The sequence below is a fragment of the Sciurus carolinensis genome, chromosome 1 (assembly GCF_902686445.1).
Source record: "Sciurus carolinensis chromosome 1, mSciCar1.2, whole genome shotgun sequence".
NCBI lineage: Eukaryota > Metazoa > Chordata > Mammalia > Rodentia > Sciuridae > Sciurus > Sciurus carolinensis.
This window is the reverse complement of record NC_062213.1, coordinates 150,891,512-151,035,690: the sequence shown is the minus strand read 5'-3', so window position 1 is coordinate 151,035,690 and position 144,179 is coordinate 150,891,512. Positions and strand designations below refer to the sequence as shown.

Sequence of the window (144,179 nt, the reverse complement as noted above, 5' to 3'; positions counted from 1 at the left end):
CTCAGGAATTTGCAATATTGCATCCATTATAGGGCCAGTGATTTAGAAGACAAAAATTCCTTTGATAAGAGATAATGGGGGTACCCTGTTAGTACAAGGGGGTCTAGGAAGTTGTTTCGCCATGCTGATCTGTGCAGGAACACAGAGGACACTGTAGCCTTGATGCTAGGAGTACCAGGTATTGTGATGGTGAAGTTGTGAATGTGGAAGGTGAAGTCAAAACTGGGATAGAGATCTCAGAAATTAAGAGATGCCAGTAATAGGGACTGTCTGCCAGGGAAACTACTGGCTTTGGAGAGAGGCAAGCTAAAAGAGCAGGCATATGTGCATTGCAACAGGCAAGTTCAAAGGGGTGCTGGTTCTGAAATCCTTTGTAGAGTACATCTCACAGTCATGAATACTAGATGTAATATTGATTTATGGGAAGATTTACAGAATCTGTTTGCTTGATTGGGTTTCAGTCTTACTTTGGCACCATCCTTTCTTTCTCTGTTCCTATTCCTCCCTTTTGGAATGGGAATGCTTACTCTGTGCCATTATATATTGACTATATGAAACTTGCTTTTGATTTTTATAGGGGCTCATGTCAAGCACTTGCCTTGAGTCTCAGAAAAGACTTTGAACTTGGACTTTCAGGTAATGCTGAAGCTGTCAGGACTATGGGATTTTTTGATATGAACTAAATGCATTTTATATTATGAAATGTACATGAGTTTCTTGGGGGTCAGGGGTGGAATGTTATGGTTTGAATGTAAGGTGTCCCCCAAAAGCTCTTGTTAATGCAGGAATGTTAAGAGGTAAAATGATCAGATCATGATAACTATAATCTAATCAACCTATCCTAGTTTGAATGGATTTACTATAGACAGGTGGGGTATGACTGCGGGAGATGGGTCAATGGGTCAATGGGAGTGTGTCCCGGAAGGGTACATGTTATTTGTGGCTCCTTCCTCTCTCTCTGTCCCTCCTTCCTGACCACACCATGAGCTGAGCAGTTTTCCCCAGTTGTGCCCTTCCCCAGTGGTGTGTTGCTTCACCTTGGGCCCTAGAGCAATGGAGTTGACCATGTATGGACGGAGACCCCAGGAACCATGAGCCACAATCAGTAGCCCCTTTCCTCATGATGTGCTGCCTCACTTTGGACCCATCAGTGGAGTCATCACAGATCAGGCCTACTGTGGACTAAGACCACAGAAATCATGAGTCCCAGATAAACTTTTCCTCCTCTCAGTTGTTTTTGTTGGGTATTTTGTTCACAGTGACAAAAAGGCCGACTAAAATATTTACATTACTGCAATAACCTGTTATTTCATTCTAGGAATTTACAAATTTGAGGGTTTCTTTTTTAACACATACATTCATAAATCATGAGCTAGTGAACCCAGTCCTAAGATTTAATTCATGTTAAATTCTTGCTAGTTGCTTTGAACTGAGGAAGTCCCCCAGGAGAGCACTTCTTAGGGGAGCTACAAATTAGAGCTATGAAAATGGGCCTTGTATATTAAAAAAAAGAAAAAAAAAACACTTTATTCTTTTGTGGCGAGCATAACCCCTTTCACATTTTTAATGACTAACCCAAAGTCATGAAATAAGAGTAGTAGTAAATACTAATAGACACAGCTGTGTTTTGGTTCCTCTCTTTTCATATGACATCCTCTCTTAAAATTATTTCCCCATTTGCGTTCAAACTATAAAACCTATCATTCTGCTGTCACATCTCAATGTAGGCTCATAAACATTAGTTTAGAAGAAATTTGGTGAAGTTCAGTGTAATTAGTTGCTCTTTTAAAGATCTTTTTCTCCCTTTCTTTTCTTTTTTCTTTTGCCATCCAAAAAGCTTTAGAATAAGCTTAGGTAAAGGTTTTTGACAAAATATGACTTAATTCTTGTTCTGGCTTTTGCAGTTGACTAAACAATTTAAGTACCTCTTTGTAAAACATCATATGTGTAGAGGCAAGAATAGGAATATAAACTAAAATTAAAATGAGTAATAACTGAAAAATCTAGTAAAATATTGACCAAATAATTAACTTAGTGTTTGGCCACCCTGGTTAATCAAATATTTTGTGACACACAGCATTCTGTATGAAATGACATTATTTCACCCTAAACCAGGTCTCTCTGTAAGCAGGGTTTATGTCAGAGTGGCAAGCTGGAAAGTGAGTGGGAAGATAATTCCCCACCAAATTCCGAGAAGTCCCAACGGAGAGCTCTTATCTCTTAGCACTGGTAAAGAGGGAGAAATAAATAATACTTTTCAGTTGCAAGTTTATCTCTATTGCTTTATTTGGTCTTTAAAAGACTTCTGAAGAATGGAAGGAGAAAAGGCATTTACTTGAATTTCTCTGTCGGTGGGGGAGGTGAGTGAATTAAATGAATAAGAGAAATTTGGGCAAATATTCTAATGTTTCAACTAAGAAAGTTTATGACTAAGAAAGTTTATAACTAAGAAAGCTTATGACTCTAACTCAGGGTGGAGGAAATTATTCTTTTTTTTTTTTTTTTCCAGTGCTGGGGATCGAACCCAAGGCAAGCACTCTACCAACTGAGCTATCTCCCCAGCCCCTGGAGGAAATTATTCTTAAGCTATTTTTCAAAAAATGTAACATATTCTAACCAGTTTAAAAGATTCTTCCACCTGTATTGCCCTATTTTATGTATCTTGATTTTCAGACCTAAATTACAACACTTATAAACAAAGCAGCCAACAAAGTTCTTTGCAGTTGCATGTGCTGAGAAGAAGTGAGGGGTTAAAGCTGGGGCATAGACAAAGCAGACTGTGGAGTGTGGGTCCAGAGTCACCTACAACAGGGCTCAGCCACTGAGCTATCCACAAGCCACCTCAGTACTTCCCTGTTGCACCATACAAAGCCTCAGATGGTCCTGACCTTACCCAAGTTTTAGCTGCTTCTGCTTCATGTCTAAACCATAACTGGTGCTCCGACTCTCACTCCCAGACCTTGCTCCCATCTCTTTACACTACACCACTGCATTCAGACACTTGCTTTGCAGTTTCCTAAGGAAATTTCAGTTCCTTACTCATTTACCTGGAAACTCCTATGCCCCAGTTCCTAGTTTGATGAAGTCCTAATTTCTTTAAGACTTGGCTCAAATCTTTCCTCTGGGAAAACATTCCAGAGTTCCCTCTCATATGCACATGCACATAGACACAAATGTAGACTTAAGGCAGAGTTGGGACATGCTCAGTAACTATATTATATTCATATATCATATATTTATTATTATAAATCTATCATATTATGATTATTTGCTCACATGTCTGTCTATATCCTGTGGTTATATTATAGGATCCTAAAAGGCAGAACTGTATCTGCCATCTCTGATGCTTGCCCCAGTACCTGATTTAGGCAATGGTAGAGTAGAGTTTGAGAGAAGAGTTGATGAACTAGTCCTATCATCCCTCATGATCCACATCAGTTTTTCTGACTCTGCAAAGTCTTGTGGATTCATCTAAAATAGGAGTACATTCTTGTCTTTGAGTGCTTATAGTGCTTTGCTTACTTCTTATTTGTGACTGTTATCATCAATTTCCCTGGATTTTACTTAATTGTGTCCATTCTATACAAAGAAAAGAAAAGAATCATGTTATCCTCTATTTTTTTTTCCTTACTTTGCTTTGGAAAGAAAGAGGTTTTCCTTCATATGTATTGAAATAATTGTACATATTTACAGTATTTTTCCCCAAAGAGATATCATTAAACAATGCGATGCTTTTGTAGGACAGAGATGATTTGAGATTCACTTTTATGTGCCCAGGCTCAGCACACAGCAGGTGCCAACTAAACACGTGCTGGGATCATGGAGGGAGAGCACAACTACTTGTTCTGAAGGTTCTTTATTCCTCTATTGGAAATAAGAAGGTCCTTTAGCAAACACTGGGAGTAAATCATCTACATTTAATAACTAGATTAACTCAACCATTTTACTTCTGATACTTTAGTTCCTTGGAAATAATAACTTCAGAAGGGGTGACAGTTTGGTCAAATTTTAACTCAGAAGTTGGGAAAACTTCAGTTTTTTGTTTTTTTTTTTTGTTTTTAATTTGCTACTGTATCCTCCCAATGGTGACAATATTTCCAGCCATTATAAATAAGCACTGCAGCCTCTTTCATGGTAGTTGATCAAAAGGTGGAAGCATCACTCATTGCTGAAGTTCATGGCCACGTGGAAGAACAGGATAGATACTGTTAAACAGAAGATGGTCTTCAAAGATCTTGTTGCTCTCCCAACGACAATAATTTCATTTATTGAAAACCTTGTGCTGATTTCTTCCTGTATATTCTTATTTATTTCTCTTGAAAATATTGTAAATGAAGTATAATTAGCTGCTTTCTAAAGGTGAGATAATGAGTCTCAGAAATGTTCAACTGTTTACCCCAAATTGTTTAGCTATTCTGTCTTATCACAGGGTATGATTCTATTTTGACTGAAGATCAGGATGAAAAAATATTTATTAACTTCTTTCAGGGACTTTACAGTGTCTCCTGAGTGAAGTGAATGACACTTACATGTCACTGTAACTTAAAAACATAATTTTATTCACTCTGGTTCATCAGAAGGCCAGATAAATATTAGATAACCAAACTCTTATTTACCTGAAAAGGAGAATACTTTAGATCATACACTAAACTATTTACTAGGCAAAATGATCTTGACCCACTCCAGTCAAGACTTTGACCAAGGTGAACTAGCAAAATTGATCTATTTAATTCTACCCTTTTTTCTCCCACAGTCCAGTGCCTCTGAGCATACATGTGAGTAATGTATATCAGCATCAAGATGTTGCAGCATAAATAAAACACATATGTCAAAATGATTGGTTCCTCTTCATGAATCCAGCTACTTTCACAGACAAAACATAGTTTGGCAAAGCTGAACTTCTTTTAATCTTCTTCACCTTCTGACTCTGTAGTTTCATATCATCTCTGTGCTTGGGAAACTCAGTTTCTTCCTGCATAATTTCCATATCAGCAATTGAGCCGCTCATCCCCAACTTAGCTTTAAAACTACTACACTATAAAAATGCTCGTGAATCAAGTGTAAGGAAAATTAGGCATCCCTCCAGGTATGTGAATACAGGCCCCAAGCAACATTACTTTTCAGAGAATTTACCTACATCAATGTGAAGATATAAATAAATGTGATAATTACATAAGATGATTTATCATTTGAATTATGAAAAGCATGCTTTCTAAAACACTCTCCAGAGCTTTCCTGACAGAAGCAGCCCTAACAACAGAAACAATAAAATTTCCACAAGAAATTGTTGGTCAAGTTTATTACAAGCCATAATGTCAGCTGTCCAAATGATTACTTCCTCAAACTGACCTCTTCCAACCTGAAGACTCTAAACTTTCTCCCATTGGCTCTTTGTGATACATTTTGATCACCAGCCTAAACATAATCATCTGTGCAAAATATTCATGAGGTTCCATGTAGTTTGCATTTTAAAGATTAAAGGAGAGACCTAAGTCTACAGTCAGCCCAACAAGATGCCTTGATCCTAAGATCACACAGACTTGAGGAAAAGATTCAAGGCAAAAATAAAAGCTCTTTTGACATATGTCTCAATGGAACCACCATTTGACCCAGCCATCCACTCCTAGGTTTATACTCAAAAGATATAAATCAGCATACTACAGGCACACAGCCACATCAATGTTTATAGCAACTCAATTCACAATAGCTTAACTGTGGAACCAACCTAGATGCCCTTCAACAGATGAATGGACAAAGAAAATATGGTATATATACAAAATGGAATATTACTCAGCCACACAGAAGGATGAAATTATGGCATTTTCTGGTAAATGGAGGGAACTGGAGAATATCATTCTAAGTGAAATAAGCCAATCCCAAAATACCAGAGGCCAAATGTTTTCTCTGATAGGTGGGTGCAAATTCACAATGGAGTGGGGAAGAATAGAAGTGTTTGGACTAGACAGAGAGGAATGAAGGGAAGGAAGGGGACATGGGGGTAGGAATGAATCAGACATTATTACCCTATGGGCATATGATTACATAACCTGTGTAACTCTACAGCGTGTCTGACCAGATGAATGCGAAGTTATACTCCATGTATGTATGATGTGTCAAAATGCATTCTACTGTCATGCTTGACTAATTAGAACAAATAAAAATATATTTAAAGATACTCAAAGGATAAAGATACATCTCACCTTACCTGACATCAGAGATGCTTTTGCCCCCAATATTTTTATAATATACAAGTAAATCTAAATATTACTTCATCTCTTCCTCTAATTTTCATCCATTTGGTCTTACTTAGACTGAGAGTTCTCTTACCTTTTTGTCTACTTTTTCTGTTCTTATAAACAAAACAGCAATAAATACACTGTTTTGTGTATGTTAGCCTACATCATATATAGAACCTGGAGTTGTGCCATTTTTTTATGTCTGTGTGGCAACTCAGTTTATTCACAAAATGTACACTGCTGTTTTAAATATGTGTGGCATTTAGAGAGTCAGGGAAGATATTTGCATTTTTCTATTATGTTCATTTCTCTCTTCAGTTTCATTTAGGGTTTAGAGAATATGTTAACTTTCTTTTTCTTCTTGTCTTTTAAAACTTCTGTAAACTCTGACTATAACATTTGTTGGAGTTGTGCCTTAATGGGGGAGTCCACCTGGGTGAATCTAATTGATATTCAATATTGTGCATGACACTTTAGTATGTAAGTTTTATCTACAGCACATTCCTTTGTATCAATATTGTCTTGGTGTGGTTTTATGTTTGCTTTGTTTTACTTAATACAATATTTTTGAAAACAAGTGGGACATTTAAAAATATTTGAATGCAGTATTGTGTTGGTCCTAAAGATACAAATATAAATATGTCCTATCTTTTAGGCATTCAGAATATACATACAGAGATATTTTCAGCAGTGTTGATAAGTACAATGATCCATGGGAGCAATGAGATGGGAATGAGGGCAAAAGCTTCTAAAAAATTCAAAGACTCTATAGAGGAGGGGACAGTGGAACTAGGGCTTGGATTTTAGCAAGTTGAAAGAATGGAGAGGAAGGTGGGAAAGGGAATAATGTGTGATCATGACAGTGCATGGTCTTTTCCAGGAAAAGAGTGAAGTCAGCATGGTCAGAACTAGGAGGTGAGAGGCTCAGGTTTTGGAGAACAGACTAATATGCAACAAGTTTCTAGAACTATGAAAAACTAGACGAGGGCTTAGAAATCGTGTAACTGTATATGGATTTAAATCATCCAAAAAAACTCCCACAAAAAACCTGTAAGGAAACAAGGTAGGTCTCAGAACTCTAGATAATTTGAGCACCAGGGATGTCCTCAGTGTGGACCTTGGACCAGTATTAGTAATATCTCTTGGGCTTCCGGCTAGGAAGAGGACAAGAAATCTATGTTTTGACAAGATCAGGTGGTTCTGGGATACACTATGACCACACTTAGAGAGAAAGAAGTGTGCATTCCAAGTGTAAGGAATAGTGTAGGCAAGTGTGTGGAGGTGGGGTGAGAGAGGTGAAATGTAGGGAGTATACATAATGATTCACTCGTGGATTCATTGCTTCATCAAACCATCTAAAAAATATCAAATATTAACCTTCAATAGTATTTCTACACTGGGAATTTTATACTGTAATATAATTCCAGAATTCAAAAGGTTCAAATTCTGGATATTTCACATGCTAGAAGAAAAATGGGAAGACAGGATCAGAGAGTGGATGTGACAGAGAAATTTCAACTGCAATGGCCTGAAAAGTGGAAGAGTCTTTGTAGTTTTCTCAATTGAAATTAGTATAAATAAAACAGAATTTTAGGAAGTTGGAACTGCAGACCATGTAGCAAAACAGAAGAGAACTCACTTAGATTTCAGGTATTCTTGACTGTAATGTCATGCCTATTTACAGTGAGAGCTATATTACTTGAAAGATGTTGGGAAAGACCCCCACCTCCTAAAAATATCTACTTTGTGCTTATCATTGTCCATAAAATTCTACCACTGCAAATCATTCCTTCAATTTTTCACTCGTCTGTTCCCTGGGAGAATAAATACTGTATCAACTAAAATCTAGGAAAGGTAAAAATGGACAACCACTAAAAGCAATGTCTCAGTAGAAGAGGAAGAAGATAAAGGGATGAAAGCAAGGAATAGAAAAGAGAATAGAATAGAATAGAAATTATTTAAAACAGGAAGTAGCTTCTGCACAAGATGTATGTTTCCTATTTTATACACTTGAAGAAGGATTCTTTGGCCCCAACAAGGTTGGTTTCCTTTAAAGACACAAAGAATTTAGGATTAGAGATTTTAATTTGTCTTAGAGTAAGATAGAAACTTACTCATAACCATGGTGAGTTTGGGGTGAGTGAGGAATAGCAGATGAAGCTCACTTGGGGCATTTGGAAATTTGGAATTGGAATTGTTATAAACTGGTGTAGTTTTTATTCGGTGTCAAAAAAAGATACCTATAACTCAGTGTTTTTATAAGAGCATATACCATTCTCAATAAACTATTTAATGAACATAACTTATTCCTAGTGTGCCACCAAGAAATATACTTTAGCGTCTTCTGCTCTAACAATTTAAGTTAGCATTATGAGGCAATCTGTGTCTTCCGCCACATAATAGGTTGGTCAAGCAGCAGAGCCTGATGAATAAATGGGCTGTGTGTCATGGCCACTCTTGAGTTCCTCGTTGCTCATGAGTTTAGGATAGTGGTGTACGTGCCATTCTATCTCAGACAATCTCAGACCAAGTAATCACAGACCACACTTTAATCCAGAACACTCCTAATGTATATTGAAACCTGAAAAAAGAGATGGGAGAGGTGGAAGAGTTGGAGGAAGAGGAGGGGGAGGAAGAGGAGGAGAGGGAGAAGTTGGAAGAGGAGGACTTCTCTTACATAAGTATTAGTTTCTATGAATCATTGCACATTTTTCTTCTGTTCTTGGGAAAACATTAATGTTGTTTTCCAAGACACTGACACAAGACAGAACTGAAGGAAGAATGTCTGATTTTCTTCTTTTCTTCAATTATTGCAGATGCCCTAAGTGAGATTCTCCACTTGCTTTCTATTGGGTACAAGGAAAGAAAAAAAAATTATTGACTGCCATTCTGGTATGCTAAGTTAATGTTTCAGGCAATTTCTTTATGGTATTGATTTATTCTTGGCAACAATCAAAAGGTGTGATCATATCTACTTTTCCATATGAAAATAAAAATGAGATTTGGCAATCTGCCCGGGATCACTTGCTGCTTAGTAGAAGAGACATTTGAGAGGAAATGTATGGAGCAGAAACATTTTCCAGGAGTTGGTTTAGAGCCAGGGAAAAACAAAGCAACATATGAATTTCAGGGGGAAATAAACATTCAGTCTATACCACTGCTCCTTTTAATTACCAAATGGGATAAGGCATTCGTTTTAACATTAGTGTAGCTCCATAGCACTTCACTTTTCTTTATGAATGGGACAGGTATTCATAGACCTCTTTGAGAATATGACATCATTAACACAACAACTCTCTTCTTACAAAAATTCAAACACAAACCTACACATCAAATAATTTCAAGAATTCTCAAACCTCCTAGTGTTCATATGTAGACCTTTTAAAATAAGCACTAATAAAGAACATCCTCTACATGAATATATTCCAATATATAAAATAAAATACAATTTTTACACTTACAAGATTGTGCATGTTTTCAAAGTAGTATTCAGAAGGGGATATTCTTTGAAAATAGAATTGCTCCACTTTCTCTTTAGTTCAGCAATGCACTAGATAAAGCTCATGCTAGAAAACTCCTGAATACAAACTCAAGGATTGGGAAGAATTACCTATTCTTCCCTTGAAGTAGTACAAATGCTTTACATGATGAGATTTCCTACATTGAAATCTAATCTCCAATTTTATGATTTTCAGAGGTGTGTCTTTAGGGAGTAACCAGATCATGAGGGTGGAATCAGTGCCCATACAATCAAGTCCCCAGAGAACACCCTTGCCCTTCTACTAGGTGAAGATTCAGCAAAAAAGATAGTCATCCATGAATTTGAAATAAGGTACTCACTACATTTCAATCTACTGGTAACTTGATCTTGATCTTCTCAACCTCCATAATTGTGACAAATAAATTTCTCTTATTTATAAGTCATCCACTTATAGTATTATAAACACTCTAAGGCAAACAGTATTTTCTTCTTCTCTGAACATAGATATATCCTCCCCAAGTCTATTTCACTCATGGGATTCCCCAGATGTTTTTCACTACCTTTTGCTGGCTTTAATTTTTAATTCATCTGTTTGTTGACTGCAGTTAACATACTAAATTCCTCATTTTGCATATTTCTCCTACATACCCTAGCATGCTATATTCTGTATATTTACAAACTATACCTTTCTAATTCCACAAAGAATTTTAAATTGTTTAAAGGAATGCATGTGTTTCATGCAAACAGACATCCAATGGAAATAATAAAAGATATTAATAACTAGGTAAAGAAAAAAAGGAAAAAAATCTGCCAGGGAAAATATGTACTTCTGTAAATTTTGAGATTTTTGGCAGTCAAGGCAAAATAGAAACTAAATGATATCCCTATATTTGATAATAAAAAGCAAACTGTTAGACAAGAACCCCCTTAGAGAATACTCTTATGAAGAATAGTTTCTAGACACCCTGCATATTGTTCACACTTCTCCCAACAAGAACCCCCCCATTCCTCCTTTCTCCCACTCATTCATGTTCGTAAACACTCTATTGTGTTGTGGATGACACCACTAGTTTTCAAAGCAGTATTTCCTTCTTACAGATTCATGAGTATCACTCATGTCTGTTACTAATCAAGACCTCCTGTCCACTCTCTTTCACAGATGAGGAGATAGTCAACATCCACTTTAGAATGTGGCCTCCGTTTGGAAATGTTATTGGTCATAATTTGTTTACCCTGTCTCTATTAGTTATTACTCATCAATAGCATCCTTTTAACAATTGGGAAGCATCAGCCAGGTCATCACTGAAATCTGTGGGGACTGCCTGAAATATGAGCTTTCAGTTGAGTTGATTAAGAGATTTTTCAAAATACTTAGATGTCAGACAGTCCTGTGGGAGTTGGCCTTCTGCTATAAAACATAAGTAATATGACTTTCATTTACGACCCAATAAAAGACTACCATATCTTTGTCCAAAGGTGCATGACCAAGAATCTTCAGTATCTGTCTTTTATTTTTTTTATTGTAAACAAATGGGATACATGATGTTTCTCTGCCTGTACATGGCGTAAAGGCATACCATTTGTGTAATCATAAATTTACATAGGGTAATGCTGTTTGATTCATTCTGTTATTTTTTTCCCTTCCCTCCACCCCTCCCACCCCTCTTTTCCCTCTATACAGTCCTTCCTTCCTCCATTCTTGCTCCCCTCCCTAAACCTAACTCTAACCCTAACACTAACCCCTCCCACCCCACATTATGTGTCATCATCCACTTATTAGCGATATCATTCTTCCTTTGGTTTTTTGAGATTGGCTTATCTCACTTAGCATGATATTCTCCAGTTTCATCCATTTGCCTGCAAATGCCATAATTTTATCGTTCTTTATGGCTGAGTAATATTCCATTGTATATATATAACACAGTTTCTTTATCCATTCATCAATTGAAGGACATCTAGGTTGGTTCCACAATCTGGCTATTGTGAACAGAGCAGCTATGAACATTGATGTGGCTGTATCTCTGTAATATGCTGATTTTAAGTCCTTTGGATATAGGCCAAGGAGTGGGATAGCTGGGTCAAATGGTGGTTCCATTCCAAGTTTTCTAAGGAGTCTCCACGCTGCTTTCCAGAGTGGCTGCACTAATTTGCAGCCCCACCAGCAATGTATGAGTGTACCTTTCTCCCCACATCCTCGCCAACACCTGTTGTTGCTTGTATTCTTGATAATCGCCATTCTAATTGGGGTGAGATGGAATCTTAGGGTGGTTTTGATTTGCATTTCTCTTATTACTAGAGATGTTGAACATTTTTCCAAATGTTTGTTGATTGCTTGTAGATCTTCTTCTGTGAAGTGTCTATTCATTTCCTTAGCCCATTTGTCGATTGGATTATTTGCATTATTGGTGTAGAGTTTTTTGAGTTCTTTATAGATTCTGGAGATTAGCGCTCTATCTGAAGTATGATTGGCAAAGATTTTCTCCCACTCTGTAGGCTCTTTCTTTGCATTGCTGATAGTTTCCTTTGCTGAGAGAAAGCTTTTTAGTTTGAATCTATCCCAGTTATTAATTCTTGCTTTTATTTCTTGTGCTATGGGAGTCCTGTTGAGGAAGTCTGGTCCTAAGCTGACATGTTGAAGCTCTGGACCTACTTTTTCTTCTATAAGATGCAAGGTCTCTGGTCTGATTCCGAGATCCTTAATCCATTTTGAGTTTAGTTTCGTGCATGGTGAGAGATATGGGTTTAGTTTCATTCTGTTGCATATGGCTTTCCAATTCTCCCAGCACCATTTGTTGAAGAGGCTATCTTTTCTCCATTGCATATTTTTGGCCCCTTTGTCTAGTATGTCTAGTATGAGAAAATTGTATTTATTTGGGTTTGTGTCCGTGTCCTCTATTCTGTACCATTGATCCACCTTTCTATTTTGGTACCAATACCATGCCGTTTTTGTTACTATTGCTTTGTAGTAGAGTTGAAGATCTGGTATTGCGATACCCCCTGCTTCACTCTTTCTGCCAAGGATTGCTTTAGCTATTCTGGGTTTTTTATTCTTCCAGATGAATTTCATAATTTCTTGCTCTATTTCTGTAAGGTACATCATTGGGATTTTAATTGGAATTGCATTGAATCTGTATAGCACTTTTGGTAGTATGGCCATTTTGACAATATTAATTCTTCCTATCCAAGAACATGGGAGATCTTTCCATCTTCTAAGGTTTTCTTGAATTTCTTTCTTCAGTGTTCTGTAGTTCTCATTGTAGAGGTCTTTCACCTCTTTTGTGAGATTGATTCCCAAGTATTTTATTTTTTTCGAAGCTATTGTGAATGGGGTAGTTTTCCTAATTTCTCTTTCTGAAGATTCATTGCTTATGTATAGAAATGCCTAAGATTTATGTGCATTGATCTTATATCCCGCTACTTTACTGAATTCACTTATGAGATCTAAAAGTTTTCTGGTGGAATTTCCTGGTTCCTCTAAGTATACAATCATATCATCAGCAAATAGGGATAGTTTGAGTTCTTCTTTTCCTATTCATATCCCTTTAATTTCTTTGGTCTGTCTAATTGCTCTGGCTAGAGTTTCAAGGACGATATTGAATAGAAGTGGTGAAAGAGGGCATCCCTGCCTTGTTCCAGTTTTTAGATGGAATGCTTTCAGTTTTTCACCATTTAGAATGATATTAGCCATGGGCTTAGCATAGATGGCCTTTACAATGTTAAGGAATGTTCCCACTATCCCTATTTTTTCTAGTGTTTTGAGCATGAAGGGGTGCTGTATTTTATCAAATGCTTTTTCTGCATCTATCGAAATAATCATGTGATTCTTGACTTTAAGTCTATTGATATGGTGAACTGACATTTATTGATTTCCTGATGTTGAACCAACCTTGCATCCCTGGGATGAAACCCACTTGATCATGGTGCACTATCTTTTTAATATGTTTTTGTATGCAATTTGCTAAAATTTTGTTGAGAATTTTTGCGTCGATGTTCATTAAGGATAGTGGTCTGAATTTTCTTTCCTCAATGTGTCTCTGTCTGGTTTAGGTATCAGGGTAATATTGGCTTCATAGAATGAGTTTGGGAGGGTTCCCTCCTCTTCTATTTTATGGAATACTTTGAGAAGTATTGGAATGAGCTCTTCTTTAAAAGTTTTGTAGAACTCAGCTGAGAACCCATCTGGTCCTGGACTTCTCTTTGTTGGTAGGCTTTTGATGACTTCTTCTATTTCATTACTTGAAATTGGTCTATTTAAATTGTGTATGTCCTCCTCAGTTCAGTTTAGACAATTCATATGTCTCTAGAAACCTGTTGCATGTCTTCGAAATTTTCTATTTTGTTGGAGTATAGATTTTCAAAATAGCTTCTAATTATGTTTTGTATTTCAGTCGTGTCTGTTGTGATATTTCCTTGTTCTTTCCAAATTTTAGTGTTCGGGTTTTCTCTCGTCTTCTCTTTGTTAGTGTGGCTAAAGGTTTATCAATTTTGTTTATTTTTTCGAAGAACCAACTATTTATTTTGTCAATTTTTGTATTGTTTCTTTTGTTTCAATTTCGTTGATTTCAGCTCTGAGTTTGACTATTTCCTGTCTTCTACTACTTTTGGTGTTGGATCTGTTCTTCTTTTTCTAGGGCTTTGAGCTGTAGTGTTAGGTCGTTTATTTTTAGAGTTTTACTTCTTTTATTAAATGCGCTCCATGAAATAAATCTTCCTCTAAGTACTGCTTTCATAGTGTCCCAGAGATTTTGATATGATGTGTCTTTGTTCTCGTTTACCTCTAAGAATTTTTTAATTTCCTTCCTAATATCTTCTGTTATCCATTCATCATATAATAGCATATTGTTTAATCTCCAGGTGTTGGAGTAGTTTCTGTTTTTTACTCTTTCATTATTTCTAACTTCAATCCATTATGATCTGATAGAATACAAGGTAGTGTCTCTATCTTCTTGTATTTGCTGACATTAGCTTTGTGGTATAATCTATGGTCTATTTTAGAGAAGGATCCATGTGCTGCTGAGAAGAAAGTGTATTCGCTCTTGGTTGGATGGTATATTCTATAAATGTCTGTTAAGTCTAAATTATTGATTGTGTTGTTGAGATCTATGGTTTCTTTGTTCAATTTTTGTTTGGAAGATCTGTCCAGTGGTGAGAGAGATGTGATGTGTTAAAATCACCTAGTATTATTGTGTTATGGTCTATTTGGTTTCTAAAATTGAGAAGGATTTGTTTAACATACATGGATGAGCCACTGTTTGGAGCATAGATGTTTATGATTGTTATATCTTGCTGATTTATGCTTCCCTTAAGCAGTATGAAATGTCCTTCCTTATCCCTTCTGACTAACATTGGCTTGAAGTCCACATTATCTGAAATGAGGATGGATAGTCCAGCTTTTTTGCTGAGTCCATGTGCATGGTATATTTTTCCCCATCCTTTCACCTTTAGTCTATGGGTATCTCTTTCTATGAGGTGAGTCTCTTGCAGGCAGCATATTGTTGGATCTTTCTTTTTAATCCAATCTGCCAGTCTATGTCTTTTGATTGATGAATTCAGGCCATTAACATTCAGGGTTATTATTGAGATATGATTTGTATTCCTGGTCATTTGGTTCATATTTAAAATTTTATTTATTTATTTATTTATTTTTTGACACATCTTGGTTCCTCCTTTATTTGACAGTTCCTTTAGGATAATTCCTCCCTTTGCTTATTTGCTTCTTTGTTTTTTATTTCTTCCTCATGAAATATTTTGCCATGAATGTTCTGTAATGCTGGCTTTCTTTTTGTAAATTCTTTTAGCTTTTGTTTATCATGGAAAGATTTTATTTCATCGTCAAATTTGAAGGTAAGTTTTGCTGGGTATAAGATTCTTGGTTGGCATCCATTTTCTTTCAGAGCTTGAAAAATGTTGTTCCAGGCCCTTCTAGCTTTTAGGGTCTGGATTGAAAAATCTGCTGATATCCATATTGGTTTCCCCCTGAATGTAATTTGGTTCTTTTCTCTCACAGCCTTTAAAATTCTGTCTTTATTTTGTATGTTAGGTGTTTTCATTATAATGTGCCTTGGTGTGGGTCTGTTGTAATTTTGTGTATTTGGAGTCCTATAAGCCTCTTGGACTTGATTTTCCATTTCATTCTTCAGATTTGGGAAATTTTCTGATATTATTTCATTGAATAGATTGTTCATTCCTTTGGTTTGTTTCTCTAAGCCTTCCTCAATCCCAATAATTCTCAAATTTGGCCTTTTCATGATATCCCATAGTTCTTGCAGATTCTGTTCATGATTTCTTACCATCTTCTCTGTTTGTTCAACTTTGTTTTCGAGGTTAAATATTTTGTCTTCAATATCTGAAGTTCTGTCTTCCAGCTGTTCTATCCTATTGGTTATGCTTTCTATGGAGTTCTTAATTTGGTTTATTGTTTCCTTCATTTCAAGGATTTCTGTTTGGTTTTTTTTTCAATATCTCTAACTCTTTATTGAAATGATCTTTTGCTTCCTGAATTTGCTCTGTTAACTGTCGATTGGTGCAATCATTCAATGCCTGCATTTGCTCTTTCATCTCATCATTTGCTTCCCTAATCATTTTAATTATGTTCATTCTGAACTCCCTTTCTGTCATTTCTTCTGCCATGCTGTCGTTGGATTCTATTGATGTAACATCTAGATTTGTTTGGGGCATTTTCTTCCCTTGTTTTCTCATATTGTTCAGGAATCAGTGGGTCACTAAGATATTGCAGATTTCCTCTCTTGACTTATAATGTCCCTGAAGATTGCTAGTATATCCCCTCTTATCCTTCAGTAGCCTGAAGTCTTGGAGGAAGTTGATAATGCGGAGCTCCACGAAGAAGCTGCCTCTCTAGGGGTGGTGACCCTCAGGTGGCGTATATTCCCTGCTAGTGGGCAGAGGTGCCTCCACTTGTTGACCAATGGTCATCCAATGGGGAACTAGGCTGCGGGCTGAGGAAGGCCTGTTTGTGCCTGTGTCTCTGGTTTAAACGTCCCTGTGGGAAAACCTCTCCTGGCAGGGAAGACTCACTCAGTGGGGACGTCTCGCTGGTCAGTTGCCCTCCTAGAGGTTCCCCTCAATCTACAACTACTGCCTGGGCTGGGCTGTCTTCCTCTGCAACGATCCCAGGGGCCCGGATCTACCTCCTGGGCCTGGGATCCTCACCCTCCGCAGGCGAGTCTCCTTAGGCTGTCTCTCCCAGATAATCTACGCGCAGTCCTGGAAACTTCGCTCTGCCCCTAGGCGTGTCTCTGTGCGGCTCTTCCAGCAAGAAGCCACCTAGCTCCTGGGACCCTGCTCTGCACCTAATCGCCTGGCTATGCGGCCCCTCCTCTGAGCCACCACCTGGAGCCCCGTACAATAGCTCCGATACCCAGAGACCCGCCACACACCTCCTCCTCCGGACAGCGGCCCGGTTTCCGACACAGTCACTAGGAGTCCAAGCAACTCACTTCACGTCTCCTCCTCCCGCCAACCGCCCGTAGCCCTAGGCAGTCACTCCAAGCCCAAGTGACCCGCCCTGTTCCTCCTCCTCCTCCTCCTCGGGGCAGCCCCCCAGGTGTTCAGGAGCGGTGGCTCCGAGACCAAGCAACCCACCACGCTCCTCCTCCAGGCAGGCCACCGGTGTTCAGGAGGGGTCGCTTTGAGTGCAATCAACTCACCACTCACCTCCTCCTCTGGCAACTGCCTGTGGCTCTGATGCAGTCACTCCTAGACCAAGCAACCCACCGCGCTCCTCCTCTTCCTCCGGGCAACCCCCCAGTGTTCAGAAGCGATCGCTCTGAGTCTAAACAGCTCACCACGCAGCTCCTCCTCAGGCAGCCGCCCGGAGCCCCAGTGGTTGCTCCGAGTCCAAGCGCTGTGCTGAGCCGCCTCCTCTATGATGATCCCAGTTGTCCCAGTATCTGTCTTTTATTTTGTCTCTTAAATTTTATATCACAATTTTGAGACATGGATTGTGGTGGGCAGAATTTCCAAAACACCCCCAAGATTTCTTATCACAATTCTCCAAGAATCTGATTATATCACATTAGTATTTTGTTGTATGGCACAGTTGGTCCTAAGATAATTATCCAGGTGAACCTCTTCTAGTATTAGTTTTAACAACAGAGAATTTTGTATGGCTTACTAGGGAAGTCAGAGAAATTTGAAGAGGGAGAAAGGTTATGCAGTACAGTTGGCTTGAAGAGGCAGGAGATCATGTGAGAATGAGTGCAGGTGAACTTAAGAGGGTAAGGGAGGCTCCAAGTGACAGTCTGCAAAGGAATAGAGCTTCATCCTATAATCACAAGGAGCCAAATTCTGCCAGTAACAGAAATGAGTTGGGAGAAGACTTTGAACTCCAGATGAAAATGCAACCATTTAACACCTTGATGTCAGTTTTGTGAGACCCTGAGCAAGGAACCAGTGACATCAGTCTGGATGTGACAAAACAAAAATGTGAAATGTGAAATAGATGGGTATTGTTTGAAGTTGCTAAATTTATGAGAATTTGTTTTGCGGCAAAGAAATACTAATACATGGATACTTCTGTCACCTGTCACTGAACTTTATTTAAAATCCATTATTTTCCAATGCATTTAAAAGTGATGACATTCATAGGAAGAAAGTGCTATTGGAAGTAACTGTATTTTTTAAAAAATAAATCCTGATATTTATTCTTTCATATCAATTTTAAACAGAAAATTTTAAGAATTTAACCAATTTCATCACCACCTTCCAGAGGGGTGTGTGTGGGAGGGTGGTATGTGTGTTTCTTGACATATATGCATATTCTTTTGTTGTTCAACAAAATGAATAATTTTATAATCACAAAATTTTAGTCATAAATTACAAGATAATGCAAGAATTCTTTCTGGCTAAGATGAAATTTGTGGCCCATGATCAATCTTAAACACCTGTCAACTTGGCATACAGAGGATCTAATTGGCATCCATCCATTCATTTAATTGACCAGTAATAACTGAGTGCTACTTTATTTTAGAGCCTGGGCTAGACACAAGAGATAAGGTTGAAAAAATGAGATAGTCCCACATGTAAGGAAAACTATAAGGAATCAATGAAGAGTAGCAGATGAATAAACAAGTATGTTGTGTGGAATGTTGAAGTTAGAAGAAGGGGCAAAAGGAATATCAAGAAATCACACAAAATCCAAGGTCACCTGATTAGGAAAAGATTCACCAGAAAATGAATTCAAAACTAAGACCTGAAAGAGAGCATTAGGTAAGGCAATGGAAGGTGGGTGCAGTTGTGGAGGCAGAACAAGCTTAGCCAAGCCCTAAAAGTTACAGATAGGGTCCTGGTACCTCACAGACATGAAGGGCCTTGAAAATTCAGGATCAAATATGTGGTGCTAATAAGTTCAGAATTTATGCTAGGAGAAATGAGGAACTGTTACAACTTCCAATCAATAAAACATCAAGATTATATTTATGCTTTGAAAATCTTTCTGGTTAGAGTACGAAGAATTGATGTGGTAGAGAGGTTATTTTGGCAGTAGAGTGAATAGATTTTAGTGGAGGTATCTAAGTCAGCGAGGGGAATATAGGAAACAAAACTGGGCAAGAAGAAGGCATTAGAGGAGGTCTTTAAAAAAGGCAGCTTGAACTAATTGAACTGTGATGGGACTGAGTTAAGAACATAAAAGAGGCAGAATTGGAACTTGTGCAGGTATAGTGATAGAAGGGACAGGAAGTCATCTAGGATGTTACCCAAGAAGATAGCCAGGGCACAAGGGTCCTGAGGAGGGAGCAGGCTTTGGAAAGCAGACTATGAATGGGATTAAGTTGAATGTGGTATCTAGCAGACTGTTCAATATGCAGGTGGGAAGTCTGAACAGGAATGACTTGGGAATCATCACCATACAGATGCGAATTTAAGCCACAGAATCCATAAACAATATGGTATAGGAAGGGGATCGAGTTAAATTCTCGTGGGATCTCAAAGCAATAAGGGGAGGATCCTGAGCCTGTGGATATAGCAGAGACTGCCTTTTAGAAGTCATGTACCCCAAACTGAAATATGGCATTTTGGGGCTAAGCACAAATTCTGTAAATGAAAGACTCTATAGTCCAGAGTTTAGACATCCAATCTCTCTTTTTCAAAAAGGGAGAAAAAGAATTGGGAGTGGAGGTCATAGCGCATATTAACAAAAATCTTATTTAAAACACTTTATGATACTAAAAAAAAAGGGGGGGATCAGAACTCAGAAGAGGATGAAAAATCTAATAAATCAAATTCATTACCAAAGAATCAGAACTCAAACATCATACTTGAGCCTCAGTACCACACTAGACAGAGTTTAAATCACATCCCTATATGATTTTCCAGCATAATTATCTCAAATGCATTTCATAAGTGATTCTTACTAAAATTATGATGATTTTAATAGTTATCATTGAAAAAGTACTTGGAGAAGTACTTTATAATAGTGTTGTTATTTTAAAAACAGTCTACATTTTCACTTCCTGAATTTGGTAACATTATCTAAAGAAGTTTCAAACATTTCCTAACATCTGGATATTATTTAGTTGTTTGGCATTTTTCTTAACACTTTATAGAATTTTTTGCTGGGGTATTTCCTTCTCATTTCCACTCAGCAATCATGTGGTTATTTTTAATCTAGTAGTAATTAACTTGAGCCTGTCCTTTAATGTGTAGGGGCTGATGAAAATGTAAATGTAAGTAATTTTGGGTTTCCAGAAAGAAATTTGACTATTGTCCAAGAAGAGGGATGGAGGAATAACTGGTCATCTCACATGATCAAGTAACATACATGATGACCACTTGTGAGAGCACAGGGTTCGTGCCAAGAGTGTACTTCAGTGACTCTACATGGATAACCACAGAACTCGCACACAGATACTTGCCAAGTGCAGAAAACCCTCCTTATTGGTAATGATTCATTCTCTTAATAGAATTTGAATCTCTGATCTTTAAAGGGAGTTTTTTTTCTTTTTGCATTAAATACTTATAAAATAGCTAAAACACTTGATTTCATAATTTGATGTTATTTACACTCTTCTTTTTTTCTAAGACCCTTTTGTTTAGATTTAAACTGGAAAATTGCAAATCAACATTCTTATTCTATTACTTAAGTGTATGATTACTATGGAGGACCTCATCCATGTGTTATTTCAATTACGTTTTACCACTAGTGTAAATAACCATAAAAATTGTTTTTAGGCCATATTCTCTCCTGAAAATATGAGAACATATATCCAACTGTGAGAGTCATATATACAACAGCTCTTTGAAAACTGAGTTATATATAAAAAACACATACAGGAGAGTCACATATATAACAACTCATTGAAAACTCTTATTTGGATATCCCACAGGTATCTCAAATTCACAGTGTCAAACTGAGCCTTTTCCCTCCAGAACACTCTCTATTTCAATGTTATCAAAATATCATCTTCCCCAGACAGAAATAGTAAGTTACTAGAATTTTCCTCTTCCTCACAAGAAATCATTCAGGAGTCATGAGTCTATTTCCAAAATATCACTGGAATCTATTCCTTCTTCAATTTTCTTGCTAATGTTACCTTAATTCAGAACCACTTGCCAGAATTACCAAGACAACCTCCTCAATATTACATCTTTGCTTATAAGCTTGTTCCACAGATCCTTTCCCTATGACGTTACCAGAAATACATTTTGAAACTAAAATTTAATCTTGTCATTCCCACTTAAAGGACAAAGTCATACTCTCATCTTCAGTATAAAAACCCAAATTCCTTAGTATGACTTATAAGACTGTCATGAAGACACTTCCATGTATATTTCCTTTCTATATTTCCATAATAATGGAACTGTAGCCAGGAAGGCACCACCCAGCCTACCCCCTTATGATATTAGAATCCCTATAACACACAACCAGGAGGTCAGATGACTAGTTCCCACCAGTGGCAGAGCAGTAGGGGTGAGCTGTGTGGCTTGGTGGTTCAGACTTTAACATGAAAGTGCAAGACATAGTAACCCATACCTGACCACAAAGATGAGAGCCTTAAGAGAAAAGGAGTGTGAAATCACTCTGTGGAAGAGAGCTCCTATTGGATTTGTAGCACCCACCCTACAAACTGTTCTTTGAGAGAGAAATAAACTTTTATTGTATCTCAGCCATTACATTTTGAGGTATATTGTTTTCATAGGTTAACAAACCCTAATACAAAACCATTTATAATTTAATCTTTAATTATATTTCTTAGTTCATCTTTCACCAATTTCTAATGCTCATATGTATCCTAAGTTCCACTACACTGAACAAGGTAGACTTCCTTAGTTATTTAGTCATGCTCCCTATTTCTATAGTTCAGTCAGGCTCACTATTACTTTTATGCCTTAGTGTCTATTGTATCTGCAGGGTCATGCCTTCTCCTGCCTGACCCTTCGAGATCACTGCTCTGGAAAGTTTCTCCCACTCCCTGTTATGGGCTGAGTTGTATCCTCCCCAACGCCTGGCCACAAATTCATACATTAAAGCCCTAAGCTGGAGTGCCTCGGAATGTGATTATAGTTGGAAATGGGGCCTTAAAAGAAGTGACTGAACTTAAATGAGTGTTTTAGGGTAGGACTTAGTCTAGTATGACCTTATAAGAAAAGGGAATTGGGGCACACAGAGACATGCACCAAGGATGCACAAGCACAGGACACAGTGAAAAGGTGACCATCAGCAAACCAAGGAAAAAGACCACAGAACCCAAATCCGCTGACATTTCAACACTAGACTTTTAGGCTCCACAACTGTGGGAACATACATTTCTATGAAGTCACCTAGTCTGTGATATTTTATTAAAGCAGCCTTACCAAATTAAAATGCTCCTTGAGGCAGGGTAGTTTCTTATCTGAACTTCAGCAATATCCTGAACATGTTCCCATTTTCATTTATCATGGCTGTTTTTCAATCATTGATTTACTTGTTTGCTTCCCCAACTAATCTGTGAATCTTTGAAAGAAGTGAGTCTGTTTATTTATTGAGTTACTGATAATATGTTTGCAAATTAGTAAAAAAAATCAATAAATGTTCGTTGGAATAAATTAGTTTCTTCTCCACAAGTTACAGTTTATCAGCAAGTACATGACTGGTTGATTGTTTCCTCTTCTTGCCTAGACTTCTCACATATCTGGCCTGGGCGTCAAACATGCAGTCCTGATTTTAATGCAGGATTTTATTTTTAGAGTCTCAGCCTTGACATTTTTTTATATCTTATGAACAGCTCATAGAGTTGTAGCTTATTTTCTTTTGCATATTTACTCAATTTCCAATGATAAAGATGGGCTTGATAGCAAAAGCAAAATCTTTCAGCAAAGTGGTTTGGGTGAATATATGAGACTGTTTCTGGTATTTTGTCTGTTACAATAGCCTGCTTTTTTTCCAAGAATAGTAGGAACGAGGTGTGAGTATGCTGTCAGACTCCCTCTCCATACTTCTGTGTGGTTTAAACCTGGCTCTATGACACACTTGGTTGAATGAGAGTGGTCATCAGATCCAAGTTTGAATAATAAGGTTTAATTTCACAGATTCTGAATAAAGAGTAAGAGAAGCTCATTTCAATCTCTGAATGTTTGAAACAGAGGCAATAAACTCAGGAATTATGGGCAATTATATGCATGAAGAAGCAAAGGCATTTGACTAAAATGAGACATACCTAAACACTGAAAAAGTGCAGTTAAAAACAAAGACCAATGTTGATATGTGATGAGAGAAAGGGAGAGAGGAAACTGTAGCATTAATTAATTTTTATTTCCTCATTTCGGTTCCTTTGAAACCTATTGCATTCCCTGCTTTGGGGTTCCATGAGATTCTCATAACAAACCCTGGCTTAGTTTAAGCTAGTTTAAAATGATTTCTGTTACTTACAATAAAAAGGGCCCTTGCTTAAGTCAACCAGGTATAGTTGATATCTTCATTTTTGATCACTCAATTTATTCTCCTTTGATTGTGATAACACTTCATCATCCTTTTTGAAGCCACATTATTCCATGAGATACATTAAGACCAACACTAGGGCAGAGCAATTAGTTCAGGAAGGGATTTATGAATCAAACTGAACCAATGCCTAAATCAGCAGTATTTTCTGGAACTATTGAGAAATTGTAAGGAGTTGAACTTCTTATTTTTTCCCACTGAAATTGCTTCAAGAGCAAAGATGACAGCCTGGAGCTACCTTGCCACCATGAAAAGAGTACCTTCCTAAGAATGAAACCAGTTCAGAAGAAGGTAGAGCAAAGAACAGAAGCACCTGGATTCTTCATGCATCATTTGAGTATTGAGCCCTGGATGCTTAGGTTATTTCATAATAGATATGTTTAACCTCATTTAAACATTGCACAATGCATACACATATTAACGCATCAAGTGGTACCCTGTTGATGTGTAAAATAACGTGTTTCTATGTGTCAACTAACAGACTAATTTGATTAAAAATAAAGTAAATTTCATTATTTAAAACTGTTTCGAGTTGTTTTTGTTGTTATTTGCAACCCCAAACTCCAGGTAAACATGCATAGCATTTCTTTGAATGTCTTTGAATTGGCAAAATTTAATTATGCACACTTAGCACTAAATATAATGCCTAGCAATATATCTGAAATATACTAGATGATGAAGGAATATATGCTGATAGTGAATGAGAAAGACAAATGCTGCCTCTTGTGCCATTTTTGGATTTTTTTTTTTTTTTACAGTTTTACCTCTTTTTCAGAATAGTCTACCACACCAGTACTCTTACCATTTTTTGTTCAGAGAGCATAGATGTAAATGTTTTTGAGTCCTAGGTATTCTTTGCCAAAAGGAACACTCTCTACTCACTGGTAAGCTGCAAGTTGTGGAGAAGAAATTAATTCATTCTAAAGAACATTTATCTATTTCTTACAAATTTGCAAACATATTATCAGGAGTTAAGGAAGCGAATGAATAGTCACTTCCATTGAAGATTCAGACTGTGGAAACAAATAAATCAATTTTGAAAACTAGTCAACCAGTTACAAGATTTGCATCCCAAATGCTATCCTCAGAGATTTCCCTTCTCAAGTTTACTAGCTCCATTGTAATGAGAACTTTCCATCTGCACCAGCACAACAGTATCCAATAGGTCATCCTATCTTCTGACTCTCTTATCCATCAACTTAGTGCAGTGCTGTGAGAGACATGCATCTAATCATGGTTTCCTGGAGATAACATATATAAAACTACTAACTGTGAAGAGCATACTGATGAATATTAAAATCTTCCTAACAATGAAGATAACTTAGAAATATTAACTTTAAAACCAGTTGTTTTTTAGTACTTATTATACTTACAAGTATACTTTATTATAAGGATAAAGTGTGTTAATTTTGTCTAATTAAATCTTCACATTTAACTCAGATATACTATTCTTGCCAATCAAGAACCCATAGCTGGGGCTGGGGCTGTAGCTCAGTGGCAGAGTGCATAAAGAAGCAGTTCCTTATTAACAACAAACAAAATCTTTATCTTTTAAAAAACCTAGTTTATGGAAGAAAACTTCCAAGAAAACATGTAATGGCTCTTTGAAAATCCCACTTCATGATATATGTGTAAAACATTCTTCTCACTATGCAGAAATTATTATTAGTATAGGCCAATTCAATAGGATGAATTAAGATTTTGACTTAAAATCTCAGACTAGTCCATGATTGTTAATTCATCAGAAGCGAGAAAATGCTACTATTGAATTAAGACACAGGTAGATTCAGTAATGCAAAGTTAAAGATTTCAACTGTTCATCAAACACTGGAAAGGGTTTTATGAAAAGCAGATTCTGAAATAAATTTCCTGTATGTCATAATTTCCATAGAGACGGTGGCCAGTCTGGGAGAAGAGACAAAAGAAAGAATCTTGGAATAATGTTTTCATTAGCTTTTCCTGGTCCCTTAGCAGATGAAGTTTCCAAGATCTCTCACCTGCAAAGCCAGATACGTCTATCTAATGGTACCCATTGGAAACTCACACTCTATATGATCTGAGCTAGAAGCATTGGCTCTGGTTTCACACCCTCTGGATTTAAGTCCCAGATTCTACCATTTATTTCCTTTATGAATGTATAGTTACTCAGTTTTTTTCTTTATTATTATACACTTGCCTAACAATTTTCATGAGTCAAGCACTGTTTGAAATTCTTTATATACTTAACTTGAAAAATGAGCACTATTATCACTCCCAGTTTACAAATGAGCAAATAGCTCACAGATGGAGTTAAGTACAGATAGAGGGTAACAGAAGCAGTAAGAGTCAGAAGTCAGACCCAGGCAGTTTGGCTAACTACTGTGTATATCTTGCTTACCACTACTTAAACCTGCAGTGCTAAATTATGGCAAATAATCATTAGAATTTCTGCTTGATGTGGGGAGACTTATTTGAGATTAGCCACATAAAACATCTTACACAGTAATAAGTCATAGAGTGAGCCAATCTGTGAAGCCTGGAATTAATCTGTGACTGTAAATCAGGTATATCTTGTAATTCCTGGGTGTTCATGGTCCCACCACACTAAAATGATTTCTAGCAGTCCACCTGATTGGCCTTGTTTGCACACCTGGATTTCTGCTATCTGTCTTTCCACTTGGCATTTCTATTTCCAATGTGACTGTGACCCAGACCTCACTTCCAAATCATTTGGCTGGGGTCCTGATTGTTTTGCTCCAGGAATCAGGTATGTGTGGTCACAGATCTTATTTCCCTAATCCTGCTACACATTATTTTCACTGGTTGATTTGCCCCTGCATGTCCTTGAGCAAATTTATATCATTTCCAGTGTAACTATGTAAGAAGGTTTCAGTGACCTGAAAGAGCATTGTAAATTATAAAAGGACAAACAGCAGGATCCCAGGCCTTTGTTTAAATCTCAACCTCAGTGACATTTTCTTGGGGAAGTCAGTATCTGCTAGGTAGTTTAATCTCTTCATTGATAAAAATGGGGATCAAAAAATTCTTATTCACAGAGTCATTGTTTGAATAAATGTGATATCATATGTGGATATGTACAGTACGATGTTTAAACCAAAGTATCTGTTCAACAAATACCTTTTCTTCTTCTGAAAGAAAAAGGGAGCTCCATATATCTAGAAAAACTCTTCATGTTAATCTTTGCATCAATGAACAAATTCTGACTCTCACTGTGCAATAGAGTTTGTTGAGCTTCAGGTTACCTTGTTAAGACTTGACAAAGTTGATGGGTTGTACATTGATTACAGCATTGTTGAATACTTGCAACTAAAATAAGCAACATGATATAGTTTAGAAAAACTCTTGCACTCCATGCACTTGGTTATCTTGGTATACATACTCTAGACTTGCAGAATTATACATGCTATGGTTTGTTTTGTTTTGATGACATGCATGATTGTGCTTGGAAATCTAAAACACAAAATGTTTAAAACAATTGCCCTTCATAATCAAAACACAGTGTAAGTGCCCAAGAGCATTATCAAGGATTTCATCATGACTGGAGGCACAGTGAGTGCAAAGAAACAGAAGAGTTTTCCTATAATGCCTTAAAAGGAGACTGAACCACACTGTACTGACTGGGGCCTACAATAATTGTTGTCATACAAAACCAACACATTCTGCAAACGTGAACTTGTAAGTTTTACATGTCACCAATAATTTGAAATAAATATGTATACCCATTTGAAGTCATTTTTTGTGATGTTCAAAGTGGACAGACATAATTTAATCGCTGAGACATGATGCTCTTGTATAACTTCATATGGCATTAGTTTAGCAAGTATATTTGATTATTGTTTCACATACTTCATTTCTTTTTTTTTTGTACTTCATTTCTTGTACAAGATTTTTTAATTATAGAGAAACAGATAAGTATATTTCACTGAAACAGACTTTGTCAGAACTGAGAAAAAAAAATGTTCAGGGGCATTTACTCTGAATTGTAATAATTTCTCAATTGGGCCTATTTCCTTGGCTTAATGATTATGAGTCTTTGGTATAATTGCCTGAAAATTAAGGTAATTTTTCTGATCTTGGTCAAATTGGGGTCTATTAAATAGAATTGGTGAAATCTTTGTCATAGCAACTGCATTTTCAGGATGAGATTGCAACTATAGATATATTACAAAATCTCAATTTTCTTTTTATTTTCTTATCAATCTATAGCATATGATTTAGGTTCAAATTTCAAGTCTCTAGTAAAATTGTCCAAAAGGGTCTTTTGTATTTTGTTTGGTTACAAAATAAATATACTTTCTGAGAATTTTCTATGTCTCTGTTTCTCAAATATGGAGAGAGACAAACCAAGGGAATGTCTTGTGAAAGTGGGGTGCCAGCTCCTGCTTGATATCCATTCAGATATACCCACCTAAGATATCATTTTAGTTGCTTCTAAATATCCTTGATGGAAGGTGCCCCAATTCTTTGGCGCTCTTTGCTAAATCCAAATCTAGTTTTTTAAAATGCTATTAACCTGTAGGAGTCAGGTGTGACCTTAAAGAAAGGGCCAGTGACCTGCTCCTGAAAATCCTACTCTTGCTTTGGGTGGGTTTCCCCCTCAAATGTTCCCTCTAGATACATAACATGAAGAATAAGAGAAGATGAACTATAGTATGTTTCTCAAAGGAACTGTCTAGTAGTAAAATACTGCTTTAACATTAAATGTTGGAATAGGTTCATAATAGTTTGTGCTTTATCTACAGAGCTCTTTTGTTGTCTCTTCATGTGTGGGTAAAGGGAAGTAGAGGATAGGTTTTGGTGTGGGGGAGTTACACACCCATACATACACACACCCATTTCTACAGATAGGAACACAAAAGATTTGGAAAAGTCTACTCCTGAGAGTTAAGGCATTTCATATTTTTCTGTATAAAAAATACAATTTGACATTCTCCCTATGTCCTAAATAACTTTAGGATGTTGAATGATATAAAAAGTCAAGCAACATTATATAAGCCCCACATCTCTAAGTTGTCTAGAAGAATTAAGCATATTCTCTTATAATGTCCTAAGACTCCAGAGAACACTTGAGACATAAGGAGGAAATGGAAGGTGATTTCAGACAAAAAGAATAGCAAGTTTATAATTGGAATCAAGAAATGTAACGTAGTCAGAAAAGTCAACTCAAGGGAAAGAGGAATAATGAAGTTGGGCAAATGATAAAGGTCATGATGAATTTTGTAAGCCCTGTGAAAGAGTTTGGAAACTAATGATATGCATCATTAACCCAAAAAAAAAAATGTCCTTGACATTTGTCCCAAGACTTGTGTTCAGTCATCTTTTCGTCACTGTAACCAAAATACCTGACAAGAACAACTTAGAGGGGGTAAGTTTGTTTTGGCTCATGGTATCAGAGGTCTCACTCCACAGATGGCTGATTGCTTTGGTGGCCAAAATGAGGCAGCATGTGGGCCTTTCCACCAAAGGCCCAGCAGAGGAAAACTGTTCAGCTCATGGAGGGGTCAGGAAGTCAAGTGGGGCAAGGGAAGAGCCACAAGGAAGACACACCCACAAGGGAACCCCCAGTGACCCATCTCCTCTAGTCATGCACCACCTCCCAACTATTCCCACCTCGTCAGTTCATTCAAAGTAGGATGGACTGATTAGATTGTAGCTCTCATAATCTAATCATTCTACCTCTGGATATTTCTGCATTGTCAGGAGCTTCTATGGGATACCTCATATCAAACCATAACAACTTGCTCTAAAGAGAATTGTGGACATTGATGCATTTCAATCTGGGCAGTTCGAAATTTGGACAGGTTTACCTCTGTAGAGAGAGACACTGGAGACACAGACAGTGAGTCTGGACACTTCAGAGTAACTGCTCATCACAGTTTTCTATGTTATGTCTGGTATCATAACCACTAGTCACATGTTGCTATTGAGACCTGGAAATGTGGCAAGTTCAGCAAGGGTAATAATGCATTTAGGGTGGTGGATAGTGATGGGAAACAGGTAGATGTGTTAGTGATTAGATACTGAGAACATAGGCACAATTCCAAAATTCCTACTACAAATCCAGAGCAACCATAAAAATGTGGCCAACTTCAGCAATTGGGACATACCAAATCTAAAGAGTAAATGTGCCAAAGTCCAGAGGCAAATTCTAGCACAAACTGGTAGAGTTAAGAAACAAGGGCAGGCAAGCAGAAGAATCCAAAATTCTTCTGGCCCTGATTCATAGTGTTGTAGAAGGTACAGGGTGTGGTCCCCATGGGTTGACTTTATTTGGTCTTAAAAGAGAAACAGATTGAAGTAAATAGCCCATTCATTGCCTATGGAGGGATTAACCCCAAGAGGAACACAAAGTAGAAGACCCCACAAGGCTCTTTCTTCTTAACATCTATAATTGTTGGCTGTCCATTAGTTAATATTTCCTACCCTAAGCTGGACTCCATTTATGAATAAATTTTTGTTCAGAACTATGATGGATTCCTTTAAAATCACACTTGTTCCTCTATCTGCAGACACAGACTCTAAAGTGATTCAGGCAACTGATCAGGAAGAATAGATCAGAACTGTAGGACTAATTCCTGCACTTCTCTGGGTCAAGGTTACTCCTAATTGGAGTAATGGAGTAGGTTTTTCCATTGCTTTATTGGCAATCCACTACTTTCAAGAAAATCCAGACTAAAAATGTAAGGAAGTCAAATACAGAAGAGAGAGGATATTTAGAGTGGGATTTTGTTTCATGGAAAGTTAAAACTGATTTAAATTTTATAATTATATCTCACATTTTAGACAAAACACCTGATAGTAAATTCTAGCACCATGCAATTCTTTAAATTTGTTAGTTTATTCTGTAAATGAAGACACCACCAATCAGCTTAATTTTTATGTATCCAATAGGAACTGTTAACCAATTATTTTTGCGTTTGTCTTAATTGTAGTTTTTCTTTCCCTGATGTTTTATCACTAGTTTCTGCATTTTTGTATCTTCATTTTCTAATCATTTTTAAATTGTAAGAGGAAAAATAAATATTCAAATAATTTTGCAACATGATTGTTCAAGACAAATTTATACATCATAAGCTATGGAAAGAGATAATGAGAAACAAATGCTTGTCAGTTGATTTTAGATCTCTAAATTTGATGTAGAAAGGTCACATAAGGATATGAATATGTAATTCACAAATAGATGTAGTCAAAGATAAATATGTCAACATCAAGAGTAATCTCTTCTGTTCCCTAAACTTCATTACTTTTGCCTTCTAGTTTAGATTTCTATGATATTTTCTTGAGATGGAAACCTGCTAATATACCTTCAGCATGGAAATATATGAACTAGAAAAGGTGGAGATTGATTGGGCAGCATTGGGAAAGAATACTAAAATTTACTGAGCACCACCTGTGTACTTAAAGATGCATTTAACTGACTCATTTTTGAAAGCAACTCCATTACTCATTACACAGGTATTTCCTCAGCACCTTCAACGTACCAGGAACTATGCTTGGTAGATACTAAGGTAGACAAGACAAAGCAAGTCTCTGACTTCACAAAACCCACATTCTAGTACAGAAAACAAAGAGGCAAACATACAAACAAGAACAAATCACAAATTAAAATGTTCATGATGAGGAAAATGAATGAGCCGAAATAATAAATTCCAGGAGCAACATGCCACAAATGGGAAGATCAGGAAAAACTGTTTTGAGAAAGTTTTTAAGCTATTAAGTAAAGGCAGAAACAAGAGTTGTAGCATGTAGGATATAGGGAAACTAGTGGGATAGCACATGCAAAGGGCCTGACTGGAAAAGACCTTTATGTCTACCGAGTAATCAACAGGTTGAGGGGAGCCAGGAGTAGAAGAACTAGTACTATTAGGAGTATTAATGGTGAGCTAACTGATAAATGTATTTTGCATGATTTAGGAGTATTACAGATAAAGAGAAATGAACAGTACCACAATACATCTTGGAGATGCAGTGAATAGTTCCTGTCACATTTATTTAACAACATCATCATACAACAAATGAGAAATTACCTGAAAGAGATTAGAAATGACCTAAAGCTATTACAGTAACTTCAGGATGCAGTGATGAGCCCTACCTTCCTTAAACTCTTTCTACTGCAAGATGCTCCCTATCTTCATTAATTCAAAGTCAATGTAGATCTTATAAAGTCCTGAAAGTGGAAGTTTTTATCCATCTAATAATTTTTATAACTACAAAGAATGCTTTATATCTTTATTAAACATTTCTAGTTCAAAAAATATTGACTCAAATGACTCCTAAGATTCTCTTTCAATTAAAGTTAATTCTACTAATTAAAACTAATTTCATGGGACTCTACTACTATGAATTATGTATTCTTCTTCCTCATTAAAACTTGTTCAAATTAGTTAGACATGACAGTAGAATGCATTTTGACACATTGTACACAAATGGAGCACAACTTCTCTTTTCTCTGAAGGTACACAATGCAGAGTCACAGAGTTTGACACATGTACATAGGGTAATAATGTCCATCTCATTCCACCATCTTTTAAATCCCCATACCCCCTCTCTTTCCCTTACTCCCTTCTCCGCTCTGCTCAATCCAAAGTTCCTCCATTCTTCCCTACCCTGGCACCATTAGGGATCGGCATCTACATACCAGAGAAAACATTTGGCCTTTGGTTTGTGGGGATTGGCTTATTTCACTTAGCATGATATTCTCCAACTTCATTCATTTACCTGAAAATGCCATAATTTCATTCTTCTTTAAAGCTGAGAAATATTACATATTGTATATATACATTTTCTTTATCCATTCATCTGTTGAAGGGCATCTAGGTTGGTTCCATAGTTTAGCTTGTGAATTGAGCTGCTATCAACATTGATGTGACTGTATCACTGTAGTATGCTTATTTTAATCCTTTGGGTATAAACCAAGGAGTGGGATAGCTGGGTCAAATGGTGGGTCCATTCCAAGTTTTCTTAGGAATCTCCATACTGCTTTCCAGAGTGGTTGCACCAATTTGCAATCCCACCAGCAAAGTATGAGTGTACCTTTACCTCCACATCCTCACCAACATTTATTGTTGCTTGTATTCTTGATAATTGCCATTCTGACTGGAGTGAGATGAAATCTTAGAGTAGTTTTGATTTGCATTTCTCTAATTGCTAGAGCTGTTGAACATTTTTTCATATGGAAAAATAAGAGACCCAGAATAGCCAAAGCAATCCTTAGCAAGAAGAGTGAAGCAGGAAGCATCACAATACCAGATCTTAAACTATAATACTATAGATCTATAAAACAGCATGTCATTGGCACCAAAATAGACATGTAGACCAAAGGTACACAATAGAAGAAACAGAGACAAACCCACATAAATACAATTACCTCATACTATACAAAGGTTCCAAAAACATACATTGGAGGTTTCTGGGGCTGGGGTTGTAACTCAGTGGTAGAGCACTTGCCTCTTCAACAAATGGTGCTGGGAAAATTGAAAATCTACATAAAACAAAACTGAAATTAGAGCCCTATTCTCATCCTGCACAAAATGCAAAGTGGATCAAAAACTTAGGAATTAGACCAAAGACCCTGTGCCTAATAGAAGAAAAAGTAGGTCCAGATCATCGTGTCAGCTTAGGACATGACTTCCTTAACACAACTCCTCAAGCACAAGAAATAAAATAAAAAATCAACAAATGGGATGGATTCAAACTAAAAAGTTTCTTCTAAGCAAAGGAAACAATCAATAATGTGAACAGAGAGCCTACAGAATGTAAGAAAATCTGTTCCACACACACATCAGATATAGCACTAATTTCCAGAATATATAAAGAATTCAAAAAATTTAATACTAAAAAAGAGAAAAACCAAATCAATTAATGGGCTAAGGAACTGATCAGACACTTCACAGAAGAAGATATACAATCGATCAACGAATATATGAAAATATGTTCACTATCAAATGATTTTGAATTAGAATATGCTGTAATATCCTGAAAAGCTTGCCGATTTTCAGTTCACAAATCCATAACCTGAAAAGGCACCAGATTTGAGAAATACTCAAGGTACATTTCTTCTATACAAATGTCAAAATCCTCTTGTATTCCTTTCAGAAATGTGCTATATCATTGTCTTGCATGTGGAAAAATTTCTATTGATTAGAGCAGGAGTCTTGGCAATTTCCAGTCACATGCTACACCTACCCTAAGTCCAAGTTGGGTAGTTCAAGTGACCATCTTGTTTTCTCAGCTTTGCTAAAATGTGCCCATATCTTCCAATATTTAAAATAGCCCTGGTTGCTGATAAACTCCTACCCTGCCAAGTCAGTCGACCTGTGGGAAAAGAATTAAGATAAGCAGGACTTGGAGACCCAAGCTGAGCTAGAAGAAATCTGCTCTTTTTTTTCTTAATTTTTTTATTTTAGTTGTAGATAGACACAATACCTTATTTAATTTGTTTATTTTTATGTTGTGCTGAGGTTCGAACCCAGTGCCTCACATGTGCTAGGCAAGTGCTCTACTACTGAGCTACAACCCCAGCCCCAGAAAAGACATACCTTTTTAAATTCAGTACTTCTGCTGTTATTTTCTTCATTTTTATTCTGTCTTTACTACTGACCTGCACCCATTTCCCCTCTTTTTCCATCCCTGACGGGTTTGAACTTCTTCACAATGTACTTCTTCAAGTCAGCATGGCATATTTTCTCTGGAAGTATTTGAGATGCTGTGTGAATCTCCCCTTTCCCTGCTGCAGAGTCTAGTGATGGTCAAAGTCACTGCGAGTCTGAATTTCTGGTAAGGATGATGTGCAACTGATTTCTCCCTACCTGAGCCCCATTAGATCCATAAGAGCAAAAGAACTTTTGTACTGTCACCTGCCATGTGATGCCTGGGCTACTTTGAGACTTTGCCAGCAAAGAGACCATCATCTGATCATGGTCAGCAGAACCATGAGCCAAAATAACCCCTCTTTCTTCATAAGTTAAAAAAATTCTAAATTGATTTCCAAATTTAAAAAATAGGAAAGATGATACAGCTGACAGAAAGTGAGGAGGTTAGCATTCAACTGGACCTGGTTTTAACACTGTGTTTGCACCTCACTCGCTCTTTGAACCCTCATTTTCTTATTCACAGAAGATTATTAGAACCCCTAAGCTGGGTAGTCATCCCAGGGCAGTCTTCAGAAAATATTTTATAAGGTTTCCTTTTGTGAGGCTGCCCAAGTCTACTGCAAAGAGTACCATGATAGTTTGGCAGGGTTTTCTGAGGCCCAGAGGTGGGTGTGGCTGCATCACTCTGGAAAACTGACAGAGAGCTCTAACATGGTATTCTCACATCACTCCCCCAGCAGTCCTGCAAAAGGACAGCAAGACCTTGGTTGCAGAAGTTGGAACTGAAGCTTAAAGCTTTTAAATCAGTTGTCCAAATTCACATAGGTAGTAAATGGAAAAGTTTATGCACAAAACCAGTACTTATGATTTCAAGTTCAATATCCGTTCTCCCTTTCACTATTATGGTTTTCTCTGTGTCTAGAAAAGCAAATTTGACTCGTCTCTTTACAGTATACTGCTGTTAAACAATACGCACGTTCATTTTTAGTTATATAGTTGGGAATATAAAATTCTATTTTCTATTTTTATCAAAAAACCAAAAGAGAGAAAGAGAAAAAGATAGATGAGGATTGTTATGGTTTGGATGTGAGGTATCCCTCAAAAGCTCATGAGTGAGACAATGCAAGAAGGTTTAGAAATGACTTGATTATAGGAGCCTTAATCCAATCAGTGAATTAATCCCCTCATGGGGATTACAAGTGTCAGCATGTAGAGAATTATTCTGAGTAATTGCAGGTATTTTTGATTAGTCTACATTAGTAACTGAAGGCAGGTAGGGTTGGACTGGAGGAGGTGGGTCCCTGGGGGCGTGGCCTTGAGATATCAATCCTGCATTTGGCAAGTAGAGTCTCTCTCTGCTCCCTGAGCACTAAGTGAGCTGTTTCTCTCTGCCAATCTCTTCCACCATGATGTTCTGCTTCACCTCTAGTCCCAAGGAATGGAGCCTGCCTTCTAGGGACTAAGACCGCTGAAATTATGAGCCTGGAAATAAATTTTTCCTCCTCTACAGTGGTGCTGGTTGGGTCTTTTTTTTTTTTTTTTTTTTTTTCTCAGTGCCAAGGATTGAACCCAGGGCCTTGTGCCTGCAAGGCAAGCACTCTACCAACTGAGCTCTCTCCCCAGTCCCAATGGTTGGTCTTTTAGTCACAGCTGTGAAAAGACTGACCAAAACAAGGGCAAAAAAAGGAACTACAATCATGCTCTTGAAAACGATATTAAGATGAGTTGTCCTGTATAGTTGTATATTTTGGCCAAGAATAATACAGTTTCAGAGAAGTTTCATGCTTTCCTTCATGAAGGAAGTGAAGAAAATAGAGAAGGATGCCGTTTTTTTTAAATCTCATTATTTCTTTAAGACAAAATTTTCTAACATGTTATTCTGGATAAGATTAAGACACAATATAGCATTTTAGCATTAAGACTAAAATCTAGCAAGCTTTAAACTTTGCAAACATCTTTAAAATTACAGTGAAAACGAGGATTTGTAGCCAAGCAAACTTGGATTTGAGTTCTAATTCCACCATATAAAGCTATAACATTGGAAAGGTCAGTTAAATGAGGTCCAAATTAGGGATTTGCCTCAACTTCTTCATCTCTGAAATGAAAATTTACAGTAACAATCTCATGGAAAGGTGGCAACTCATATGAGATAGTGGATATAAAACATCTATCCATTGTAAATATAAAAAATGTTACTTCTTTTTTCCCTTTGCTTCATATAGATTCTCTTAGATCTGATTCCTATTGCTGAGTAATATATAATCAAGTCTATCTCATTAACTTAATAATAAGTATTTGAAGGAGAAAGCGAGAGAAAGAGAGAGAGAGAGAGAGAGAGAGAGAGAGAGAGAGAGAGAGAGAGAGAGAGAAAGGAAGAGGGAAGAAGGAAGAGAAGAATATAGGAAAGGAAGTATTGAAGGAAGGAAGGAAAGGAGGGAGGGAGGGATAAAATTCCTTACCAAGAGAAACAATACTAAAATCAGGTGGACACATGCTTTTTTCTCTGAATGACCTCATGTTCTTCTGCTAGCAGAGATGGGAAGTACTTGGAGATATTCATCCTTGTCTTTTCCCAAGTAAAGATACAATAAATATAATTTAACAACAATTCTGATTCTATTACTAGAAATTGATGATTAGGTCCTGAAGCAGAACTTCTTTTAGTTCTCTTTTTTTTATCCTTTATTAAAGGATGGGATTTTTACAGAAATATATTTGGGACACTATTCTCATCATTATGCACAATTATTTTTTTAAATGCTTTTTTTATTGTAAACAAATGGGATACATGTTGTTTCTCTGTTTGTACATGGAGTCAAGGCATACCATTTGTGTAATCATAAATTTACATAGGGTAATGTTGTTTGATTCATTCTGTTATTTTTTCCCTTCCCCCCACTCCTCCCACCCCTCTTTTCCCTCTATACAGTCCTTCCTTCCTCCATTCTTGCCCCCCTCCCTAACCCTAACTCTAACCCTAAAACTAACCCCTCCCACCCCCCATTATGTGTCATCATCCACTTATCAGTGAGATCATTCTTCCTTTGACTTTTTGAGATTGGCTTATCTCACTTACATTATGCACAATTATACATTTGTTTTTCAGACAACTGGCGGACATTTAATGTAAACTTCAGAGACAAAAAGAATTCCCAACACTCAATCTAGGTGTTGGATTTTAATTGAACTTTTGCTATTTATGGTATCTCAAGTGTCTATTTCCACCCTTACTGGAGAGAAGAGTTTGGGCAACTACTTCCACTAGGGGAGAGGGTTTGTTTCTTATGAAGTCTTGAAATCTGAGTAAAGTTTAAAGTTATTATAGGACAGAGTGAATGTTGGTAAATGGATTATATCCACATACCCCCTGTTTCCTACAAGTGTCAGCGTATAGAGAAATACTCTAAGTAACTATAGGCATTTTTGATTAGTCTACATTAAAGAACTACTTCAAAAAAATTATTTGTTCAGTTTTGTACCAGATTAACATCAGTTGGGTGTTGGGAAAGTACCACTGTGACTTGGAAAACAAAGCAAGAAGTGTTGGTGCAAGAAGGACTTCAGAAGTATGCTTCAAGTTTCATTATTTTTCCAAAAACAATTGCATCACTTCATAGAACATAAGTACATTTCTTTCCAACCACTATTTTTCCTTTGAAAAAGTGGGGGTGGGGTACATAGAGTGATGAAATGAAAAAGTGCCATCCATGGATTTCTACTGGCACAACCTAAATGTCAGGCTCAAATTAGCAATATACAGAATAGAAACAAACATTGAACAATCTTCTGTGTGATTACCAAATCTTCAGAGACTGCTAAGACACCAAGATGACTGGTGCCGATAGCTGAAATTTGAAACCAAAGGGACAAGTCATTGACCCAGAATTCAGGAAGAGACTTTCACTAGTGAATGAAACAGGTCAACTGCTTATTTTGCTCTTTTGAAAGTTTATCTGTGAGATTAATTTTGCCAGATCTTTAAGAACTTATGCCAATACTCCCCAAATTAAATCATTAAATAGAAAGAGGAAATGCTTCCGGACTTATTCTATGAAGCCTTATTACCCAGATACCAAACCAGATAAGAACACAAAGAGGAAAAAAAATTACAGACCAATATCCTTGATGAGCATTGTTACAAAAATCCTTAATAAAGAGCTAGCAAACCAAATTTGACAACACATTAAAGAGATCATACACCATAGTCAATTTGATTTTATTCCAGCAATGCAAGGGTGGTTCAACCTACCCAAATCAGTAAATTGTGATAAACCACATAAACAAAACCAAGGATAAAAATCACATGACAATCTCAATAGTTGCAAAAAGAATCTTTGACAAATTTAACACCCCTTCATGATAATAGACCCTGAAGAAACTAGGAATAGAACAAACTTATCTCAACAGAATAAACACTATGACAAATATAAAGTTAACAACATACTGAATAGGAAAAAAATGAAAGCATTTCCTCTAAAATCAAAGACAAGATAAGGATATCCACTCTCACAACTTCTAGTCAATATAGTATTTGAAATTTTAGCCAGAGCAATTATGCAAGAGAAAGAAATAAAATGAATACAAGTAGGAAAGGAAAGTCAAATTATCCCTTTTTGCAGATGATGTGATTCTATACTTATAAGACCCTAAAGTTCTACCAGAAGACTTCTAGAGGTAATAAATTCAGTAAAGTAGGAGGATACAAAAATCAATATACAAAAATCAATAGCTTTCCTATACACCAATAATGACTCTGCTAAGAAAGAAAACCAGGAAAACGATCACACTCACAATAGCTTAAACATTTATCTAGGAATAAACCTAACCAAAGAGGTGAAAGACTACTACTGTGAAATTTATGGAACGCTGAATAAAGAAACTGAAGAAGATGTTAGAAGATGGAAAGACCTCCCAAATTTATGGACAGACAGAATCAAGATTAGTAACATGACCATATTACCAGAAGCGATCTACAGAGTCAATGCAATACCTTTCAAAATGTCAATGATATTCTCCACATAACTCCTAAAATTCCACAAAAATCCTAAAATTCATATGGCAGATCAAAAGACCCAGAATAGCCAAAGCAATTCTAAGCAAAATGAGCAATAATAGAGGCATCACAATACCTGACTTCAAAATATACTACAAAATCATTGTGACAAAACAGCATTGTATATATGTATATATAGCATTTATATATTTTTATATATATATATGTATATATATATATATATATAAACAGAAATATAGATCAATGGAGTAGAATAGAAGACACAGATACAAATTCACACACCTATAGTCACCTGATTCTTGACCCAGTTGCCAAAAACATAGCTTGGAGAAAATAGCCTGTTTAAGGAGAAATGCTAGGAAAATTGGATGTCCATATGCAAAAGAATGAAACTAGATCTCTATCAGAGAAATACAAATCAAACTATACTGTGAGTTCATCTCCTCACAGTCAGAATAGCAGTAATCAGGAATAGAAATAATTGTAAATTCTTGTGTGAAGGCAGAGCAGAAAGAACTGTTATACACTATTGATGGGAATCAGTACAGCCACTATGGAAGTGAGTATGGAGTTTCCTCAAAAAATTAAAAATAGAACTACCATATGATCCAATTATACTATTCCTTGGTATTTATCCAAAAGAATTCAAGTCAGCATAGTTTAGAGATTCATGCATACCCATATTTATTACAGCGCAATTCATAATAGCCAAGTTATGGAATCAGATGAGGTGTTTGTTAACAGATGAAAGAAATGTGTGTGTGTATGTGTGTATGTATATATAAATACATTTATATAAATACACAGAATGGGGTTTTATTCAACCATTAAGAAGAATGAAATTACATCATTTGATGGAAGGAGACAAGGGAGAGGGAGGAGGGGAGAATAAGGGAAGTTATTGGGAAGCTAAATTGATGAAATAAAGTTATATACGTGTGCAAGTATACCACAATGAAACCCACCCCTCTGTATAATTAATACACACCATACAAAAAAAGAAAATTTGTGAACAGGTACAGAATTATAAATTGAAGAGGCTTGTCTGACTCTAGAAGGAAACAGAGGGACCACAGTTACCTTCTGTGCTCATTAATGGCATCATACAACTGTTGAATACCTCCTTATTCAAATGACTGTGTAAATTCACAGTTGTCCTTTTTAGATGGGGTTCTCTTAAACTTTAACCCCTATTGGAGTCTATGACTCTGATTTGGAAGCTATCACAAGGAAATATAATTGTGTGCAGCAGTAATAGCTACCCAAATTAAGAACCCACCTGCAGGAATTTCTATAACCTCCCATCCTCCATCCTTCCCAACATAGAGCAATTTGACTTTAGGTCAACATAATCATTTGAAACATGATATAAACATCACAAATATCTTTTCTACAACATGCTTTATGAAATTTGTCCTTTTTTTTTAAAAGGGAAAATTTTCAGAATTTCATGGTCAGAAAACACGACCACTTTTGAATTGTCTTTCTTAATTGCAGTCAGGGCTGGAATGTGTCATTAAAATGTTTATTCAATTCCTAAACTCATTAAATCTCATAAGCAACATAATGTCAGGCCTTACAATTTTGTAGTTTATATTTGGCTTCCTACCTAAACCAACTTCAGTTTTGAACTAAATCCCCCTCCCAAATTTGTATAAGTACTAAACTTCAAGTTCTTCAGAATATGAGCTCTTCAAAAAAAAAAAAAAAGTCATTGCAGATGTAATTAGTTCAGCATAGGTAGAGAAGGCCCCCTAATCCAATATGACTGATGTCAAAATAAAAAGGGGGAGTTTGCATAAATACACATACAGGGAGAACACTATGTAAACATGAAGGCAGAGACAGGTTGGTGTGTCTATGAGCCAAGGAACTCCAAAGTTTGCCAACATACCACTAGAGGATAGGAGGGAGGCAGAGAACAGATTCTTCCTCACTACCCATAGAAAAAGCCAACCCTGCCAACACTTTGATCTCAGTCTTCTAGTTTTCAAAACTGTGAGGCAATAAGTTTTTGTTGTTTAAACCCAGGATGTGATAGGTTGATACTGAAGCTGGAGAAAACTAAGCTATTATTATACCTTTTTTCACTGCTAAGTCTGCATTCCCTTTTTATCTCTGTGCTTAGACACTGAATAAGAATCTTTGCACAAGAATGTGATTCCAAGAGTTTAGCCTTGAAAATGGTAACCATTTAAAAAATGGACAATGTAATTAAGCATTGCCGTGGCTTTCCAAATGATGAAAGAGGGTAAGACTTTGTAAAGAGGATGAGACAGCTTGTCATCTGTTAAAATATTTAAAAATATTGTAACAGACTCTGGTGCAGAACCAGCAGGTGTTTCCAATGTCTGTAAGGAGGGATAGCAGCAGGAGGAATTCAAGTTGGAAAAGAAATAACAAAGTCTCTGTTATCAATTTTCCATTGATCAGGAGTGACCCTGATCAACTGGGAAATTAAAAGAGATCCACAGAGTTCAAACTTCTAGTTAGGATATAAAAAAGGAGGTAGTGATGTCAAGAAAAGAGCAGGATTCAGCACTGTAATTTAAGTCATGGCCTTCCTAGTCCCAGGAGAATTTGAATCAGAACATCCACTTCTGCAGTTGTTATTCCCAACTTCCAACTCTGTGGATCACATTTGACAAATGTAGTTTTCAAAGTTTAGTGTGCATGAAAATCACCAGAGTGCTTCTAAAACAGATTTCTAGATTTTTTCCCCAGAGTTACTGCTGATTGAGTCGGTCTGGAGTGGGGTCCAAGAATTTCCATTTCTGACAAGTTCCCTGCTGATGCTGATTTTGCTCATCTGGGGACCATCTTTTAAGATCTTCTAGACTACATTAATGTTGTCAAATATGCCTGATGAGAATCACCCGTGAGGAGTTTATTTTTAAAAATGCAAAATCCTAGGCCCCATGTCTGATCTTCTGATTCATAACCTGTTGAAAGTAGCCAGAATTTTCTATTTTAACCATCCTGGGTTATTAGTACAGTTATGAAAGTTTTGGAAATGTCACACCAAATCTCCATGAGTTCCCATTTAGCATCTCTCATTCTTCTATGTGATACCAGTGGGTCCTGCAATATGCGGTCATGCAATGACTTAAAAGTAGCACAACCCAGAGAGTGTGTAAGCTGAATCTCTGGCCTATAGACTGACCACAGAACCATGCTCTGTTTTTTGATCAGATGCCCTGAAAAACAATCTCACTTAATACCAACTGGTTCCAGATGCAGTCCAGAAATACTCTGAAATGGATGGTCTAGATGGTGTGACCTTCACTGGTAATACACACACTTCTTTTTTCTCTTTCTTACCCCAGAATCTACATCTCATGCTGAATATTAGTGGAGGTTCTAGTCTCAGACATTTCCTCTTAACTGTGAAAATACTTACTTGTGAGTATGTGGGGCCTTATTATGCTCTAGGAGTGTTAGTTCAAAACCACCTTCATTTTTGTCAAGAATATTCTTGCCAAGAAAATTCCATTGCTTCAGCAGTTAGATAATGGTAATTCAAGTTAGCTTGTTTAGCAATGGTTGGAGATGTGTAAAGGACTTGGAATAAAATTATGTGTGGCCTTATTATGGTGCATATATAATTCCTATTTCTTAGTTCCAAATTCCAGGCACATAGTCAAAATGAAGACATAATATAAATGACTTTCTTTGGATCATCTTTACCCTCTGGGGATTTGTAGTGGTCTTAAAAATAATGACTTCACAGGGCTGCAATGTTTGCAGCAATCTATAAGGTAGGTGTTGTTGTATTTTATAAGTAAGGGTACTGAGGTTAAGTGAGATAAGATATATTATCTTTAAGATCATACAACTACCTAGTATCGGTCAGGATGCAAATTCAGGGTTTCCCAGTATCAAAGTCTGAGCTATTTACAGGACTACATTATTTTGTCTTTGAAGAAATGCTGAATCAAGTTGGAGAGAAACATTTCAATTTTTATTTTTCCTTGAGTTTCTACAGTTATGTTTAAACTTCAATCACGTGAGACAAAGTTGTGATACTCTCAGACTTTTCTGCTGTCTTCACAGAATCTCTTGCCTATTTGAGTTCCAGAAAGCCATCAATTGGATAGCTGAAAATATGACTCTGTTTTTAGTAACCTAAGGATAATGTAGGCCTTGAATTATCTGGAATTATTGCTTTTGCTCAGACTTTCACGAGTTGATTTTTGTACATCTTTCTCTTCTTTCACAAACAAGGATTTGTTGAGAACCAGCTCTATGTCATACACTATAAGAGACACATCAGATACAGAGAAGAAAAAATGTAGTCCCCACCTTAGACAGCAAAAGTGATGGGTAAATAAACCAACAATTTATAACGCTGAGCAATGCTTTAGCAAAAGAGAAGGTTTCTTGGAGGAAGTGGTCCTTGAGCTGAAGCAGAGTCCAGGTTAGTCATGCAGTGAGGGAGAGATGGGAGTATATGGTATAGAAGCAGAGCACAGCAGCATAAGGTTGCAGTTCAGTACTGCTGGAAAACAAGATGGCAGTGGAAGAGAAGATCAGAGGCAAAACATGATTGTAAAAAGCTCAGTGGATGGTTAAGTTGTTTTAGATTTTTTCCTGAAGGTCATGGAAAAATATAAAAGGTGCTAAGGGAAATAACGAAGATTTTCATTTTATTAGCATAATTTTACACTAGCAGTGGTTGTGGAAAATGATCTGAGGGCCCAAGATCAAAAACAGAATGCCTGTTATTGAAGTAATTCAGATGGGAGATGATGGGGGCTAAGATTTAGACCATGACAGTGAAGAAGCAGAGGCAGGATTGAGAGAAACTTTTAGTATTAAGTATATGCAGATATATAGAAAAGAGTTTAGTTCCATCTTTTTTTTGTTTTTTGTTTTTTGTTTTTTTTTTTTTTTTGGTCTCTTAAAGAATATGTAACTACCTTTTTCCCATTCCCTTCATATCTTCTTAGTATGACATTTACCTAATTTTGCCTGAAAACCTACTTCTTAGTCTTTACTATCAGAGCAGCAGTAGCAGCATCTCCTTTCCCCCCTCTGCCACCAAAAATGCCACCAAAAATTGGGCTGGATGGGGTGATGCACACCCGTAATACAAGAGGCTCCGGAGGCTGAGGCAGGAGAATCACAAGTTCAAAGTCAGCCTCAGCAATGTAGAGAAGCCCTAAGCAACTTAGGGTCAAAACAAAAAATAATAAAAAATGAAAAGGACTAGGGATGTGGCTGAGTGGTTAAACAAACAAAACAAACAAAAGAAAAAACTGAGCAAGTGTTTATGGAGCACATATTATTAAACCATACTTTGTCCAGTCATGCAACAAACTTTATCATCTCTTGCTGTTTTATTCTTTAATTTTTGTTAGAAATCTTTGTCTAGTTTTATCTGGTACATTGGGTTTTTCAGAAAATATTTTCTTCTGCCATTCTTGGACCATAGCATTTTAGTGCATGTTACTTAAGTTCTTGTTTCTTATATAACTCTAAGCATTTAAAAGGATTTAGCATTTAAGTTATAAATCAAATCAATAAATATGTTTGACAAAAACCATAATTAGGAATCACCTACTTTCATTTAAAAATCAGCTAAAGACTATTATTATTTATTTATAAAGGTTCTGGTATACTTATTTCTGATTAAAAAGAGATCACTATACTTTTCTCAAGGAAGCAAAAAGTAATAAGGTATATTTTCTAGTGTCTTCATATATACAAATTATATCATTTTACTCCATAGACTATATATCATCTGTGACATCTTTATTTGCCTATAGGTGTAGAATTAAAACTCAGCTCCTATGCCAAGGTAAGAAATAACACAATTGGTTAAAAGAAAAGTCATTTTATATATAAGTTTATTTGTTTATTTATTTATTTCAGAACCAGGTCCTTCTATGATATCCAGGCTGTCCTTGAACTCCTGGGCTCAAGTGATCCACCTGCCTCAGCCTAAGTAGCTGGGACTATAGGGTCAAGTCACTGCACCAAGATACAGGTTTAGTTCTCATTTTCCTAATAGCAATTGCATATATATGTGTGTATATGAGTTTGTGTGTGATTTTCTCCAAGAAGTCTAAAAATGGCTTCATTGTACTTTTTAAATTCAAAGACTGACCAAATACCACAATGTCAAAGAGGAAAAGCAAACAGAAAAACAACTGTCAACTAAATGCCACTCTCACCCATACTGAAACATCATCTAGTTGTCTTAAGCATAACTCATATGTATTGCAGTCATGCTGCTTAGACTACCCCTCGTTTCTTACTGAGCAATTACTATGTGCCTAGACCTGACTCAGCTAGGCCTCATAGGTAGATGTATAAAGCATGGGTGCAGCCAACAGGAAGATTACAGGGTGGTTGAGTATTTTTTTAAACACTACAAAAGTTCTTAAATGTGTGTGTATTTATAGATATAACTTTTATGAGATTATATATACACACACACACACATATATATACACACACACACACATATATATACACCTACACACACACACACACACACACACACACACATATCATATGAGTTATTTTGGCATAAAAACATTTCAGATAGTGAACATAAAGCCTTAGAACATAAATGAAACAAAGAAACACTTATCTATAGCATGAGCCTAGAGATATCCTTAAATTAGCAGAACATTCAGTAAAAGCCTGGATTAATGAAAAGTGTGAGCACAAACATTTTTAAGACAACAATTAAGCATGTAAGCAGTCATAGTAAGTAAAAGCATAACAAACAAATATAAAAGATATACAGATTCTTAAGATACCTACAAAATTGCAATTATCCTAGCAACAGGGTTTTTTTTTTTTTTTTAATGAAATTACACTTCTAACTACTAAAGGGTGTTGAAAGTTTTTGTTCTTGTAGGTAATTTATATTGGTTTTTGATAACTTTTTCTCTCATTTGCTTGATTTTTAAAAAATCTTTTAAATCCTTGTAGATAATAAAAAGGAAGAACAATTTAAATCTGAATTTTCATATATTTTATAGACCATGGTAAATAACCATAAGATACATACATACATATATGTACATGTAAGAGACAAGTGATTCTATTTTTTCCTCCCTCTGTGGGAGAATTTGGGTAAAAATAGCTTCTGGTGACAGCACAAGCTCTTGACCCTAACACTGCCTGTTTTCTTACCTGGCCGTTCTGCAATCTGGGCAGGACTTGGCGTGTCTTGCACATTAGCCTGCCCCATCTCACTTGGAAGTAGCACAGCTGGGCTTTTGTTTTGTTTGCTCTAGTGCTGAGTGAAAGCGCCAGAGTTGTAATAGGATGGAGGTTGGAGTCTGGAGCTCATTTCTTCCAGTGCCAAGTCTTAGGTCTAAAGGTACACAGAATGTATTGTATGTGTACTGTTGGGAACCATGTCTACATAGCCCACTTACAAACACAAGCATGTTCCATGTTTTGCATGTGTATTTCATAGAGCATTAAACTAGTTCCTGTAATTATATTAAACTGTGGATCAACCACATATCTCCATATGTGACTTTTTTTGGCAGAGTTCCTAAGGAACTCATTTTACTTTGAGGATTAGTTCTAGCCTGATTATAACTACATTATATAATGATGAGATTCTATGTTTACTAAAGATAAGAATAGAAATGAATGTGAAGGCACTTTTCAGTAAATGTGTTGCTAAAACATGATCCAGGATATTGGATTATTATGCTGTGATGTGAAATTTCTAAATCAGGAATATATAACAGAACCTCTTATTTTAGGTGAAGTTATTGTGCAGTGGATAGATTTCTGTGGATTAAAAACAAAAATATCTTTTGTATTTACTCAATCATTCTGTGAACATAAATCTAAAGGCTACTTAAAAATGTATCTGAAGGGGCTGGGGATATAGCTCAGTTGGTAAAGTGCTTGCCTCATGGGCACAAGGCCCTGGGTTCTAATCCCCAGCATCACACACAAAAATGTATCTGAAGTATTTTATACTGACAAATACTTTACATCAGATTTCAAACTATCTTTGCCAATCATTGTTTTTGAGAGTTTTCCAGTTATTTCATTACTTACTACTTTACACAAACATCTTTAATGAACGCTATTATATAAACCGAATTGATTATTATACTGTGATGTGACATTTCTAAATCAGGAAAGATTAATATGAAATTTCCCAACTTGAGCAATATTATGGAAACAAAGTGCTTTCTATCATTGTCATTTGAATTTTAGACTGTGAAACTTGTATATAAATATCACCTTTGCTAATAATTTACTAAGTAAATAGCATCTTTCTAGGACTCAGACACTATACTGGTGCTAAAATATCTATGAAGAAAATTTAAGAAAAGGGTCTCTAATTCATCATGATTTACAATTTTGTCAAGGGAAATGGAATATTTAAGAAAAATGCAATATCATCAAATTTGTACCATGTAATTTCAGAGTGGAGGATAGAGATGACAGAGAACAAAAATACTTAAATTATTCAAGACCTAATAGCAAGGTAAGATGTGGAAATAGGTAGGTTGGTTTCACACTAGCAAAAATAATTATGGGATATTATGAATAAGAATAGTACAGAGGAGTTTGAAGTGGATTCTGTCTATAACATTTAGACCCACCAGTCATGAAGTCAGTTCATTGTTGAAATCGTGAGCTCATTAAAAAGTTGGAGATAAGTTTGAATAAAAAATTCATCTCTGTTAATACTTAACTAAGTAACTCTGTGTTACATGCACCTAATATATATTATCACAATAACCCTCTAGGTAAGTAGCATTATCTTCATTTTATAGATTAGTTGACTGAAACTCAATGAAATTAACTTTCTCAAGGTCACAGAGTTTATGAGTGGCATAACCATATTTAAATCTAAGTTTAGTTTCAAAACCCATGCTTTACTGCTGCATCACTGTCTTATAAACAGAACATCATTGTAGAAAATCTCATATCCACTGTGATGCAGAAGGAGCAGTACCCCTGAAATCAATAAAACTTGAGCTTAAATCTAAATTCTTACTATATTAACAATGAGACAAGGGGAAAACCCTCTATAAAGTTATCTTTTGTAAAAAAAAATAATAAATATATGACAGCAAGATAATACTTAGATGAATGATGGAGAAATAGAAGTAACAGGAGTGTCACGTAGTTTAGATCTTAAATGTCCCCCAAAGTCCCATATGCTAAAGGCCTTATCACCAGCCTATGTACAATTGGAGGGTGGTGGAATCTTTTGGGAATGGGAATGATTGGAAAAAAGTCAGGTCATAGGGGCATGCCCTTGAAAGGGATATTAGGATCCTGGTCCCTTCCTCTCTCTCTTTTTCTCTTTGCTTCCTGGCCACCGTAAGATGACCAGCTTCACTCCACCATCTGCTCCCTATCATGAAATTTTGCCATGGCACAGACCAAAATAATGGGTCCAAATGACCATGAACTGAAACCATAAGACAATTAAATTTTATCTCCTTTATGTTGGTTTTATGAGGTATTTTGTCACAGGGACAGAAGTCTGACTAACCCAAGGAACACAGATATTCCAATAATGGAGGCAAAAACTATGTGTTTCATAAAATTCATTGAACTTGAACCTGAAGAACTATGTACAGTAAGAGGTTGATGCTAGTTAAAACAATTTCAAATGTAGGCTTGAAAGGAAATAATGTAGTGTATATATCATAACTGGTTCAGCTTTTGGAGAAAAATGACTCAACAACTGGTATTTTTACATCTTCCTCAGATGTCCTCAGAGGTGACAGCACGGCCCTTAGCACCGTGCCTAGAGAGGAGGCACGGTAAGCATGTGTTGAACTCAGTGAACAGGGTGGGGAGGGGTAGAGGCAGAAATTGAGGTACAGCAAGAAAGGCAGATTGATTGAATTAAGACAGGTGAAGGCATATCAGTTGAAAGCTATTAAATGAGACTCAAAGTATTTAAAAAGTCCACAGAATTTTTTATTGCCATACAATGTAGATCCTTTTATTTCACAAAAAAAGTAACAAAACTTGATGCAGAATAACTGCCATTTATTAATTTTGTCTCTTGGTATGCTGCCTGAGAAGAAACTATAAGAAATCTTGAATTGATAGTGATTCAAAAGTAAGATAAAAATGAAGAACTAGAAGGCTATATCTGGATTTTTTTTAATTGCTCTAACAGAATAACCTGGTAGCCTCCTAATTGTTTATGACACAGCAAGGATGCCTTTAGCTACATCAATAGCTACATCAATTCTTTGTCTTTAAAAGCAAAGAAATAGCAATGAAGCATTCCTGAATTACCTAATGATCTCAAACCAGAATTTAAACTGGAGAACATTTATTTCTGAACTAAGCCCAGAGGGATACCACACCTCCACAGCATTAATCACACATCTGGAATGAATCTCCCTTGTCCTGAGACCCTCCTGCCCTCACTGGGCTTGTCTTCTCTCATTAAGTTCATGTCCTTATAATAGAATTCTTGCTCTCAGTGTTGACTTTTCACTGTGAAAACATACACTGATTTTTCGAATTCATATTGCAAAATCAAAATCATTATAAAATGAACAGCTGTCCACATTGGATAAGATTCGGGTAAAGGTTTGAAGTTGGAGGAAATTCCTGGAATGTGAGTCATTCATTCTTTCGCTGGTCTTTCCACCAATCATCATCTGTGAAATCCTGCCCAGCTTCTTAAAGCTTGCTCAGAATCCTTCCAAGAAGTCAGTTTAACATTCAGAGGCATGGGTTATAACAATAAAACTGCTCTCAGGGTGTATTACTGACAAGAAAAAACGTTAAAATTTAAAAATCAGACAAAAATAAAGATACGGTCCAAAAAATATAATGTTCTTCTTGGTTAGGAAGAAAAATACAAACTCAGGGAAGCAGGAATTGCAATAAAAAGTCCAGCTCTGTTCTTTCATCATCTGTTAAAATAGAGAGAGAAAGATGCAATAAGCTCTGATAGGGATAATTTTTAAAAATTTTGTATCTGGTACAAGGAGCAAGATGTGGGTAAAAAATATGTATGCTTTATTCAGCCAAAACATTCTTACTTGAAATAATTATGTACATTTCATAAATAAAAGCAATTATAGGTATATCAAATAGCAAACTTGTCATAAAACAAGTCTCAACAAGTTTATAACTATAATCTAAAAAGAAATAAGGAAGAGGGACAAAGTGAAATATCCATAAAATGCAATGTTTTTCCTATCAATTCCACAAAGTGTGGGATTTATTTTTTAAGATAATATCCAGTGCTGGTTAGGGTGAAGCAAAGCAGAAACTCTGATACGTTGCTGATGAAATTTTAAACCTCTGATAATTCTTTTGGAAAGCAGTCTGATTACATGCATCTGAGTAGTGGAAATAGCATTTAGTAAGCTTCCTTTCTTTCTAATTACATTTCATTCATTAAAGTCTTCTTACGGCAAAAACAAAAATCAGAAATACTAATTAAATCTCTGCATTTGACTTCTTCCAATGCAGAACTATTTGTGATGGTGCCCAATGTGACCACAGATTCTGGTTAAGGAAACCTATAGTATATTCTTTTGATAGACTCAAATATTAAAGTAGCTTTACAGAGAATTTGCAAATTGTTTGAGAAATGTTTACTTTATATTAAATGAGATAAGAACAAGATTCAAAAGTACATATATAATGTCATAATCATATAAAACAAAATCACGAAAAGTACAGGGGGGAAAAGAAGAACACAAAAAATAAACTAATATAGATAGGTTTTGCCTGAGTAGTGGAAATAGCATTTAGTCAGCTTCCTTTCTTTCTAATTATTTTCATTTTCCAAAGTTTCCATATAAAACCTAGATTATTTTTTACAATGAAGGGAAGTGCAATAAGGTTGGCTTTAGAAAATTAAGAGCAGCATTAAAGTGAACCTATGAGAGAAAGAGAGAGAGAGAGAGAGAGATGGGAACCAGGCTCTCCTTTCTCTTCTCTTCACTCTCCACTCCAGAGGAATTTGCATTGATAGCAAAAACAATGCCCAGGTATATGTGTTCATATCTCACAGATATTTAAAGAAGGGTGTAGGATTGTGAAGGTCAGTTGAGTGAAAATTTGTTTTGGCCTCATCATTTTCAAGGTATATTCCAGAATCAGCCAGCTTATTCTCATCCACATCCTGTAAGCATAGCTGCCCACTCTATCTCCTTGGAAAACCATGTTCAGTTCCTCCCCTGAAAAACCGAAGTAACTATCTCTCAGTTGCTTCAACCTTGGGAGGACAAACAGGCAAGGCAATTAAACAGTTAGAGTGTCCACAATCATAATAACTGTATGAGTAAAGAAGTTATTGTACCTGCCAATAAATAAAAAATAAAATAATGTGAGAGTGTTTTCTTTCCATTAAAAAAAGATTGACTTATTTAATAAATCTACTGTCTTTGAAAAAAATAAACATTTTCACTCACATTCTCTCTTAAAGAAAAAAAAAGATCTCACAATGCTATAATAGCCAAAGGGCTTTTTAAGTTAACTCTATGGCTTCTGTAGTCCCTAACAAAAATATGGAAAAGATGTATTTGAGGGAGAAAACTAAAGATCAAATTTTAATATAGTCAATCATGCATCCCAGGTGGCATTATATTCTGCCTTCTAGACTGTTCGTCCATTGAAGTACACATTTTATACAAAACAAACCTAACAAGAAAGGCAACCCAGAGTGCGCCAGTCATACGGTGAACATGCTGGATTCTGATGTCTAATTAAAACAGTAGCTTAACCTTAAAATACTCCCTGAGAGTGACCTTATTATGAAAAATCAGTGACACGCAGGCTTTTCTATGGCAGAACTGATTTGTCACCAGACCAGACTGCAGCCCATCACAGAAAGATCTCAGAGGAAATTTAAGTAGAGTGAAAAGCAATGACAGCTCTTCTAAGGAAGCTGGTACTTCTTAATCACATGTGTATGCTTTCATTTGCATTTTTATTCTTAAAATGCACAGCATGGACTCAGAGCAGACCAGAGAGATGACAGAAGGCTACAGTGTTGACCTGGGCAGCTTCTAAATCTCACCTTTCCAAGTGGTCACTCCACATCAAGGTCGAGGAGCACTGGTGGGGGAAGGAGGTGGAGCTGGATGCGTAGTTGTTTGTGTGATACCTGATCTGTGAACAGACAGAAGGTTTCAGGGGACAGAGTTATTGATCATGACTCCTTTTGTCAGATGACACTGCCTGGAACATTCTAAAGATAACCAAAACCCACACATCCACTCACATCGGTTATGATCTAGTAAATAAAGAAGTTTTCATTCTAACCTTCCCAAGAGCATCTCATCTTGATCTCTGAGCTTTGACTGATGCTCTTCGTTCCTCTTACACTATAGCATCAACTTCTAAATTTAAATCTTTGGAGAAGTTATCTTAGTACTTATTAAATGCCAGGTTAAAACTCATTAACTTCAAATGACCTAATTCTACCACTCTCCAGCTTATTATTTTTCATGGATTCCTATTGCTCTTAGGGTAAAGACCAGAATCTTAATTTGACTTCAGAGGCCATGTTTGGTCTGGACTCTGGCTGAAACCCTAGCCTCATTTCAGACTTTTTGCCCTTTCGTTCTTGTGTACTTGGTCATCTTTAGACATTACGCACAGGTCCATGCTCCTTTCTACCTCAGGGCCTTTGCACTGGCAACTTCTCCTGCCTGGAGTGATCTTCCATGCCTTCATCATTGTATTTACTTCTACTTACCTCATAGGTCTCAACTTGAAAAATCTCCTCAGAGGCCATCTGGTTGACTAGGACTGCCCCCCACCATGTGATAGTCACTATTTTCCTTTTTAGGAACTCACTGTAGTTTGAAACTAATAGCTCTTTTGTGATTAATTGTTTAATATTTGTCAGTATATCTAAGGTATAAACTTCATGAAGGCAGAAATTGTGTCTGATTTTCATACCACTGTGTCTCCAACAGTTACCACTCACCTGGCACATAGATCATAGTCAATAAGTATTTGTGGCATGAATGAATAATGCTGAAAAATTGGTCCTGAAGCCCATCCCTTAGTGGCAGTCTCCTAATGATAGTCTAAATTCATTGAGTGTAATGAGGAAATTTTAAGAAAATATTTTGTCATACCTGAGAACTATTTTTAAACATTTTCCGGTAATTCTCTTACAAGAAAAAGCAGAGTGAAATGAAACTCTTACAAGAAATTGTTACAAGAAAAAGCAGAAAGGAATGCAACCCAATGTTTCCTCAGTCAGTCCTTTTTACTAACTTGCTAAAGTATCTGTTCTCTCAAATGTGACAAATCTCATCCTTGCATACTGACTCCAGGTGGCACGACGTTATGAAAGTTCTCCACTTGGACATGTAGTTTTCCATTTTTAACTGTGTTCAACAAATGGATGAGTTCTACTTTAAGAAGCATCATAACATGACGTGTCTTTTATACAGTTCCCCAAATTTACATTTTGTCCAATAGATAAAGTTCAGCAATGTTCACTGAAATATTATGACTCTGGAAGGAATGGTTAGACTCGGGGGGAGAAAAATATCAGGTTTTCCCATTTACTCCATAACCCTGTCAAAGCCCCTTTTGCACTCTGATAGGAATACAAAACAAACAAACAAACAAACAAAAAACCCTGTTAGGACAGGTTCCTGCTCATGGACCATCAGGTTGCTCCTGCTGCTTCACTCCTGGGTTCTTGTTGAGAGGCCTGCTTTCACTAAGTAAACTCTTGAACTCGGTGTTACTTGTTATCTAGACTTTAGTACTAGCTATAGCCTTAGGGATTTGGATATCACGTGCCTGTCTCATGTCAAACAGCAGAGAAAGCAAACAGGAATGAGGGCTGCCAGGTAATTTGTGCAGCACCATGGGTTCTGAAGTAGGTGCGTGTCCCTGCTGCACTGCCTGAGGTATTCCTTCAGTGGCTCCTCACTTCCTTTCAGGACCCTCTCCACTCACTATTCACCCAATCGCTCTCAATAGACACGTTGTTTTGCTGTCACCTCAGCTTACTCTGCCTCTGCCACCAGTGGGTCACTAATTTCAGGCTGTCAATTTTCATTCTTATATAGCTTCTTTATTTCACTCCTCTTTTCTCGTCTTGGTGCTGATCTTCAGATTCTCGCCTCATTCCTGGCTCAAATATCAGTTTAAACCTTATGAAAATGTCATTTTCAATAGGTCAAAAATAACTGCCCCTAAAAAGACCTGTGCTCTGCATGGTGAAATGGTTCTGTAGGATACCATAATGGTGAATGTGTGCCATTATACAATTGTCCAAGCCCATAACATGCACAGCACAAAAAGTGTACCTAATGTGAACTATGGACTGTGGGTGATGCTGTTCAATGCAGGTTCATCAATTTTAACAAATGCAGCACTCTGGGTGAGGGGGTGACCATAATGGGGGAGGCTATGTGTGTATGAGGGCAAGGCATATATGGGAACTGTCTGTACCTTCTTTCAATTCTGCTGTGAACTGCTCTAAAAAATAAATTATATTTTTAAAAACTGTTTCTATATTGGGAATTATAGCTGATTTAACCTAATAATACACTTCTGACTACTCTTTCCAATCCCAATTTTTCTTCTTTTTAATACATCTTCATTTTGTCTCTGAGACAAACATCAGTCAACTTCAAATACTTTCAAAGGTTTCCCATTGCTGCAGGATTAAAGCTCTGAATTACCTAAGCTCTACCTCCTCGTGGCTCCAACCTCTACCTCCAGATTCTCCAGATTGATCTTCTGTCTCTAATCTGCAGCAAACTGTGCTTTAATCCCTAAACCACATACTCACTCCTCCAGAGACAGGCCAGTGCTCTTTCACCCCTAAATGCTAAGGAGCGTGCTAGTCCCTCTTTCCAAAACGTTGGGACTAATGACATGTTAACTAACTCAGGCTGACTCCTTACTCCCTGGCAAGTGAACAAGATCAAGGCCTCAAAGACGGTTTCAATAGTTAATGACGATAAATCAGACCACTGTCAGGGATTGGTTAACAACAGTTCCGTGAACGTGATCAGCTCGTGCTTGCCATATAGTCCAATGGGACTCTCGCCTGCGTGAACCCCCCTGCCTTGCTGACCTTTAAGCTGATTGCATCCCGCCTAGCCCCCACCCTACATAAAAGCTGTGTGATTTCCTCAATAAATGAGATTCCTGCTGTGCCTCGTGCGCTGACAGACCTCCCGGCTCTGGTGTGTTTCCTTTGCCAGGGACACTAATCATCCTGCTCGGCCCCTGTATTCTCCTTAGGCGGGCCCTGAGGAGGTACATCAGACCTTGTTGTCCGGACAAGGAGCAACACCAAAATGCCTCTCGCCACCTCTCTCCAGAATTAATGCTACTTATCCTATGAGGCTTAGCCTTCAATTTTCTTGGAACGGTATCCTTCCTTATCTCATATTTCACAGCATTTTATGCATTATTCAAGGTGCACTTGTCTTTGTACTTATTAGCCTATACATCTGTCTCTCATACTCTGGTTCAGAGGGTCCAGTGTTGAATAAAATAAAATTGAAGGCGTCTGATTGACTCTTCCTCAAAGATGACAGCATGAGGCCAAAGAACTGATCACTCTTTTAGCACTCATGAGGACCTACTAAATATGAGCCACTTTGACAGGTGAGATGACATGCTCATAACTTTGTTTCCCTTAGCTCTAAAATGTGTACTCACTATATGTCCCACATAGCACCTTGAGAACATTCGTGGTAACATTTCATCCACCTATGGGTCACTCTTCTTCACGGAGCTGAGGAGAACATAGGGAACATTTCTGAATGAATGAATGAGTCATTAGTAAGGGCAGATTTGAGTTGAGTGCTCCTAGAAGCAGACCCTGAGCTAGGGACTTGTATGCAAGTTAATTATTAAGGATTTGCCCTCAGGGGAAACCAATAAAGAAGCAAGAAAGTAAGATGAAGAAAAAGAAAATAAGGAAGAAGAAGCCTAGAAGGTATGAAATGTCAGGTTAATCTAGTATCAAACTGATCCTCAGGGGAACTCCAGAGCATGAAAGATAATGCAAAGTTTGTCCCATCTCTTGATAAAAGGTCTGTGTTTTCTGCTCCCACATCTGTCAGTCATTGCTGCTTTAGGGGGGAATAAAACCAGCTGTGCCCAGTGGTCAACCTCTGAAGGTCACAGAGTGAGCAGCTAGCAGTGAAACAAGCAAAGACTAGGTGGGGCACATGCTGCATACAGAGCCCGAAGGGTATAGGAAGGAATCTAATAGTGTGGGACGGAGTTTTATATTATTTGGCAGTTATATTAAGCTGGTATTAGAAGGGGCTGACAACATGCTGGATTGGGGAGCTCTGGGAAGTGTGTCCTGCTGCAAATCATCTTCTCTCTTACACTACTGATTGCTATAAGTCTCTTAACTAGGGACGAAGCTTTTAATCTATGTGGAGAAGCAATATTTAAAAAGTGAATCTTTGTGTGGAAGGGAGAAAAGGTAGAAGCATTAACTTGAAAGCTTCCATGTGATATCAAACTCTTTTGCTTTTAGTTCCATTTAATGCTTAGTCCCATTTATCACACTGACTTCCAACCATAGCAAAGTAGGGGCCTTTTCTGAGAATGTAGGATGGTTAGCTACTAATGGGTCTTGCTTAGACATATTAGCTCTTGTCAACACGAGGATTTGCCTTTATGTTGTTCAAGGTCTTCCTACCTAAAATAAATCCTCTTGCTCATGTTTCAGGTAAGCTTGTCATTTTGCTTAATTCTTGCAAATTGCCAAGTGCATGTGGTATTCAACTTGCTAGCAAAGTTGGTCCCTCTCTGGAAATGACAGCCCAAGGATTTCAGTTAAAACAGTGTTATTTTCAAAGGCATATTACAGAATATTTTTAAAGAATTCAGTAAGATACTGCAGGCGTGAGTGTGTGTGTGTGTGTGTGTGTGTGTGTGTGTGTGTGTGTTTGTGGAGGAGGGAGTTTCTTGGATCAAGTTATTTTAAATCCTGTGGCATTTATGGTAAAAGGATTGATGTGAGTGGTCATTCATAGACATCTGAACACAATCCAGTTTTTGGTCTCTCCCATGGATTATTTGTGGACCCTGTGGCTGTTGGTGGTTTGGCTGAGGATGCTTGGTGCCTGGGTTTGCAGAGACACTGCCTCTGTGTGCTTAGCCCTGTGCTAGTCTATCTGCAAGATTCTTTCCAGAATGATCTATCTGTACCACTGGGCTATAACTCCTTTACAGCATGTCACTGGAGAGTTCCCTCTGCTCATTCATATCAGCTCACTAATTTATTCCCATTCACTGCCTGATTCTAGACCACTGAGGACTATGGCAATCTCTTCTGGTGAATTTCAGTGCAAACTTCATGACATGTTGTAAAGACTAACTTGATGATGTTTTGAAGAACAGAGAAAACTACTCTAGAATTTCCTCCCGTCACCTCTAATTACCTGTGTTCTTGTTATAGATAATCCTATTCCCATAGCTATCTCCTCCCTCTTCTAATTTCCTGTGCCCTGGCTCCTTTACATCCACTCAAATATGCAAAGGCTTCCCTTATCTTGGGAAACAAAATACACATGGACACCTGTGCTTCATTGCTTGGCTCTACCCCTTCCTGTCCCACTTCCCTTCACCACCAATTTCTCTAAGCAAAGTATCTGATGCTCCTGTTTTCTCCTTTCAACCCCATCCTAAACAGTTGACCAGAATTATAAGGTGCTTTCCCCTTGTCAGGAAGTTCCAAACATCTTACCAATATTAATTCATTTAATTATTATCATCTCCATTTGACATGTGAGGCAAGTGAGGTACAGATAAGGAACTTGCTCAGGTCCCTCACTATAAGTGGCAGAGTTTGGATTCAAATGCAGGCAGTTTGGTTCCAGAACATGAGTGCTGACCACACTCCACTGCTTCACTTCTCTTAACCCCTTGCTAATAAAGCTGGTTTCCAGGTCACCATTGATATTTGCCATCATCTCTGTTATTGTCCTACTCAGCCTAGACATACTTGTACTGTAAGTTAAGCTCACTTATTTGCAGACCTGTCCCATTTTTTTAACATTACTATAATGAAATTACATTAATTTGGAATGAGCAAATCATTCTGATAAGGAATTTTATATTTTGATGACATAAAAATAGAAATTAACTGGTTAGTTAATAAGTAAAACATGTAAGGTAATAGGAACAAAATTTGATCTATTCAAGGAGGAACAATTTTGATAATTTGAGAATGTTGAAGTGAAAATTCAGGTTTCTAGTAACAAGTGGGTTTTTCCCAATCTAGATTACGAAATGTATAATCTAGTAGGGAAACAATTGAAACAATAAGAAATGATAGAAAGTAGCATATAATTACACTCTAGAGTACAGTGTGGTGATTGTCTTTGCCTAATTTGTTGGAATTTGCAGAGCATATCCTGAGAGCTCATAAGTTGTTCTTAGGCACTGGGCCAGCTACCACCAAGAGAGTGGAAATCCAAGCAGGAGTAGACAAACTGCACACTTTAAAGCTAAAAGGAGATTTGGAGATTATGCCATCCAACTCTCATTTGCAAATGAGGACATAAGGCCAAAGTCTGTTTGGTAGTCACAAAGCTAGTTGGCAGCAAAGTTCTGACTGGAATCCAGCCTCCTTTGTTCTGTTCCATCGCTAGGTCCAATAAAAGTTTTGCAGATTTGGTCCACTTGTAAACACCCTAGAGTTTAAGTTTTCATCAAATGCTTTTTAGGTAGGGGGTCCTAGAGGGAGAAATGGAGATAGAGAAAGAGAGAGAGTGATAATTGAGCAGAATGAAAAACTGTAATGTGTGACTTGTTTAATAATACTAGTCACTGAGTCCAGCAGTGGCAGAGATTTTTATCTGCACCAAGGGACTACACCAGGGCTGCCACAGTGTGATGTAATTATTATGGGGTGTCTGAATGAACAAGGTTTAAATGTTTTCCCATAATGTATCTATAAGCAGGTAGAACTTATTTCCATTTAATCCACAAAAAAATTAAAACTCAATGCAGTTTAGCAACTTGCTCAAATCTAGATCTAGGTTTAAGTAAAAATATTGCTTTCTTTACAAAATATGAATTAACTAATTATCCAGTAAAGTGTACAAAGATAGATATGTAATCTCATCAAAATTCTAAGGAAATGGGTACAGCTGGCATGTTATCTGCTGCCAGTACTGACTTCTGGTCTTTCTGGAGTGAGGTGTCATTTCTACTCAGGGGCCTACTATATCACAATAATGAGAAGAAAACGGTTTCCCCTCCTTACTCTCCAAAGTTTCCTTCCCTTCTTATCGTCCTTCTCAGAGTTCAAACTGCCTAGGGAAACAGAGTGGGTGGCGGAGACTCTCCTTCTCATGGACATGTTCATGACTCTCAGTAGACTTAGAGCAGCTCCAGCTACAAAAGGCTCATTCACCAGCCTTCTCCTCAATTAACTCCCTCTACCGTGGGTCTCAGAGTCTCACCTCATCTCCAGTAGGACTGCACTGTTGCGATATCCAGGACCTCTGTTCGAATCTTAATCCTTTAAAAGGGAATGTCTCTTTTCCCTTCCAAGACACTAAAATATATTTATTCTAAACAGAATAAATCTTATGTACATTAGTTTCCTCACAATAGGACAGATTGAAGATGCCTTAAAAATTCAGAGACCAGGGAAAGCAATTTAGGGAATTGCTCTTTAAAAGGGAATGTCTCTTTTCCCTTCCAAGACACTAAAATATATTTATTCTAAACAGAATAAATCTTATGTACATTAGTTTCCTCACAAAAGGACAGATTGAAGATGCCTTAAAAATTCAGAGAGCAGGGAAAGCAATTTAGGGGGTTGGAGGCTTCATAAGAGGGTATAGGATATAAAAAGATAATTGAGAGAAGGAGATTGAAGATTGAAAAAAGAGAGAATTTTGAATGAGCAAGAGTCAAGATGAATCAGTAAATACTAAGAATGGTGCAGCAATTGGAGAAACAGAATCACCACCCATATCTAAGACTTTGAGGGTTACAATTTTTGAGGATTACAAATGATCACTGACTCTCAAAATCCTAATTCAGGAAGAAGTGTCAAAGGTTAAACAATCACTTTGTATGAGGGGCCTCCTGGACCGAAATGCTTGCTCAAGCCTCAGGATCCTGAGGGACACTGTCAACACCCCTCCAACCTTCGTGACATTGCCTGGTACAACTGCTCTCATTCTGGGCTCCTCACACTACTCCAATAAATCTGAATGTCAACACTGAGGGTGGATCTCAACCCAGATATGATCTTATTGCATGCCACAAAGTAAGGGATATGAAATTTTCCTTTCCAAATTCTGACCCATACTTTGTAAATGAAAGGTAAGAACTTTTAAATACCCTAAAAGTCTAACCATTCTTTTGTGGGAAGTTTGGACTGTATGATGCTTCTCTGTAAAGAAGAGTATATCAGTTTCTCCCACAGAATTGACAAAATCTGTAGATACTGTATTTCCACATAGTTCATCATCTTTCTCCTGCTAAAAAAGTTTTCATTTCTTCTTCAACTAATCTTCATCAGAAGGGTACATGTAGTGTTTCATTTGAATATTAATTTTAATATTCATTTCCCAATTTATCACCAATTTTCAACTTATCTCCTTTATTTTTTTCCTCTGTCACTAAATAAAGTCACTTTATTTAGAAAGTGACTTTTCTCATCCAGCCTATTGTGTTACCCATCCTTCATAAAATCCCATGTTTGGTCACATGGTATAGAAGACAATGGACTTTAGAACATACTGCCTAGATAGAATCCTGACTCCACTAGTGATTAGCTCTGTGACTTTCAGCAAGTTATTTGAATTTGTTGGGCTTTAATTTCCTCCTCAGTAAAATAGGGATAATGGTATTAATTTCCCCTTCAGATTGTTGGTAAAATTTAGGAGGATTAATGTATATGAAGTGCTTAGAACAGAATCTGACACAGTGGCATGGAGTGCTCAGAAAGTATCTGCGATTCCTAGTTCAGCTACGTTGGATATGATATTTAGTATGCTAGCCTCTTCCAGGTATCGTAAAGGAAAATTCCCCAAACTGCAAACTCTGCTGAAGGGAGAACCACAGGTTTCCATATTTTTTACAAAGATTCTGTATAGCCAATCCTTACCTGATTGGACAAGGTATGGAAACCCAAGCCAGAATAATGAGCTGACAAGGCAGAGAATTCCTCTCTTGAGAATCTGAATTTGGAAATGTCGGGAAAATGAGGAAGATAGCATCAGGACCAGAGCCATAAGGGACCAGATTATGAAGTTAGGAAATTATATTGACAGTAGAGAGAAAGAATAGGCAGTTAGTAATGGAAACACAATTGAAGGGGGGGAGAAATAGGTACAATAATCATGGAGGATGGTCATGAAAATCAGTTTATTTCGGATGTTGATTCATGGGATTCTGTTTGAGCCTCCAACTCCAGCTTACATACCCAAAGCCATAATGTTCCATTACAGTAAACTCTTACTTGAGCTAACTTAAGTGCTGGTCTATTTCTTATGTCCCATTTAAATAAACAATGCAAGCATCTTCGATAACCCCTACTTCAGTGATCCTGGGGCTCACCACTCACTCAAACCACAGTCCTGCAATGCACCCATACACTATCCCCACAATTATCCTCACTCAGAACAAGATCCTATCCCTTTTGGCATATGTACAAACTAATTTTTTCTTGCAAGGGTTCATTCAAATCTAACTTTCAATCCTGCATGATATAGATGACTTCAAACTTTGTGAGACCTCAAGAATATGCAACTCCCTTTAATAAAATAAATATGAAACTTGGTTCAGGGCCTAGGAATGTTCTGTGCAAATGAGGAGCTTTGATGCTTGAGCTTCATTAACTTCCTATATGCTACCTCTGATGCCACTGCAGGAGGGACTTTTCCCCCTTGCAAACATTCTACCAGGTACATTTACAACCGTGAGTGAATCACACATGCCTGTTAGAAGAGTCATCTCAGTTACCCCTACTGCCTCCCACTTTGGGAGCATCATTTGCAATTGGACTGTAGTATTCCTTCATCCTGAGGTCCTGGGAAGGAATTTCTGATATTTGACACATCTATATTTGATTGGGAAGACATCAGTACATACTGCTGCTTCTGCTCATTCAGAAACCAGCATATGCCCCTGGTATTAACAAAGCCATTCTCCACATAGTTGTTTTTAAAGAAAATCTGATTATTACACAAGTATACACACAAGCATTCCCTCACGAATCCTTCATAACATTGCTTATTATTTTCCTATAATAACTTTCAAATAAAAATCAAAATCCCATAGCACAAAAAGCTCCTCTTCACTTTTCCAAATGAATTTCCCCCTCCCTCCCTCTCCATATCAGCAGAGGTAAGATGTTTTCCATTTGTGGACATCTATGAAAGGGAACGGTCAACAAACATGAGGAGTAGATATCTCTGGTTTTAAAGTCCACTCTGTGTTTTTCACTTCCTCCCTCCCCATTTACACTCACCTGAGTGGAATTTCCAGGAAAGAATCTAATGAAGAGGTGGTGGATTTGTCACTCAGTTTGATTTAACCATTCCACCAAGTAAGTGTGTGCTGAAACATCATATTGTACCTCATAAATATATGATGTATACAATTACTATTTGTCAATTGAAAATGAAATAAATATCTTTAAATAGAAAATAAATAAATAAATAAATGAAGGACTGGTGCACTTCAGTGAGTCTCCAGAGATTTGCAGAATGCAGAGACAGGCTCACAGGCAGGCTGGGGATGACACCCTAGAGAGAGGATGACACCTGGAGAAACAGGCCAGAAAGAGGCTGCAGGACCTGTGGCAGTGCAGAGCAGCAGATCAGAGAGAAACCCACCAAGTGACAGCTGGACATCAAGAACTCCCAGGAATCGTGAGGATTTGGGAGGGACTGTATCTCCTGGAATTGGCCAGAATGTGCTTTTATTTGATCTTGGAGGAACAGAATTCCATATGGCTAGAATTGGGGATATGTGGATCCCACCAGAGTTGCTTACTGAAGATCAGTATCACTGAATTGTAGGTTTCTTGGAGGCAGCCTTTACTTCTATTCTGTTTCTGCCTTATGTTCACCTGGCACAAAGTAAGAACTTGTAAGTATTTGGTGAATAAAATAATGAATGATCTTTTCTTCTAGCTCTTTCAAATCAGGGACTGTGTTGGAAAGAAATAATAGAGCCAAAGAACCCAGCCTAATGCCTGACACAGAGTGACATGAGTTACTATTTGCTGACTTGATTTAGAATGTACTTTATATGTAGAAAGGAAAATTTTTTCTTTAAGCTCGGATGATAACCATGCACACCTGGTGAAATTCACATCCTGCCTTATCTTTTATGTGCTCTCCAGCTTTGTGAGGGTAAACTAGGCAAAAGGAAGAACCACTGTTGATACCAATAGTACAATACTAGAGACCAGCTCCTCCCAGCACCATCTTTGCTGCTCCTCCTTTCCCTGAATTCAGTTGATTTGTTCCTCTGTTGGACTTTCTGGGCTCAAACCAGGAGGATGTCACTTAACCCAGGAGGGAGACTGTCACCTGTGACTGGTCCTGAAAGATGCTAGGCCCCTGGATTGATTGTCTTGGGAAAAACTAAGCTGGGCAGAGACCTCTTAGTGCACATAATCATTGAGAACTGGAAATTCTTCTTACTAGATTTGCAGTGCTGTGTGGCTTAGCTGTTGTAGTTGTGTGCTATGAAACTGATTAGAAATTATAACAAATCTATCGATTTAAATAGCAAAATTACTTTAACTGTTCAAAATGCTGAACAAATCAAACAGTAAGCACAGCCTGGGAACTCAACAACCTATTTATCAGCTTAAAGGAAGAAAAAAAATAAAAAATGGGTTTTTGTTTGTTTGTTTTTCGGGGCTGGGGATTAAACCACAGGGCCTCAGGCATGTTAGGCAAGCACTCCACCACTGAGCTACACATATTTTTTGTCTATTTTGTATTTTTAAAAGACAGTTAAGAAGGAAGTTGTCCAGCTCGGAAAAACCATAAAGTTATTTTGATGAAACAATTAAAAATATTCTCCAAATTTCTGAATACCTCCTAATAGCTTGTCTGGCACTGGTAACAATACTATCGCCCATCTTTCTGCTCCCTCCTGGAAGTCCTCCTATGTTGCAGATCCAGGAAGTGAGACAGTGAACTCCCACTGGTATAGAAATAGGGGGCCTTTACTTGAAGGTGATTTGCAGACAAAAGTCCTTCTAGTGCTGGGAGGAGGTCCAATGGCAGAAGAAAAGCGGGAGATGATGTCCTTAGTTCTCCATCACAACCGCCTCAGCATCAAACCCCAGGAGCAGGGGAAAGAAGAGGAACCCCACCCAGCTCGAAGAAGAAGGAACCGCCACAAGCCATGAGGACACTGCCTCCCAGGGAGCCCAGGAACCCATGCACGAACAGGAGTGATGATTCCCTGCATCTTCCCCAGCATCGCTAGACTCCCCCTGGGGCTTATGGAAGGGAATGGAAAGCCAAACACCAGAGGGACTGCTGCAGAGCTATTGTGGTTAGGGCCAGCATGTCATCCTGACTGAGAGAGCAGTTCCTATGGGGTGAAGAGCCCAAAGAGTATCTAGAGGAAGGAAGTGGCCGAGCCTAGCAGTCTTCTATGACCAAGAGAAGACATGGGGAGGAGGCTGTAAGGCACGACCACAGGGCTCAACTGTGTAAGGAAACAGTCCACGCGTTTCACCAGTAGCTGTCCAGCAACCAAAACCAGCCAAGGGAAGCCACAGAGGAGCCAAAGGGTGGAACCAGGACCACCATGTGGCCAAGCTGCCTTCCTCCGCTGCCAGCGTCAGGAGGGTATGTGAGCTTCTCCTTCACACAGAGGCCATCTTGGCCAGGGGTGGGAGAGTCGGGAGGAATCACCAAGAAAAGGACCCTTACCTTGAAGACTCTGAGTTAACCCGAAGGGGAAACATCTGAAAACCCACCCTGCTACTCTCCCACCTCCAGGACCCTGGCAGCAGAGAACAAGGATTTGTGAGGACTTTTTGTTCAGTCAGTTTAAATACCTAAAATCTTAAATACCTCAGATTGTATGAATTTTCCAATTAGTATTTATCGTATGTCTATTGCAGCCTAGGTTTTAGATTATGCAATTTCACCCTAGCTATTAAAATAGTATAGACTCTCAGAGCTAAACAGAGGTCAATGAAACTAAATAATATAACCCGGTAATCCACTTTGTAAACCTGTAAATAAGAGCCTTTTCTTGTCCTATTTGATGTATTCTAATGATCATCAGGAAGGAAACCAAAACAGTGCCCAAGATGATTAATAAAAAGGCCACCCTAGTCCCAAACAGCCAGGGCTATAGCTCAAAAGGTAAATTAAGTCTGACAAAAGGTAGAAGGTATGTTCTGTTGTAAAACTTGTAATTGAAGAGAGCCAATCAAGGATCTCCTTGCAATTTTTTTCAGTTTTACAAGGAAAATCACAAGAAATACAGCTCAGATAAAAAGAGAATAATCAAATGCCCTCTTATAGTATATTACCACATTAATAGTTGAGAAGGGTTACATACGATTAAAGACCATTATAAATATGGTAATTGCACTGAGTAATGGATTGCATAATAAATACACCCTTATTCTCCAGGTCAGAGTTGATTTGATTAATCTATGTGCACCTGAGTACTCTGGAGGATATCCTGATCCCTGAAGCTGCAGGTGTGGTCACTGTCTGTGGCAAAGCACTTACAGTTTCGAGGTGATTCTCTGTGGTCCCTGCCATGCATAGCAACAATACACGAGCATCCAATAGAAACAAATTAAATCAGAGCCAGTGTAACGCTGTCATGTGAATATTAATTGGATACTAGCAGAAGCTATCAAGGGTCTTTTATATATTATACAAATTCAGCTTAGTAGTGGAGGTCAATTCAATTTAGCAGTCATTGATTACTTATCTTTTATGTATAAGACAACCGCCTAGGAATTAAAAGCAAATCTCAACTCAAAGCCAATAAAAATGTTGTAAACTGTATCTGATTAAAAAGTACTCACTATGTAGTATGAATTATATGTATTTACTGGTTATGGTAAATCTAAATTCTCAATGCATTCCCATTTCTCTAGTGATGAGAGCATCAAAAGAAAAATGACTAAAGTTCCATTAGTTAATATAAGGCCATTTGGAAACTGAATAGCACATAAAAGAAGCTAAAAAGCCAGTAGCTTAATTTTAAATACAAAGCAATACGGCAAACTATCTATTACTCAGTTTTTCTTGTTCATAATAATATCATAACTAGGAACCTTGGGAAGGACCTTGATAGAGTCTCTGCCATAAAAAAACACATAAAGAGGAAAGACATTTTAAAAAGTAATTCAATAGGGGTGCAAAAGTAAGGAATTAACAGAGCCCTGATTATTAACTAGGAACCAACTAAAACAGCATTTCCAACCTTATCCCAGTTAGATGCGGACACCTGACAAAATTATGGTCACAGTGTAAACAGAAGAGATGAGATTTCTGGAGAGTCTTCTTAAAGAGAAGAGGCACACCCTTCTTTATGTCTTTCTTCCTCCTTCCTTCTGACCAGAAGTCAGGCTAATGACTGGAGCTCAAGCAGCCATCTTGGACCATGAGGCAGTACACTAAGAATGACAACCAGAAATACCGTTAATCTCTGATGATTAGAGAGTGATTAGATCAGTCCTGGACTACCTTCAGAATTTATATAAATAGCAAGGAAATACACTTCTATATTCTTTTAGACATTGTTATTTTGGTTTTCTCTGAAGCTGACTAAAATCTAATATTTTGATAAAGTCATTTCATCAGCCAGAATACAAGCAGCTGACAAAAGAAAGCTTAATGAAATGCAAATAAAAGTCACATTAATTAAAGGAAACTAATAGTTTTCATTGCATCTAGCCTAAAATGAAGTTAATTACCTAAAATTTTCTGTCCCCAGGCTTAGGAGCTGACATAAGGAGACTGGTTTTATTGGGTTTTAACATGTGTCAAACCCAGAAGTTCAGTGATGATTCCAAACTATTTGCATGTTGTTTTTCCAAAATTTGTACAATATTTTGGCATTTTCAAAAAGGGGTGCTGGCATAGCTTCAAAACACCAAGTAACACAAACCTGTTCCCTCCCCATCCTGGGTTCATGGCACAGATGTGGCAGTGGCAAGAGCTCAGAACTGAAATCAGAAAAACTGAATTTGAATCTGAACTCACTGTAAACAAGGAAACCTGCCTCCATTTCACAATGCTTGATTTCATTATCTGTGATGTGGGGTAACGGTAACATCAGCCCCATTTCCCTTGAAGGGAAGATTATCAAATAAAATAAACGTATGCCAAAGTGTTATCATTGATGTTAAAATCATGTTGGCGTTCATTTCTACTTCAATGGGAAAGGCACTTTATTTTTATTGGGGTGGGGTATAACTGCCTTTTAAAAATTACTCTTTTGCTCTCTGCATTAACTTCTTTTCTCCTCTTTTCAATTTTATGATTCTATAGAATGATTTTGTTTTTATAATATGTGGGTTTTCGTGTGCTATATATATGCAAGTATTTCAGTTAAAAGGCTGTTATTGAGCCGGGTGCTTTGCGGTGGCACACGCCGATAATCCTACCGACTCTGGAGACTGAGGCAGGAGGATCAGGAATTCAAAGCCAGCCTCAGCAAAAGTGAGATGTTAAGCAACTCAGTGAGACCCTGTCTCTAAATAAAATACAAAATAGGGCTGGGGATGTGTCTCAGTGATCGAGTGTCCCTGAGTTCAATCCCAGGTACCAAAAACAAAAACCAAAAAAGAATATTGCTGAGAATGGGGTATTTGTCTAACTCACAGTTGCTTATTTGGAAACAAGCGCAGAAAAAAAAAAAGAAACACTTGAACAGACACTGAAAACAAAAATGAATGCAATTTGCTGGTTAAAGAAGACTGTTCAGTTAGAACATGTCATTTACTGATTGAAATCTAAATGCTATGTGCAACAAATTTATCTTAACCCAGAATCCAGCATCCAGACACTACATAAAGAAGTGTTGAATTTCATAGTATGAAGTAATCATCGGTAGTCATAAAAATGATCCAGGTTCTACAAACTATTGAATTACTTTCTGAATTATCAAAGAAATATCACCCAATGGAACCAACAATATCTAACTGTTGTGGGTCATGCCACAGTCACACTTACAACAGGGAGACGCTAGACCATCTCTGAAGTGTTCACCTGGAGCAGAGTGAAAATGTTCCAGTTCCATTTCACAGAGAGCAAAGGTAAGATTGAATTCTTCCTCAAAAGGAAGGAGGTTATTTGAAGGTCATTATTGAGAGCTGCCTTCTGAATTGCCATTCACCTAACACTGCCATTTGGTTAACAGTGAACGTGCCCTGGCCCTAAACTCTTCTGTTACTCTTCTGTTACTCTTCTGTTGCTCTCTCTCTCTCTCTCTCTCTCTCTCTCTCTTTCTCTCTCTCTTTTTCTCTCTCTCTCTTTTTCACTCTCTTTCTCTCTTTCTCTCTCTCTCTTTCTCTCTCTCTCTCTCTTCCCCCCTCTCCCTCTCTCCCCACCCCCCTCTGTCATATACCACACACACACACACACACACACACACCATTAGAAATCCCCCTCTCCAATATGACTTTGAAAAATGGCACATTCTACAAGGACCTGCACTTACTGATTCCTGAATACAGGGCTCTTTTGAACACAGTAGACATCCACTTGACTCAGGGAGCTTCACTGCCTTCTTCAACCCTAGAATTCTATACAATCACCTGTGCAGATACATCAGCTGTAAAAATCCCATGGCAAGTCCTCCTCCCTGCCAGGTAAGTGGAAACAGCTCAGTGCTCATCAGAAAAGAGGCAGCTCCTGAATGAGCCAGGAAAAATGTTTCATCATTTCCTTTGACTTCCTTTAGGGCTCAAACAAACAAGGAAAGAACACAGGCTCATCCTAGAATTAGACTCTCACACAGCAGCATGGAGAAGACATTCAGGCCCCTAGCACTTAGGCCAGTGGGCACCGTCCAGGATGCATCTGATGAAGGACCATCCATGCTGGCTTGATTAGTATAGCAAAAGTGTGTCCAAAACCTGCAACCTAAGTGACCATAATACTAACCCGAGCAAAACTCTTTAGCTTACGTCCATCAGACACTTGAAAATAAAGTCCTTTTACCTTATCTTTCCTTTTTAAAAACAAGTACACGTGAGATCCCTCAATGTTAAATTTCTCCCTCCTCTAACACAGAATGTGGGTATTTGATCTGAAGATACTTACTTTTCTCCAACATCAAATACTCTCTTAAGGCCCTTTCCTGTGTAGTGGGACACTTTCACCTTTAAATCATTTGTTCTGTAGCATCATTGTCCCACCTTTGTTATATGCCCCCTCCCCCAAAAAAATACCAGAATGCGTCACAGTTGATGTCCCTGTTAGAGAGAAAGTCCCCAGAGAGAACAAGAAAGACTTCTGGGCCTCCTGTTAAGATATAAAGTGTGTGTGCGCACACAGGTCTCCAAGTATGTCCTTGCAATGAAGATGGAGGATATTAAAGAGCTAGGAGTACTGGAAAGTGAACTGGCCTCAGGCAGAAATCTACATTTTTGGCAGTTAGGTTAAAACATCTAGCAATGCTAGTCTACTTTTGCTGCAGCCCATTCATAAACTTGGGGAGTAGCTAAGGAGCAGTAGTGGAAGAAAGCCCAGTAGCTTCTGGAGGCCTTAGAAGAGGCTTTCATGCTGCTTAGGTGTGCTTCTGGGCTTCCCAGTCTTTGAACATGGTACTTGCATGCTTTGCAACTCCAGGGCAATATGTAACTGTGCTGGGGTCCAGAGTAGTAATAGGCAGATGGTAGAGCCCAGCATGGTAATAGGCAAACTGTAGAAGCTGAGTACAAACTGGCTGGGTGAATGAATAAAAGACTGAGAGAATGGTAGCTGGAGTTGTTGGGGAAACTGCAGTTTAGTGATATGGGCTCAAGACAAGAAGCAGTAGAGCTTCCAAGTAGTAAATTACGCAAACTTTGGAGCTATACTGTTGTTTTACATGTCAAAAAGAGGGGGTCAGAACTAGTTTCTATTAAAAGGACTCTGGGTTCTTGGAAGGGAAGTGGTTTACATCCTCATCAGCCTCTGCCTTCTCTGCTCTGCTGCTGAGTGGTCAGGGTGAGGGGATGTGGGATCCATAGTTTAGTGAATTTAGATCGTGCAGCCAAAGCCCACTCTGCCCCTTACTGCTCTGCTTCTGCTAACCACCCTCCTCTCTTCTAGAGTGGACAATAGCCTCCCAGCTTCCCCATTCCCCAGCTAAGGCCATTGCTAAGGACACATGCAGCAAAGCAAACTCTCCTCCCTTCATCTTACTTCAAAAACTTATCATAAGGAGTTACAAATGGTTACACTTGTGAGCCTCATATAAATGTCTTTTCAATTTAATACTTTATCAATGATGGTACCAACAAAACTTTACTGTGAAGGGAAAGGAGGCATTCTGAGTGTCGTGTGTGCCAAAAGTTTGAATGTCACATTTTTAGAATCAATTCTTAATGGTCATCAACAGCTACTTGTTGAAACACCAGCTATCTCTCTAGCACTGTAGTAAGTTCTGTAAACCTCATTTCTTTCCACTAACACCCCTCTTGGACATCCTTGGACTTTCCAGTATTTACAATTTTGTGTGCTCATTAAACTCAATTCAATAAATACTTCTGCATCTACTAGTGTCTATACTTCAAAACCTTCACTGACCTGGAGGCTGGAGGTCTGGGGAGGAGAGGAAATGGGAGAGGCCATCACAATAAGATTAAAAAGATGTGGTTTCTCATTCAAGGAACTAATGGTCCTGTGGAGGAGGGTAGCAGCATGAGCAGCTGCCTATAATACATGTTAAGCAGTTCCAAGTGGTCACAGAGGCATAAATGAGGCACTACAGATGCACCAGGGAGGGAGTCATTAATTCTGAATCAGGCATAAGGAAAAAAATCTTGGAGCAAGTGTCATTTGACCTGGGCCTTAATGAATGAGTGGAATGTTCTCAATTGAGAACATTTAAACAATTGAAAAACACATATATAAAACAAAGAAACAAACAAAAGAACATTTAAGCAAAGAAAACAGAACGGACAGAATTGTGACTGTGAACATAGCCACAACAAGATGGGATCAGTGTTACAGGACACACCTGAATTGTAGGTTCACACCAGCCTCCTAAAAGCCTCTAGTTAGTTAAAGCATTCCAGTTTTGTACAGAGGGCACCTGGAAATAGCAAGGATTTTTTAGGACACTGTTACTATCCTCACTTGCTCTTTAAAAAAAATGCAACTTTGGAGGGACAAGAAAAGTCACTCTATAGCATATGTGAGTGTAATGTTGAAGTTGAATCAACTACAGAGCCCAAACACACCTAGTCCTAGTTTTTTTTTTTTCTTTTTAATTAATTTATTTTGATGGACAAGTAATGATTTTATATATTTATGGTGTATAATATGATCTTTTGATGTAGTAGTCTTGATCTTATTCCTCTATAAAAATGGAAATAATAATGATACTCCCTATCTATCTAAAAGTTTTGATCAGATAAAATTATAGATGTTAAAATGCCTTAGAAAGTACAAAAGAGTGCTATGAGTTTCAGTTACTAGAACAGTATAATTCTGTTGATATCAAATTACAACTGATATTACTCCTGAAGTTACATAAATGTGTATCTGCAAAGACAATTAGCATTACTTAGTGTTACCTCTGGCTCTGGATGACTGAGTACCCACCTACTTTGCCTATATTTTGTCCCATTTCCTTTCACCAATTTGTGAAGTATTTTCAACCAATGGAAAAGTTAACAGAAGCTGAAAGAGTTTAAAATTTGTCCAGTCACGTAGCTTGTAAATTCAGAACCAGCCTTCAAATTTATGTCTTTAAATCCAAACCCTCCCCACTGCCTTGTAATGGATGATGTTCTGAGCTCTTAGGCCACAGTGACACTAAGATGATGTGTTCAGGGAGCAATAACAATGCCAGAAACCTCAACAAGGATGTCAGCACCTAGCTCTGTGTAAGAACACAGCTGTTTCTGAGCCTGTTGAGGGTTGGGTTGAATAGATAAGTGGTATACTTCCTTGGGCCTTGACTTAACCTGACCCATTTTCTCTCACTCTCAGGAATGGAATGGTTTTACAAATCACTTCAGTATTGATTTTTTTTTTAAGTCCAAAAATCCTCTATGTATATGTAAAGGTACTGATTCCTTATGGTTATTTCAAACTTTAAACGTTTCCCTAAAGATCTACTGAATCATTTGTTTCTATATTTTAAAGTTTATTTCTCTTTCCTCTTATTTATGAAACTTAAAAGCAAAAACACTAAATAGACAGTAGAATTGTACAAAAATTTAGTGAATGGTAATGACTTGGGCTTATTATTCTAAAATGTAGGCTTTACACTTATAAAAAAATGATCAGAGTAGATAATAAGCTGAGTTAGGCTAAATTCATTCTTGGCAGTCTTTCATATTTAGTGAAGAGGATCAGATAGTCCAGTTGTAACTGATATTAATGATTGTCAGATGTTCTGATTTAACTACTGGAAAATGATTGTTGTGGCTTTTTTTCTAAAGAACATCTTTGTTGTTTTTATGAGTAAAGTTTTCAAACAAATTTTAAGCCAGTAAGATGAACATGGAAACCTTGAAAGACTCGCTTTGAGGCTAGGTCCATCTAGAATGCATTTACCTCACACAGAACATAATAGAAAGAGGTTTGAAGCCCTGCACTAAGCTCAACAGGGAATTCTAACAAGTCTTTTTCTTTGACACCAAGTCAGATTTTGTGACCACCTTATGACAAGTTTAATGCATAGAACTGTAGAATCCAAGCTGGAAAAAGCCTTAAAGTAGATATTTATTTTCTCTTTTCACAGCAAACTCCCTAGCAGTTTCCTAGTAGTTGCCTGAACATTTGAGTGACAGGAAACCCATTACATCCTATGACAGCTCCTTCCATCTTGGGCCACATTGCTTCAGGTCTTCTTACAAAAAAGTCAAACTCTTCCTCTCTGTAGCTTCTTCCCGTAAGTTTTACTCTAGCCTTCAGGAATATGGTATAAGTCCCTATTCTGTGTGACACTCCTTCAACATTTTAAAGAATTCATCAGAGCTTTTAGGTGTAGTAAGGTTTGAGGAGAAACTTGCAAAGACAAATAGTTGAAAGGCTATTAATCAAAACCATGACAATGGTTAACTCTGAGTGGTGTCATACAGGGAAGTTTTCTCTGGTATTTTTGCTTTTTTCCATTGTTTGACACTTATACACAAATAAGTATTTTAGTTAAAATGAAGAAAAAATGTAAAGCTATTCACTTTGGGAAAATTATTGAAGTCCTACACGTAATTAATGAAGACTGAGATTTTACTTTGAAGAATCAGTGAATTTTCAATCTGAAATCCGTAAGTGATAAACCTGGGTCTCCCTAGGACCTACACCCACATTAAGGACTCATTAAAGATGTGTACATGACTAAATAAATCAACCAACCATTCACTTAATCAGTGAATCATGTGTTGCTATATTTTAAAGCTTATATTTCTTATTTATGAAACTTAAAAAACACCAACTAACTTCATAGTGTCATCCATAGGAAGTGAATAGTAATCACAAAGGGCTTCTTATTATAAAGTATAACACACAGTAACATTCTCATTTCTTTCTTGAAGTTAGAATCATAACCATTTTTCCCAAAGTGAATAACCAAGTAAGTAAGGGTTCCACCAAGAACCAAGATACTGTTGTGGATCCAAGAACTAAGAGGGAAGAGATCCCTTTCATCTTAATTCAAACTGACCTACTGTCCCTTTATTTTTCTCAAAAGCAACACGATCCAAAAGTTCTCTACTATTCTATTTACTAATAAATTCACAACTAGAAACAAACAAATGAACTTAGGTACTCTGAAATAAATTATTGTTCTGCCTGGATCTTGGCCATTCTATGACATTTTGCACATGAAATGATGTTGATGATAATTATGATATTGACAGGTAAGTACTGCATGAAGAACCTGGTATATATATCAAGTTTGTATAAATTATCTTTTCAAATGTTTACAGTCACCTTATCAACTAGAAATTATTGATCCAATAGTCCTTTACAGGTTAGGAAATTGAGGTGGAATCAAGATGATAGACATGTTATACTAGTCTATATTTGATAATGGTGAGAATGCATAGGTCAATTTGACTAGTTCATATTTGTTGCTTTCAGACAAGAACTACCATCTGAGACTCACCTCTTTCCCATATGATGATTTTTTTTTTTCTGTGTTCCACTGAAGGAAATTGTTACAGGGATTTTTCAAATACCTTTGTGCTACTGGAATCATTTTCTTATCTCACAAAGTGTTTTCGTCAGCTGTTTTATTGCTGTGACCAAAAGACCTGACAAGAACAATTTTAGAGGAGGAAAAGTTTATTTGGGGCTCACCGTTTCAGAGGTTTCAGCCCATAGAAAACCAATTCTGTTGCACTGGGCCCAAGGTAAGGCATAACATCGTGTTTCTATCTCATGGAAGTGCATGGAGGAGGAAAGAAGCTCAAGAGATGGCACTAAGAAGCAAAGAGACAGCTCCACTTACTAGGAACAGGTTATTAATCCCAAAGGCATGCCCCCAGCCACCTATCTCCTCCAGCCACACCCTGTCTGCTTACAGTGACCACTCACTTAATCCATTCAGTGGATTAATGCACTGAAGGCTCTCATAACCCAATCATTTCACCTCTAAACTTTCTTGCATTTCTCACGTATGAGTTTTTGGGGGACACTTCATATTTAAATCATAACAAAAAGATAGGTAAAAAGAACTTAAATAAATTTATTTACTTGGGTATTTCTTCTTTTTTCTTCTGCTTCCTATGGAGTTGATCTACATCGTTATTTTCTTAGCCTATGTCTTGAGAAGTTTGCATAAAATTTGTAAGCTTATGAGTATATTCAACCTTAGTTGGAAACTGAGCCAACTTAAGTCTGCTGAGCTTAAAATGAATATTAATAATTTGTGGTAAGATAATAATAACCATTTATTGAGTATTTAATATATGCCAGGCATGGGTAAGTATTTCCATGTATTATGTCATCAAATGCTTGCAATAAATGTGTTCTTAGGTGAAATTATTATCTTCATTTGTAGTTAAGGTTTAGAAAAGATTAAGTTAGCTTGATTAAGGTCGGCTGATTAATAAGTTAACAGAACTAGGATATGCCACCAAAATTAGTCTGATGTTAGGTTCCATACTTCAAAAACAATGCCATATATTTAGGCCTCCCAAATTAACAGTGAGAAATGAGCAAGGGTTTCAGGATGACTTTTTCCACATTTCCAATGTGGTTTATGGATTCTTTGAGTAATTGCTACTGCTTTTACAGCTACTAGTTATCACTGTTAATGCAACAACAATGCCCCCTCCATATTTATTGTACCCACAACTCTTCTGAAATATTTACATATATTACATTATTTAATCCTTAGAGCTACCCTATAAGGTAAATGCAAAAATTCCAATCCTTTGTATAAGGATACAAAAATCTTAAAAATTTTAGTAGTTTCAAATTCTACAGTTATTAACCCAAAGTCCCAAATATGACCCCAAACTATATACTCTCACACCCCTAAAGTGATCTGACCATGATATTTCTCATCCAAAACCAAATTCTACTAATCCCATTGGCATTAGAGTTGCCTCTTACCTCTCTTCAAGAACATTCCTCTCCCCTTTCCACGAGGCTGTGTTTGGCAAATCAGAGCAATCCCTAAGGTTGAGTGGACCATTCTTAATTCAGTGAAATGGAGAACGGTATTTCCCATTAAGAAATCTCAAACAGTGTAATCATCTATTGTTATTTTAATTTTTTTTCTTGAACACTTAGTCTTATTAAAACCTGCTCTTATGAAATGGGATCCAAAAATTACTATAGTATTTAAAATTATGTTATTATTAATAACAAACCATTATGAAAGAATTTCCAGGCTCCACATTTAATGCAAATTATACAGAAGTTGACAGGCAGAAAGGAATTTATCACTCAATCATTTTCCTTAAGCAATGACTCATTTGATGTATTTTAATTAATTCTGGGCTAATAAAAAATTTTTAAATAAAGATTTATAGGTAATTGGGTGAAATCCATTCTGAATAAATGTCAACTGAGTCCTGAGCTATTTGAGAACTGTTCACTATTTATATTAAAATTTTCAAAAGATAATGTGCAAAAGAAAAACAAAACAAAGATAAATTCAATATGCACTGATTTTTCAAGTGAAAAAGCTACTAGTGGGTTGCCCTTGGAATTCATTTAGAAATAACAAGAGAATTTGAAATTTAAAGATCTCAAGAGTTTAATGCTTTGAGCAAAATGTTCTACACTGTTCTGATCAATCTGACTGGTGGAAATCAGAGAGCAGTTCATTGGAGAGAAAAACCAGTGAATGAATAAAACACCAAATGCATCAAATCTATTTTACCTGTTAGCAATAAGAGAAAGAAGACTCAAAAACAGGGGGCAGGAATCCTTTCTCAAAGACAAAATATGCTTTACTCTGAAATTGCATTTTGCAGGAAGAAGCTAGAGCAAATTTCAAAATTAAGCCCAGGGAGACCATAAACAAGATGATTCCACTACTGACAAAGGGCCTGCTGTCCTCTCTTCTGTCCTAAGTTTTACAAATTCTCCTTGGAGTCCCTCTAATTAGAAAGCAGATTTCAGCTTCTTAGCAAGCTTGCTCCCAAGTTACAAGCAGGAGAGGAAATGTGAGAGGAAAAATGAAAAACGAAACAAACAAAAAAAGAAGGGTTGGAAGAGATGTCATCTTTAATAACTGAAATCATAATAAGCTCTTAGCTTCTGCAAAACCTGCAGGTCAGGTTTTGTTCAGCCATCTGCTGCCAGGAAGCCATTATTCATTCACCCACTGCAAAAGTGGTCCTGCATTTAACATGGAAGGGTCTGAATGTTTGCAGGAATATACACAAGCCCAGATTGGACATATGGACATTCAAATTTTTGCTGAGAATCTTGTTTGCTGAATCTAATCAGTACTGCCGGAAAAGCTGACTTCTCACGACTGCCCAAGGCATCAATAATAGAGTGATTGGCTTTTGAAACTGTCCAGACATCAATAATACAGTGAAAGCCTTTCCATCACTGGGTTTTAGAGTAGCCTTCAGAGATAAACTTGAAGTTTCAGAAAATAATCGCAGATTAATTATTTGCTCAGTGATTACATAATGACATTTGACTAGAAATCAGGCCCCTTCCCTTCTCACTAACTCTGTGGACTTGGCCTATCAACCTTAGTCTGCTCACTTGGAAGATACTGATAACAAGCCCTACCTTGTGGCATTGGCATGAGAATTTGGTAACATACATAAATAAAGATGCCATAAAATGATGTCTACTACTATTATTATCACTGGTAGTATTATCATTCATGCTTGCTTGAAAGCATTCTCCTTCCATTCCCAGGAGTTTGGCTCCTTACATACTTTTTCTAATAAGAAGCCCATTTTCAAAACATGTGTGGTCAAAATGAGTGAATAATTTATGAAATAGGAGGACATGGGAACTAGGCAACAGGGTAACCAATTAGAGAGAGGTAAAAGAATGAAAAATTGTGTTTTTAATGTAATGAGAAGATGGACAAGGAGAGAGCTAAACTCAGAAAATCCACATAAGAAGACTAAATTTGATGAAGCAAGAAATTACAATGTAAGTATAGAGACAGAGTAACCTATGTTGGAAGAAAGGTAAAACAAAACAAAATAAAAACAAAAAAACCTGAAAGTAGGGCCTTTGAAGGCTAGAGTGATGGGGTAGGGTTAGAATGGAATTCTGGGTTTCATGAGTCTCTTAGAACAATTTAGTTTTTTTAAAGAGTTGGATATATTTTACTAAAAATTATTCAAGAAAAGAACTTATTTTAGAAAAAAAATACACAGTTGAAGTGTAATAATAGACATCACACACACACACACACACACACACACACACACACACACACACACACAAACACTACTGAGCCCAGATGTACAAAAATCTCCCTCACCTAACTCTTGCAACAATAGTTTCTGAGCCCTAAATAAATAAATAGGACTCATCATCTAACTACTGAAAGGACAAGATCAAGCAGTTTAAACTTGGAGTAGAGAGAAAGGTGGGAGAAAAGATTAACAAATGTTAGGCTCCTGTATTCAAGAATCTTAGAATCTAGTTGAGAAAGAGACCAACTGCACAAGGGAGGGAGGATGGGAACATGAAAATTCTTTCTGGAGGGAAAAAAACAAACAAACTTCCATGAGCATTATTCTCTTTGTCACCTAGAGGTTTCCTATGGTCTCTTTTCCAAGACTCAGGAGAAAATAATCCGGCCTGTGTTTAGATGAGAGGATGAGTTTTGTTTCCGGAGGCCAGACACTACCAGAGAGAAAGGAGGACCGCCATACCTAGATACACCAATCTTTTATTCTATAGCTGAGGTTGAAGCTAAGCATCTTTCCTAGATTGACACACAAGGTTTGGGCCCAGAATCAATCTTCTAATACAATTCAGGCATTCTGGTCAGTGTGCAGTTGCACAATTACAAACAGGGAAGGTTGTACTAGACCTGTTTGAGATGAGAACAGTCATAATTAATTTCCCAATGCTGTTCCATTAGTGAAATTAGGATAATAAAATAATATTAACCACTCATATCTTTATCATCTCATTTAATCCTAATAATCTTGTGCCAATGAGAAAATTCCAGTTCAGAGAGGTTTGCTGAATTGTCAAGGGCAAATAACCTGTGATTAGCAAATCAGAGTTGTACCTAGTCTTCTGTCCAGGTGGGAAGATTTTGTTTTTCATTATGACACAGAAAAATAGCATTTTCATGAAATGACTTTATTTGACTAATACTTTGAATTCACAGTTTTTTAGTAGTGATAAAAATAAGTAAATCATTTCAGTTTTGAATTATTAATTTTCTGACAGGATCGTAACAGGTATATTCAAAATGTCCATGGGAGGCAAAACTTTAGGACAATAAGGGTTGTTCATATTTAATTAGGGCCGCACAACATTGAAGGCAGTGGTTTCCCCTGGCATATGTATCAACATTATTTCTCCAAATAATTTCAAGTAAAAGTTAATTTTGTCCCCAAAATTCTTAGTAAAGATGTTAAGGCAAAAGTATTTAAACAAACAAGGATTACTGAAAATAAGACAACCAAGGGCAATTATTTTCTCTAGTAATGGTCTTTCATGGATCTTCTAAGAAGACTCCAAGCCACTGACCCATAAAAATCAACTTGCAATGTTCATGCATACACTTCTACAGCTGACCAGTTCATGCATACACATCCCGAATGCAATGCAAGATACTTTGGTATTAGAGAATTATTTCCAATCGACAAATATTCTGAGGCTCTAAAATCTCATTTCCAATCTTCCTCAATAAAGCAATAGAAATACCAAGAAAAATGTCATTAATTGCTCCATACTTTTCCCTCCAGAGATGTATAAACCATAAACAACAGTTCAGCATTCTAATAGCTTTAAAGCTTGCCTTAAAGCATTATTAATTTTACATTTGTAAGAAGGTCTATCTATGAGTGCATGCCTTGCATTTTTACCAAATATTCAATCAATAAGGTCATTATTGCTGTTTTCATTCTAAATAGCAACTTACAGATTGAGTGCATGATGAAGGATAAATAGATGTCTGCATACAGATCACAGAAAAATAAAGTTATATTCTAACCATACAGCTTTTTGTGTATATTGTATTTTTTGGTGGGGGGTGATTTTTTAATTGAATTTTGAAAAATTACACTTTAAATTCCTGCTGAAGCAGCTTGAGAAAAAAACTAAAACAACCTCTTTGCTGAAGACAAATGAGTTATTGGATAACTTACAATTTTAAAAAAATGCTTCTTTTCACTTTTAAACTCTTTTGTGATGAGGATCATATATTTCTTCTCTTTTGAATTGGATTTTGGTTTTCTTATCCTCATATGATGGCAATTTTTTAAATGATTGCAGTGCCTTATAATAACTCTATCCCAATTATACTGTTTTACTATTATGGTTGTACAGTGAGATATCAGGGAATTTGGGCATTCACAAGGAAGTAATTATATTGACTCAGGTATATGGTTTTAGGTTTTAGCTTTCTAAACAAACCTGGAAATTCACTTGGGTCCCTAAATTATAAAGACTGTCACAGTAAGATTTCTTCACATGTGCCCATAAATTCCCAAGCGGTCTATCAACAGACTTTTGGGGAGCGGGTAACAAGACTTCTGACACTTTACAGAATCCTCTGTGCTTTTGATGGGGATGAAGCCAGATCTTTCCTCTGGGTCTTAGAGGGGCCTCTGATTCCCAAGTAATAAAGAAACCATGAGCTATAGCACACTTGAGTATTTTCTAATTAAATTTAACTTTAAAAGACCTCAGCTGGCTATGATTTCAGAATTAATTTTTCCATTGTGCTTTTCAAAGTCAGACTCAAATGATCTTGTATATCATATTTGGTCTTCTTTTTAAAATTTTATCAGTGTATTAACACGGATTATTCAAAGTCCTTAGTCTCAAAATGTTATAGATGAGGACTGGGGGTGGTCTCAGTGGTAGCATGCTTGCCTAGCATGTATTAGGCACTGGGTTCAATTCTCAGCACCCTATAAAAATAAATAAATAAAATAAAAGTATTTTTTAAAATTTATGGTTGGTTAATGAGTAACCTTATTCTAATTTAATTATTTTGATAAGACTTGGTCCATCTTCCCATTTTATACAAACAAGAGGTTTAAGTAGCATCAATTATAGAGATCATGACTTGAACTCTGTCATCAAAATGCATGCTAATGACTCTATATCTGAGGAATTGCAGACTGAGGCAAGAGAGGCCCAGACTTACCAAGAGACATTTGCCAACTATTTCACAGTCTTGTGATAAAAATCATCGTTCAGAAGAAATGGAGGCTTCTACAGCTCTATCGTAAATTTGACAACTCAGACAAATGTGCAAAGCCCATTCAAGAAAGAGTTTGGTAACCGGGTTCTCTCCTACCGAGGCACCTGTCTGGAAATGTGTCCTGAGTCACAGAGAATTATAGCAGAGTTTTTAAAAGTTCTGGGAGAAAAGGACTCCATTTAGATATCCCTCTGGGAGACATATAACCCTAGGGCTTCTTATCGAAAACAGAATAGGGATTGGAGGCATCAACAGAAAGATGAGACGTTCTGAGAAATTGTACCTCCTCATCTGTGAATGGGTTTATGTGATTATGGAAGCTGATCAGGGCCTGTGGTGATCCAGGCATTGTTGTAGTGGTAGCACCACATTTTTGTGCAGTCAGACATAAATGAGTATCTAGAGCGTCTACTTCAGGAAGAACACCAGCGCCTGTCAGGACCAAGTTCCCACAAATGACCTTGTCCTGCAGTTAGTATGTATTGTCAACTTAGTGGCCATGGCCTTTGCCCTAAGGCTGAGGTTCCCATGGCACATATGGCAATGTCTAGGGCCATTTGTATTGTAACAACTAGGGACACATTACTGGCACCTAGATGATATAGACCAGAACTATCACTAAACAACCTAGGATGTGTAGGATTGACCCACGATTCTCACAGTGCTGGTAGAAATTAGTCCATCTGAAAGCTGTGTAAATTGTAAAGCTTTGAACAGAGTAAAGCGAGAAAGTATCCTAAAAAGTCTTTCCCTTCTGGGTTAACTCCTTCTTCCTTCTCCAAAATGACAATTACATGTCACCTTCTCCAGGAGACTATGTCTCACTTCAGCATCATGTTCCCCAGGTGCTCTCAGGGTGCCATATGTTTATTTCCTATTCCCCTACTAGATTATAAAGTTTGGGGTTTCCATCAATCCTTGTGTCTTAGCACCTACCCTAACATGACATGTAACTATAAGTTCACAAAAGCATACGTCGAAGGGAAGAACCAACCTGGGGAAATGACTTGGATTTCCCATATTCAACATCCAAACTGAATTTATTTAAGACTGTAATCAAAGCACAGGGCCATCAAGAATCTCTGACCCCATGTTCTTTGAGGACATGAAAGTGAGGAAAGTCTTGGCCTGTGGCAGTGTTGGCAGCCCATCACAGTGGTAGAAATTTCTGGCCAGTCATACCCATAGCAGCTGCAATGATTTCTACCTGAAATGTTATATAATGAAGATGGTAGAGACAATAAGATCTGGTCCCAGGTCTTATAAGCCTCCTGACGTAGGAATCAGGGACTAACATTCCCAGATGACTTTTCTTAGTGGGAAAGACAGCAAAGTCAATGAACAATTTTTTTTTTCTTTTGTTCTGGGGATTGAACTCAGGGGCACTCAACCTCTGAGACACATCCCCAGCCCCATTTTGTATTTTATTTAGAGACAGGGTCTCAGTGAGTTGCTTAGCACCTCACTTTTGCTGAGGCTGACTTTGAACTCGAGATCCTCCTGTCTCAGCCTCCTGATCAATGTACTACTTTTAATGAACTTGACTTTGCAGTCTACATTCAACAGAGATTTTTCCTTCACTGAAGGAAGAAGAATGACCTGAATAACACATGGAACAGGGTAGTGGGGCAGCCCAGCATCCAACTCTACCAGGAATCAGCTCTCACCAATACCTAGGTATTGTCTGTTGAACGATCTGATTATGAATAGGTACAATTCTTATCTTGTCTGCCTATAGATTACATCAGAATCCACACAATAAAGGAAAAACTAAGTTTAGAATATTTATAATGTATTTTTGTGTCAAAAGCAATAATCTGAGAATTATAACCTGAAGAAGGATCATGTTGAAAATGTGAAAAGATTATCTCTCTGATTCTAACAAATTAATTATTTTTTCTGTGCATGATTATGGAAAATAAAACAAAATGGTCTAATTGTGCCATGCAGCATTGGTCTGATGCATTACATTGTGCTTTTATTTGACAAAAGCATGCCAAATAGGATTTCAGCAAAATAGCTAATACAGATGTAAGTTAAATATTCCTGACATGGGTTGGCATCAGGAAAAAAAGACAGGGACATTTCAGAACATTCAACTTTATTTTCCATTGACAAACACAACATAAATAATATACATTTATTAAATACACAGACTATCTATAACTTGAATGCCATAGAATTCTAATGTACTTTTCATAGTCTCTTTTATTTTTTATCTACACAGTATTGAAGACCAGCCTTTAAAACACACTGGAATATATTTTTAAATATATGGAAGATAACTACACAAAATCTTTACATAGAAGTGACAAACATACCTTCCCACTTATCAAGGTTGTGTAGGGATGGGATGCTGAGGAGGGGCATGGAGAACCACATTCTACACTGATCTTTAAATAGGTATTAAAGTTCCAGTGATGTCAGCTTTCCTCAGGTGCACTATGTAAATGGCACTTATATCCATTTGTTGTAAACAGATCGAGATAATCAAAGCCTATTTTTAATTGTCTTAGACAATCTTATGCTATTTGCACAGAAACATTTGATAAGGGAAGAGGGTGTAGGTAAAATATTTTCTTCTGTCTGACTGACTCTCTCCTCTTTCTCTCTCTCTCTCTCTCAGACTCACTGAGTGAACTTGTCACTTTCTTGTGCAGAAAAGAGCCCTGGTCCTTTGTAGCTTTGTCCTACCAGTGAGCAAGGATGCAAAGATAAATGAATTTCTTTCCTCTCTGCCTAACAGGACAACAAGGGAACAGGTTTTCTCTCTTATCCTTATGTTCTCTATCCCACCCACTATGCCTACCTACATGTGTATCCTTCCAAAAGTAGAATATTGAACTGTATCAGAAAGTTATATGCATTTTCTCTTGTTTAATTATATAGCTTTAGTTTCTCCAGAAACTGAAAACTATATAAGAAAATTATTTTCAAACTACTATTAATGGATTGACTGGACTTTGGCCCGGCACCTGATTTACTTTAACTAATATCACAATATTCTAATTCTAGAGATGGTGACAACAAAATTTAGAGTTGCACATTTGAAAATAACTTTAGATATGAGATCATCTCCAAGATGCCCTCAAAAGTATGGAAAGACTGATTTGTTCCTGCTGATCTTTCTTCTCTTTCTCTCTTTGTTCCTATAATAAAGTTGCCCCATCACATCAGACTCAGATCTTTCCACATTTTAGGGCACTGGTATACTAGAAATGTGAAGCCACTTTCTCTCCTCTAAATACAATCCCGCTTTCTCCATTAGTAAATCTATCTGTTACTTTCTCTCTGTAAGAAAACAGGTAGACAGGTTAAAGGAAAGAGAAGTAAGGAGAAGCAAACCAGTTCCTAAAGAAGAAATAGGTAATCCAATAGGTATTTGAATTGTTTATTGAATGAAACTCACTGATGCAAAATTTCTGAAAATAATTTTTATCTGCAATAAAAGAACTGTGTGACATATAAATGAATATAATGCATACCTGATGGAATTGTATTTCTAGAGGCTCATAAGGTACTTTGCTTATGTTATCATAATGTCATGGTGTGTAAGGAAATCTTTGTCATAAGAATTATAAGACAGAATATGTAAAATAAAACACTTCCTTAATTCTCTGATTCATGTTTCATCTGTAGTCTCCATCTGTTAGTTTCCTTGTAATGTTAAACTGATCTCACCTTCTTAACAAATATGTTGTGTGAATTTAGGTTGACATAAATCACTCTAGGTTTCATAAATCACTATGCCTACCATATCATGAAACATCACAGACATATCTAACCTCTTCTTAGCATATTATTACAACTCAGAAAACAATCCCTTAGATGTAGCCATGACTGCAAGATTTTGTATATTTATTTATACTTCAATTTTAATAGATTTTGAAAAAATCTATTTAAAAAAAGCACAAAACAAGCAATAATTAAGGATCTGTGAAAAAAATCTGTCATGGTCTATGTCATAAAGATTTTATTTAATTAAAACAAATTCCAATGTTATTCTAATTAAGCATTTAATGTCTTTGTATTAATAAATAGTCTGCAGTCTCATTATGTCACTCATCTCTTAGCATCTTGTGTATTTAAAATACTGACTTTTGAAAATAAGTAGGCAACATACAAGCCAAAGGTTCAAAGAATGAATTTTTGTTTCCATTTTCTGTCTCTGATTTGATCTTAATCCAAAAGAAATACTAAATGATTGTCATGTGGGGAAGACCAAAACTGGATCACTAATTTAGAGTAAAGCACCAACAAAACATATAAAAAACATTAAATAGATAAAAGACCTAACTACTTGAAATTCTAATATTGGGATAGTGCCAGAAAGTGACCACCTTCTCAGAATATTTCCTATCATAGTTTTTGTTTGCTCATTATTCAATGCCAGCAAGGCCAGAGGATCTTTCATAGATAACTTATATGAGGTTCTACAATTTGTTTCTGTAACATGATCAGGAGATTTTTTATAGAAAAAAAGATGTGTTTAGGAGACATATATGTGTACATTTTATTCCAGTGTAGTTTAAATCTGGTCTGACTAAACAATTGCATTTAATTACTTAGAATATCTTGGCACACACATTAGGTAAATTTGGTATATATATTGAATTAATACATTTCGTTTCTTCAACTCAACACTATTTTTAAGACTTTTGCCTACATTTTTTGTTTGAAAATAAACTGTTCTTATTTAACAACATGCCATCATTCTCTTCTATTATGGAGCACAGTGTACAAATTCACTGTTTAAAAAATCATACACACTTGTGGACTTTACAGATATTTCTACATTCCATTCACTGGCTTCTTTCCACATGGTTTTCTGTGTCTCTACTTTTTTTTAACCAACACTTTGACATTTAGGAATTGTCATCATTTATGCATTTTTTCCTGTTCAGATATGTACACAAATTAACTAAGTACATGAGAGTACTTCGAGGCCAAAAACTTGCACTTAGAAACAGACATGTCCCTCTGCAGTGAGCACAGATGTCCACTTTCTAACAACCTGACAATCTCTGTACAATATTCTGAAATCTAACCTCAATTATCCTCAAAGACTGAAATCATTTGGCATTTTTACTTCTTTTCAGGTTTCCCTGGACTAACAAATGGCTGTCTATAGAACAAAACTCACATGCTATTTATACAATTTATTCCTTTTCAAACTTGTTTATAAGTGGCCATTCATCCAATTCTATCATGTATCCCCTGGGCAGGTATTTATTTAGTGTCGAAGATAAGTTTCAGGCTCTTCTTTCTTTCTGTGGTTTAATTTTTCTTTCTTTCTATTTTTGTGGTTTAATGAGAAATAATATTTTTTTGACAGTAATCTCCATTATCATTTGGAAATATGTCTCCCAAATTATAAATATAAATAAAGCACTTTGTTGTAAAACAATAGGGCACTACACTTTGGAAGATAAATTTATATGCCTGTAATTAAATTAGCAGGAATCTTCCAATTTATCAGTTTTCTGGACTGTAATGATATGCAACACTTCGACATTACAGCATGTGCCTCACCAAGGAGTATGCAGTTTGGGGAGACTTTCATTCATTCACTGCACAAGTATTTATTTGACAATTTCAGTGTTCTGGATGCTATAATAAAAACAGGCTCGTGCCACTCAAATCCACTATCTAATTATAACTGAGAGTCAGAAGACCACCTAACCAGGAAAAGTCTCCTTATTATAAGGACAATTAAGTTCACTTTTTCCCCCAGAGAAAAAAGTAGATAGTTTTGTCTTGTACACTGTGAAGTGACCTATGGGATAATGCAATTCTGCAACATAGAGAGACTTTTATAATAGATTTTATTACAGGTTTTCCCCCCATCTTTTAAAAAAATCTAGATTAGTGGAACCATCCTGAAATACATGAGCACCTTCAGCAGATTTTTGTCTTCTGACTCAATTTGACTTGGTCATTTAAAGTGATTATTCCTGATTGACCCAAGTTGGTCACATATATACAAAATAGATATATCATACATGTTAAAATTAACTATTTCCCAAATGCCTATTAAACACAAAGAAAAATGCCATTTCTACAAGAAGTATAAATAAATCTCAAACTCTGAAAAACTAGAAATCAATAAACTATAAATTAAAATCTTCACATGAAAATATTAATGAGTTTATAAACTGAAAGTATCAAAGAATGTGAAAAGTATCTTATGAAGTCTTTAATTAAAGGATTACTGCTATTGGGTAAATATTTTTTAAAGTGCAATTCCCAAAACTTAATGTAGTGATTTACTTATGCCACAGAGATGTTAAGCCTAGCTTTCAAAGTTTGTATGTGTGAGAACTATAGAGAAAAATAACAAATATTAATACCTATTTAGATAGAGCTACTTTGAGGAGAGGGACAGAGAATTGTGAGAAGTCAGTATCAATTTTCTCATTCAAATAAGTCAAACTATGCAAAGTTTTTTATTGAGATTTCTAAATATTTGTTTGGTTTTCAATTCAAGTTGGTATTTAAAGATCCAAAAGACTTGAGAATTCTTCTTGTGGAAAAGTCAAGGGAAATTGCACTAATATTTAGTGTTCAAATCAGTCCTTAAATAGCATTCTGAAAAATCTCTTCACTGACTCTCATAGATCAGTTTCATGAATCATCTCCAGAGTTGTAGGAATGCGAAATGTTCTCAAAGGAAAAAAAGTTAGCAATTTTGGGTAGCTGCAAACTTCATATTTGAAACAAGTAGATTTGACTCTTATTCAGATAAGAAGTAAAACTACGTACCAACCCCACCAACTCTTAAATTTTGTAAGGTTAAGACCTAATCTGATATGTTGATCAATATATTTAAATAACATCAGTATTAATGAATATTACAGATACATTATACAGTTTTTTCATCCTAATTAAACTTTTTAACATAAGCAGGAGAAAGTGACAGAGGAAAAGTGAGAGAGACAATGAAAGAGAACACAGAAGACCAACGTACTTGAACGAAAACAAACTGCTACCTCTGTCTTCAGTGATATATGGGGTTCTATCCTCCATGTGCTCAGTATATGGGGATATTGACCATTCTTAGTCCCTCCAATAGACCAAGATTACTTATAATAAGTGTTTTCATCACACAAATAATCACATATTCAGCTACAAATGGCAGAGATCCAAAAACCACACTAGACTGTTATTAATATATTTTCCTTTGTTTATGCTTCAGTACTTTTGGCACATAAGGGATTATCTATGCTTCTTGGACCCTTCAACTTCATATTAAAAAATCCATCTCAATGCCTAAACAGTGGCATGCCAGAGATGCCTAATTCACAAGGTTTAGGGATATTCGTTGTCAAAAGCCATGAACATGCAAGTTGGTTAAGTGTTCTCTTTCATGTTCCTGTCTGCATTATTTCATTAGATAATGAGATGGGCTGCCCTTTCTGTCCATCACTAGAGCAGCTGGAGACAGCATTTGCTACCTGGCAAAACTTTCGAAGAAGGATCTTTCTTAGCAGCAGATAAACCCAGGGATCCAAGATCTGGTTCAGTGAAGCCAGGCGAACAGCTATTAAGAAGAAGTTGCATTCTTTCTGCTTTTCTGTCTGCAATTTGCAGTGCTCAACTGACGTCTGATTGAAGATCATTTTCAACATCATTATCTAAGAAAGAAGGACAGATAATTGTTCCAAAGATTAGTAAGGCTATACCCATCTCCTCTGCACAGTACTCAGCACATATTGGGTTTTCAATAAGTTGGTTGTTAAATGGAAATGATTAAATCAGGAAACATTTCCAATTTCAGAACATAGTGGGGAGTTACACAAGACATTCCTACGATTTTCCCACATTTTTGGCTATTTGACACACTGTAGCTTTTTAAAATGGAGAATACATTTTTAAAAAGGATTTTTTTTTTAATTTTTACAGACTGCATTTTGATTCATTGTACACAAATGGGGTACAACTTTTCGTTTCTGTGGTTGTACATGATGTAGATTCATACCATTTGTGTAATTGTATGTGTACATAGGGTAATGATGTCTGTCTCATTCTACCATCTTTAATATACCTAAGAATGTATTTTAATGTTTAAATATGTTTTTATGCTCTTGGTCCTTGGAATTAAGAAGTTTGGAAATAATACATCTCATGATTAGCCAAATTCATCTGTCTCGTTGCAAGAAATACCAGTAGGCTGACACCCAACATTTTAATAATAATCAGAATGCATTTTTAACTTAGATGTCCATAGTTTTAATTAAAAACAAACAGTTGACAAAAAAGTAGAAGCAAGAAAATGGAAAATAATAATGTTATCACCTTTAATGTTATTATTACCATTAACATTTTCTGCATCTCATTTGCCAGGGACTATGTCAAATTTTTCATATACATTTAACTAATAATATATGATAGGTGCTATTCCTACTTCCTGTTTACAGTTGCAGAAGCCAAGATTCAATGATGTGAAAGGGCTGAACCAAACTCACATATAAATTCACTAGCACACATGACATATGTATTTTATAATTTTTTTGTCTCCCTCCATACACTAGATTAAACTCATGGTAGGGATTTGGGGCTAGTTTTCCCCCCACTAGTATATTCCCAGTGCCTAGACCAATATTCAGTGCACAGTAGGTGCTCAATAAATATCAGTGAATTAATAAATGTTTATACTTGAAGGAATATATTATATGACACATGGATGATGAATATAACATTATATGACATAAATTTATTTTTAAATAGAAATTATAGTTACACTAATACTTATGCATGAATATTTGTGATTCTCACAAAAAAGAAAAATGAAGGTCTACATGTACATGAGAAGATGTTCAAACTCAATAATCATCAGAAAAAAAATGCAAATTATGACAAAATAAGTCATTTATACCCATTAGATTTACCTCAATGAAGAAAGGTGACCATATCAAACGTTAGTGAGGGTGTGGAGCAAGGAGCACCCTGACACACTAATGTTGGGCAGTTAAACTGGAGCAGGGACTTAGAAATCAAGCTGGCTGTTTCATCTGCTACCTGCCAGCAATGCCACTCCTCAGCCTGCACTGTCCCACCTTTCTCCTCCAGGAGTTGTGTACAGGACTGTTCCTAACAGCGCTGCTCGTAGCAGTCACAGACTGGCATGACCCCAGCATGCATCCATGTTCACAGCATGGAAAGGAGCTGCCTTTTTTGATCACTGTCTCCTGAATTGACCTTTCTACACCTACACAGCTACTGAGCACTTGCAATGTGGTTAAAGCACACGGAGAAGTTAGAACTTGTAGCATTAATAATTTGGTAAATTACACAACTTTGGACATATTATGTTAAATAAAATATTTACTATTGAAATTAGTGTAACTTGATTACATTTTTAATGTCTCTATAGAGAGCTTAAAATTAAATACATGGCTTGCATTTGTTGCTTACGGTACATTTATAGGAGACCCAGTCTCTCTCCTAGGGCTCACACTTCTGTGCATGTTCTGCCCACATATCCCAAATGGATTCCAACATTCCTGAGCATTAACAATACTCCTAACCATGCACTCCTAACAATGGCACTTCCTTTCTTCTGTCCCCCTGGCTCTGCAATTCAGAGTCATCATTGAATTTTTCTTTTGCCTCATCTTCTGTGATGACTTTTGTGACACTCTTATCTGAGTTAGGACTCCCCTCTCCTTTGAATTAGAGCAGTGACAGACACCTAGAGGATGCATGCGATGGAATGAATGTTCCACCAGAATCCACAGGTTTAGGTCCTGCCCCAGTGTGATGGCGTTAGCAGGTGGGCTAGGGAAGAAAGGAAGTGCCATTGCTGGGAGTGTATGGTTAGGGGTATTTTTAAGGCTCAGGGCAGAGGAGGTAGGGCTGAGGGGGTAACCACCATGGGGGGAACCCCTATGATGGGATTAGGGTCCTTCTAAGAAGATGAGAGATCAGAGCACTCTCCCTCTGCCATGGGAGGACAGTCAGAAGATGCTCTCTGCAAGCCATAAAAAGGGCTTTCATCTGAAATCAAATCAGCCGGCACCTTGATTGTGGTCTTCCCAGTCTTAGTACTAGGAGGAATAAATGTTGTTTATGCCATCCATTCTGGTTGGGTGTGGTGGTGCACACCTGCAATCCCAGCAGCTTGGGAGGCTAAGGCAGGAGGATCTAGAGTTCAAAGCCAGCCTCAGTAACTCAGAGGCGCTAAGCAATTCAGTGAGAACCTGTCTCTAAATAAAATACAAAATGGGGCTAGGGATGTGGCTCAGTGACCAAGTGTCCCTAAATTCAATACCTGGTGCCAAAAAAAAAAAAAAGCCATCCAGTGTATGATGTTCTTTTACAGCAATCTAAGCGACAAGAAAGTGCACAAAGATATCAACCCATCACAGATTCAGCTTTCAAACCAGCTCTGATCAAATCCTCTCCAACTATAAAAATGTCGATATCTTCCAGTGCTCCCCAAACAGAAATTTAACTCGGTTATTTAAAGACTTCTATATTACTACTTCAACCTATCTTTTCAGATTGCCAGATTACCACCAGATCTGACAAAAATTTTGTTCTAGAAACAAGCGGTGAATATGTGGGCAACCAATAATCAACCACGTATTTTGACACTGTAATTTCACTTAAAAGAGTTTTTCCAAGCAAAAAGTATTTATACAATTTAAAAAATGTTCAAAGAAGCATCATCAATACTAGTAATAAACTGTAAACACGTACATCTCTAACATCAGATGTAAAGCTTAATAAAGTACAACTGATTCACGTAAGAGCTTATATAAGAATTTAAGTGAAAGAACAGTTTATACCATATTATGATACATGAAAAACTTTATTGTTATTACCATTATATTATGTAAAATAGATTTTGTAAAGGAATGGAATTATTAAATGATAATTTATTATTAAACAAGTCACTAAGTTAATTTAAAATTTCATGTACATGAAAACATTTCATGGGATCTAAGAAACTCTTTTCCTTAAAGAAGGTGAATAATTATTCCTTCTGTTAATTAATATGCATTACTGTATAATATATTTACTTAAATATATTTTTCCATTAAAATACCTTCTGATTCTGACTCATAGTTCTGTGGACTGAAGATTACTTCTTACTCTAGTTGGCAAAATAATGCAACCCCTCCCCCAGAGGTATTCATTTTCAGTTTCTGGAACCTTGAAATAGTACCACATGTGGTAGAAAAGACTTTGCAGGTATGAATAACAATAAAGATCATGAGAAGGGACATTATCCTGGGTTTTCTGGGTTGGCCCCATGTAATCACATGGGCCCTTAAAACAAAGAATCTTTGCCAGCTGTGGTCAGAAGGAGATATGACCACAGAAGAGTCAGAGAGATGCAATGCTGTCAGTTTTGAAGACGAAGGAGGGAAGCCAAGACTGGAAGGCATGTAAAGTGAACCCCTCTAGAAACTGGAAAAAGCAAGGAAAGTTTTCCGTTAAAGCTTCCAGAATGTAATGGAGCCCTGAGAGTCCAGCAAGACCATAGCAGACTTCTGACCTACAGAACTGTAAGAGAAATTAGTGCACCTTTTAAGCTACCAAAACAGTAGCAATTTTAACAGCAGCAGTAGAAAACTGATACACAAATATTAACAAACTTAATATGTGTTAAGCTCCAACAAATACTAAGGGGAATGAGAAAGAATGCTCTTGAAAATGATTTGTTCTTTCTCCCAAATAAAACATCCTAGCAAGTTTGTTTACATTCTTCATTTTCTTAGGAAACTTTATTTAAAAATATAAAAAATGTAAAAGTGGATTCCTCATCCTAACTCCCATCTAAATTTGCAGGATGCAAAAAATCAATGCTTATTATTCCAGTGGCTTTTAGTTAAATTTCACTGTGTTTGACTAAAAGGTATAAAGTTACCACTTTCAACTCAGTCATCTTTAATCTTTTTTTTCTTCGTTTTATAAACAATTGCAAAAGTTTTGCCTAGCTTTGTCACTTCCTTACTTCATCCTCTAGTCAAATATATTTGACCACTTACCATCTTCCAGGAAGTACTTTAGGCCTCGTCTAGAATTATATAAAAACTCATTTAAATTGTATTTTCATTTTCTTCTATGAAATAAAATATTAAATATCTTTAACTTTTTATAATCAGGAAAATTCACAAAATTACTTATTACAATGCGATTTCAGTCATTTTACACAGTCCTTAAGTATTTTAAAATTAATTTTTATGAGGCTAATAATTTAAAATTATTTTTATGAGGCTAATATAGGTTTCATATGCCTACATTGTTTGGTATCCTGTAATTTCCTGTAATTTATGATCAACAATGCAATGATTATGAAATTACAAAACCAAGTTCTGCAAGCAATAGTTGGCACATGAGTAGAGACACTCTAGCTCTTCCCAGAAATCATGAGATGTGCAATATGAAGATAATTGGAATTAGAAGCAGTGAGCATGATACGGACATTTCCAAATGGCAGCAGAGATGGAACTGGGCTCCAAATTCTCATCTAATTTTGAACATAAATGCAAATTGTCATTTATCTGTTGACCTCCCTGAACTAAAGGAGCTAAACAGTGCTTACAACATTTATATTTTGTGTTTGCAAATATTTTTAGGCTGTTCAGACTTTGAGAGAAAATCTTTGACGTGAATATGTAGATTTCTGGTGGAATTAATACTTCCTATTAGTGCAATTCTCCTTACACAGGGGAGAAAGTACAAAGAAAAAGCCAAAAGCTGTATATTCAACCATCTCAGAGGCTCAGGGGCAGAATAGCCTCATGTAACGAGTGGTCAGGTCCAGGAGCAGTGAGACCAGTCCTGTCTGAACAGAGGTACAGATCTGTCAGCATCCTCTCCAGTCTCCACGTGACTTCCCAGGCCCTCTAGCCTCCCCGCTTCCTGTTCTCAGGTGGAATGAGAGCTCTTCACATACTGGAGATATCCAGGAACACAACTCTTATCAGAGAGCCCCAAATTTTCCACCCCTGCCTACTGGCAAGTGCAATAATCTTGCTTCATCCTAAGGAAAAAAGTGAGATGTCCCTTCCTGAGATAACAGTCTCTTTAATGTGTGAAGCAATTAACTGGGGAGAGATTTTTTTAATATTCCACATTTGGATTCTACCTTATTTTATTGAGGTGGGATTTATAATGACACATTTAAAAATCTTCAGTACTTCATTTCTTGGTTCAACAGAGCCTTGGGTTGTGGACCATGTGTATCTATTGAAGATGATGAATGAGTAAATCCATAACAACCAATTTGTGGGGGAGGAAATGAAATTGGTTAGCTTCCCTTAGGCTGTTATGGGATGTTTACACATTTCCAGTTTATTCCTCCTGTAAGTCTTTAAGAGAAATTTCCTAACAGCCAATTTTTATCTATGATGTTTTGTTTTCCATAATTTTCTGTTGTTAGACCTTGAGAGAATAACCTGCTCTACTGGAAATTCCCCCTTATCATTTGATAAATGTGTTGCCTTGTAATAAACTAAAACCAGTCTGGGCCCTTCAAACCACTTAATTGCATAATTTGAAGGATTTTCATGGGAAGAAGTATCACCATGTATTAAAATACAATTGCAGTCTTCCCAGTCGAGTCTCAACTGTGTTCTCCAGTTGTCATTTCTGCATCCCAGACTCTGTCCTCTCAGAAGCTTCCCTTGCCTTATCTAATCTGAGCACTTTGCAAACAAACAACTCATAAACATTTAAAAGATTACTAGTAGATGTGTGATTTCATCTTTATATATAATTTTATAAAGGTTTTTAAGACGACAATGAATTAGAAATCAGAACGGCTGAATTCTATTGTTGGCTCTGGCACCATTTATGACTTTAGGAAAGTCATTTACTCTCTGGGCTTTATTAAATTCACTAGTAAACAGTGGGGGTGGACTGGATGGCCTCCGCATATACTCAGATGGTTAAATTTTTTTCTGATGAATTCTGGAGCAACGTTTGAAAATGAATAAGGATTTAATTTGGAAAAACAAAGAAACCTAAAGGAAAACAGGTGTGGGATGAAAGATAAAATTCCTCTTCAGGAAATCTTCAAATATGCCTTTTTGGTTAGGAATAAATAGAGGAGAGAGGAAAATTAGAAATTTAGAAAGTATATAGTGTGTGAGAATGAGTGATCAGATTCATGAAGCTTGCAGGGAAGATTTCTTAGAAGTGGCAGACTTAGGAGAACACACTAATCAAGAGTCAAAGGTCTTTTGTAAATCTGACTCTGTTCTGATTCTAGTTCTGAAACCATTTACCTAACTTTTGATCTTAATTTTCCCTTCTCCAAAGCATGATTAATACCTGCTTACTGCATATCTTCTCCATCTAGTTGTGCAGTTGCAAAACTTAAAATAAGAATAATGAACACCTTCAATTTACATAGCACACCTCTTCCCACCCCCTAGGCACTATTGCATTATTGCATATGCTTCTTCGAGAGAATGCTTTGACAAAAAAGAACACTGGATACTCAGAGGAGTAGTGCAAGGAAATGAATGCGTTATTTATATGTGTACTCTCCTTCATTTCAACCTAATAAAAAATTTTACTGGGGGGGAAAAAAAAGAAAGGAAGAAAGGAAAAGAAACACACCTTAAATTTACACTTTAAAAATGTTTGGTAATGCAGGATATTTTTTCCATCAACACACAGAAGAGTTATAAATTGTAAAGAGTTCAGCAGCTGGATGCAGCATTATTTGTAACATAATATGCCTCTCAATTAGTGTAAACCATAAATTCTGGGTATTTGGCTCAGTATAGTTCCATGTATATAATATGTCTAGATAAACGTTTATCTTTCTACTAGAAAAATCACAAAATGTCAGTAGCTAAGTATTAAAATTCTGGTTGAAAGTGAAAGACAAAATCTACTCCATAAAATATTCATTCCTTGGAGTATAGATGACAGATTGGCTTTGTGATGCATGAGTAGGAAAAGCTATCTATTATATTTCTAATCCTGATATGGTGGGTGTCAAGAGTCTATACAATATTTTACTATTAAAATACAATTTTCTCATACTAGACAAAGGTGCCAAAAATATGCAATGGAGAAAAGATAACCTCTTCAACAAATAGTGCTGGGAAAACTGGAAATTCATATCCACAGAATGAAACTAAACCTCTATCTCTCACCCTACACAAAAATCAACTCACAATGGATCAAGGACCTTGAAATCAGATCAGAGACCCTGCATCTTATAGAAGAAAAAGTAGGTTCAAATCTTCAACTTGTTGGCTTAGGATCAGACTTCCTTAACAGGACTCCCATAGCACAAGAAATAAAAGCAAGAATAAACAACTGGGATAGATTCAAACTAAATAGTTTTCTCTCAACAAAGGAAACTATCAGCAATGCGAAAAGAGAGCCTACAGAGTGGGAGAATATCTTTGCCACTCATACTTCAGATAGAGCACTAATTTCCAGAATCTATAAAGAACTCAAAAAACTCTACACCAAGAATATAAATAACCCAATCAACAAATGGGCTAAGGATATGAACAGACACTTCACAGAAGAAGTTCTACAAGCAATCAACAAACATATGAAAAAATGTTCACCATCTTTAGTAATAAGAGAAATGCAAATCAAAACTACACTAAGATTCCATCTCACCCCAATTAGAATGGCGATTATCAAGAATACAAGCAACAATAGGTGTTGGAGAGGATTGGGGAAAAAGGTACACTCATACATTGCTGGTGGGACTGCAAATTAGTGCAGCCACTCTGGAAAGCAGTGTGGAGATTCCTTAGAAAACTTGGAATGGACCCACCATTTGACCCAGCTATCCCACTCCTTGGCCTATACCCAAAGGACTTAAAATCAGCATACTACAGAGATACAGCCACATCAATGTTCATAGCTGCTCAGTTCATAATAGCCAGACTGTGGAACCAATCTAGATGTCCTTCAATTGATGAATGGATAAAGAAACTGTGGCATATATATACAATAGAATATTACTCAGCTATAAAGAATAATAAAATTATGGCATTTGCAGGTAAATGGATGAAATTGGAGAATATCATGCTAAGTGAGATAAGCCAATCTCAAAAAACTAAAGGACGAATGATCTCGCTGATAAGCGGATGATGACACATAATGGGAGGTGGGAGGGGGTCAAGAATGGAGGAAGGAGGGACTGTGTAGAGGGAAAAGAGGGGTGGGAGGGGTGGGGGGAAGGAAAAAATAACAGAATGAATCAAACATCATTACCCTATGTAAATGTATGATTACGCAAATGGTATGCTGTTACTCCATGTACAAACAGAAACAACATGTATTCCACTTGTTTACAATAAAAATAAATTACCCCCCCAAAAAAAGAACCCAATCAATAAATGTAAAAAAAAAAAGATCATTGATCCTTAAAAATGTTTAGATTGAAGATATTTTTTTCTCCCCAAATATAGTTTCATTTAAACCCAAAATGTTTGATCCTATTATCCTCCCAGGGAATGACAGTATAGTGACAATGAAAAGCAGTTGAATGCTTAGAATAATCAGAGATGTGAATTAGTTTTATGTTGAGGGATATTCAACTCATTATAAAAACAAACGGCAAATAATGGGGCAGTACTTGAATTTGGAACACCACTGTATATATTTTGTATACCTACTCTAATGCAGCTATTTAAAAAACATTTTTGAAGATTAGTAGTAAGGATATATTCAGGATATGAAAAGGGGAAACAAATGTTTATTGCCTAATTTAATTCAATTAAAAATAAAACTTCTGTGTGTCTACATACAAAAACCACTAGAAGCAGTTACCTGTGAGTGAGCATTAGGGTGATTTCTATTTTCTTCTCTATATTTTGTTTTCTTAAATTCATCCCAATAAACATTTTTTTTTCTTAAAGAGAGACATTCAATTAGAATAGTGAAAGACTAGTTACACCTAGTATTCTATTAACTTATTGGTAAAATGTTAGTGCCACAATCTGGCCTAGCACAATAATATGGCCATTTTTGCTTGAATTCTTAGGTAGTCAATGTGTGCATAATTTACAATAGAAAAAAGTCTATAGTTGATAATCAACATATTCATGATAATTTGTGAAAGGGAATTGGAGGTTTAGGGGTAAATTACTCGCCTCTGCAATTGACTTCAGGGACAATACAGACATGGGGTGTAAAAAAGTTTCCTTTCTGTGTCACGGTCAATACGCACAGCAGACCGATGCTGGTGTTTCTACCCTGATATGATAAGTTGTTATTTAAGTCTGTGGCACGTCCAGAGGACACTCTTTTGTATCTCTGCTGTGGGAAGACTTCATCTCATAGGAGGACCCAAAACAAACACTTGGGATGGACACTAGGTGAGTATGTGCAGATTGGGGTCTCCTTGGAACCAAGGTCCCCAGCCATACCTCAACCCTGTTCAGCTTGCTCACTCTCATGCTCCATAGAGGCTACTTACACATTCTCCACTGCCTTCGCTGTCTTGAATCACCTTACAGAAGGAACAATCTGGTGGTTAGGGTCTTGCCTTCTTACCACTACCTTTAGCCTGTGCAGCCAGCCATTCTTCCTTTCCTCCAATATTTTTTTTTTTTTTTTTTTTTTTTTGCAGTGCCTGGTTCTGCTTATGTGACTTGCACTGGATTCAACACATTCAATACTGAAATCATCATCTTCTTCAAAGGTTCCTTTCCATGGATCTTCCCTAACTCAGTGAACCCAGTAACATAGGAGTTATCCTTGATTCGTTTCTCTGGTTCTGTGTCTTTGTCTCTTTCCTGATTCTACTTGCTTTGGCAAATTCCTTACATCCAATCGATTACAAAGTTTCCAACTAACCTAATTTTTGAAAAGTTATAACATCTTTTATCTTTACTCCTATTTGACCCTAAACCTGGGTCAATGTTGTCTCTCGTATCAACCACCCAGTGTCTGATAGGTGATTCATCAGCCTCCATTCGGGACCCTCCATGCTGCTGCTTACAAAAGATGGTTGTCATATAAAATGGATTGTGTTTTTCTACTTCAAACAGTTCTTCATTTATATTCATTGCCCTGAGTAATGCTGGGGCATAAAATAGCTGTACCCCACAGTGAAGGCTCCAGAAGCAGCCTTTTTTACTTTAACCCTCCCTACTTTTGTGTCTTGGAGCTGTCCACAAAGAAATTTTCTCACCTACTTTTCCAACAGTAGATCATAAGGCCCCCATTTCCAAGGGTCATCCCATTCCTGGAAAGAACACCACACAGAGAAACCAGGAAGAATCTGAACAGGCAGACTTCCTGGGTTCTCCCTTGGTCTCCCAGATCTCACTTTTTTTGTTCTGTCGCATTTCTACATGCTGCCTATACTTCACCAGACCTAAACTTAAAAATGAATGGTTCATCCCAGGTCTTTGGGTCTTCCATTTGAAGGCTCTTGTGTTATGTAAAACAATGATCAGACATATTTGTTATACGTTTCTCTGCTTAAAATGTCTTTTGGTATAGGGGTGTCAGTCATGACCCTCTATGATGGGAAATGGATCACCCCTCTTTGGGCCCTCCAGTATAAAGCCCAAACCTTTAAAACAAGATTCCTGTTCTAATTCTCACCATCCCTCACCCACACCTCCATATCCCAATCATCCAGAACTTCTTTCAATTCTTCAAACGTGCCAGTTCTTTCTTGAAACTTTAGAACTATGGATCCCTGAATCTTAAAACTCTCATTCCTCCCTTCTTTACTTGACTAATTCTGACTTACATTTCGTGTGGAGTTGAATAAGTAGTTATGTAGTAGGTCCCTTGCCAAAAGCAAGTCTTAATTCTCTAGTTTCTTTCTGAACACTTTTTATTATCATTTGCTTTGTCACTCTCAATACATGAACATTTCTATTAGAGTAGGGACCATTTCTTTTGGTTTTGGTTTATCATGGCAAGGGCCTAACCCAGAACATAATACATTGTAGATTAGTCAACATTTTTCATGAACAAATAAGGGTACAGTGTATCCTACATATTTGAAAATAATGGATTCTAGAAATTTCACTTACCGAACAAATCTACCACCATTCATCCCTATTAAGACTCCGAGCCTACCTTCCTGCCTGCCTGTCTACTTGCCTTCCTTCCTTCCTTCCTTCCTTCCTTTCTCCCTGCCTCCTTTCTTCCCTCCTTCCCTTCAGGGTGACAGTTTAGATCTAGGTACTGATGAACTCTAGGTATATTTTCTTGTCACTCATAATTTTAAGTGAAATGTTGTGGTGTTCAGATCATAGCTATAGTAGTAACCCTGAAGCTGATAAATTGGGCTAGAGAATCAAAAGTAGAAACTGATATTTTAAATAAAACATATTGAATCTATAAGAAAGGAAGACTCCTATTGCCTATTTAATAAACCATTTTTTTAAAAAAATGTAGCCCAAGGGGGAAAACCTGCATATCAGCATAGTCTTTAATAAGGATACTTGCTTTCATTTTGAATACATAGCGTCAAAGTCTTTTTATTGCTATAAGAGTGCCACACATGATTTTAGGACCCTTTGCTTACAGAATTCTTGTAATGAGTTCATATCACATAATAATAAATATTTAAAATACTCCTCAGAGTCTAAGAGATAACATATTGTTTAAGTATATTTTCTGCAGCTTTAACAAAATACCACAGATTGGGTAATTTATAAACAATAGAAGTTTATTGGCTCTTGATTTTAGAGGCTGATAAGTCCAAGAACCTTGTACTAGCATTTGATGAGAGCCTTCACACTGAGTCAAAACATGGCAGAAAGGCAAGTAAGCCCATGCAGGACAGAGAGGAAATTGGGCCAAACTCACTTATTTTATCAGAAAGCATCCCCCCCCCAACAATAACTAACAACAATTTAACAGCACTACTTCATTCAAGAGGCAAGAGCCCACATCACCTAACCACCTTTTAAAGTTCCTACCTCTTAACACTGTTACAATGGCAACTAAATTTTCAACATGTTTTGGAGGGGTCATTCAGACAACAGAAAACATCAATAACAGTTCAATTTACTTGCAAAATGTCCTGCCACTATTAGGCTTCTACTCATTATTGGCATCTGGAACTCCTAAACATCACATTAATTCACTTTCTTGTTTTCAATACAATAGCCTCATGAAATTTCCCAGTTTTCTTTATAGTCAACTCTCATCCTGTTGATTGGAAATAGGGGCTGAGTAATCATGCAATGCCAAATCCACAATTAGAGCGGAAAAAAGTATAAAAGTGTCACAAAATATAATAGCATTTTTCCTTTTTCTTTTTTTCTCTTTTCTTTTTACTTTTTCTCTTCTCCTTCTCCTTCTCCTTCTTGTAGTGGTACTAGGGACTGAACCCAGGGGTGCTGAACACAGAACTACATCCCCAGCCCTTCTTACTTAATTTTGAGACAAGCTCTTGTTAAATTGCCAGGCTGACCTTAAACTTGTCATCCTCCTGCCATGGCCTCCCAAGTATTTGAGATAACAGGTATGCACCACAATTGGCACTTTTTCTTTGATGTTAGAAATATTCTGTGATTTCTCTCTCCTTTTGGGGATACCATGTAGAAGGGCTAAAGACACTGATTCTGCAATCCCCTCACTTCACAGGTACAAGGCATACTGAAAACTGTCAAATAACAGACCCTGTCTTACAGCAAGAACTATGTAAGTTATTAACATTATATTTTAATGGTTCAATTTTTTTTGGGGGGGGGTATGAGGGATTGAACCCAAGGGCTTAACCACTGAACCACATCCTTAAGTGTTTTTTTTTTTTTTTTTTAAGTATGTTGAAACAGGGTATCCCTGGGTTGTTTAGTTCAGGATATCACTAAGTTGCTGAGGCTGGCTTTGAACTTGCAATCCTCCTGCCTCAGCCTCCCAAGGTGCTGGTATTATAGGCATCCACCACAGTGCCAAACTATTTTGCTTATTCAGATATTGAATATAATAAGAGGAAACATGCAGGATCTCTTCATTGTCACCGACTAGGTTTATGAATTCAAATTAGGAAGAGGGTGGCTATGACATGCCACCACAACCATGATAACTTGCTATTGTCCATTATAGGGTCCATGGTGGCTACTTACACTTCCAGTCACCCAGGAAGGCGTATGCAGCAGCACTATAATACATGGTCATAATCACTCCCGTCATTCAGTACAGAGTTGGTAGGTGACAACCATCCAGTGTCATGTGACAGTTACATTCTTCATTTTTTTAACCTAATTTTGTGGAAATATCCTACATTTCTTTTTCAGATAGTCAGACTTCAAACTATCACTTCAATTGTGGTCAGCATTTGAATTTTGTATCAGGTTTGAGGGCAGTTAGAAGAAGATTAAATTCTCATTATATTTAATGCAGGAAAATGGAAAATTTTAAACTGTTCATCTTCTGTTTACTCCCTGAGGCTGCTTTTGTCTCATTCATTGATTTATTTGGATTGATACCATTTGGTCCAGCAGCGAAGTAAATAATAGCAATAAGAAGCATCAAACATGAGGAAGAAAGCTATTTTTCCTGTGATACAAAGTCCTAATTCCTTTGAGGATCAGGGCTTGCTTCTGTAGAAAACTAAGCAGATCACATCACCTGACTCCATTAGTTCCCTCACTTCTTTAAGTGTGAACTCCATGAAAGTAATTTTTACCGCACTAATTAGCTTCCTGGGGAAGGTTTTTTCTTTCTTTCTTTCTTTTGATGGGGGAGGGAGTACTGGGAGTTCAACACACAGGAAATTTACCACTGAGCTACATCCCCGTTCATTATTTTTTATTTTGAGACAGGGTCTCACCAAGTTACTTAAGGCAACTAAGATGCTGAGGCTGGCCTCAAATGTGATCCACTTGTCTCAGCCTCCCACGCCACTGGGATCACAGACATGCACCACATCCACCTAGGGAGGATCTTAAACAGGTAATCATAAAATTATTCATGCCATTATCATAGGGAAAATGCTTTGGATGAATTCATTCTAATACACATACTCCACGTAGAAATTTCTGAGAATGGTTTTGAGGTATTGGCAGATGGATGCTAGTGGGACTGGAAATATACAGCACCTCACCACATTTGACCAGAATAGCTGTTTCTACCTGCTTCTCTGAAGAGATTTATTGAATTAAATCACTCAGCTAAAAATAAAAGTGGAAAATCATTGGTTTAATGTGGTGCTAACAGAAAGATTTTCAAGAAATATATTCGAAACTCAAGTGTGAACCACATGCATACTTTGAGTATTCTAGTAGCTGCATTTAAAAAAAAAGAAACATGTATAATTGACCTTAATAATGTATTTTAATTTATCCAGCATAATGAAATGTTCATTTCAACATGTGACCATTATAAAAATACCAATCAGATTTTCCATTCCACATTTTCGTATTTGATCTTCAGACTCTGGTGTATATTTACACTTACTATATATCTCATTTTGGAATAATCCTGTTTCTGTTTTCTATTACCCACATATGGCTACCATATTACACAGTGCAGGTTCAATGCTTTTTATTTTTTGAGAGTTTCCCATTTGTATTATCTCAATTAAACAGCATAGATACCATCACTGCTCTCCATCCATTCCTTCATCCCCCTTCTCATCAGCACATTTATTTCAACAGAGCCCATGTGATTCAGGGCTGACCCAACTCCAGCTACAGGAATGGGCCTGGGTCAGGGATGATCATGTGTTGCCATATTAACCAATGAGATCCAAAGGGGACATGGAGGGGGGGAGTTTCCTCATTTTTATAGAAACCAGTCATAGAAGAAAAACACAGCTATTCTCTTCTGCAAGGTTAACTAGGAAGACTGTACTAGCCACCTAAGGGAAGAAGCCACAGGACGAATCCAGTACTGAACTGCAGAAGAGAAGCAGGGCCAACCTCACTTCTAATGTTAATGCTAAAGGTTTGGACTAACCTACTGTGAAGACTGGACTTGGCTATTAGGCTTTTATTCCCAAACCACTGAATTATGCCATGTCCACCTCTGAGGACCATCTGAGTGTAGTTAAACTCTCAAGCATCTTTTGAAGCATTATGCTCTCCCCTTTCTTTGTTATTTTTACTGTTTCCCTATTGTTGCTAAAATCTCTCATCGTCTAATTGTGTTTTCCTGGGGCAACTCCCCAAACCTCCTTTTCATTTTTGTCTTCTTTGGACACCAAGCCTCACAGCAGCTGTTTTCTATTGCTCCCATTCATTGCTCCTAATTAACGTTTCTCTTCCATTACAAAAACAATGTTGTTTCTCCTCCCATCTTCGTCTGTCCTAAAACTATTTTTAATCTTCTTAAGATTTTTATCACTAATAACAAAGTGGAAACAATAAAGTTAATGAATAAAGAGAATAGTGAAATATTCTTTAAAATGTTGACAAATTTTGCTGTATTAATAGGATCCATTATTATTAGATACAAGTTGGATTAGTGGTTTGAGGGTGAAAAAATTGGGGGTTTGGTTTGTAATACCGTCTATTTGCTGTGAGTCTTAAAGCATGTAGTTTACTCACCAAATATAAAAATGAAATAAAATAAAAAAAGGATTGATACCACCTATGTTGCCAAGATTGATGTGAAGATTAATAATCACATAATTAATGTAAAACTCTTAAAGTTAGGATTCATGCCACAATTTCTGATTCCAAATCTAATCTCCTCTTTACTATATTCCAACTTCCTTTCTTCCTTCATCTACAATCATTTATCTAAAGGCTGCTATGGGCCACACCGATTTATTGACAAATAAGGCAAAATCTCCATTTTAAGCATTTTATAATTTACAGTGAATAGAATAAATAGAAGTATATTAATAAAAGGGAGTTTATATAGCTTAGTAATTAACTGCACAGGCAATCCAATGAGACAAATCTGGATTTGAAGGCTGACTCTGCTTTTCATTAGTTTTGTTGACCCTGGGAAAGTTATTTAACACTCAAAACCAACTTTTTCATAGTATCTCCTCAAAGGTTGTTGACAGAACAAATGAAATTATGTCTCTGAACTGCAACTGTGTGTGCCTTCTAAAGTAAGCATTTGCTACTTGTGGGTAATCATCAAGGTCATGAATGTAAACATAACAGTGTACAATTAAGTGATAAATGTATGTGCAGGTACTATGGAGTAAAGAAGAGGGGCATTGAAATCAGTCTCCAAAGACAGGCATGCACTGACTGACATACTTGCAATCCTTGCAACTTAGCAGGCTGAGTCAGGAGGATCACAAGTTTGAGGCCAAACTCAACAACTTAACAAAATCCTGCCTCAAAATAAAAATTAAAAGATTAAATAAAATTTAAAAAGGCTAGGGTTGTGTTCAGTGGTATAGCACCCCTGGGTTCTATCCTCCGTACCAAAAAAAAAAAAAAAAAAGGCTCCAGCTTCAGGAAAGCACAGCCTCACTGCCTCCTTTCATAACAGTGGACACTTATTTTGAAAGATGAAGTGTGAAATTGTGTGACTCATTCTAGAAACAAAAATTGAATTTTATGACTGAAGGTAAGGGTACTGGGAAAGGAATGGAAAATGAGGCGAGACTGAGGAGGGTAGCCAAATCCAAGATTCCAAGGATTAAACTAAGGAATCCAAACCCTTTTAATGTGAGTGACATGTGCTAAATGATTCCATGCCTGAATTCCATGTTAGAGGCTATGTGGTCACACTGAGGTCCTCTCAGTTTTTGTCTTCTCCAAAACCGTAAGAAAAAGATGAAAGCAGGTTTGCAAGAATCCCAATTGCACCGTATCATGCTGGAAGTTTTAGGACTGTCAAAACAAATTTTCTAATTTTGACTATAGTCAAACACTTTCCCACTAAGCAAAGAGAACTCAATAAACAGTTTTGTTTTATAAATAGTTTAGTGAAAAGAATAATATTTGCAACTTTTACCAGCTAAAAAAATGTTTGCCTAATAAAACTTCATTGCTATGTGAGTGTTCCAAGTCTGAAAGACACAGAATTGGATGAAATCGATGCTATTCCCTTTTGAAAAACACCTCTTACACTGCAGGTATCATGGTAAGATGGGATCCTTTAACAGATTACTGTTGGATAAGTGTAGCTTTCTGCAGGGATTTTCAGAATATGTTCATTAGCAACTCAAGCTCCAAAGATCAATTTATCAATGGATATTCTATAGGAAATCTATAATCACTGTGATTAGCCAGCTTGAACATTTTTTTGTTTGATTTTTTTTTTTACTGTTCACAATCATCCCGTTTTTTTCTGTAGAACATTCACAATGAAGTAATTAAAAATGCTTCAGTAAGTTAATAAAGAAGAAAGAAACAATAGAAAATAGAGCACTAAAGTGTAGAGAAGCCTGGGGCTTACCAATTACCAGGAGTCTGATCAAGTAAAGTTGTATAATCTAAATCTTCATGTGTGCAGTTGATAAATGGGAATGAAAAATACTAATCATAAATTTTTGTAAGTTAAATTAGACAATAATATTAAAGGACAATTCTTATTTCCACAATCCCCCAGTGCTGGGGACTCGAACCCGGGCCTCGAGCATGCGAATCAGGCACTCCACGTGATAGGCTATATCGCCAGCCCAAAGGGCAGTTCTTAAGTACCTGCACATAGTAGTCACTCAGTAAATGAAGTCTTTTCATTCTACATGTCTCTCTTCAGTTTCTTCTCTAACAGTTTCACTGTCACTCCAGTTCAGTAGATATGTAGCAGGAAACACACACACACACACACACACACACGTACAAAACCACATTACTGTTATAATGTTTCTGAGAATGAATTAGAGGGTAAAAATGAACTCGCCCCTTTTATTATTGATATTCCACTTTAGATTTCCTTCTTCTCTGTGTTCTCTGGGTGGGAGAGAAATCCCAGCTCATACTTCAGACACTGGACCCATCACAGCGGCATGCAGCAGGCACTTCTGAAGCAGAACCTCAGCTGTGTAACCTGAAGCTCAGCATCCAGAACATCCAAGACACTGCCTGTCTTCCAAACCGTGCTACCAACTTTCTGTTGATTCTGTGAGTCCCTGATATCCTCCCAACACCTGCCCTTTGTGCTTGAAGTCAGTGTTTTAGTCAGTTTTTTCGCTGCTGGAACTGAAAGACCCAACCAGGACAACTGTAGAGGAGGAAAAGTTTATTTAGGGGCTCACAGTTTCAGAGGTCTGGGTCCATAGACAGCCAGTTCCATTCCTTGGGGCTCAAGGTGAGGCAGGACATCATGGCAGAACAGTGTGGCAGAGGGAAGCAGCTCACATAATGATCAAGAAGCAGAGAGAGACTCCACTCTCCAGATACAAACATATACCCTAAAGCCCCACCCCCAGTGCCCACCTCCTCCAGCCACACCCCACCTGTCTCCAGTTACCACTCAGTTAATCCAATCAGGGATTAATTCACTGATTAATTTAAGACTCTCATGACCTAATTGTTTCCCTCTGACCCCTATCACATTGTCTCATCCGTGAGTTTTTGGGGGACACCACATCTAAATCATAAGTCAGAGTCTAGAGTTTGCTACCCAGAACTAAGTCTGTGAAGGAGACTATAGCTCTGAAGTAGGAAGGTATTTCCATACTTCATGATATTCATCTATAACTTACAACTATATGCTAAAGGAAAGAATTTAAAAATGTTTCCTAATGTCTTTCATAGAACAAAAGCTATTATTAATTACTTTTGGATTCAGGCAAATCCTTATTCTATTCTTGGAGGAAATTACTACCACTAAATAAATTTAAAAATCTGCCACCCAGCATGTTGGCTGTTAGCACACTCACTGATTTATAAAGAGAGAGCCAGTTGCCAGATTAACATCAAACTCAGACTACAACTCACCCTTTATGGAAAAATCCAGAAAGAACTTGCTTTTTCTTCTCTAGTCACCTCACTATGGTGCCCACGGAGTATTTGTGAACTTTTAGAGCCTTATACAGCCACCTCTGTTCCACTGCAAACCTCTCATCACACCCTTAACTCATTTCTGCAATATTCTCTGAGCCTGAATCTCTAATTGTAGTTTAGCAAAACTCAGAGTAGTCTTTGAAGATGAAGCAGGGTACTGAGACTTTTTGTCATCTATAGCTGTTTCTTCTGTTAACAAAACAAAACAAGAATAGAAAAGAAAGAAATATCTCCAGTGTTTAAACAGTGATTCAAGTTGATGAATACACAGAAATATTATATTGCTATAAAGTAAAATTAAAACCCCACATGCAAACTATAAATATAAACCTATCAACCTGAAGGTTTGGAAAAAAGAACATAGGACCTAGCCAAGAAGCTGAAAAGCTTTCTTAGACTGGTTCTCTAGAAGTCAAGACCTGAACTTGGGATTCTAACACATGGCAAGGAGCTGAATTTAGAGGCACAGGGAGTCCTGGCTTCAGTCTTCCACAAGCCACCCCGACTCTTGACACCCTTATTATTTACATGAATCAAGCAACTGACCCTCTTCCATTTTTCTTTTTTTCTTTAAACTAGTTTGCATTAGGTTTCTGGGTTTACAGTCAAATAATCTTGATTTTAAATGTAGGGAATATTAATTTGGGAATAGCTACCCGTTCAGAAGCAAAGGTCAACAATAATAAGAGCTGGTTTAATAACAACCACAATAAATAGTTTCTTCTGAGACCAGGCCTGGAAGTTAGCTTAGTCTGCCTCTTTTTCAGAGGATCATGTTTCTCAGGACATTTTATTACTTTATAAGCAAACTTTGCTAACTTTACTGTGTCTCAGTGTGACTGTATTGATTCATATCTCAGAAACTGAGGAACAGCAGCTATGCCATGAAACTTACATCCTGACTCTGCTCTAAGCTTCACTTCCTTCTCAGGAACCCAGTGCAGAGCCATTTGTGGGCTGCTGGTCACCTCACCACCAGAGGCCCCGAGAGGAAGAGGGGATCTCTTTCTATTTCAGAGTCATAGGATGTGGATTAGAGAAATGACAGAATGTCAGGTACTCTGTCTCCAAAACTGTGAAGAAGTCCACTCCTCCACTCCAGTCCCAGCTGCCATGGTCCCTCACCTTCAACAACCTTCTAACTGGTCTTCCTGCTCCCACACACCTGACTTTCTGAAATTCCATCTCCACACAGCTACCGGAAGGGTCTTTTAAAAACATAAATTCAGTAATGTCACTTCACTGGTTTTTACTAAATAACATCAGAACTCCCAAGAGTGACCCCACACCACTGGGCCCCAACATTCTCTCTGACATCAACATACAGCACACCTCCATTTCCATTTCACTTCCAACACGCTGTATTTCTTCTATCTCTTGAACAAACCAAGAGGTAATGTGTTCCCTCTGCTTTGTTCCCTCTAGCTAGTTGCTTCTAGATGGATCCTACCTATGGCTTTCATTCAGTTCTCAGCTTAAATGTTACCGCTCCGAGTTCCCAACAACTCAGTCTACATCATATCACGTGGTTCTGTTTTCTTAATAGCATTGAGTCACAATCTGACTTCATATTTATTTATTTGTTTATTGTACTAGAATGCAAATTCCCCAAGAACATGGAAATAGTCTAATTCACTACTGTATTTCCATTGCCTGGAAATATGCCTGGCACATACTTATATATTCAATAAACAATCATTGAATGCCCGAATAGACAAATGAATTCCAAATGGTTCTCAGCTTTGTTCCTCTTTTGAAAAGTGACTACGGAAAATACCGTTGTTCCTTAGAGTCACAACCTCAAATTTCTTCAGGAAGTCACCATATAGAAAACACTTTCCTTGAGAGCAAGGGATGCACAATTGTTCTGTCATACTGTAGTAGCACAGTCCTTCACATATGACCAACAGTCAATAGATGTCTGGTCAATAAACCAATAGAATGTGCTTTCTGCCTCTGCCATTGTCAAGGTAATTTCAAGTTCTTTTCTGGTTCATAAACTTAGTAGCAGTCCTCAACAGTAAATACAAAATGATAGTGTCAGACAACTTGAAAAGTAAAAAGATACCTCCAATTAAATTTTGTTCTGATGGACCCACTGATGATGAGGCTGAGCTTCATCCCAGCACTAGGGCATGGGTGCAGTACTGTAGCTCAGTGGCAGAGCATTTGCCTAGCGCATGTGAGGCACTGGGTTCAATCCTTATACTGCATAAAATAAACAAATAAAGGCATTCTATCCATATACAACTATAAAAAAATTTTAAAAATTACGTTTGCTCTATTAATCTGAGCTGTGAGCAAGAGGAAACCATAGTCCATCTGGATTGCCCTCATCTGCCACTTTCAGCATTTAACAGGATTAAACTACTTCCTAAAGATGAGTGCAAGCACAAGGTAAGAAAGTTGCTGTTCCCACCAGGATGGGGGAGATGATGGCCTTCTCATACTCTAGAACATGAACGACAAAAGGAGATTCCAGTGAAGTTTTTCCAAGATGGAGACAGGGTGCTTATCAAAAAGAAAGCATAACTAAGGCTTTTAGAAACAAATGTTGAAGGCCAAAACCCAACATCAAAGGAACTTGTGTCTGTGGAGAAAGCTTCAATGCTGAGACTCCAGCATTAGAGTCTCCTGGCTATGTGCTCCAGAAAAGTGGTGGAGTCAGAGGGTTTAATAAAGAAATCACATGCCTGTCATGTGCTCAAGGTGTAAGCCTTAGTGGGAAAATAAAGTGATGCATTTTGAAAAAAGCCAGTGTGTTAGATTTTAGAAGTGATTTTAATACTCTTTGTAGAGGACAGAACATGAGAAGCCATCCCTTTCTTTGGATCACTTTTCTATTTTGTAAAGGGAGAATTCTACTCTGAAATCAACTCTCCTGCATCCTTTCTGTCAGAACCAGTGTCACTGAAGTCACCTTCAGAAAACAGATGAACAGGTGTGCCCTCGTGAGATCTCTGTTTGAGACCCTGCATATGAATCTCCCTCACATTTTCACAGCCAGATCCACAGCTCTTGGAATTCAGAGGCAGGGACTCCTGACTGTCGGGGATAATGTGGTGGGGCATTGTTTTTCTACTCAAAATTGTCACAGTCTCTTTACATGTTCATCCAAAAGTTCATTGTCAAATGCCTCATTTGCTTACCCTTTAACAGTGCCAGCCATAAGCTGAAAGACCCAAGCAAAGATTTCCTTCAACTACAGTGCAGAATAATTCTAAGGATGATCTAAACCCCTTTGTCTCACCACCCTAAGAGTCTTCTCAAAGACAGGCTCTTAAGCTGATGTGAATTCTTTTAGTTGAGAGTTACTTTTTTTTGCCTTCTTCTTTTTTTTTTTTTTTTTATTCTTAGTTATACATGACAGTAGAATGTATTTTGGTAGACTATACATATATAAAGTATAACTTATTCTATTAGGTTCCCACTCTTGTGGTTACATGATGTGGAGTTACCCTGGTCATGTATACAGATACAGGGCTATGACAGTTATGACCAATTAATTCTACTGTCTTTCCTATTCTCCTCCCCCCTCCCTTCCCTTCATTTCCCTTTGTCTTGTCCAATCTATTTCTATTATTCCCCTCCCCAACCTCCCTTGATTTGGGTTAGCATCCACAAATCAGAGAAAACATTTGGCCTTTGGGTTTTTTGGGATTGGCTTATTTCACTTAGCATGATATTCTCTAGTTTCATCCATTTGCTGGAAAATGCCATAATTTCATTCATCTTTGTGGCTGAGTAATATTCCATTGTGTATATATACCACATTTTCTTTATCCATTCATCTGTTGAAGGGCATCTAAGTTGGTTCCATAGCTCGGCTATTGTGAGTTGAGCTGCTATAAATGTGGATGTGACTTCATCCTTGTAGTACGCTTTAAGTCCTTTGGGTATAGATCAAAGAGGTGAGTGAAAGGGGGATAAAAAACACTCCACCGATACTCAATATCAGACAGAAAGTTTCTTAAAAGCCAGCTAACCCACCCCCTCAAACCTACACCTGAGGAAGCAAAACTCTGAGGAAGCCTGCAGGCTTTTGTCATCTCCTCCTGCAAGCTCCTGACATAGTGGCACTCCACCCTCCCCTTCCTTCCTCCTGGGTGACAGGTATTGTTGGCACTCCCAGGCCGTCAGTGAGGGTGCACCGCTGCCTGGCTTCTTAATCTGGCCGACATTTTGAAAGATATTACTTTGTAATTTAATGGAGATCATGTTAGTGTTACCTTATTTTGAGTGAGAAGATTCTGATTTCAAAGCCAACTTGTGTGACTTGCCATCTTGATGTTTTAGAACTATGAAACAATGGTTTATACTAGCAGGGAAGACATTGTAGCAACCCTGAATCTTTTCTGGAATGCAGTAGTGATAATGAGGCATAATATAGGCATCTTTTCTTAAAATTCCTGGAAGTGTATACTTCCAGGTTCTGAAATCCAGTTGTTAACGTTTTTAAACCTAACGTTTAACAATTTTATCACCAAATTTTCTTTTGAAATGTTCCTTTTGTCATTCAGTTATTTTCTTGGACTTGATCTATTAATAATTTTATGAGATGATATACAGGCTTTCTTCTGAAAGCTGGTTCTCACGGATTGCAGCATCTGAGCTCCCTGGTATTTGCTATATTTACTAGAGTGCCTGGCTCAAAATGTATAAAAATCTACAGCAGTAGTTTCATGTAAATACCCACAAATTTACATTGTTAATATAACCTAATCCACTGGTAATCTGTACAATGCTGGATGCATGCACAGATTGCATTGTGTATTTAAAAAATGTGACTTCTTTGTGTTAAGAAATTAAATAAATGAGTATTTTCTGTAAAGTCAAGGAATAGGGCTAGCACTGAAGGGTGGCAACCAAAGGGAAGACAGATTCTGGCTCAATCATTAAGGGAGACGATTTTTTTCTAGTGCAAAGAACAAATCAAGATGAATTGGGTTACCCTGAGGAAAGAGCCAGCCTCTCTACATCTCAGCTTGACAAGCTTGAGGTTGAAATCACTCAGCTTCTTTCAGCTTTAATTTTTTTATTATATATAAATTGGAGATAATAATACCTAATGTGTAGGATTGCCATAGGAAACTAGGAAGATTATATGTGAGAAATAATATGGCACAATACTTGACTTTAACAAATTGCATCAGGCTCCATGAAAAGCAACAAATTTCCTGTAAGTAAAGGTGTTCGAACCAAGTTTGACTTTTACTAAGAACACTCTAGAAAGAGATAAAACATTCGATTACTGAATGACTTTATGAATTCAGAGAGTTTATAACGTGAACCCTCTTACTTAACAAATATGTAACTCAAGTACAGAAAAGCAATACAACTTGCACAAGATGAAAGATTTCTTCTTCCTAATCTTTAAGGCAATCTACCAATGTGCTCCTCCCTCCTTCACCCTTCCATCCCCCCTGAACTCATGGTATTTCTTGGCATTCCCAAATGTACTTCAACCACAACAGACTGGCTTGCCATTCCCACAACCACCTGGTTTAATTTTTCTCTGTGCTCCACACAGACCCACAGCTGACCTCCCCCACCAGTTCTTTGCCACGCTACTTCCCTCCCCTCTTTTAAAGCAACACTTTAGCAAAAAGTTTTTCTTCCTATTGACATTTCTTTATCTCCGTTTTCAGACTCAAGGGCTTTGATGTCCTACTCCTCTAAATCATAAAGCAAGCTGAAGGCTCTTTTTCACATTCAAAGCTGATCAAATCACTACTTTACTCAAAACTTCTGGTTGCTTTCAATTGCTCTTGACATAAAAATCCAGACTTCCAAACTCAAATGAAAAGGTTCTGCATTATCTGGCTCTGCCTATTTCCCCAGTCTTACATTGAAGCTGTTCTCCCTTGATTTACTCAAATGGGTCCATCTGGCTTTCTTTCAGTTCCTCCAGTGCCTCTTGTTCTTTCCTACCATTGATGGTTTCACATACTGCTCTCTTCCTTGAAATCTCACCTTTTAATATTCATCAGTACATGACCGAGATGCCTCCCTAAGCTCCCAAGTCCACCAATGCATTTACCTCTTGCCTTTTTAACATACTCCTTGTTTATATATGCGAGACAGAAGCCGTCCCTGATTCTGTTTAAATGAGCAAAGCAAATTACATTGGAGCAGATGTTACAGAAGTAAGAACCACTTACTTTGGTAAATGCAGAATGATTAGATTTACATAGTGGAAATTTTGTCATGTAATAAAAGGAAAACCCACTCAACACTCCTAGGTAGAGACAGCTGTCACTTGGGAAGCAGTAGATCATGCTTAAGGGGCCCAGGGTCTACTGCAAAAGAAAATAACAAGGAACTTAACCTGCCTTCCCGAGGTGGGAAGCCAAGAGAGTTGGAGCCTGGTGGCTTTGGCCACATTCACTAGAGGAAAAACACATGGAAAAGCACATGGAGGGCTGAGTGTGGACTAGCATGTGGGCTGAGCCCTGCAGCCTTCTGGGTCCTCAGCACAGGGTCTGTGCTCTAGCATTACAGCTGAGCATGATGGTCGGCAAAATGGGTGAGAACGCATGGGCTCTCTCACGGTGGTGTTCAAGCATGGCTTACGCAGACCCATGCTTCATCACGTCATCAAGGCAACTACGGACCAACGCTGTCCTTCCGCCCACACAAGATTTATTTGCAGCAGTAGCACCACTTAGCCGTAGGAGCAGCCACAATAACACCCATGAGATTGGTTATATTTCTTTATTAAGTGATTATATCTATCTACCTTAGTAGACCAAAAACTTAAGGAAAGAAGATATCATGTCTGGTTTACTATTAAGTGAACATGGATAGCTGTTTAGGTGGCACACTGCTTAACTCCAAAGAATGTCATTCACATAGAATAAAATATAAATAGCACCCCCTATAGCTATGTCACTGCTTAACCCTTACAACCACAAGAAATCATCAGACACTGGTCACTACTGTATCACCGGGGTGATCAGAGTGGTAAGAACATAGCAAATACTCAGTAAATATTTATAGAATGACTGTATAAAAGAGAGGTGTTTCCTCTCATGCATCTAGTGCATTATCTATGATGGGGACCATTTTATCTATTTAGAGTCATAGGAAGTCAGAACTGAAGGGAAGGTTAGAGTCAGTAATCATTTCATCTTACTGATGAGAAAAAGGAATACCACCAAGATAAAGTGGCTTCCACCATGTGACAGAGGCAACACCAGACACAGTCCCTTGCCATCCAGTGCCTTATTCTCTCAGTGGTCCTACCTGGGTCTTCGGTAACCTCTCAGGAAACGGAGGAGAGTCATAAGTCAGGACCACTGATCTGTGCCCTGGCTTGGGAGCTGGCTGTGGAAGCATCTTCTGCTTGGGGAAGTGGGATGTGTGTCATCTGCAAGAAGCTCTGACCCAAATGAGGAGTCTGGCAGCAGGGAAATGTCATGCATCAAGATAGCAATTAAAGATCCATTTTACTGTCTTGTGAATCTCCCAAAATGCATCGTATCTTTCACAATCCCTCTTTCATTATTTTTCAACATTAACAACATTCTTCTTTTCCCAAATTTTCATGAGTCACACCAACAGAAGCACATTCGCAATCATTTAAAATGACATTTATTAAGTATTCAGAAAGAGGGACAAAAAGATAAGCAAATCAAATCTTTCAGGAACTATCAAAGACTTGGTGAAAGGTATATTTGAAAAATTACACTTTATTCATTTATCGATCATTGCTTAAAGAGGCTTCCAGTTCCAACGTGATCTTTCATTTTGGAATTACCAAGATTTAAAACAATTAATACTATTTGGCATAAGATTTATCTTGTATTTTTATTACATAACTTTTACCTACACGGGTAGCTAATTTTCTTTTTTCTATCAGAATTAAGTTGTGAACCCCTGAACATCCTCCATCTGAACACTGCTCCAGAGAATATCTGGGCTGGTAATTGAACGGGAAAATAGCCTTTGTGCTATTTGGAGTCTGCAAATAATATTAACGTGTTGTTAGGATTTATTCAAACTGTGTGAGGCTGTATAGACCTCACACTTCGGTCTAATTTAAGGCTTATGTGAATTCAATTCTGGACTGTGAGTAGGTAGCAGAGGTTCCCCTCAGCCCAACAGTTCTGGTTACTTGTGAAGAGATGAAGATAGCTGAGGCCCAGGTTCCATCCTTAAGAAATCTGCAGAATGACTGTGCCCACCAGCTGCACAAGAAGTTTACCTTACACAGTTAGTTGAGGACAGGTCTGTGCACTGAAGAGCTGTAGGAAGAGAACATGACTGGAAGGAGCTACCACAATGGGACAGGGGAGCAGGTAAGGCCAAGTTCACCTCCAACACAGGAGGATGATTGTTCAGGGGGAGGGGAAACTTGCTGCAGAGGATGGAGCCTCCCCCTCTGATAGCATGGAGCAAGAGAGAAGTCCACACCTGACAAGGTCTTCAGAGCACACGGCGGTGGCTGTTCCTGCAGGTTTCACGGTAAGGGACTTGGAACTCAGCATGTTTTAGATTTTAGGAAGCTAACCAGAAGCTGAAAAGGGGAATGGGTTCCAGGACTGAGAGAATGCAGATGAGAGATGGTGACAGAAAGGGGGTAGGGGGAGTTACAATGCCTTATAAAATATATGCACATGTGATTTACCATTTCTTATTTTTTCTTTTTGACAATTACATCCTCCACCACATTTTTCTTTGTCTCTGAAATATAACTAAGCAAGCTGCAGAACACTACTTGTCTCTTTTTCTAGTGTTTTTGAGGAAAGATAATCTGAACACAAAATGTCAATGCAGTTATCCAGTAAAACACCATAGTAGTATTCCTAATATGGAAGAATATTCCCAGCTCCCTAAAAGGTCTTAGCAATTAGACAACTTCACAGCATGGTACACCTCCCAATTATTTTCATGTATATTTATCTTATTTTTCATTATAATCCTGTGAAATGGATAGGTGATTTTATTCTTATTTTACAGGGAAAAAAAAAAAAGAAAATAGTTCACAGAAGACTGTGTAAGACCACATATCTAATTGCTTTTTTAAGTGGGACTAGAACCTGACTTCTGATTCTAGTGCTCAGGTATTCAGTCAATAAGCATGAATTGGGCGCCCCTTACATGGCAGGCAATTATGATAGTTCCTAGGAAAAGAGTAATACACAAGACAGACACTGTACCTGCCTCAGGAGATCTCAGAGAACAGAAGGCAATTAACTAACATGTGACTCAGACTGTGTCAGGGAAATGTGGAATACTATGAGACCAGAGGCTGGGACATGACACTAAGCCTAAAGAGGTTCAAGGAAGCCTTCTTTAAGAAAGTGTCTTCTAACTGGAGACCTACACCAATCCAAGAGGGGTGACTACATGGCGGCTATCATTGCACGGTTGTGGGGTAAAGTGACAATTGCAAAGACCGAGAGAGGTATTCTAAGTAAGATCGCGGTCTGCACAAATTGTGGAGAATTTCCACTCTGCAGTGTTACTTGTGTCTGTGTGTCTGTGTGTGTGTCCCTTTCATTAATGAAGCCACACATTGCCCATCTGTCCATCTGTTATGTCTTTATACAAATGAATTATTACATTTCATATAAAATGTTATCACATACTTAAGGGGACAGGATATAAGAAGAACCCTCAAGAATGATTAATTTGGTTACCCCTTTTTGTATAAAAGTTGGAATTTTCTGGAGAAAAGGGGGACTTGAAGGACATCTAATAATCCTCAAGAAGCAGAGATGGTGGGAATCAAAGTACACACTTCCTATTTATCTCCATGATGATGAATTGCAGAAAATAGGGGAGGCAGAATTTAATGTTAGGTCTCTGCACATCTGAGTTGGGAGATAAATGTGGAACATGGGTGGATTATAAAACTGATACACAAATGTAAAGCATTTCGGGAGGACTTCCCCACACTGCTTCCCAAGAACAGAGCCAGAACTGAAAACCGAAGCAAAGCACTTGACCTCCTTCACCTATCACCCCTCGGTTCCCCAGAACAGTCACAGCCTAAATGCTTGCAGTGTATACTCCTGAGTGTTATTCCCAAAAAAACGAACCTACGGAAACTTTTATAATTAGAGTTATTGACCTTTACAGCTTTTTCAAAAGAAAGGCCGATGAGTCACAATTATGTTATAATTCAAGACCATCTGAATTTCTTCAAAGATGAAAGCTTAAGGAGTGTTTAATTCTTGGCTGTCTCTTGTAAACCGAAAATTTAAAATTTGCATTTTTTAGCCCTGATTTATCTCATTAATCTTCAAGTTATATTGGCTTCTGGATAGATATATCATTGAGATCATCCACCATCACCCTATGTGTGTGTGGTGTTCAAAAGCTGCTGTCACTTAGGGGTCCCCTTCCAACAATACTAACAAAACAGTCCCCCTTCTAAATTGCCCATTTTGGTTCACTGAACTATGATTCTCCTAAATAAAAGAACTTCAGGGCTGGGTTGTAGTTCAGTGGTAGTGTGCTTGCCTAGCATGCATGAGGTCCTGGGTTTGAGCCTTGGCACCACATAAAAGTAAAATAAAGGTATCATGTCCATCTACAACTAAAGAATATTTAAAAAAATACAACTGGATATCATACTTAAATAATAAGCTCAAAATAATTTTTAAAAAAAACAAAAAATAAAAGAACTTCAGAATATCTTACATTAAAAAGTCTAATAGCACTACCTCTGTGCTTTACAGATAAATGGATATGTAACTTGCTTTGTGCTATTTTTAAGACTAGAATCCATGGCCTCTAAGCTAAACAAACAAAAAGAAAACTGAGACTCAAGAGTCAGATAACCTGAATTATAAGTCTGTTCCTGATATCCTATGTTCAAGCTCTTTATCTGAATGATGTATATGATAGTGACAGTCTTACAGGATTCAATTAGATGAGGCAATATATGTGAAGACTTTCAGCACAGCTCAGAGGACTTAGTAGATACCTCAGCAGATGTCTCCTAAAATCAGCTGAGCTTTTCTAATATTTTTTATAAGATCCAGTCTTTATTTTTTTAATAAGTATTTTATTTATTTATTTTTATTTGGTGCCCAAGGATCAAACCCAGTGCCTCACATATGCTAGGCAAATGCTCTATCACTGAGCTACAGTTCCAGTCCCCTTTCTTATATTTCTAATAGCATCTCTCTTACCTTTTCTTCTATAACTCTTCTCTTCCCTCTCTGTCTCTAACCTAAGGCCCCAATTGACCTCAAAAGCAAGTCACAACTGATCTCATGTTCTCATTTTCCAGCCCTTTTCTATCTATACACTGCAAGCTCTGCCAATAAACTCTTCCTCATTCAAAAACCCCAAAAAGAGTTTCTACTGCCTACTGGCAAAAGAGCAAAATCCTCATCCTGTCTTTTAGTGACTACATCTGGATCCACGAACATTTTCAAACCATGACCCCCATTATTTCAGTGTGAACACTCTGTTGTCATTGGCTGGGTACCTGAGCACCCTTGGGTCAGCCATGAAGTCTTGTTGCACCATCTGCCCCTTCCAGAATGCCTACTCTGGTCAATTTAGATGAACTTTTTTCTTAATTGGAAGGCATGAATTATACCCTATCTTGCATCATTGTTCTTAATTGCTTCACTCATAAATATGGAAATATTAATCCTCTGAACAGATTATAACTCTTTGAGCAGTTTTTAGTAAGTCTATTTAGACCAGAGGTGTAGTTCAGTGGTAGAGTGCTTGCCTATCATGTATGGTGCCCTGGGTTCAACCCCCAGCAACCCTCCCCCAAAAAAATAAGAAAAAATAAGTCTCGTCAGTAGCCCCTCCACAGTATATTGCTGTAAACTCAAAAATGTAAACAATCATGAAAAAAATCTTAACTTTCATAAAAACAAACTATAGAGGACTTTCCTATAAAACAGATTCACAGGCTTAACCATTTTTCCTGAAGCAACATCCTAAATATGGCAGAAATCTATAGGTAAAGATGATTAGAAATTGAGAAATATTTTATACACTATAAAATGCATTCCTTTTGTAAAGTAATCTAGCACATCTATCTACCATGTGTGGAAGATTAAAGGAAAATTTCACTTAAAATACATCAGTCATTCCTCAATTTTTTAGAAAAAAATCCCAACCATATTGTAAATTATCTTCTCAAATTGAAGCATCCTAATCCAATTTGTGAACACTGAGCAGAGAATTTGCTGGTTCAAATTAAAGGCAAAAACTCCAACACTGGAGATGAGAAATTGTTTGTTCTTCCCATCTTCCTGTTTACAGTTGATAGTCAGCTTTATATTTTCTATTAGCTTTTTTTGAATTGGCTAATTGCTAGCTTTATATTTAAGACAGGTACAGTATTAACCACATTCTACCTGTTTAGGGACACCAGGATAAAAAGATAAAATGTACTCATGGCTTCCTTTGAACAACATCCTGTTTCCTGCTCCTGGAACCTTGGCTATTATGTCAAATAACTGGACTACTTGGTAGGCATGTCTCATGAAATATAAAACAATAACAGTAAGTCAAAAAGATCGCATTTCTGAGTTCCTGGGCTGATTCCAACAGAACAACAACTTGATACATTAAATGAGGAGTGACTATGAGCTATACGTCATCTATCACCGTGATGTATCCTTTCATTGAATTTTCCATCCCATATTCATATTCATATATGTGATATATATTCATAAATCACACCTCATCATTCTCGACATTAATTTCACATCTCATATTGTATTTTGTGAAATTTCTAGGAAAAAAGAATAAGAAAACAAGCTTTTATGTGCATCATACACAAACCCTCCATTTAAGTATTTTTGTAGTAGGAGCTTGTGGCAGTGGGAATATTTTCTTATTATGGCATCTCTTCTCTGCTAAGTTTTGCTACAGTAACAGTTGAATATTATTATAGATGCGATAGTCTTCCAATGTAAGACATATTCAAGGTCCTTTTAAGTAAGGAATCTGGATAACTTGATTAAGTGTCCTATGGCCAATCCAAAAAAAGCACTTAGAAATACATATTTACCCATAGCTTGAAAAAAAAAAGTCTAAAATATGATTTCTCACTTTAACACTAATACACTGAAGATTCTATTTACTGGGTCCTGGTATTTTCATCTTGTAATTCCCTAACCTATTAAGGCAGTTGTGCCAGTTTCTTCCTTTTAAATAATTCCATCTTTGTATTATAGATCTTTCTGAAGATAAGTGGAGATTTAATTTCAGTGGTACACAAAACAGAAGATGGAACCATTTCTTCCAGAAAGTACCTGTTTTGAAACTGAATTTATCTTCTTTGGTATGATCACATGTTGAGTTTAATTTTTTATGAAGTGTTTGATAAAATGCCACAAATCAATAAATATTATCTGAATGGAGATATTAATTCAAAATTAAATAAAACTAGTTTTAAATATAGTCTTCCCCCAGAGAGTGAGTCTGATTATGCTGTTACAATTTTCAGAATTGTTTTATTCTTCCTGAGGCCACCATATTCATGCTATTTGAGTGAAATTTTCCAAATAAAAAACACTAGTTTCTCTTCCTCTTAAAGACAAACAAGTTACAAATTTGATTAGCAGCATGGTATGCATTTTATTCAAATGATTTAACTGCATTTTTTTTCTAGGATATAAATTGTGCAATACGGAAAACTCAAAGACAAGGAACTCAAATGACAGCTGTGAAAAATTTAGACATTCTATGTGCCTTGAAAATTACGTTAGCTTCAATAAAGTTTTGTTGTTGTTCTTGCTGTCATTTTGGGCTTTGGGGGCTTTTTTTTTTTTTTTTGGTATAACTCTTTTTTCCTCCTGTTTGGTCACCTACATACTATCAATTCCTCAACCATAGAAGCAAATAATGTCTAAAACTGGTGCTGGTTTTGATAATGACATCAGCCTGAGTTCTAGCTGCTGGAACGCAGAACTGTACCATAGAGTGACTCGTGGGAAGTTAAGTCCCAACATAACTCTTCTTGTCACCATGTCACTATTTGGAGCCAAGGTTTGTGTTCAAATGTTCCACACCAGTTACACACAGGAATTCTCCAATGTCTGCTTTGTCAAATGCAGGAGAGAGCAGAGGGGAGGACTGCTTTTCTATTTTAAAAGACAAGAATTTAAAAACTATATATGGTGCACAATGTTGATGTCCTTATTGTCATCCAACTCTACACTTAAAAATAATTGGAATAGTAAATTTTATGTTATGCATAAAAAAACTATGTGATAGATTCTGAAATCCACATCCATGTGCTTTAGAGGTTTTCCAAACTGTTCATAAATTTACAGGTCCCGTAGATAATCAGTTATAACTCTGTGACCTTAATCAGGTTGCTCCTTCTTCAACATCTGCCTGAATCCTAAAAAAACATTAATTCTGCAGCCATTAGTAAACAGCATTCACCAACTGAAGTTTTGGCTTATTGCAGGAAAAAACGCCTCAAAAATACTATTTAAGAGTGGTGGGTAGGGAGCATGGGGAAGCGTTTCTTGCTTCCTGGGTAGTTGGAAGGTTTGCTGGTGTGAGGAGATGGAGGGTGAAGAAACCCTTATCTCCTATTCCCAGGATTCCTCATGTCCCATCCCTGAGTGCTTGGTAGTACAAGCAAATGCTGACTACAGGGAGTTATTGGGTTGCTGGGTCCCAGGAATGACTAAGTCAAGCTCTTTCTACAGGACAAATTGCTGCATCAAGTTGCATCCTTCAGGGGCTGTGGCTGTGGCTCAGGGATAGAGTGTTTGCCTAGCATGTGCGAGGCACTGGGTTCCATTCTCAGCACCACATATAAATAAATAAAATAAAGGTCCATCTAAACTAAACATAAAAACATAAACAAAAAAATTTAAAAGGTGTCAGGGATTTAAAAAAAGAAAAAAAATTTAAAAAGATGTCAGGAATTAAAAAAAAAAAAAAGACGCAGCCTTTACTCTCCTTCCTCCAGTTCAGAATCATTCTAGAAGTAAAGTCAGCATAGGTTTGCAGCTCAGAAGCTGCAAAAGGGTGGCGCCTGTCTGGGGTGGCATGTAGGGTACTTTTATGGACTGAAAATCACCTTAAATATAAGAGGCATTAGAAATAAGGAGAAAGTACACAGTATCAGGCTATGGTTTGCATCACCATTCTCCTAAAGCATAAACTTCTACCTGTGTACGTGCACTGAAAATGATACCTGAGTCTCCTGTACTCTCTGGGCAGTGATCTGCAATCGTGCCTAACCCGTGCCTAAGGCGATGCCTGGCACTTGGTGCTCAACAAGTGAGAAGCTCAACTCCGAAGTAGCAACCCAGAGAGCGCAGGAGAGGTCTCCTCGATGCTCTGGGGTTGCAAACACAACCATACAGGTACTGTCACTTCTAGAAGGCTCCATTTTCAGCCCAAACCGATACCTTCCCATACCCTGGAACTACCTACCAAAAGCGGCGACCAGCAGACTGACAGCACGCACATGATCCCCATGAGTTGAATGGCTGTCTCAGTTGTGATCCGGCCCCACTGGGCACTGGACTGCGATGCCGCAGCTTTGGCCCGGCAGCGGGATACCAGGGCCTTAATGGTGGCCAGGTTACAGGCGAAGGTGACGGCCAAAGACAAGAGCCCCAGAAAGGCGAAGGTGGAGGCGAAGAAAAGGTTGCCCCAGTTGTTGGAAGAGTTAGTCCCGTTGCCTCCTCGACCGGTGCTTATGAAGCACCACGTCCCAGGCCATTGAACAGTGTACTGGCCCACACCCAACACCGGCAACAGGGCGAAGGCCAGCACTGACAACCACACACCGAGCAGCACAGCTCGGGTGGCGCATGTCTTCATGTGGCTCGCGTACCAATGTGGCGCCCGAATGGCCAGCGCCCGCTCGACGGCCATGGCGCTGGCGATAAAGAGCGAGGAGAGCCCAAAAACAGTCATGGTCAGACCAAAGAAGGTACACAGCCGCCCCGACGGGTCGTGCTGCTCCCAACGTTGCTTGGAGAGGTACACGACAATGACCACCGGAGTGGTGAGCAGCTGCCCAACCAGGTCGGTCAGCGCGAGCCAGCCGATGCACAGCAGGAAGGACTTCTTGCGCTTGCTCTCCCGGCGCCGGTAGCTGCGAGACACGAGCAGCATGGCCAGCGCGTTGCCCACGAAGCCGGTAATCAGCATGGTAATCGGGAAGGCCACTGACACGGATCCGCAGTCCTCCCCCGACCCTGGGGGGCGGGTGAGGTTGCCCCGCGCCTCGGCGGAGCGCTCGTGCGCCCACATGCCCGGGTAGGAGTTGTTGAGGCGGGTGCAGAAGGGGGCGTCCCCGCCGTCGCCCCGGGTCTCCTTCATGTTGACTTTGAGGTGAGGAGGGGACGGTGCCCGGAGAGCAGCAGCGAGAGCTGGCAGACGGGTATCGGGCAGTGGCCGAGGCGGGCGGCGACCCAGGATGGGACGGGGCTGCCCTCCATGGTGCGGGGCTCAGCCGCCGCCACGCTCCGCTACTCCCGCGGCAGCGCCACCAGAGCTTCGGGGGCCAGGCAGGCGCGTGGTACGCTCGGTAGAGCCTCGGGCTCCCAGGCGAGGCTGGGCGCCCAGCCCCTCAGTTAAGCCCGAGGGGCGGGGCGCTGTGGGTGTGGGCTGAAGTAGGGGAGGGCGGAGAGGCCAAGGAGCGCTCCTCCCCGTCGTCTGCTGGCTTCCCCGCCCGCCGCCGCTCCAGGACACTTCCAGGAGGACTCCTCTCCAAATGCCCCTGCTCCTGGCAGGACCCGTCAGCCGCTTGCCTTTTTGCTGGCCACGGCACCTCCTCCAGTTCTCCCGCAGGGGAGTATCTGTGGGTGGCGAGCTGTTAAAATGTCTCACTGGGTTTTCCAGGAGAGCCGCCGAAGGCGGACCTGAGCACCTGTCCTCTAGCCACAGACCCTCAAACTGGGACCCTATCCTCCCGAAGCCCTTTTGTAGCCACTCCAAGTGCAAATCACTTATCCTTAAGCAATTTACGCAACCACAGTCCTTCATACAGCTGAGTTGGTACGTTTTCCTTCTTACTTCAGGAGTCTAGGCTGATCATGAAAACGCCATGCTGTCCTGGTCCCAGGGCGCCAGTGAAACTATAAAGTTAATACAGTGTCTGAAGATTTAAGGGAATAGACGCAGGCAAACAACAACAACAACAACAAAATCAGATTCAAACACGAAGAAATCCCAACTACTATCCTTTCCTCCTCCCCTAAAAGAAAGTCAGCTAGGGCAAAAGTTGCTAGAGGCAGATGACAGACACCTATGTATCTGAAAGAATGAAATCAACTGCCGCCAGACTGAGTAAGCGGGAGGTCGGCGAGGAAGAAGCATTTCCTCCCAAAGCGTTCGACCATCTTTCTCCACCCCTTGCTCTTTCTCAATTAGAACTAGAAACTGCATTTAATCCCTAGAAACTGCATTTAATCCACATAAAACTTCGCCTGTGAAAATAGGATAATTGTCTAGTAACATATTTTAGTAGGCCAATATTTTGCTACTTTCATGTTTTCAAAACCATTTTATCAGAGATCCTACAGGTACTATTGCCATTATTATTATTATTCCTCCCCCTCCCCCTCCTTCTCCCCCCCCCCTCCTCCTCCTTTTTAGGTGAGGTAATTGAAGTTCCATGGAGTTAAAGAATGTACCCAAAATTACTCAACCATTTCCTCTCCATTCTCCTTATTTAAAGCAGTGTTCTTTACTAAGACATCACAACTGCTCTCATTAGATGAAAATTAATGTGGAGACCAGTTTTTTATAAATCTTTGTAGGTTTGGCTTTTTCACCTCTTCACATTGTGTAGAAAATAAAAAAGATTTTAAAAATTTACAAATTTAATTTTTCCTCATATTTAAAAAAATCAGACCTAATCATATGGTACTGTGAAGACCACTGATCAGAATGATTCATATTAATTTTAAGAACCCAGTTAGTTTCGAAGTCAGGTAAATTTTTTGCCTTAGTTTAGCTGATGTTCTGTTTGGGCGCAAATATATATAAAGCTGAAAATAGGTTAGGTCATTCTGCATTCTTTGTGTTGTTTTGATTCTGTAGGAGCTTGAGAAAACATCATTGTAGTGTTGTATTGTGTTTAATGGGAAAAAAGTAAGAATGCAATTTAAAGTACATTTGAACCACCTGCATTAATCACGATACTGTTTCATTTTGTTTCTCTGTCACTTTAAAAGTTCTTGCACTTTTGAGTTTTATTTAATAAAATGTCATGTTTACAAAGAAGACAACAACTAGGAAGGAACAGCCATGTGGCTTACCTTTTAAATCTTCCCCAAACTTTTTTTTATTACTTTGAATTAATATCAAACTCATATTTAAGAGTTTTTCTAAAATAATGTCAAATTAAGAAATATTTGTAATTATCAGATACAAGACTGCATTTGGATAAATTACATCAAATTCAAGTTTCCAGGAATTAATAAAATTCTAGTGTAAGGATATATTTAAGAAATGTTATTCATATAGCAAATAAAGTAAGCCTAATGTCTCTCCAGATATATTAAAAATTACTCATTTTTATTCATGAATACTTGACTTCTTTAAAATGATTACTTCTATTGTACTGCATGTTGTAATAAGCTGCACTTCTTAAGAATGACAAGTATCAGGTTATGTATTAGCAAAGAATTAACATTAGTCTCATTTAGTCACCTTGACACCAATGCAATAAACGTGTTACATTTCAGACCTTTTGTGTAACAACTTTTTAACATTTTGTTTCCTCACATCTAAGTTACCTGATTTGTTGCTATTCACCTTGCAATCTTATGACTTTGAGGATCTGAGTCTTCATACAAAGGAAGCTGGTAGTCGAATTCTTGTTAGCCACTTTTTGCTCAAGTTATTATAGAAATAATTTGCATTGCATTGGTCTGAAACAACATCACCTTCTAGTGGTCTAAAAGTTAATAACAAGCAGTATGCTATTGAGTTTCTACAAAACTACTGTATGCTTTATTAGGAAACCTCTGATTTCTTTCCTAGAGAGTTATTATGTAACTGTAGTTGCTTTTTTTTCCTTTAAGCTCACAAACTTTCAGCTCTGATGAATTAATAAACTTATGAAGATTAAATAAAGACCACGAACTCAAATGTTTTTTTTTAAAGTTTTGAAGCAAAACTTTTTATATTTTTTAATTCTTCTGTAGAAATTTTTCAACACATAAATTGTATCACTGTATCTTATAGTTTTAATATCTACATATCAATATTTAGATAGTGTTGATGAATTTGATGTTTACTTTTGTTGAACTTCCATCAAGAAATCTTAAATATAGGCAAAAATGGACTGGGGGTATAGCTCAGTGGTAGCACTTGCCTAGCATATGCATACCCTGGGTTTGAATCCCAATACCAAGAACAAATAACAAACCCCACAAGATTAATAATTAGTTCCATGTAAGCAGGCCCTTCATTGCCTCATTATGATGGAAAGTATCTGAAATTGTCTCCATAAAGTCAACTGTTAAGTGTATGGTTGTTTTGTTTTTTGTTTTTCCATTCATTTAATGAACATTCACTGAGCACCTAACCTATGTCAGACACTATTCTGTAATTAGGGATACAAAAATAACATCCAAAAAATTCTCTACATCTTGTGTTCTTGATAATAGTCATTCTAATTGGAGTTAGATGAAATCTTAGGGTGGTTTTAACTTGCATTTCTCTAATTACTAGGAATGATGAGAACTTTCTCATATATTTGTTGATCACCTGTATATCTTCTGTGAAGTGTCTGCCCATTTCCTTAGTCCATTTATTGATTGGGTTCTTTGTATTTTGGGTGTAAAGTTTTTTAAGTTCTTTATAAAGTTTGGAGAGGAGTGCTCTGTCTGAAGTGTGTGTGGAAAAGATTTTCTCCCACTCTGTAGGCTCTCTTTTTACACTGTTATTTCCTGTGCTGAGAAAAATCTTTTTAGTTTGAATCTATTCAATTTATTGATTCTTGCTTTTATTTCTTGCATAGGTCTTGTTAAGGGTGTATGTGGGGGAAAAGGCACATCATACATTGCTGGTGGAGTTGCAAATTGGTGCAGCCACTCTGGAAAGCAGTATAGAGATTCCTCAGAAACCTTGGAATGAACCCGCCATTTGACCCAGCTGTCCCACTCCTCGGTTTATACCCAAAGGACTTACAATCAGCATACTCCAACGATGCAGCCACATCAATGTTCATAGCTCGCTTTGAAATTAATCAGTCCACTTTGAATGCCTTTCATTTGTGCTTAATAGAATTTATAAACTAACCACACTTTGTTATTTGCAAGGCAGTGTGAAACTGGCATAGACATTGCTATGGTTTGAGTATGCGCCTTCAAAATCCAGGTGTTGAAATGTAACAACTAATGCCCAAGGTATGGTGACATATGCCTGCAACCCTAGCTACTCAGGAAGCCAAGGCAGGAGGATTCCAAGCTTGAGGTCAGCCTGGACAATGTAGTGAGATCTTGTTTCAAAATAGAGGCAATTGCTCCCTTTTCCCCCCTTATGCCTTCACCAGACATCAAATGCTGGGACCTTGATCTTGAACTTCCCCGCCTACTGAACTGTGAGAAACCAATGTGTTCTTTATATATTACCCAGCCTGTTACTCTGTTATAGTGGCATAAATGGACCAAGACAAACAGTTCAGTGAATGTTTTAGAAAGTATTTTATGTGCATTCATAATGTAGATATAGATAATGTATACATTCAAATTCAACTGATTTTTGTGAAAGGCATTATAAAAACATCTTGAATAAGAGCGCTGGAAAAAACTAGATCATCTATGAGGAAATATAAATGAACATAAACCTTACTATACACAAAACGGATCACACACAAGTGATGTCATAGATATTATGTATGCACCCCTGATGTGGGATGGGAATAAGGACTTCACTTTCATAGCAGTCTTTATAAAAACCCCAACCCAAGTCTAATCACAAAAAATGACAAACCCAGAATAGGGGTACCTCTATAGGATACACAAGACCAACATCTTTATGAAACAATGAGAAACTTAGACCAGAATAGGAAGACACTACATTTAAATTCAGTGTGGTACTCCTTAAATGGGTCATGAAATAAAAATGTGAAAAAATTGGTGAAATTCAAGAGATGTTAATGTGCAAATACGGTTTCTTGGCTTTTACAAATATACTATGGTTATATACTAACAACAGAAAAAACTGAATGAGGGTATAGGGGAACTCTATTTTTATCTTTGCAACTTTTCAGTAAATCTAAAATCATCAAAAACTTTCATCAGTTCCTATATAGGCTTAGATTATTATTTGCATGTTTGTACTCCTGGGTAGGCACCATTATATTGTTTCAATATATAGTATTCATACAACATGCAAAAGTTATCCGTACATCTCAGTGGTATTTTTACATAGGTACACACAATTGTAACCACCAGATTTGAGAAGTACAATCTTACCAACCAAAATGGTTGTTCCAATACAGTATATACACATCACTGACCCAAACATCACTTCTATCACCATAGCTGTGTTTTTGTACTTCATACCAATCTAACTGCACAGACCTCAGTATGACCTCAGTATGACCCCTTTTCAGACAGTTGTGTATTTGAAAGCATATATTAAGTTGTACAAAGTGAAATAGGTCAAATTGATTGGTAGATTTCAAGTGTTCTGTACCCATATTTGTACTCAATTACATAAATTATGACAGCTACACAAATCTGTTGTGGGCTTTTTACATTTGCTTCTCAGCTGTCAATTTTTGCTTCATTTATTTTGAAACTTAGGTGACCAAACTGACTTTCTTGATCAGGTAACGGATTTATCACCATGAAAAAACCTTCATCCTTTTCTTTGCTCTCAAATCTCCTTCCTGAAATCTCTATTTCTTCTGCTACCATTTCATTTCCAACCTATTAATTTCCAATGGGTTTCTTGTAAGAGCATGTTTTCCCCTTTTCATAGTGATAATCTCTTTTAATCAGTGTTTAATGTTACCTTTAGCAAAATATTGATAGTTTCGGTTTAAACCCACCATCCCCATCCCATGTTCTTTGTCCTATTTTCTTTTTCTAGCTTCATTACTATTTACCCCTCTCCTTTCAACTTTTCAGTCTACTTTCAAGATGCATCAACACTGTAATGTAATTACAACAGTGCAATGTACTTCCACTTCTTCCTTCTTGAACTGTGGTACTGTTGTGTATTTTTCCTTGCATATAAGTTCAATAATATATAAACAGCTTCCTTTTAAAGAGAATTACATAATAAAGCATATACCCAGTTAACACTTATTACATTTTGTGTGAACAGATTTCCATCAATCATTATGCCAAATGACATCCTTTTTCTTTTTAGACGTGTAAATTCTAGATTTTTAAAATTGCTTTGGATTTCATCTCTATTTTCTAAATATACCCTGACACCTTGACATAGCTTTTTCTTTATAAGAGGTTGCACTGCTTCTTTAGTCTACCACCATTATTGTCATTGTTCCCATCCTTTTCTCTGGCTTTTCAGCAATTATGATTTCGCTGAGGCTGTCCTCATGCTTCCTATAATTGGAACTCATACCAGTTTCTTGCATTTGAGGCGGTTTCCCCTGACATTACTTAAGAATTCCAACTCTTAAAATATCCAGACATGTGAAACCCCACCCTGGTATTCTCCCTATAAACATCAGTGTCCTGCAGTTTCATACCCTTTCCACTTCTACCAACTCAGGGAGAATATAAGAGGATACACTAAGGAATCTCTGCATAAAGTCCTAGAAATACTTAAAGGAGCAAGCTAGAAACTAGTGTTGTTTCCCTTTCTCAGTTATCACTGCCAACCACAGCCTTTTGGTGTATGTACTAAAAAATACAGGTGTGCTTCAGATGAAAGGATAAAACGTGGCTTGAAGTGAAAGACTTCTGCTCCTACTTTTTCTTCTCACATCCTAATTAATCTTTTTTTTTTTTGTAGTTCTTGAAATGGAAATTTAGCTGACTTAACTCTATTTTCCTAATTGCAGGCTTTCAAGTCACATCCCCAAGTACTGTTTTAGTCAAAACCCACAAACTGATGACAAATTATTTAAAATCAAAATCAAAACAAAACTCTCATATTTTCTTTGGACTCATGAAGACATTTAATTCCAAACTTTTACTATCTAGTTTAAGTGTTTTCCAGTTTAGCTCCACTATGGTCAAGTACATTCTTTGACAAAATCCTTGAGATTGTTCACAATTGCTTTATGGTTCAACAAGTGTTCATGTAAATGTTTCATGTGCAATTTTTTGACTCCATACTTATACAACTTCTAAGAAGTCTATCTCCACTTAGCATGGTTGGACTGATAACTTCAAACATTTTTAAACTTATGAAGAATTAAGAAATGGCCTACTTAAACTAACAGAAAAAAAATGTTTTGTCTTGACACTTAGATCTACTCAGTAGTTTTCATGGTGGTTTATCTTGAAAAAACATTCAAAATAATAGCTTTTGCAATTTTTCTTTCAGTATTTGTCCTATTAATTAGTACCAGGGAAAAATAACTGATCAAAAACTCTTAAGAATCAACAACTACTTACTAAATGACATTTCCTTCAGCAAAAAGTACTTACTAAAAATCAGACTATACTAAAGGTAAGATACTGAGGAAGGACAAGCCCTTCCAAGAATTGCACCAAACTCCTATGGAAATTCAAGAGGGGCCCAAGGAATGGAATTGGAATGGGATGTCTGTATACTTAAGAATGCTGGAGTTGGGATGGGGGGACACTGGGAAAAAAAAAAAACAAAAAACACGAACTTAGCAAGTCAAATCTGGAAGGCAGTGAAAGGGTCTAAGCAAATAAATGACAAATGACATTAATAGAAATGTTCATTAACAAGATCATTTTGTAATCAGATATGGAACATTTAACACTTGGTGAGACACTCATTTAGTAAATACTATTTATTAAAAGTTCACTGCAGGCCAGAGGATCATTTAGGAGGTAATTGTAATATCCCAGCCTATAAAACAAAGCAACGGCAGCATTAACAGTGTGGGTACGAAGTTTAGGCAGAATTCTCAATTCTAGGTAAATCAGATTTTGAGTAGGAAGGCACAAGGGAAATCTAAGAAGATTCTCAAATTACTGATAATGCTGTTTATCAATGCAAAATGTGATGTGAGATAACGGAGTGGTCTGACATTTAAAGGAGATATGCAGAGGCAATTAGACATGTGGATCTGATGCTCTAAATAGGAAACACCTGAGAAATGTGTTAGGGATTCATCAATAGATAGATCAGAATACATGGGGAGAGGAGTAAAGAAGGCAAATATTTGTTTCATACTTTACCCCAGAGATCAAGCACTTATGAAATCTCATTTAATTCCCCAAAGTAGATGCCTTTTATTTTCACTTAATGGATGTGACACCTGTATGCATAATGATCACCCCAGGGGTCATGCAGTTACCTGAATAATACTCTAGCCAAGAACTCTGAATTCAGTAGGAGAGATTTAAAAAATCAAGTCTTCCTGCCCATTCTACCACCAGCTCTCATCCACTAAATCAATTCACTTTATATTACATTCTGGTTGGCATGATTACAAAGTTCCTTCTCTTTCTGAGGGCCCTCACAGTTGCAATATTTTTAGTTACCTGAAAACATGATCAAGTCTTCAGTTTTTTCAAAGAGAATACTTTTAGTTCACTTTGTCTAGAAACTTGTCCTTCAAGACTGATTGCTCCCATTTCCAAAGAACAGTTATTCCGAAAGGGTATGTCTGCCTACCTTTAACTTATTGAAGTTAAGTTTCTTTACCAATTTATTAGTTTAAAAACATGTGAACTGACCACTTAAAACAATTTTCTTTTTCCCACACTTAGCTAAAGAAGTTGGGGTTGGGGTGGGGGGAGGACAATTCCCCATATTCTAACATCATCTTCAGTGATGGCTATGAATGCCATAGCAAGAAGGGAAGATAGTAAACAATAACTTATCTTTGTAACTGTTCTTAGAGATGGTTTTGTACATTTAAAGCTTATTCTGAACACAGATGTTTATTATCAGATAAATCACCATTCAATACTGTGTAGATGAAAATCCAAAAGGAAACTGACAAACTTAGCACCTAAAATGAACAGATGTTGAATGCTATAAAGTGATAATTTTAAGAGTAATCCAGGAATCACATTATAACATTTTGTTTTACCACAGATAATAAGGTGTGTAATATTCTGGTAGGAAGTATTCAACTAATTTGAGAGTTCTAAGTCACAAGTACACAAGGCTGTAACGTGTAACAATTTGTTTTAAACCAAGCACTCATATAAAAACATGTATATGAAGAGTTTAAAAACTGAATTAAACTAAGTTTCTTAAAAAAACATTAGATCATAGCTTAAAAATCTGTAATTTCTAACAAACACCCACACTTGATGCTTGACTCACAGACTTTATTTACATTTGTCTACAGCATCATTTCCTTATGAAATGAACTAGTACAGCTCAGTTAAACCAAGAAATCATAATCATCTGAATTGTCTGTAAACTCCTATTAACTAAATTTATAACCTTGCATTTGCTTAGTACAGCCAAAGTTTTAAATACAAGAGAGCACAAGAATAAACCAATGGTAACATGTAGAACCTAGATCATCATCTGGGTAACTTAGAAGATGTATTTTCAAAAAGTCTGAGGCACAATTACAAGAGAGCAAAATTCTTGTGCAACCTACAGTAAACGTAGCAAGGAAAATTAAGACATAAAAAACATGGGAAAGCTTGTAGTAAAAATATTATTAAAATATTTCTACATAAGGTATTTTGTTTTCATCTTTAGATAGGTTGAAGAGAAAAACATTCACTTTAAAATAAAAACAAATGTAATTTTGTTTGGTCTGTCTACTAAATACCTTAAAGTGTTTTAATTTTTATTTAAATTGCAGCAGACAATGTTAAGGAAAAAAACAAAACAGAAAACAAAAAACAAAAGCAATAGCCCATAACAAAAAGCCCCCAAGCACAATTTTTAATTTCCTCTAATATACTTACCTTGCATTGTCACTGAAGACACTGTTAAGAGAAACCTTTTATTTTTAAACTAGAAAACCAAATGGAACTCAAGTGACCATATTTTAATTCTGAGAAATAAAACTCTAAAAGCATTTTAAGCCATAAGTTATTTCAAGTGAATAGGGAAAAAATTGATTTTTTGCTTATATCATGCAGAAATAAGCATTCATTTGTTATTCAGAAGAAAATTTTATGCAATGTGCTTAAACATCAAGGCAAATATTCAAATTCACAATGTCTTTGTTGGCCTTCCACAAAAAGGAAATATACTTCAAAAAGTTTTCTTCAATTTGCTTATTAACTATGATTTAGCCTTTTCTACCCTATCATATTTGATACTAGATCTTTAAAGGATATCACACAAAGCCTCTTAAAACTGTTAAGACAAAACATTTTGAAATAAGATAAAAAAAAAAATCAGGCAACCATATCATTAGAAAACAGATGAACTATTACACTTTCTTGCCCCAAATTACAGTTCAGAAAGGAAAATGAACAACACCTTTCTCCTTCGATTCACAAGATTCTTTTGCATAAATGTGATAGTGCAAAACTGGTGTGAAGCTGCATAAAAGAGAGACAATGATTCTAAGGCACCCTCAGCATAGGGAATTTAAAATAAAGAAATTTCCAGTTGGCTGCTTTACAACTTAAAACTTGTCCTGGTAAGAATCACTCTGACATAGGTTAATAATAACAACATTAAAAAGGTTGTTTCCAATTAGTTTACCACTCTTGCCTCTATGCCCAAAGTACAGGCAAGCCTATTTAATCCTGTCTTAGTCAACAGACAGAATATATTTAGAAATGAGAAAAGTATTTAAATTAGGAAACAAAGGTACTTTGTTATGTTGAGATGGTTTTAAATGAAGCAAATGGTTGTAAATAATGAATAATAGACCATCTATTTTGGGACATTATGGCTTAAAATGCAATTTACTTTTAATTTCACAAATAAACACAGTTGTATTGTTCTGAAAAGCAATAAAGGCATGCACCTCTACTAGCAGATTTAGCACTTCTGACCAAGTAAGACATCAACTTCTTAAAAAATATGCTTCATGCACTGCACTGGATTTTTTTTTTTTTTAAGATGTAATTTTTAATACATTATTTCTTTTTTGAACTTGAACGGGAACCAGAATGGGACGATCCAGAAGATGACCTGTGGCGCCTGTAAGACATAATGGACAAAGCAGGCAATCTAGTAAGCTAGATCTGTATTCGGCATTCATTAAGATTGTAAAAACATAGAAAATTTAAACACCTTGATGCTAGAAAAAGGAATATTTAAAAACTAATATGTAAACTTACATATATAAGATTATCTGATCAGACTTTGGATGTGAGCCTACAAATGGTATAACCATAACTCAAAATTCTATAATTTAAAAATACTTTATTTCAAAATATAGCCACCTCTCAATTATTTAAGGTAATGGAAAGAAGCCTTGCAAAAATGGATACAACAGATAACATACAACAGACTTATAAACTTGCTAATGAAGTGTGACTACACCAATCTGTGATACACTACAGAAAGTGTAATAAGTCTATATGTAAAACCAATATAGCAAGGCTTCTAATTGTGTATGAAAAAATATATTCATCAATAATTAAATTTTGGAAATTGAGATCACACAAGATGATTGTACAATTAGTTATAGTGTTAATATTCATGCAGCTAATATGAATAAGTCAATATCAACCTGGGTAAAGTAGTGGTGTTCCGTAGGGGTTGGCCCTGGGCTCAGGGTTGTTTAGTGTTTTCACCAATCACCTGGCTTATGGAATAGAGAACATGTTCATTAAGTTTAGATGACAACAAACTAGGGGGATTATATGTGGCTAAGATAATATTTTCAGAAGTGGTAAGAAAGCAACAGAAGGAATTTCACTCAAGTACAGGGTAATTTCTTACAAAGAAGCAAATGCACAAAACTAACTGTGTGTAATCTAGTATCTAAACTTCAAAATGTGAAGAAGCAAAACTAAGCATTCTGTACAAGTAGGAATGAGATAATCCTACTACTGAACCCAAAAATAATTAGATTTTACAAAATCCTTATTTTCACAAGAGGATATGGAAAATTAGCAAAGATTACCAATGAAGTCATTAAATGATTATATAAATAGACACTTAGAACCAAGAGAGCAAATAAAACTGAGTAAATTTAGCCTGCTGCAGAAAAGGTTGACAGATAATTGCACTCTCCAAATTTTAAAAATATCAATAAAGGTAAGTAAGCCAGTAAAGGTCCTTCTAAAAAAATATGGCTTTGGATGAAAAATGTATTAGCTATAAGAAATAACTTCCTTATAAATGAAGGGCATGAAACAATTTGCTATGGAAATGCATTTATATATATTTAAATGAGACAGATTCCCAATGATCTGAAAGTTAATTTTATTAGATGCCCTAGAATTCCTACCAGTTCTAGTATTTAAAATATCATAAATTGGAAAAAAAAAAAAAAAAAAACCTGTAAATTGACTTCAACATACAACTCTGAACTGCAATCTTTAAAAAACAAAAATAACCGAGAGTTGGCTATAATAATATACATGAAAATAAAAATTTAAACAAAATGATCTACAAATGGTTTGATCTATAACTTTTCTCAACCACTTGATCAAAATACAAGACTAAACAAAGTAATGTTTTTAAAATTTAAAGATGGAAAGTATGATTTAAAGATGGAACAAAGACAGAAATCTAACCCTTGACTAGGAATTCTAGCTTAAACCTATTAAATATACTTAACAACAACCATTCTTATTTCTACAGAAACCCAAACCTTTCAGGTGACCGTGATCTTGTTCGTCTTTTTTTGCGATCACCAGGTGAAGAAGATCTAGAACGACTTCTCTTTCTGTTCCTCTCAGGAGATGATGATGAACTTGAATAAGATCTTTTTCGTGGGGAAGAAGAGCCCCTGTGGGACCTGGAGCTGGATCTTCATTGGTTGAGAAACAAATCAAACATTTCATTAAAAGAAGAAACGAAGAAGACTGTTCAGTTTCCAAAAATAAACAGGATATATAACAACTATGAAAATTTTATATGGAAGAATACTTACTGCTTACTCAACAGAAGACTTCTGGATGAACCATGAAAATATTCTATTTAAATATAGTTCTTTTAATTTCATCTCTCTTTAAAAACCTAAGTACTCATTATTTGTAATTAAAAACCAGCATTATAGTATTAACAAAGAATTTAACTTTTTTCTACATAAGATTTTCAATTTACACCATATGAATAGTAAATTTAGCAGATAACTGCAATTGTGTGACATGTTTAGAAATTACATTCTTCCATTTGGGTAGAGTATGTATGCTAAATACAAATTCCCGAAGAAAACAAACAAAACAATTCTTTGTGGAATTAAGCAACTCATAAGTTAAGCTGCTATATAAAAATGAGAAACATGGTACAGAAACAAGAAAAACAGTAATTGTAGTAAACTGCTAAATATCCAAAGAAAAATGAGTAACTTTAATAAAACCTGATTTACATTTTAATATATGTATTTATGAAAGTACCACTATTCATGAAGTATGAAGTGTTGACATTCACATGTTTCAGGCAGAAGTAAATGTGCAATATTTAAGTGCAAAACTTTTTTCTTCATTTACATATTTTGGTTGAAGGAATTTAGCTCAAACTTCCCAAAAAATTCACCTTTGGGCTTAAAATAAAACCAGAAAGCCCAAAAGGAGAATTCTTTGGAAAGTTATGAGCAAGGAATAATGTTTAGGAAGAATATGAAGGTTGTTCTGTAAATCTTATATTGTTTCCCAAAGGGAGTACCAAAATTTGTGGATATTCATTTAGGTACTAAAATTAAGGACTAGAATATTAATACATAATAAGAAAATGCATTTACTCTCTATTTTGTTTTGGTTCAATACAAATGTGCATGTTATTCTTTTCTCCTTAATATGACTAACTGCATTTGCATGGAACTACTACTAGATTTGACTCAATTAACACTAGTTAATTGTTTTTGCCAGAAGAGCCATTATTAAACTTCAGTGTGAATTTCCACATAAGTGGGATTTTAGATGTTTTCTTATTTACCTTAAATGCCTTTAGTAGACAATCAATAAATTAACTTAAAAACAAAGGCGGGGTGTTTTATCCAGTACAGAAAAACTTTTAAAGAGAGCTTACGGACAGACTGTTCCCTCTACAGGTTTGACCAAATGCAACTTGAAAGTTCACAGCAATGTTTGCTTAAGACCACATCCTACCTAAACTAACTAATCATACTACCTGAGTTAGTTTTAAGACAGGGGTCTCTTCTACAAATACTGTTTATAATACTACTTAAAATTAGGAATGAAAATATGTACTCAGTACTCTGTAGAAACTTTACCTGACATAAATAGCAAAGCTTTTTCTGTAAACGTCTGCCTTGCAAAACAAATCCTGTTGTGAGGCAGGATTATTTTTCTTCCTTTTAATAATAAACTTTTATTTTACATATTTAATCTTATTTGAACTACTACTGCAAAGAAAATCAAAATACTAGTGGTATGGTAAATAAGACTTAACTTCACTTTCCTATTTTATTATATCTTAGCATCAAAATAACAAACCCTGCAATAATGTAAAATAGCCACCTTAATTCAATCATGGGAATGTCTTGGCACACTGCTGGCAATGGAAACATTTCATGGTAAGAAAATTAAGCCAAGGCAAGTGCATTAGTTTTCTAATGCTAAAATAAAATTGACAAGTAGAAGCAAAATAAGAGAGAAAAGCAGCAACACCTTCTGCAGCCTTTAAATATTTTTCTCTCTGCTATACAGAGAGATGCTACCTCATTCACCTTGATTTCGACCCACGAGATCTCGAACGTTCTCTGGAACTGGAACGAGATCTTGACTGCGAACTGGAAGAACTTCTTGAACGGGACCTGGAACAACATGGAAGTATTTTTTTTTTCCAGGACCACTTAACTGAGCTTTGTGATATGAACACTGAAAGAAAGATATATATTAGAGTTCATTTTCATATTAAAACATAAATATATACCATGAACAAAGTATGTCTCCACTGATTAAATCTTGTCTAATGACTGCTTCCCATGAAGTGTTACAAGTTTCAAACTTTTTCAAAATACATTTTTATTTTATTTATTTATTTAGTATTGGGGATTGACCCCAGGGGCACTTTACCACTGATCTACACCCCCAGCCCTTTTCATTTTCATTTTGAGACAGGATCTCCCTAAGTGCTAGATATGGACTTGTGACCCTCCTGCCTCAGCCTCCTCAGTAGCTGGGATTACAGACATGTGCCACCATGCCTGGAAATTTTCAAACTTGATAAATTTGTTCTTCAGTACCTGTTTCTGTTGTTGTTGAAAATGCAAAAGGTGGGCTGGGGATATAGCTCAATTGGAAGAGTGCTCACCTCGCATAAGGCCCTGGGTTCAATCCCCAGCACACCAAAAAAAAAAAAAAAAAAGAGAAGAAAATGCAAATAGTTCCTTTTTACTTCTGAATTGTGGATTAGCATATAAGCAAATTGACTGTTGTATATGCAGCTGACAATTTTATATCTAATCAGTGATATCATTAAACCTTATTAAAATAAGTAAAAAATATATAAAATAACTTTTTAAAATTTTTGGTTTTAATAAAAAGATCATTTAAAAAAATCAACTATTACTTTTCAAGCCTGATCAAATTACACTAAAACCACTAGGTTATAAATGTGGAACACTACCAGTTTATTAGAAAAATGATAAATACTTTTATGCTCACAAATAATTTATTAGAAGTCACCCAGGACTAGTATATCCAGGAGGATAGAATGTTATAATTCATATCTAATTTCTCTAGAATGTTCCTACCACTATTATTTATAAAACTCCTATTTCCTTGGAGTCTAGCTAATATGCTTTAAATGTTGGCATAAACATATTTTGATTCATTTGTCTTTCAACTTACTCCTTTTAGAGAATTAAAAGAAAAATATATAATACTGCTATTATTATTTACATAGTTATATTGATAAATATGACACAAAAGGAGATATGGTACATTTGATTCTAAAAATTGTAAATGACAGAGACTACTATGTTTTATTTCATTATTACTTTATATAGGTACTTTTTTGTTACCAGGCTTTATAGTATTTAATTAATAATAGCTAACTATTAAGAACTTGTTAAGCTAATACTTCATTCCTAAATGATTAAAATTCATTGCCTACAGTATTACTTAACTGTGAATAGGATTTTTCAAGAGAATGTTGTTTATTTAAGGCACTGCTTTTTCTCAGCCAAAATTTTATTTTTATTGTCAACTATAATTACTGAATATGCATTTTACAGTACCAAACAAAAGAATATTCAAGTACAACACCAACTGAATCCTCTACTTTATTCCTGAACAACCCAAAGTGATAAACAGTAAGTAACTGAACTAATATGGCTGAACTTGTTCTTTATTCAGAATATTGATACCAAAAGATTACTAAAAATTGTGTAATAATGATTTCAATGCTGAGAAAAATTTCTGTACTAACCTTTAATATCTTGAAATAACCTTTCATCGAACCTAAACATTTCTAAATGTAAGCTATTTAGATATTCAAGTATCACTATATGTAACTGTTTAGTTGAACTTTTAAGTCTATTTAGTAAAAGGCAGAATGCTAAAACAGGTTAAGTTTCATATTAAGATTTTGCATTTCTGAAAACAGTAGATAGTATCTACATAGCAACAAGACAAAAAGTATTTTAAAAGGTGACTTGAATGAAATCTTTTAAATAAAACGCTTATTTAATTAAAAAGAAAAATTGAAATTTATAAATAAAGAAGTTAGATACTGACATTTTGACTGGTGTTACCCTTGACCTGTACCCGTTTACCTGGACCTAGACCTTGAACTTGAGGGGGAGGATGAGCGTGATGAAGATCGTGAATGTGAAGATCGAGACTTTGAGCGACTTCGTCTATTAGATTTCTTTTTATTACTATCTTCTTCTTCACTGGCATCAAGATTATATTTTGAGAGATCAGCATCATCTTCATCCTCATCCTAACAAAAATGTTTATATTTAGATATTAATGTTACCTACTAGGAAAGATGAATAGGTTCATGTCCTGGATATCTCCTTATGGATATAATCACTGATATCTCAAAGTAAATAACTCAGTTCTGGAGTATACGATTTGATTTCTCATTTCAGCTAACTAGATAGAGTAAACCTGGAAGTTGTACTCATTTCCTTTTTCTAGCACAATGCATTACCATGTTAGTTATCAAGAATTTTCAATTCTACTTTGTAAAAAAAGATGCAGAGTCCAGTACCCATAGTCTTAGTTTAGAACTTTCACCCTTTTTTCTCTAGTACATATTACAGTAACTCTCAGCTAGTCTAATTTTTCAAATCCATTCTGCTACTCCAATATCTCAACATATGTACACACTTGTCATCCTGAAGAGGAGGTCAGATAAATACAACTCATCGTTTCTTGAACACTTTCATTCTAAGGCCTCTTATGATTAGCCTTTAAAGTACCCTGAATCTGGATCCACACAGCCAAACTAAAACTTACACTCTGGTTCCACAAAATATCAGATTGAAGTGGGTGCTGTCCTTTTGCTTTCCTTCTCTATTCTAACCACAGTAGTCTATGTATGAATTTTTAATGTCTGATTGATTTTTTACTCACAAAAACTGTTTATTGTTCTATCTAAACATGCTCTTATCCTCCCTCTTTTTATTGGCTCCCTCACATCATTCAAGCCTCAGCTCAAATTTTACCTTCTCAGAAATTACCCCCTGAAACCGAAGTAGTTCAGTAGTTTTCTTAATTACCTGATAATCATATCATGTGCTTCAGAACAGTATTAGTATCTTGGTCATTTACATAAGGAAAGGGTGGTTCTTTCTTGGTCACTATTTTATCTTAAAAAAAAAACCAAAAACTCTGTGTGACAGAATGGAAACTAAAAACTTTTATGGGAATATATCTTTGCCAAAGTTCCAAGATTGTCAGATGCATTCATGTCTATGTAATACTTCAAATAAGAACAAGGAGAAATAGGACCTGGAAATTATTTACCTCATCTAATTTATATTTAGAAAGATCTTCATCCTCATCCTCTTCTTCTCCCTCTGATTCTTTATCTTCAACTTCCTTTAATATTGACGCAGGACCAACTGCCTTCCCTCTGTATTTTTTCTTTTTACGTCCGAACTAGAAAAAAATAGTTTCAAAATACTTCAGTGAGCTGAAAGCGCATTAATGTTTTCTAAAAAATTATCTTTATATACTTAAGTCTGTTACAATTTCTTATAAAATGTGAAGTTGCTGGAAAAGACTCAACTTGTATTTAAAAAGAAGAGACGTTTCAAAACTTTCTTCTGCACTGATAATGTTTTCCTAATTTTTATTTATTCTGTACACCCATATCTAGGCTTACCTCATCATATTCTCCATCAGATTCTTCTCTTTCTATATACTCAACATTTTCTCTTTCATTAAACCCACCACCATATCCTAGAAAAAAGAGCACATAAATTGTTGACAGGTAACAAAAACATGTCCACATCACTTCCAAACAGGAAAAAAATCTAATCAATGGCAGTTGCCTATCTAAAAGTTATTAGTCTTTAAAAAGCAAGTTAAGGGCTGGGGCGATAACTCAGTCGGTAGAGTGCGTGCCTCGTAAGTACAAGGCCCTGAAGGCCCTGGGTTCAATCCCCAGCACCGCGCAAAAAAAAAAAAAAAAAAAGCAAAGTGAGATAACTTAGTTTTAAAGTCAAACAGCTGTATTTCCAGTTCAATAAGAACCATGGATTTAATATCACTGTCTACCAGTTCCACAGAGTTTGAAATCTTTTGATACAATGAAATTCTGCTGAGCTAAAATGTAGTGAGCCACTAACTAGAGCTTGGAAAATTCCTAATTATATAGGCATATATAATGAAATGATAAAGGTCAACCTTTGGCTTTGGTTTAATTGTTGGTAGCATAATTATTTTTGTTTAACTGCTGTTAATTATTTTTAGCGCATAGTTAAAAGTTATTCAGGGGGATGGGGTTGTGGTTCAGTGGTAGAGTGCTTGTCTCGCATGTGTGAGGCACTGGGTATGACCCTCAGCACATAAAAATAAATAAAATAAAGGTATTGTGTCCATCTACAACTACACAAAAATTTAAAAGAAGTTATTCAGGTTTCTGAAATAGCTAGTAAAGCTTCAGATTAAAACTATTTTAGTATAATGTAGTTAAGATTAGCAAACCACTATTTGGATATTACAACTGATGCTTACAATTTGGCAGGTCTTTGACATGAGTTTAAAAAAAATTGGAATAAGAAAGTAAACAAGCTAGTTTTGGAAGGAGATGAGAGATTTTGACTAAGTCTTCCCTCATGACAAAGAGGTGATGAAGAATAATGCAATTTAGCTTGTCACATATTTTAGAATAGCACCACTACACAAGGCAATTGATTCTCAGATTTAAGGACTCCATGAGGTCACAAAGAGACTTGAAATTTGTCAGTTGTGGCCATTTTTTTTTTTAAATTTCATTTCCAAATTTTACTTTCTGAAAGAAAATTCCATTAATGAAGCATCTTTTTTCATTATACTTTGTATTAGTAAAAATTTTTTAAATAGAGCAACTGAACAAATGTTGACGTTACAACAGAATTGCCATCGGTGCAGAAAAGTCCTTGTTCAACTGGGCAGTAAAATTCAGAAAATGTTAGTGTGGAAGCATGTAAGAACATTAAAAACAACTTATTTAAAATTAAGGAGTTAGGCTTTTAGTGGAGTTCTCTGTTCACATTTAATAACATACAATTTAAGTTAATACGGCAAATATGACAGCTGAAGATTATAGTAAGATTAATGTAACTCATGTTACATTTTACATTTACATTTTACATTAGGTAATTTTATAAAGTAAAGGTACGTAAACAAAATGTTTTACAATGAACACCACAGCAAATACAAAGCTATTTTCCCATTCTCTCATAAAAGCCTCAGGGAAAAAAAAAAAAAAAAACTAGTCTGTTGACAATAAAGACATAATTATTAAGGTATGTTGTTTGAATTGTATGAAAAACCTGACTCATGTACTCTATCCCTGTA

At 36.9% G+C, this 144,179-nt stretch overlaps 2 protein-coding genes across 4 annotated transcripts in view; both read right to left on the bottom strand.

Moving 5' to 3' along the window:
* Positions 1 to 49,181: 49,181 nt before the first annotated feature.
* Ptger3 (prostaglandin E receptor 3) lies at positions 49,182 to 124,487 on the bottom strand. Its single transcript, XM_047528714.1, has 4 exons — positions 123,439 to 124,487; positions 88,675 to 88,854; positions 52,266 to 52,357; positions 49,182 to 50,145 (listed from the first exon to the last, which is right to left on the bottom strand). The coding sequence occupies exons 1-4, from the start codon at positions 124,333 to 124,335 to the stop codon at positions 50,142 to 50,144; spliced, it is 1,173 nt and encodes a 390-aa protein (XP_047384670.1). The 5' UTR covers positions 124,336 to 124,487; the 3' UTR covers positions 49,182 to 50,141.
* Positions 124,488 to 135,084: 10,597 nt separating this feature from the next.
* Zranb2 (zinc finger RANBP2-type containing 2) overlaps positions 135,085 to 144,179 on the bottom strand; it is a 16,154-nt gene continuing 7,059 nt past the window's right edge. Inside the window, exons 5-11 of one of the 3 annotated variants that reach the window (XR_007108874.1) lie at positions 142,501 to 142,577; positions 142,140 to 142,274; positions 140,939 to 141,108; positions 138,887 to 138,973; positions 136,847 to 137,005; positions 135,758 to 135,828; positions 135,085 to 135,222 (exon numbers count right to left, since the gene is read on the bottom strand). Coding sequence is in view for 2 of the 3 variants with exons in the window: in XM_047554342.1 (XP_047410298.1) it covers positions 135,159 to 135,222; positions 136,847 to 137,005; positions 138,887 to 138,973; positions 140,939 to 141,108; positions 142,140 to 142,274; positions 142,501 to 142,577 (692 nt within the window). In the remaining variant the exon portion in view is untranslated. Of the gene's footprint in view, positions 135,223 to 135,757; positions 135,833 to 136,846; positions 137,006 to 138,886; positions 138,974 to 140,938; positions 141,109 to 142,139; positions 142,275 to 142,500; positions 142,578 to 144,179 lie in introns of all 3 variants that reach the window. The other 2 variants (XM_047554343.1, XM_047554342.1) reach the window with 2 other exon arrangements.

Bases quoted from the DNA above. Each gene is read 5' to 3' on its own strand.
- Ptger3 (XM_047528714.1), bottom strand. From the start codon at position 124,335: ATGAAGGAGACCCGGGGCGACGGCGGGGACGCCCCCTTCTGCACCCGC. The intron at 88,855-123,438 runs GTAGGTAGTTCC...CTTCTTTCTTAG, and splicing joins TCTGCTGGTCGCCGCTTTTG to ATAATGATGTTGAAAATGAT. The intron at 52,358-88,674 runs GTAGCAAATGCT...GTCTGTTCACAG, and splicing joins TTCTTCGAAAGTTTTGCCAG to ATCAGGTATCACACAAACAA.